This window comes from Maylandia zebra, linkage group LG10, assembly GCF_041146795.1.
Source record: "Maylandia zebra isolate NMK-2024a linkage group LG10, Mzebra_GT3a, whole genome shotgun sequence".
NCBI lineage: Eukaryota > Metazoa > Chordata > Actinopteri > Cichliformes > Cichlidae > Maylandia > Maylandia zebra.
The window spans coordinates 10412322-10556500 of record NC_135176.1 but is presented as its reverse complement, the minus strand read 5'-3'; the positions used below and the strand labels follow the sequence as shown (position 1 = coordinate 10556500).

The following is a 144179-nucleotide window of genomic DNA, read 5'->3' as shown; positions in this document are numbered from 1 at the left end:
GCACTTTAATTCTTATTGTCTGCACTGAAGCACCGCAGCAATTTCCTAATGTTGTAAACCTCAACATCTGGCAATAAACCCATTCTGATTCTGATTCTGATTCATATCTCATGAACTTTTATTATATCTTTCTGTCATTTGCATCTATAACACCTAATCTATGCTTCAGACCATCAGGCTCCTCAATAATTCCAGCTAGGATCTGATTAGACAGGTCCAATTGTTAATTATGTTTAACATAATTAACAATGTTAACAGTGTTGTTAAATATCACTGTGTTACATAAGACTGTCATAAATTAGATGGTAAGAAAATACATTATGAATCCCATTTCAGTTTAAGAGAGAAAGGGGCGAACAGAAGAGCACCAAATATTAACAACAACTCTAATAACTAAGACTGAACTGACAATCTGTTGGATTTGGGTGCCAAGTGACCTTGGCTATGTCTGGAGTGCTGATACATGAGGGGGGAATTGACGTAAATGTAAATCATGTACCCCTTTAGCTGATTAGAGTGCCAAATGCAGTGTAACGGGACAAAATATGGAGGACCACCCTACTCCTAGGGTGCAAAAAGCACCAGAGATAATGAAACCGCCCACCACGAGCAGGTCTCCAGAGAGAGTGACAGGTTTATGTGCGGATTCTAAATAGCATGTGTCCTCTGTAAAGACAGCGTGCATAAAGTGCACTCTGAATGACTTGCCCTCATAACAGTCCGACGGACTAAGGCGGCGCCTCATAATATCAAATGGTAGAAAGGTCAGGCTTTTATCACACATGTAAGAGAGTAGACACATCTGGATACTTCATGTATGGATATTGCGCCTATCTCTAAAAACGTCCTCATATACTGTAAATAAGGGCCCAAGGGAAATTAGAGTGATGAGAGAAGCTGCGGTGTGGCTTTTTGCAATGTAAGCTGGGAGATATGCATGTGTTGCATGAATAGTCAGGCCCTCGGAGGTGAGGGTGGGCTCTTGTGTATCTGACTAGTGATGGAGTTGTTTGCTCTTGCTCTTAACTATGGAGCGTGTCTGTGTGATTGGTAATGAGGCTGAATTTTTAGTTCTTGTTTTTTTGCAGTCATGATCAATTATGGGGATAAAACGCTAATAAATGTAATGTTGGTGCTGCAAGCTTTTTGTGTTTCTATCTAAAGTGCTGGAGTTGGAATGAGAAAGCAAGTCCATAAATGCCCAGCCACTGTGACTCCCTTTCTGCTACTGCCGATTTCTTTAAAATTCTTTAAAATCATATTTATTTCACTTGAAGCAAAGTGAGCGAAATTGTGGCTCACAACTGATATTAAAATCAGAGGTTTCATTTTCTTCTTTAAATTTCATCAACTCATCGAATAAATTTCTAGTGAAGATTATATAAACCTCCTGCAGAACCAGACTCAGGGAGAGGCAACCATCTGCCAGGACCGGTTGGGGGTGAGGGGAAAATTATTTCTTGTATTCTATTTTTGTGGATTTGTATAAAAGAAATATGTTGTATATAAAATTACATATACACTTTGCTGTAAAACCTCTCTGCATATGCTTTATAGTTTAGCAATGGTTTATATAGTCAGGCAAGGACAAGGACAAAATTCTGGTTTATGTCACCCTCTTTTTAGATTTTGTGAAAATATTTTGGTTTAGCTTACAACGTACCTTTCATGAGGTTAAACAGACAAACTTCTACAACATTTCCATGATCAGCAAAGTTGCATGTGTAGTGATAGCGCTGGTCTCATGGCAGTCTTATCTTGCACAATGAAAATGATGCTAAAAGAATATCCAGTGCATTACAATGTTTCAGAAGGGGATGTATTGTGAATGAAAACAGGTTGACCAGGCTACAGCAAAAGGTACTTAAGCTACTAGTTGACACAATAATGGAGCCTTCCTAAGTCTGTATATAAAAACAAACTAGCAAAAAACAGCAGTCTTTGGTATAAACTCCTATTCAGATCACACATAAACATTCGCCACGTTATAAATTTGCCCCATACTCTTTGATAAATTGTGCAACTGAATACAAATCAATATCTAATTTCAATGAATTGTCTTCTATCTGTCTCTAAAGACAGATAAAATGCCTTTAGCGAGGCCTCTGTTCCCTGAGGATGACATTTTTTCATTTTTATTTTTTCAAACTTTAAGGTCCTTTCTGCCTTGTGTTACCGAGAAATGTCAAGCCAAGCTAATTTTGTCTTGCTGTAAATAAACACAAGTAGGTGTTGCTGAATCCTGTGAGTCTCATATCATGAAGGAATCGGGCAAAAACCATCACACGCTGAGAATCAGAGCATGCATGCTGTGGGTTAATAGGTTACCAAAGTGATACACCTGCCTTTGTGTAATCTAATAATAACCCTGTTGCTGCAACACTTCATTAAGTACACTCTTTAATTGCAGTGACACTGAAAGCCTGCTTCTAACATCACACAAATAATCTTGGAGTGACACCTTCTAAAAATGATTTTTCGTTATTTTTCCTTCAGCAGCCACACATGTCTTTGGATAAAAATAGCTTGGCTTGCCTTAAAATACAAACAGCATACAAATACACATGCAACGAATGTGCTGATAATGAGCCATTCCCTACTGTGTCTGAACACTGCTTTCTCGGGAAGAGCTCTGTGGGCAAACATTAAACTTACACGCTGATCATATCCTTTGGTTTCCACAGGCCTGGGAATACTTGATTTAATTGCAAGCCACTCCACTGAAAAAACCAAATCTTTATGTTTGCATGAAAATATTATGTAGAAAATCACTTCCACAATTCCAGTAGCCAACATCAGAGTTGCTGCTGTCATCACAAGATTATATATATTATATATATATCATATATATTAGGGGTGGTGGTATTCGGATAGGCACGAATATCATGTTTTTTACGAATACTTATTTTGAACAAATACTTTAAAAAATATTTGTATTCGGGAACAAGAAAAAACATTTTATCAAAAAGCTGAGTTTCCTTATTAGACATGCATGCCCAGATGAGTGAGTGACGTGTAAGAGGTGAATGCGATAAAAGTCGGAACTACATCGCTGTTTTTGTTGAATAGATTTTTTTGTACCTTAACTGGGTTCCAGAGGCAGTTTATAACTTTTGCGAAGATCTGGAGATTATTCCATTACGCTGCATTACCGACGTCTACAGTCGGGTGTTCTCATGTTCGCTCTGTTTACGTAGCTCTGTTAGCTCGGTCATTTAGACCAGCGGTCCCCAACCCCCGGGCCATGCACCGGTACCGGGCCGTGCATGTTGAGGTTCGGGTGTGAAATTTATGGTTTCCAGGGTTTTTATTCGTTTTTATCGTTAATATTTATTGTTTTTGTCGTTACCTCAGTTTCCCCGTGTCTTTTCCCGTGTGTTATGAATACATTTTATTTATTTATTTTTGGTACCGGTACTCGTTTTATTTGGTTGTATTTATGCGCGACACCTTAAAGGCCGTCCCGTAAAAATATTGTCGGACACAAACCGGTCCGTGACGCAAAGGTTGGGGACCGGATTTAGACAATAGGCTGTTGACAGAGTAACGTTAAAGTCCGGTTTGAAAGGATAAAACAATGCTTGTGTAGTTGTGTCGAACTGTATGCACTTGTGGGAATTATATGTTACATACAAGTTACTCTGTCTTGTGCAGACAGCAAGATATAGGCTATCCGGTTGTTCAGTCTGACGTCACTAGCCGTTTCTGGGTCTAAACTCCGCTGCAGGTCCATATATCAAACGATCACTGTGGCATTACTGAGAGTTGAAAAACTGTCTAAAGTCTTTCATCTTTAATAAAATGATCAGCGTTCTGCTCTACCAGGTGTAACAATTGAGTTTAACATCCAGGCATCCATGAAAACGGACATTTATGACATTTAACGGAGTTAGAAGTTAGCAGGAAGTTAGCTTGCTAGCTTCTATCTAAATACAATATAGCATGTCCTGACTGCGGGGTTTTGGAAACAAATTAAAACGTACAGCTCTGTTTTCACTTCCAACATATATGAAGACAGAAAACGAAACAGCAGTGACGTTTGTAGGGTCACTGAAGTTTGGCTAGCTGGTATATAATGATGTGCTACGTGACCGCTAGCGACACAGCTATGTTAACATAATATAAACAAGCTAACTTTTTTTCCACTCGATAAAAGTTAACGTGAGTGTTCTCGGTGGTCAGGAACAAATGTAATCGCATGGCAGGATGCTGTAAAAGGACCAAACTTCAGCCAGGAGAACAACTGAGATAATGCAGCCACAATACGAGGTTAGTCATTCATATACTGCTGCATGGGCTGGGCTGTAGTTACATCCTAAGGTTTTAAAAACTGAGCTTAAATAAATGATTAGCGGTAATAAAAGCCGAGGGAGGTCAACAGGGATCACTGACTGTTTTAGGAGCTTTTTGAGATCAAATAGAAGAAAATACAAAACATTAAACATGTTAACAACACAAAAGCCATATTAAACGCAGACTACTTTAGACCCGGAAGTAGGATTCGTCGCGTCATCACTGAACAACCGGATAGGCTAGTTAACCTTAGCATAGCGTTCCGTCGCTCATTAACTTAGCTGAAACTCCCCACATGGATTTGGTCAACCAAATGGAAAAGAGTGTTGCTGCTGCTGAGCCACCTCTTGGTCCTCCACCAGCCAAAACAACTTGATCAAGTTCTGTGTGGAAGCATTTGACAGTCAGTGCTGTACCAAACTGATATGTAATGTGTGCAAAAGTCAGATCAGCAGAGGTAGTTATATCAAACATCTGTCAACATCTGTTATGCATAATCACATGCACTTAAAGCATCTTATTACTGTCTGCCAACCCCCACCAGAAGCACCAATCCCCCACCAGCACCAATTCATCATCACAGCCATGTTCTGCCCCTCCAAGTCAGTTTCACTGTTTGTTCAGTGTCCTTGGGGGGGGGGGGGTTCATAATGTTCACAATGGTATTTTATTAGTTGTTGGTTTTAACCATGGATGAGGCGATGGCTGTTGTTATTTTCTTTTCAATGATGTTCCTTGTTACATGTTCATTGCTGGATTTATGCAAAAACATCAACTAATATCCTGACATATCCATAATTATTATAATGGATATAATGAAAGAATACTTACACTATAACGTTAATTAGAAGTGTAATGCAAGAAAAAATAGATTTTTATGCCTATTTTGAATTTTACTCGAATACAAATACAAATACCGGCTGCTTTGCACTTCTCTAATATATATATATATATATATATATATATATATATATATATATATATATATATATAAATTTTATATATATATATATAAATTTTATATATATATATATATATATATATATATATATATATATATATATACATACACACACACACACACACACACACATATATATATATATATGTATATATATATATATATATATATATATATATATATATATATATGTGTGTGTGTGTGTGTGTATATATATATATATATATATATATATATATATATATATATATATATTAGGGGTGCAACGATATTCGTATCGATATTGAACCGTTCGATACAGTGCTTTCGGTTCGGTACGCATATGTATCGAACAATACAACATTTGTAATTTATTTTATCAATTTTCCTTCTGACGATGCTGTCTGTGTGGAGCGCTCAGTGAATCTGTGTTCGACTCCTCCGCCTAGGCTGCACTGTCCAGCGCAGATCCACTGAGCGCTCAACACAGACAGCATAGTCAGAAGGAAGAGCACAGGGCAAGCTAGCGAGACAGAAGTTAAGCTCTCCTTGCAACAGGCAAATTGACCCTCATTCAGATCTGGCGTTTGGAATTATTTTGGTTTTCATGTGACGTATGACCCTGAAGGTAAGCGAGTCATGGACTAAAGTAAAACAGTATGTTGGATGTGCCATGCAATGCTCAATTACATTGGTGTGAACTAGTGTGTTAGCGCAGTTAGCTCGTTAACGTGTTGGCCGTCTAGCCCCATGCACGGAGCGATCTGCGGTAGCTCGTTAACGGAGATTTGCCGTGTTGTGGCGTTAAGGTCATTTCAACGAGATTAACCTGAAAGCACTAGTGGGAACACAACGAATATGACTGCACATTTACGCCGACATCATCCTAGTGCAAAGACAAGTGGAAGCAGAAAAAAAAAAGCAAGCATGCTACTAACTTTAGCCGAGTCATTTAGACAGCTGTTAGCACATGATTCTCCTTATGCTGCTGAGAATATAGCCCAGAAGAAGCGGATAGTATAGCTTTTATTTTGGAAAGAGCCATTTCTCTGTAATAAACTCTCTTTTCCAAAGATGAGTGATTCCTCAATCAGATACATGGCTTGCAATATCGCTAGCCCGACGTCCCGGAGCTAGCGATTTTTTCAGTCGGGCTACCAAAATCTATCTCTTCCCTGCCCGTCGGGCTATTGTAGGAAGGAAAAATATATGTCAATGCTTTTGCATTCTTTCAGAAATGTAGCTGGGTAATTATGTCATTGGCATCGGTGAGCCACTGTCAATATGTGACATATTGAAGTCGCGTTTGAATTTGCGCTTGTTTTTTTGCTTTCACTTTGCAATCGTGCGAACTGTGTATAGAGAGCGACAGCACTGATCTGTGAGTGATGATAATTTGTGCACCAATTCCTCTGACATCGTCTTATTAATCGTTAGCTTACTATGCAAACATGACAAGTGAAATCTCCCGCAGCAAGCTTAAACATGTGAGAGGTTGATCGCGCAGAGAATCGCTGAGCTTATGTGAGTGAGCGTGTAAAAGCATTTCAGTTCTGCTGAGCCAAATAAGACAGGTCAGGGTGAAGAAGTGACAGCCAAATAAAAGCTTACCACAAAACGGAGAAGTTATGACAAATCAGACTATAAGGCAAAAAGAAAGTGCAGCTTTATGGTTTCATGGACAAAATAATTTCTGTGGCTGCAATATGACGAGCTATATAACCAGGGCTGCACATAAGTGGTCCGCAGGTGCGTATTCGCTGTCAAAATAAAAAACACGCACAAGGGTTAGGGTTAAATTTAAAAACTGTACTTTTGAGTTAAAATATATATTTATAATTTTAATAAATGACAAATTAAAAATGCATGAACATTTTTTTTGTATCGAAAAAATATCGAACCGTGACACCAAAGTATCGAACCGAACCGAACCGTGAATTTTGTGTATCGTTGCACCCCTAATATATATATATATATATATAGATATATACTATTTACTCTATTTAATTTGTAAAATATGTGTACACACACACACACACACACACACACACACACACACACACACACGTAGAAAAATATTTAGTATACACATCCAGAAATGCATATACTATTATATATTGTACATATATTTATTAGTTTCAGATGTAGCCATTCTTGTATTTTGCTTGTTTACATTATTGTATTTTGCACAACTCTGTTGCTTGTGAAGCTCGCACACAAGAATTTCACTCACATGTGCTGTACCAATGTACCTGCACATGTGATGTGACAATAAAAGTGATTTGATTTGATATCTATATATATATATATATATATATATATATATATATATATATATATATATATATATATATATATATGTATATATGTGTGTGTGTGTGTGTGTGTGTGTGTGTGTGTGTGTGTGTGTGTGAAATCATAGATTTCATAAATAAACTAAAGTAAAAAGTCAGTTAACATTACCAGAAGGGGGGAAAAAATCAGGATCATTATCTTTAAATATAACGAAGTCCACATTTATCTCTTTAGCACTCCCTGCAGAGTTAACAGCTGGGGGAGCAGATGAGTTCATTTGTGTGTAGCAAACAGCGAGAGCTTTAAAAATAATGCACCAATATGAATTCTTATGCTGGTTGTCTGTATGCATGTCATGAAATCCCTGAACTCTTACAGGGGGAAAGAAAGCATACAGGTTACAGACACCATCCAGAGGATCAGAGTGGTATTACAGGAAGTGAGCACAAAATGAGTTGCAGTTGAATTTCTGTCTTTGCTCCCCCCCCCTCCTCTCTCTCATTCATATGTGAGAAGTTTCCCTGAATCTCTGCAGTCGTCACCAGATGGTGCTGCAAAGGCAGGTTTGATCCATGTGTTGCTCACCCAGGCAGGAGCGTGAAGGAATGAGGAAGTGCAGGGGCGCTCGCATCAACGTAATCATCATAACTCTGGCGTCTGGCATGCAGACAACTGACTGGTGGCGGCTATAAATCCAGACCAGGAGAAAAGAGGCTATTATATATGCTGTGGAGGAGAGTGATGCGTTGCACTTTGGAAATTAGAGAGGTCCAAGGGGGGCATGACGCTCCTTACTTCCTAATGGAATACCCATGTCATCACCACAGACGCTTCATAATGTACTTGTCGGCTTGAGCAGCTTGAGCATCAAATGAATGGGGTGTTGTTGTGCAGCACACCACATCTAAGATGGAAAATGTGCCTGTGCTTTATAGGATCTGCTTTTATTTACAAATGTGGTGAAAAGTGAATTAATCCTAGGCATCTCCATAGTTTTTTTTTTGAACGAGCCATAGGAAGCAGAAAACAAACTTACAGGACAAAGAGGCTTTTTTGTGCTAAAGGTAAACATGAAAGCACCGCCTGAATGTTGCTGGTGCCATAATGTGGTTCAAGGGTAGCATTACATATTGAATGTAGTTATATGAAATGTACTCCCTTTGCATATTTGAGTAAGATGTCAGCCATCCGGTATATAACACAATACACAGTGGATTGCTGGTTTCATCAAATCTGATCATTTGCTCTTTGCTTTCATCCACCACAAAAGTTGGAGTGTCACTGTGCATGATAAATACTGTCATGATATGATGAGATGCCATTTAGCAGCGGAGCTCAGGACATTTTCTAGAAGCCCAGAGGTTGGAACAAGGATGGGTGGCAGGCAGGAAAACAGGAGCAGCAGATGGAGTGTCCCATTAGCAGTTGTCCTGTTAGCCACGGCCAGCTGCCACTCTCTGGGTCTCTCTCTGGGCCTGTCCTCTCCCCTGAGTCAACAAAGTAAAACCTACTTTCATTTCAGGTTTGTTGCTTTTCATGGGTTACTAGTTACACAACATCTGCACGTACAAAACTGCAATGCACGGAGAATTATGATGTCAATTTTACAGTCGTGTACCTCGCTTTCACGTCCTGGAAAAGAGTAGTTTAAGAAAAAACGAATGCATGACACGAAGATTACACAGAGCGAGAAAAAGGCAAAGTCCAAGAATAAAATAAAGCAAACATGTGGAAAAATTCACATTAAATGTGGCAAATGCCTTTTTTACTTGAACCCACAGATTAGTAGGAACCAATTTATCATCACTCACTTGTTCTTTTTAACTTGCTTGTTTTTTTTTCTTTGCGCGTTGCATTATGGGAGCATAGAGTCAAAAGTGCAGTCAGAAATCAGCCATATTGAATATGCACGGGGTCTTTAATGTAACACATTTCTACTCAGAAGCTGTCAGGTTTGTGGTATGAAATCACATGCCACGAACACAAAGCATGCCACATCTAATACAGACACACAAATGCAAACATACTGTACAGAATGAGAATACGAGCAAATTGTTGCTTTCTTGATGTCATTTGGGAATGATGGGAATTTCTTGCTCAGACAAGCTGGCTGTATCTTTCACTAACTCCACTCCAGTGTTTAAAGCATGGTCGTGTTGTGGCTTCACACCTTTTTCATTCACCAGTCAAAGATGTACACAGATAACGGAAACACTCATGCCCTTTGATACACACACGTCACACTTTTTTCCCCTCACAACCTTTCTTCTTCACTACTCTTGTCTTCTTTTTCTTCTTTTTTTTAATAGCTCTTTGTTCTCTGCCCATGTCTATTTTTATCTCAGCGTTCACGGGAGGAGTCAGAGAAATGACGAGGCTTGGGAGACTTGCTCATCTCCATGGCAACTATATTGCAAGCCTTTATTGTCTAATATAGTCCCCCCCCCCACCCCCACATTGTATACATTTGCAGCACTTATCTTATTATCAGATTTGTTCAAGTCTCTATTTCGGCGCGCTCCCTCACCGGAAGATCTGTGGAGGTCCTTTTTCTTAATTATTATTTTTTTCTATGCATGCTTCCTCGCTTGGATCCTCCACGCTGTCCACCTCTCACCAGCCCCTTCCCCCCAGGAGCGGATTGAGCTGTCTTTTCCTCTCTGAACCAATGGGCGTGCTGTTGTGGAGTAATTCTGCACTAACCCATGCCTCACTCATGAGACACACTTTGGATGCCATTTGTCTTGCTACCACTGTGAGGCCTGCTTTCATGAGACTGAAAATCTCTGTGGGTTTTGTTCAGTTCATGGGGGTTTTCCCATACCTCCCTGCCCCACCTCTCCAAACTCCAGCCCCCCACCCCTTTACTGGATCCTGCTGAGACAGCAGATTCACTGACACATTCCCCAGCCAATAAGTGTGGTCTGACACCGTCTTTTGAAACACTCGCCATTCCACGGACCTAGTTTATGATTCGACCAATTGCAAACATCTATCACTGTGAAGTCCACAATGCTTTTTAACATTGTAAATCTACCTGGGGGTATGATGATGGACCTTCTAGTAATTTAAGCAGTACAAAAATATATCTACATTTTTTTCACTATGGATTTTCCCCTTATTAGTCACCTCTTCAAAAAATATTTTCAGCTGTTGTAACATCCTGTCTCTTTAAAAAAAACAGGACATGCATTCAGTTCCACATGTGGGATTCCTTCTTGTCACGTGGCTAGGCAGTGCAAACATATGCTATCAGCAGAAGCTTGTGTGTTCATGGCATTAGGTGCACAAACACACATAAGGGAGAGAAGTGGAGACAGTCTTATGAGCTATAATGGTACAAACATGAATGGGGTGGGAGCTTCTGAAGGAGGCGCTCAAACATGAGAAGGAGACAGAAATATACCTTGGAGGCGAAGAGAGGACTGATGCAACCCCCTCACATTTAACACAACCTGCGCCACCATTAAAGCATTAAGAATATGCTAGCAGCACCCAGACTAACAATGCCAGGTGAGATAATGAAGTTAATTATGTGTTTTCTTTCGTGCCAGTCCACAAGTGCCAGCAGATGCCAGCCCTGAGGATCTAAGTGCTCACCCATGGTCCTCCAGATTGCCCTCTGAAAGAAACCCTTTCACCGGTCCGCCTGTTCCCTATAGCAACAGTCATCCCCCTCTGCGTCACCTGCCAGCCAGGGAGCAGGTGGGCCCAGCGGGGCCAGGTTGAGACTTCACCTGTCACACTTCCAGAGCTGTCCCACGCATGCCAACACAAACATGAACGGAGGCACAAATAGTCCCAACCTGCAATATTTCAAGCAGATTTTATTATGCAAAACACATGGAAACAGCTGAGCACACACCAACACATGTAAACACACACAGGCATATATAAATAGACGTATCTACATGTGTTTAGAGCACATATAGTTGTCTTTAAAGGTGTTTTTTCCCCAGAGGCTGTGTCTGAATGAATCTGTGACAGTGCATCTTAAGGCCGGCCAAGCTGAGTCTATTTGGATTTCACAGCTAATTTAATTTGTGAGAATACTTTTGTTTTATTGCAGCAACATATGTTCTTCTGCTCCATTTTTCACCCAAACAAGGGCTGTTTATTTGTCCTGTTTCTTCTGCTTTAAAAAAATGTGGTGGAAAGAAACTACTGTAAGTACAAGTTTATTATGCAAGCATCATTAGATGTGCCTGCTTTAGTATAGTAAGGCAACAGTTCCCCCTGCCTTTAGGACCATATATGTTTTAAATGCAAATTTTGTCCAAACAACTTCATGACATGCAGCTGCAAGGACTTGTGTTCATTTAGCATGTGACATGGATTCCAGTTTTTGTGCTGCCTAGAACAGTTTTAAAGTTTAGCTAGCAATGAGCCACCAAGACTCTTGTAGCCATTAATCACATCCAGCTAATATTCCCCTTTAGTCTGGTGGCTAAATATTTAGTACAGGTGTATTCCCATTACGCTGCTGTACAAACACAAGTGGAATTCTGGGAATTCTGGCATTAATTTAATAGCTTTTACTTAGACCAAGCATTTCCACCACTGCAATGTAGAAGATAGCTTTGCACATGCACAGCACACTTAAGGTAGTAATCAGTCAGAGTGCTCTTCATGAACAATAGAAGGCGTGAGCTTATAGGGGTATGGCAGGGTTGGGCGAAGGCTGTGTGTGACCCTTGATGTGAAGGAAGTGACAGTCAGGCAATCCACAACAGTGTCTGAGGTCAGAGCCCCCCACCCTCAAATACAGCACGATCAATACCAGTGATGAGATATGGTGTGACGAGTGGTCTATCGATACTGCAAGGCAGAAGGAGGTACATTCATCAATCAATCTTGTCTTTCAAGTTCTGATTGCACAAGAGCACATTTAGCAGCAGAACAGAAAAGGGATGTCAGCAGTTTACTTGTTTTTTTGTTTTTTTTGGTCAAACAGAAACAGTCCTTCCAAGCAGAAAAAATGATAAAATAACATAATTTATTACCTTCTATATTGTACATCTCAGGTATCTTTTGTTCTTAGTAATATACTATATAATTTTTCATCTGCTTATATAGTATTCTAGGAATGAAAGAAGAATTGCTGAATGGAGAAAATGAAAACATTACATTGTTAGATTTTAATACATCTTGACAAAAAGTGATGGAAAACTCCAGGTCCAGAGAACAGCACTTGATATTTTAATATGGACAATGTAAGTTAAATCCAAGTGCCATTAAAATTACATGGTTTTTTTTCTTCCTTCTTTTTCAGTCCCTGGCTGGCCTTTCTTGTCCTTCACTGCTAATGGCATGATAAATATGCAGGGAGACAGTTGCACGCCACTTCTGGGTTGATAGTGTGGGACGAATGATGCAGTGGCTTCCAAAAGAAACCTATAGCTTGTCCTGGATCAACCACAGGATGAAGTAGGCCACATCTGATGCAAGTCTTTTACAAGTTTTTTCTATTTCTTTTCCATATGGGATGAGAGCTGACACTGTGGACAATCTGATATTAAACTCGGTTGCCTACTAACTGGGTACATCTTATCCTCCTAAGAGGGGGAATATCTTTGCAAGGGCATTAGGGTCTGACCTCTGCTTCCGCAGTTACCATCAGTTGGGAAATCAATGAAGCGCGTGTGCAAAAGGGCTCCCATAGGACTGTTCGCATCTGCACGAATCAGCACTGTTTTGTCGCCACCATTTTTTCTCAACTCTGTCAGATGAGATCAGAAGGCACAAATGTGGCACATTTCACACACCTACACTGGATCTTCACACATAAATAGGCATGGGATACTCAGGGGACAGGTGATGCTGGTCATATGTCACGCATTGAAACAGTGAGAGACATAAGCCACAAATTTTAAGTTGCTGTGTTTATTTGAATATTTTGATGCACGACTGCAGCATCGACAAGCACTGATGTGCAACCTGCGCTTTAGAACTTCAAGTCTCTTTTCTCCCTTGCAAAAACTTGTATTTACTTTCCAGGCCCTGTAGTTGGCTCTGGTTTTGTCTTTGCTTGATACTGTACAGTATATGAGTTTCTTCCCTCGGGTATCTTAGACATGCAGAATACTGAGCCGTGCACATTTAGGTTGACAGATTAGTTTGCATTTGGTTTGACACCACAAGAGAAGGCCTCGGCTTGCCTGCAGTAATGGCTGATACTTTTCTGGATTGGTTTAGTGTGAAAGCATGGCCTGCCAGGGGAAATATGTAGGTTCAAACCCTGACCCAGTAGGACCTGCCCATGGCTTCACAGTTCCCTGTGCTTTGGGAATAAGAGGTGAATCATCTATATGTGAATCCCTATATACCAAGCAAAGCAGACAGAAGCCCTGGGGAAGATTCTGTTTCTAAATTAGTGGCCACTGAAGGCTGCGTTACGGAAGAATGCATAATCAGGCTTCAAGTGCGCTTAATTCAGCACTGACCATCTCAGACAGAGAGAGGGAGAGAAAACAAGTCAGTCAGTCATGTGCTTATTTGTAATACTGACTGTGATTGTAGCATAGGCCTGTGCAACGTGTCCTTAATGACGGCATAAATCATTTCATAACCAACTGAGTCTGATGCTTGCTTTATGAATATTTACACAGTTTTAATCAATTTATGCATTTAGAATCAGATTCGACGTGATGACAAGTTTGTCTCCCTTTAAAAAAAAAAAAAATTGGCCCATGATGAACTGCCATATCACACTAATATGTGCTACTTATACCTGATTAATTTGTTCCCATCTATGTGAGGCCACCTCTCTGAAAGAGTAGCACAGCTGCTTTGAGATAGCTCAAGTCCCTTAGGTGAAACTACACCACACAAACACACAAATGCGCATGGACAGAGACACACACATGCAAACACATATGCACACACCTTCTTTCCCCTAGTGTGGGCTCTGCAGCTGTTCCTGTTATGGTTTGGAACACCAGGGCCATGCTAAAGTCTACAGGAATCTAGAAAAGTAGGAGCCAGAAGGAAACCTGATACAAATGAAAAGTAATGTTGGATATTAAGTAAAACATACTCCAGAAAAAGCCTCACGTTCCTGTGCACTTATACGCCCTAACCGATGCTTTTGAGAATGTCTCATGAGCCACCAAGTAAAGTGTACTCAAAGAAGGCATTTAACCTCAAGATGCCCCAGCAGAGATGCCTTGTGGACAATACATTTGTTTCTGGCTGTATTTGTACACTCTTGCTCTATGGTAGCTGGGCTAGACTCCAGCGACCCTATTGGATGGATGGATAAATGGATAGAAAAGTGTGTATATAAATACAAGACTGCACAGAGTCCTGTTTATGAAAACTTTGTTTTTCACATGATGTTATTAGACCTAGGACTTCATGACCCTGTAACGTTAGCTCTAATGCTAAGCTTGACAAGTTTGAAACTTGAAGATTCAATAAAGAAAGAAGAAACAATAAAAATGGTGTTATAGGATGAGCGTGAGGGTATTGACTTAAACTTATGGTTAAACTAAGACCTGCTTAACAAAACAATAAAGAAATAATGATATTAATTATTTTAATCAATATAATTACTAACAGATACATTGTTATGTCTCTATGTATTGATGTAATTACAATCAGCATGAGTAATGAGGCATAAACAGCTTAGTGGCTGATAATTACTTTTGACTTTCATCCTTTTTTTAAAAAATTACCAGAGCTTATAGATATTAACAATATACTATAGCTTACTCTGAGCCACCCACAGTGTCTCTAAGCTAATACCTAATTCTATTACAGCAGCAAAGCAATAGCAACAGTGACAGTATCCAATTCAGTATCTATGCAGATGAAGAGAAAGAGAAGAAATCTATGAGAAAGTGTCAACAGCAGAATTGAAAGTGGCAATATGCCACTGCAGCTATGTGTGTGTTGGTGTCACATGAAGGCTCTATGCATAGTTAGCACATTGTCAAATGGGCAGACAATGGTGGCCTTAGTTGTTTTACTACAATTTCTATCATCCAATTATGCCAGGGTAGATTTAGCAGTGGATCTGGATAGTTGAGTGCAAATTGATGATCCAGATGATGTCCTTTAGTGGTTTGGCTTGCACACTGATCTGAATCTTATGGGTGCCAACCGGTCACACTTTGTGTAGTACTTGCTTGAGCAATGTTAGACTGCTGACAAGAAGAAGGTCAGGGGATAGTAAAAGGATTTCTAATCATGCTTGTTGTTCTTAACTGCTGATTTACAAATAAAGTTTGAAAAAGTTGTCATAATGAAGGGTTTAAATGATTTCTAAATCATTGCATTCTTTTTTTATTTACATTTTGTACAAAATGCAGGTCTTTTGGGATTGCAATGGCCGGATATGTTACAGATGTGCATGAAAGGCATACACAGCTAGACCTGGACAGTGGATGGTGGTGTAGTAGGCTTCAATGGAAACCACAGAGTAACCTATGTGAAAACAAAAGTGACACTGTTTTTTTTTCATGGAGACAGATGTCCTATTTTGGAATCCTAGTAAGCAGCATCTAGTTGTAAATGATTTATTTAAGAAATATAATTAGCCATTACACCTGGAGTCAAATATTTTATATTTTTTTTATTTTTTTTTTAATTGGAATTTGATCTTTCAGAGATCCACACAGAAAAGTTTTTGAAAAGATTTGATGGAAGACTAGCACAGAATGTATCTGACCCCCTGTTTGTCCAGCATTGGAGCCCTTCCTTCCTGATGATTAAATCACATACTTTCAACCACGCACGAAATTCAGCCTATTGTGAAATATGGTAACAAAAGCCTTCTAACCTGCTGAAGATAATATCATCCCAGATGGAGCATTTTATATCCATAGGAAGTTGCAGATCCTGGCACAGATGCCTGTTTTGTGCTTTTAAGCATGAAGAAGTTCTTTATTTTCAGAAAAAGAAATGGTTAAATATTTTGGTCAAACATTCAGACCTGTGCAGGTTAGGATAGTTTGCAAATACATTTTACAATGTATTGACGCATTCACAACAGATGAATAACAATTTGGCAGCCAGTCTTCTTGTAATGTTGCAGGTTTATGTGCTAAGTTCCAGTTACAAGTTAGTAAGAGCAGTCAGTTTTGTTGGTATAAAGTGATATACCACCATATCTTGAAATTTTCGGCTGGTTATTAGCTTGGTTGGCAGACACAGATAGCTAGGAAAGTCCTGCAGGCTTGTCCGTTTAGGGACACATGCAGAGGCTATCATTGTTCAGACTGTAACTGCAGAGAACAGGCAGCTATGTTTTTGATAGTGGTTCATTTAACAGCCAACCTGGACATGGCGGCCCTGGGCTGTCATATTTGTTTTGGACTTTGTCCATGGTTTGGCTGAGTAGTTCTCTCGAATATAGTGCACTCTACAAGACATGATGATAGCGGTTATCGTGGGTCATTATGCATACGCCATCTGTCACAATGGCCCACTGTTGATCTCTAATACTCTCTAACCCATTAACTATGATTGCATTAAACAGGTTCCAGACTGCGGTGACCACCCAGAGCTTGCTTTTCTTCTCCTGTGGCCAACTTTTGGTACGGGTCATATTGTAACATAATGTGAAGCTTACACTCAGTATTGGGAAGGTTACTTTTAAAATGTATTCCACTACAGATTACAGAATACGTTACTCAATGAGAGTAACGTATTCGGAATACTTTGGATTACCTATTATATTATCATGCTTTTTACAACTACATGAATGTACTATTATCGTGTGATTTATTACTTTTACTGAAGGTTACTTGCCATACCAATATCGACTAGATTTTTAAATCTTAATATAAAATGAGTAGGGTAGGGTGGACATTAGGTAAAGCTGCACTTTTTGCAGAGATCTCGTATAGAAAACAGTTTCACGCATATATAAAACAGGTCCGCGGCTCCAAACCATAGTAAAGGGACCTCTGGCTAATACGTCGGGTTCCGTGTCGGGTTCCATGTCGGGTTCGTAGACGAAAACTAGCTTTACTTTGTTGTCTGGGTCAACTTTGCTAGCGAGAAACAGAGAGAGCGTTGAAAGGCTGCTTCAACAGAACTTATTGTTTTGGAGAAAAACATGAACACAGTGTACAGTCAAGTCTTAATAGCTTACTTACAACTGGGCTCGTCAGTCACTCTTTTTGGCTGCAGTGGTCATTATTATATTTGCATGCTTCCATCTCCCGCTTCTGGTCGTACTTTTCCACTCTCCTTTTTCTCCCTCCCTCGCGCTCACAAACATAACGGGTATGGCAGTCCATTCTCCCTGCAGCACTACACTGCCCATGAGGCCACATTCTTTAGGGCGATGCCTGTAACACTCTGCCTATTGCCTTCGTATTAAATCATTTTTGTGAATAATTTTTTAAAATATTTCTTCAAGTCATTATGCGGGCCACGAGTAGAGGTGACATGGGCCGCGAGATTGAGACACAGGCATCAGAGCCTATTAATGCGTGTTTTGTTTGGGGCGTGGAAACCAAAAGTAGAGAGGGCATAGCCGAACATATGAAACAGGAAAATACCGCCGTTTAATCCCTTTATTTATAGAGTGCTTTGAGTACTCCATATGCTGCCTTTATAAGTTCAGTACTGGCCCTGTACTTACTTGATATCAAATCAATACTGAAATTTGCAGTATTGCACAGCACTACTGCACAGAACAGCATTTCAGTATAACTCAATCCAATCCAAACCAAGATCACATAACTATGGTCAAGCTATTATTTCCAGTCGACCAGTGTCCGTGTGGGTAACCAGTGAAAAATGTAGGTCCATCCTCGTAAGAAGCAAGTGACTTTCTGTTGAGTGTGAGAAGTAATGTTTCTATCACATGGGATCTTAACAGGCTCCAGTTTTAGTATAATATCAATCAATTTCACAAAATGAGAGAAAGGCCATGGTCCATGCAGTGCTAACTACAGCGTCTCACGTGGTCTACACTCTCTCACTGGTATACAGAGTGTAGAACTTCAGGCCCACAGAAAGGTTTCCAAAGTGGAAGACAAAATAAAAGGCAGAACAATTGTTTTCCCTTCAAAATGCCTTTCCAGGAGACAGAGCTTCAGGAGAAAACCACAGTTTCTATCATTTCAACATGATTCATTCTAATATACTGAATATCCTTAAAGAATATGTAAAAAGTACAAGACTAAATGATGTTTAGATGAGCAATATAAAATATTCATGTAGTATATACTGTATGTTTTAGTGTGGTGTCAACATTTCTGAGGAGTTACAAAGGACTTTACAGATTCATGGCTTTTTTGTGCAACCAAATGGTTGGCTTTGGATTGCCTTCCATGATTTCTGTGAGAAAAACCCAGTCTCAAGATTTTAGCCAAGGATAGCTTAACTGCATTCTTGGGAGTACCCAAGAATGGGTTTAGCTTGCTGGCGAAGGCAGGGCAATGGGAATAATTGTAACTGAGAAGGGAAATGTGCACCAATGATGCAACCAGCCTTGCCAAAGAAGCATGAGAGGACAGAGGTTGTTCTTTAGGCTGACATGCGGCCAATAGCTTTGGCTATGATCACCCTGGCAAGGATGAAGCCTTTTAAAAGAGCTGAAGTAATAGAATAAAAATTACATTTTTAAGTGGCCAGTGATGTTTTAGGTTCTGGCAGTGTTAGTGAAAAGGGGACTGAAAATATATGGTGTACCTTTGTTTTAAATACAGATTCCTTTCTTTGGAAAGGAACCTCAGAGCCAGGGCTGGACCGATAATCTGGCATACCGAGCATTTTCACGGTGGGCCAATGTACTTTTGGGCCGATGGGCCGGTTAGAATGACTCATTTTGACTCATTTTCATTACTGATACAGGGTTTCCCAATCAAATCTCTGAATGCGACCGGCCCTCCCCTACCTTCAATGTGAGCTCACGCAGCTTATAGAAAAAGTTTCGTGGGCCAGAAGTGGCGAAAAGGTGGAGCTGAAAAAACAAAGACAAAACATTACAAGAAACTAAAAATAGATGCAGCAAAATGTGTCAAATCAACAAGTACCAGCAACAACTAGTACCCAGCCCTCACAGTCACAGGAGGCTACTGCTGTTGCTAGCACCAGCTGTGGAGAAGTGAGGAAGAAACAGAGGAAGATGAAGTTAATGTAAGAAAATAGATGGAGGGACATAATTAGGAAGGGAGAGATTCAAAGATTTAGGTCAAATGAATGGCTACTTTGACCATGAACCACTATTAATAGTTAAAGTGTAGCTTTTAATTATTGTCACATACTGCAGTGCAAATAAGAAATAGCACAACAACAACTCTATCAACTTGATTAAATCCTGTTTCACTATCTATAATCAAACAAAATGAAATGTGTATGCATGTTAGGGGCAATTTTTCTGTCCCAGTCCAGCCCTGCTCAGAGCGGTGTTTATCCGTGTTTCCTTCAGTGGATAGTAACAGCTTTGTGAAGCTCTGAAATGTGGAGATTCTGACAGAAACTGGTAGGTGTGTCAACAGAAGTGGACATGTTGACAGAAATGCGCATGTTGACAGATTAGCTGTGAATAGCTGTTTGGGTTTAGGCAAGAGTTTGAAGGTCAGCAAGCAGCTGTGTCTGAAGACGTGCCCCGAACCATGGCATGTGCTTTGGATTATACAGCATAAAATAACACAACCATCTCACTTTTCATTAAATAATGTGATGCCACTAAAGGCGCAATGGAAAAAGAGTTACCAGGGTGCAATAGTTTAATGATTCCAAAACTTTCTGGCTTTTGACCCCTAATAGAACTTCACCATACGTTATGATAAACTGGTTAATTTTATTGTTTTTATAGTCATTCATTAATATTCCGGGAATAAGTCAGTGACAACAAATGCAAAACGAAGTCAGATAGCACATGAAAGGGTAGAGGTGGGTTGCAAAATGGCTTGTAATGTACAACAAGAGTGGAATTAGTCAGATTACACGGTGAGCCTGATATAACATTTCCACAGGCTGGCACTGACTGACTGATGCGAGGTAATTAGATTGTCAGTAAAGATTTAAGACAATGTTTCATCCATGTAAGCTGCCCTGTTTTTTTCTTTCTTTCTGGTTTTAAATGAAAATATTAAATAATTAAAATATGAAGTTGACACGCATGGATTTTTGTACTTGTCCTTTATAGCAGCGGTCCCCAACCTTTTTTGTGCCACGGACCGGTTTAATGTCAGACAATATTTTCACGGACCGGCCTTTAAGGTGTCGCGGATAAATACAACAAAATAAAATGATACGACCAAGACAAAAACTATGGTATTCTGTAAATGTAATAATAAACACAAATTCACTCTTGCAGCTCGGTACCAAATGGCTCACGGACCTGTACCCAGCGGTCCTCAACCTGGACACAGCTATTTTATTTAGCATTTTTTTTCTTCTTTTTAAATTTTGGAACACATTTTATTTGAAAAGTACCCTGAATAATAATTGTGTGCCCAATGGACAGGTATGTATTGTGAAAGGATTGTGGTTGAAATGCAGGTTAAAGTTCGGCATATACAACAGGAAGTGATTCAAAAGTGAAGCAGACTAAATAATGCATGCAATAAATAACGGCTGCACATTACTGTAACGGGGTAATAAGTGAGATTTTACTGCCCCGGCATACAAAATGACAACAATATATCTGGGGTGGGTTGATCAATCAATTCCAATGAATCAACGCAGCTTAACAGATACAGATTTCCTCTCTGTTCAGTGGAACCTCAAGACATTCCCTCGCTTCTCCTTACCTCCAGCTTCACCTGCTACAAGCTGGAGGACAGAGCCATAAGACCTACTCCCATCACAAGACATTTTGTTCTCATACCAAAAAATGCTCCTTGTGATTTACCTTTGAGTTTATGTTACTTATCATTACCCTATACTTTTCTTTAACAACCCCACTCCCAGTTGACAAAAGTGTCTTGGAAATAATTAGGAATTCTTGAAATATCACTTTATGTCAGTTACAACTGGTCTTAGTCATGATTCTGGAGGTGTGGATGGATGATGGAGACTTGTGACTTGACAGCATTTGTGAGAACCACCTGCCAGCTGAAAAGTGCTGAGATACATCACAACAAGTTGCAAAAAACTATGATTTTTATTTTTTCATTCTTTGTAGTTTGAGGCTACAGTTAAAGGCTCTAAATTCTTAATAATAGCAACTGTTTCAAGGGTGAATATTAAGTGAAGATTTTATCTATATCTTTAGGATCACTAAATTTATCATTGTAACTCTGATGAACGATGACTTGGGAAACACATTGACTCACTGATAGATTATTTATATTAAAATAAAACTATACAAAGTACTACAATATTTCCAAAGCTATTAGGATGATTCAATAAGGATAATCTTTACTTGCTGTACCTCTAATGGTGAAATGCCATAAAACTATAACAATGGAACAAGTTTAGTACATCACCATGGCATAGCCCTCACTTCATTTTTTATTTTCATCTTTTTAAACTTTGTCTAAAATCTACAGCTTAGAAACTGATTCAACTGTGCATTACTTTAGAAAATTGTTGTATAGCTCAAATTGTAAAGGAAGGGTGTTTTCTTTGACTATGCACCACCTCTCCAATAAACTCCATGAAAATCTGTCAAGTTCTTTTCTACAAAGTTCTGCAAACAAGCTTCAAATAACTAATGTGCACTCTAAGAACCTTCGCTTTCTCTTAAAGAATTGTTTGACGTCTTGGGCCTCCATCACACAGGCCTAGACTGATTGGCAACCAACTCGCAACCAACTTTGCTTGATTTCCAAGAAAATCATTCACAAAGGAGGTGCTGTGCCAAAAACCTCCTTGTCATTGCTTTGGCCGAAAGCAGATTTCCTCAGTCACTCATAGTTTTTATTGAAGATGGTGACCTTTTGCCAAAAATTCACTAACTTGCCAGTTAGCACTGAAACTTCAAACTGAACTATTCATCTTCAGATTAAAAATGGGAACAATAAACTTTTCACACTTTCACTATGAGTCAGCTAGTAGCTGGTAAGCTGTTCCTAACAAGTCAGCATTTTCCATGCTAGGAATCGACGAGCGCTGCAATCTGCTGGTTACCAACGCAATTACAAGGAGATTTTTGGTGTGACACACGCTTTGTGAATGATTTCACCAAGGGACAACCAGCAGTCACTCACCAATTGGTCTGGGAATGCAGTTTTTGTTTCCTTGTGACTGATCTCTGGCCCTGTGTGACTAAGGCTCTACGTTTTACGTGTTGTATGTGTCAGACTATGTCTTTGTCCGAGGCAGTGACATCCCATAGTAGCCTTTGTGTATGATGTCATGTAAAAGCAGTTCATTTTAATGTTTTCTTTTTTTGTTTGGGATAAGAAATGCCTACATGTTAGCTAATTAGCGCTGCAGACGCTGCCGGCAAATTTGTTACCTACACACAAATCCAACTGACTGCTTTCTTATCTCCAGTGGAGATCCTAAGATCAGCTAATCAGCGTCTCACTGTATCTTAATATCTGCTGTACAGACTTGACTCTTGCATCAGTCTTCTTACTGAACTCACTAAGCAAGAAAATAAATAAGTCTATTTCTTTAAAAAAACAAACATCTGGGAAACAGTTATTTCCTTTTGTACTGCCTAAACCCCTTTGTGTTTATATCCTCATTACTCTTCCTGTGCTACAGATCCTTTTTTTTTTTTTTTTTTACTAATTTCTCTTTCTTATGAAAAGAAAAGATTAAATAAGATTATATTTGATTTATTGACTGAAAAGACCTAAAAATGTACTTTAAATGTCTTTATGTAGGGCTGCCATGCCATGTCAAGCTATAAAAAAATGATAACGTCCATTCACAGCTCATTTAGCAAAAAAGACAATATCTCTTCACATACCTGCCCGACAAAGTCACCGAGCCTCTGACTAATTTGCTTTATGACTTAGCCTGCTTCTCCGTGTCTGTGTGATAAGCTATGATAGTCACCTAATCTTGTAACTTCTGGCAGCTGTGAGCTATCTCATCAATTAAAAATTCCCATGGGAGGATCAGATCCCAAAAGGAATTACTAAAAAATATTATCCAATTATGATCTCCTTACAGCTGTGTAATTATGCTTGACCACAGTTCATGCTGCTGTGTGACGAGATGGAGAGGTAGCTGAAGTCCATCACTTTTTAATTAACCTGGATGAATGTGGTTTTAAAAAAAGCAAAAAACTTGCACTGGTCTGGTCCCGTGTGATCCCCAACCTGTGACATTTACTGAATAACTACAGCTGAGGTTGTGTTGACTTCTGCAAATGACTCATTTTTGGTTAAATGAACATAAAGGTGTGATGTAAGCTGTGGCTGACTGAATTCATTTTAACACAAGTGGTTTCTACTCTAATTGTCTTTAGAGGTGGGCAGATCAATCCAAATATTAATAGTTGGTAACAGATCGACAGTAGCGTGTTAGCATCGATACTTTGTTTCTATTCTCTATGTTCAGTATGTATTCCTCTGACTTTTTTTCCTTGGAAATAAAAAATATATATACCTCACACATGTACTATGAAAAACGTCTGAACCTTTTTGTGTTGACTTTAAACAACAGAGGTTTAGGAACAGGCGCATTTACGCTTCAGTTCGTCAAAAAAACCCAGTTTCAAAATATGTAAAAAGCTGAGAGGTGTGTTTTGTTGTATGAACTAATTACTGTGGAAAGTAAAAATAACGGGCATTTAGTGCTCATGAAAATGTGTTTAGAATTTGCAAATTAATGATGATTCATCTCAATAAATCATGACACACCACTTTCCACTACAAAAGCTGCTTTATAGGTTAGTATAAGTATCGGTATCAATATTGGTATCGGCAGTACTGGCCCTGGGATCGATACCAAAATTCGCAGTATCGAACAGCACGACTTTTCTTATAGCCCTGGTGAGTTATGTGGTTGCAAAGCATGAAGAAAGTTGAGTGTGTTTCTAAAAAAAAGCACATAAATAAATGGAGCATGCTACACACGTCCCGTGTAATGGGACCCGTGAGACGCATGCTGATGGAATGTCCTTTGGTTCCAGGGAGACTCCAAAGTGCACAAGGACCGGGTCCAAAACGGACAAGAAGCAGCAAGTTGCAAAGCAGGCTTATCCTCCTTTAGTGTCACTACTTGTCCCTGTTTATATTTTCTATCTCTTTGTTTGCTTGTGTACCGACACACCGCTCTGTGCTGCCTGCACCTACAGCACCTCACATCACTATGCTAACTCCTCTCTATGGACTTAAAAGCTTTTTCAATGCGTCTGAAAATATTTATGAATCTAAACACAGTTATTTTGCTCTGGCAACTGAGTGCCAGTGGTGAATGCCTGCAGAAGCCGACCTATAGAGTCATATTTGCAGACTCAAGCATAAAAGTCCATTTGGACGGAGACTATTGACTCAGTATTGGGAGGATGGCTAATGGCACTAAAAGAGCATGTTTTTGTGCCGAGATGGATTAGGTTTTCCCACCAGCACACGACGTGCCGTGCTGCCCATTTTCAAAAACATGAGCAGGACTGTATAATCTTAAGGGACAAATAATTATTGCGTGTACAAATGCAGTGTGTGTGCGTGCGTCTGTGTGTGCGCGCAGGTGGCTTTGATTGATTTTCAATCCATTCCTTCTTTTTCAGCTCAGCTGCGAGGCACATTGTTTAAGGTCTATTTCATATTGTAAATTAATTATTTTCTGCTGGAATTGTATTAGTGTGTGTGTGCATATGTGTGTGTTTGAGTGTCTGCTCTGCATGCATTTACTTTGTTATTGCAAGCAAAATGACATGGCACAGTATTATTTCCCATCTACAATATCCAGACCTCACGCGTGTGTTTTTTGTTGTCGTTGTTGAATGCATCAGCTCCGCGGCCGCTGCAAATGCATCTCCAGTGTCAATCACATTTCTTTGAATTTGGAAGACGGAGAGCAGGAGATGGAGGGAGGAAGCAGGGGTGGAGGTTACAAGGTGGCTACTCCTCACTCACAGTTGCTTGTTAAAAAAAAAAAAAAAAAATCAAAATTCAAAAATCTTAAAATGCAGTTGTGTGCACTGGAAAGCCTCTGCTCGCTGAATTTCAAAATACCTTTGGCACCATTGTTTTTTTCCCCTCCTGTGTGTATACAAGCTGCAAGCAGTCACGCAGCTGTTTCCATGGCAATATCTATCTGTGTGAGGAATTCATTAACCCTTTCTCGCAGGAGTTCCATGTAGAAATCCCACGTAGAATGCAGATGGGGGGTGTGGGGGGGGGGGGGGGGGGGGGGGGGGATGCTACAGTGCTATTTTTGACAAAACCTACTATTTATGAAGTGCAACGCATTTTTTTTTAGTATATAGTGGAGAATCCATGTCTGCTTTAGTATTGACATCCATTGTTTCCGTGTTATCCAGACACCAAAGGCTGTATTGCAACAGGCTCTGACATTTGGACGTAAGGAAAACTGAAGTGATGACACTTTGAATGCAAATAAGGGCATCACATGAGCTACCCTTTGCCAGATGGATAGCAGAATAACCCTTTGCGGCTTGAAGCCAATCCTCAGAGAAACATAGTAAGGCTGCGTTTGATAAAAGATAAATCAGTGGCATGCTGAAGTCTGGAAGGAGAAATATATATATGGCACGTGCATGCCAACAGCATGTCCTTAGAAACTGTTACATCCGCTTACTCTAACGCTAAGACAAAGACTGAGCCTGCTAAAGACCTCCCTGGGTGTTGTTGGCATTACAGACATGCTACTTTGATATTGATAAACCATTGAAGAAGACTAACCTGATGCCAGACCTTTACAAACACTTAATTATTCATTGTGATTGTATCAATAAAAGGCCACAAAGGTCTGCTTAAATATGCCCCCCCCCCCCCCCCCCCCCCCCAAAAAAAAGTGCTATAAAGTGAAATAGTGCACTGAGGGCTGCAGAGGGACACGGGTGAGGTAAGGGACAGAATTACAGATTCCTATTAGTGCTTCTCCTCCATCAATAGCTATTTAGCATCAAGTGTTGCACCTCGCCCATGCTAATTTTGGAGTTGGCGTGCCATGTGACTGCTTGAGATGTGCACTCATCTGGTGTGTGGAGGACAAATGAGCGTTTCAGGTCAGTTAGTTGTGTGCCGCATGCAGGGGTTGCGAGCCTTTAGTTTTGTCACTTCAAAGAATGAACAGGTAAGAGTGTGTTAAAGCTGCCGGCCTCCTGCGGACTGTGCCACACGAAGCTGCACAGAAACACACGGGGTGGGTGGGTGAGGGGGATTATTTTACAATTATGATGATACATGTAACCTTTGCTTAATCTCATTAATTATTCAACTCCCCCACCCCCTCCCCGAGGACAAGCGCCACATGTCATCATTTTTTATCTTAAAAAAAAGAAGAAGAAGATAGATACTACATTTTAGCTCATTTCCTTCAGGCTCTCTTGTTTTTATGGCCAATCAGAACATATCTGTTAATTTCCAGTTATGTTGGAATATGCTGCTGTGAGCTCACCAAACATCAGAAATAAACAAATCGAGCCGTGTGTGGAACACCCAGTGTGTTCGGTTTTGATGAGCGTGTTTAATAATCACCAACAGATGTCATTCACGCCAGTCTGAGGTCACGAATCATGAGCAGGATTTCCACTTAGCATCCTGCAGTTCATACTTTATCTGAGCAGAGGTGGATTATTCATGTGATGCATCTGTCTGACTTGTTTACATGTATTTTTTTTCCTTTCTCCCCTGCAGTAACCCAAGGCGGACAGAACGGAAGCATTAACGCGCATTTCTTTCTTTCTTGTGTGCAATCCACGGTTTGAGTGTAAACAGCGCTCCTCACAAGTATTTGGAACACTGCGGTGCAGTTCAGCCTCAATGAGCAACACACTGCACTTTGATTGGGCTTTCTGTGGTAGCATAGCAACAATTGCCTGGTAGCCTGCTTCAAGGTAGTGCTTCAGAGTCGTGTGCCGTGTGCTTTCAAAGCCTCCGATCTCATCGCTGCGGTCAATGAGCGGCGTGATGCACACTGATGTTAAACCTTGGTTCTCTCAGAGGTTTGCAGCGAGCGCGAGGTGGTGAGCTCCCGCAGTGCCGCTTTGACCTATGAGTGTAATCATAGTTTATTATGGCGAACAGAGGAAAAATCATAGAAAAGTCATGCAGTGCATACATCCAGTGCCAAAACAAAATGCTCTGCTGCACCTGGCGCTGTGCTTTTGCATGGGCTAAATGCTTCAGCTCTGCTCTGACTCTAGGGGCCTTTTGGAGGGTTGTCCAAGTCATTCTTAATTAGGTCATGAGTCAGGAGGGCAGCAAAGCTCAGTTTGGCTTGTGTGTATCTGCTTGTGTTTGAAGACCTGAAATCACCTGTGGATCTTTGAATGCTGCTGTCAGACTTGTGTGTCTATTTGCACTCATCTTGATCCCATCACTCATATATATAAATGCACTATATTGGCAAAATTATTCAAAAGTATTCAGGTGTTCCAATCACTTCCATGGCCCCAAGTGTATAAAATCAAGAACGTAGCCATGCAGACTGCTTCTAAAAACATTTGTGAAAGAATGGATCCCTCTCAGGAGCTCAGTGAATTCCACAGTGGTACCATGATCAGAATCAGAATCAGAATCAGAAAGGGTTTTATTGCCAAATGGTGCTTCAGTGCAAACATACTGTTATAAATACTGTTATAAATTAAGCTTAAATAGACATGAAAATAAAAATGAGAATAAGAATTAAAAGTGCTAAGTAGATAGATAGATATATACATGAGTGCAGGTGGTGATCGGTGCCAAACATGAAATGATGCAGTGAACACAGCGTAGGGTCATGTGTTAGTGGTGGGAACAGTCATACGGTTATTGTTCATGTGTCCAACAGCAGAGGGGAAGAAACTGTTCTTATGGCGAGAGGTTCTGGTGCGAATGGACCGGAGCCTCCTGCCTGAGGGGAGCAGGTCAAACAGACTGTGTCCAGGGTGAGAAGGGTCAGCTGAGATCCGAGCTGCACGCCCCAGTGTCCTGGAGGTGTACAGGTCCTGCAGAGATGGGAGTCTGCAGCCAATCACCTTCTCAGCAGAGCGCACAACACGCTGCAGTCTCTGTTTGTCCCTGATAGTGGCTCCAGCGTACCACACGGTGATGGAGGAGGTGAGGATGGACTCGATGATTGCAGTGTAGAATTGCATCATCGTCCGTGTTGGCAGGTTGAATTTCTTCAGCTGCCTCAGGAAGTACATCCTCTGCTGGGCTTTCTTAATGACGGAGGTGATGGTGGGCTCCTACTTCAGGTCCTGGGTGATGGTGGTACCCAGGAAGCGGAATGAGTCCACAGAGGTGATGGGGGTGTCAGTCAGGATGATGGGGGGGAGTGGAGCTGTGTGCTTCCTGAAGTCCACAATAATCTCCACTGTCTTCTGGGCATTCAGCACCAGGTTGTTGTGGCTGCACCAGGACACCAAACGTTCTACCTCCCTCCTGTAGGCAGACTCATCCCCGTCCGAGATGAGTCCAATAACGGTGGTGTCATCTGCAAACTTGATTAGCTTGACAGACTGGTGGGTGGAGGTGCAGCAGTTAGTATACAGGGAGAAGAGCAGGGGAGAAAGAACACAGCCCTGAGGGGAGCCGGTGCTGATGGTCCAGGAGTCCGAGACATTCTTTCCCAGCCTCACATGCTGCTTCCTGTCCGACAGGAAGTCAGTGATCCACCGGCAGATGGGATCAGGCACATTCATCTGGGAAAGCTTGCCTCGGAGATGGTCTGGAAGGATGGTATTGAAGGCAGAGCTGAAGTCCACAAACAGGATCCTGGCGTAGGTTCCTGGGGAGTCCAGATGCTGCAGGATGAAGTGTAGGGCCATGTTGATGGCGTCATCTACAGACCTGTTGGCTCTGTATGCAAACTGCAGGGGGTCCAGTAGGGGGGCCGTGAGGGTCTTGAGATAGGAGAGAACCAGGCGCTCAAAAGACTTCATGACCACAGATGTCAGAGCCACGGGTCTGTAGTCATTTAGTCCAGTGATCCTAGGTTTCTTGGGGACAGGGATTATGGTAGAGGACTTGAAGCAGGCAGGCACATGACATGCCTGCAGTGAGGAGTTGAAAATGCCAGAAAACACTGGGGCCAGCTCGTTTGCACAGTGTCTGAGGGTGGCAGGAGACACACCGTCTGGGCCGGGAGCTTTTCGAGCATTCAGACTCTTAAACTGCTTCCTCACACCTGCTTCACGAATATGAAGAGTTGTGGTGGGAGGAGGTGGTGTGAAATCCTCTTTTGTGTGGGGTGAGGAGGGGGTGTTGTAGGTGAAGTGTTTGAAGGTGGTGATGGCTCTATGGAGGGGGGAGAGGTGGGGGAATGAGTGTCCAAAGTGCCTCTATTGTTGGGGCCGTTGGAGGTGTGAAGGCTGCCTGATGACTCGTCAAAACGGCAGTAAAAGTTGAGTCATTCTCTGAGATCTGCTGCTGCATCTTCTCAGAGTGCTGATGTTTAGCAACATCCACTTCTTTAGTGAACCTGTACTTGGCCTCTCTGTAGCAGTCCCTGTCTCCGCTTCTGAATGCCTTTCTCTTTTCCAGCCACAGCTTTTTGAGTTTAGGAGTAAACCAGGGTTTGTCATTGTTATAACTCACCCTGGTGCGTGATGGCACAATGCTGTCCTCACAGAAGTGGATATAGGAGGTGACAGTGTCCGTAAACTCGTCCAAGCTGTTAGAAGCAGCCTTCATTGTGTCCCAGTCTGTAGACTCCAAACACGTGCGAAGCTCCTCCACAGCCTCGTTGATCCACAGTTTTTTGGTCCTCACGACAGGTTTGGGGAGCTTCAGCCTCTGTCTGTACGCGGGGATTAGGTGGATCATGACGTGGTCAGAAAGTCCGAGTGAAGCGCGGGGCACCGCACGATAGGCCCCGCTGATCGTGCTGTAACAGTGGTCTAATGTCTAGTGGTCTCCTCTCTGGTCGGGCATTTAATATACTGCTTGTATTTGGGAAGCTCATGGCTCAGATTGGCTTTGTTAAAGTCCCCAAGAGCAATGATGAGAGAGTCCGGGAATGTCCGCTCCATGTGCAGTATCTGCTCCGCGAGTGCGCACTGAGCTGCCTGCGCATCCGCATCTGGCGGGATGTAAACAGCGGCCAGGATGAATGAAGCAAACTCCCGCGGAGAATAAAACGGTTTGCAGTGAATAAAAAGGTATTCCAGAGAGGAAGAGCAGTGCTGAGCAATCACTGTTACATCTGTGCACCAGCCACTATTAATGTAGAAGCAGACACCTCCACCTTTGGTCTTACCAGAGAGAGAGGCCTGCCGGTCCGCGCGCAGCAGATGAAAGCCCTCCAGCTTGAGCGCGCTGTCCGGGATGTCCTCACAGAGCCACGACTCCGTAAAACATAAGACACAGGAGGAGGCAAAGTCTCTGTTCATGCTTCTCATCAGGGCCAGCTCATCTATTTTATTCCTGAGTGAGCGAACATTGGAAAGGAAGATCCCAGGAAGAGCAGTTCGCAGTCCACGTCTCCTCAGACGCACGAGTGCGCCGGCTCGCTTACCTCTCTTTCGGCGTCTCACTTTCCTGATCAGAGTCTGCAGTAAATCTGTCGCAGATGCGACAAATATTGGAAGTAAATCCACAGGTGTTGTAGTCCTGTAGTTAAGAAGCTCTTCTCTAGTGTAAGAATATCCAGAGGAGTGCCCAGACACAGAAGTTATGCACAAAAACAAAACAGAAGTAACGCACTGAAGCACCAGGGCATCCATACGCGGCGCCATCTTGGATATCAATCAATAAGTGATAGGATGCCACTTAACAAAGTGGAAGCAACTGGGAACAGCTAAGCCATGAAGAGATTCATCATGTAAACTCACAGAGCAGGGTCAGCGGATGCTGAGGTGCATAGTGTGTAGAGGTTAGCAGCTTTCTGCAAAGTGAATTGGTGCACACCTCCACATTTCATTTGGCCTTCAGATTAGCTCAAAAACAGTGTGTAGAGAGCTTCATTGGAATGGGTTTCAATGACCAAGGAGCTCCATTCAAGCCCAATATCACCAAGCACAATGGTGTTGTAAAGCACTCCGCCACTGGACTCTAGAGCGGTGGAGACGAGTTTTCTGGAGTGACGAATCACGCTTCTCTGTGTGGCAATCCAATGGACAAGTCTAGGTCTGATGGTTGCCAGGGAAATGATACTTGTCTGACTGTGCCAGGAGTAAAGTTTGTGGATGGTGGATTATGGTGTGGTTTGTATTTCAGGGGCTGGGCATGCACAGAGTCCTGACCTCAAACAGATAGAAGACCTTTGGGATGAATTAGAACAGAGACTGCGAGCCTGGCCTTCTCATCCAACATCAATGTATGACCTCACAAATGTGCGTCTAGAAGAATGGTCAAAAATTCCCAGAAACACACTCCCAAACCTTGTAGAAAGCTTTCCCAGGAGAGCTGAAGAGCTGCAAAGGGTGGGTCAACATCATAGTAAATGCTAAGAATTTGAATTTGAAGGCATATGAGCAAATACTTTTGACACGTATTTATGAGAATATTGTAAAGCCTGGTTTCCAGTTTCAGACCAACATTGCTATCTTTCCAAATATTCAGCCTCTTCAGGTCATCAAGCTTCTGTCCTTAAACTAGTCACAGGGATCCCTCTTACAGTGAGAATGAACAAACATGAGCTAAAGCTTTTGTTTCACCTCACAGTTAAGGACTTCATTGCTGTAAATTAAACCCCTTCGCGAGAAGCCTTGATTGTGTTCTTTAATCAGAGGGAGTGTAAAAAATCCCACAACAAATTAATGTTAAATGAACTCTCATTAAGTTCCCTCCCCCCCACCACCATTGAAAACACACCTATCCACTCATGTCCCAGACTGATGGTGAAGTTGTATGAAGAAAGGATAAAGCATGTTGTCTAAACACTTGAGTTAAACATACAGCATCATGTGTTACTAAGAGTCGATTGGGGCGTTTGACTGATGCCTATGAACAGCAAGAGGAAAAGCGAGTGACTGGAAGGCACCAATGCATTAACCATGTGATACTATTTATATCTGAGGAGCAAGGGTGACCCAGTAACTCACACGTGTTATGCAACATATGAATGGCGCAAAAAAAAAAAGTGCATGGAACATGCACATCTCAGGGACTTGGGTCTCCTTGTCATAGATGCCAATGAGAGTTAATCGCATTAATCAGGGAATGCTGTGGATGGGAGAGAAAAACTGTCTATAATGTAGAGCAGACTGTGCATGCCCAGACACAGGAAGTATTCATCTAGCTTGCTGTCAGACAGGTTTCAACTCCATATTACGCTCCATTATATACTGCCACTGCTCCACTGTGGCTCAAAAACGTATCCTATGAGAGCTGAACTGCCTTCAAATGAAACACATGTGGACAAGTAGCACTTATCAAACCTACAATTCCTGTTGCCTTGGCACGTAGACATGAGCAGACCAATTAAAAATGAGAATACATTGAGCTAGTTTGTCTTCAAAGAAAAAACGTGAACATTTTAGCGTTGAACGTCTCGCTTCTTTTGAAACCAGATATCACATGTGAGAGATGGACCCAACTAAAAATGTTCGCTAGTTAATCACAAGTTAGCCTCACTCGAAACCATTCCCTGTTTTGTCATCACTTTGAGTCCAAATAGGACCACATTCAAAATAATGAACTTTATATTCTATTAAATATACTATAAAACGACATACTGAGACAACTAACACATGAGGAGAGTGTTTATTGAGGCACTTCAGTTGCACAAACAGAGGAGTAGCCCCCTGCTGGCCATCGCAAAAATGCACATTACAGGATTCACTTTCCCAATGGAGGATTTGCTTCTTTTATGTACAGTTGAAAATCAACCTTAAGCTATAGCTAGGCATTAATCATTAATTAGAACATCTACAATCATCTTGTACTCGTAAACTAATAATGAGGAAACTAGTGACTCTAATTGTATCACTGTTATACTTTCATTTTTTTTGATAAAGAAAAAAATAACAGACATGATCATTAAATGATCCTGAGAAACAATGTCCAATTATTGTTAATATGAGTTTTTAGGGCCATTCAAAATCACTTCTCAAGTATCCAGGTTTATGACAGGAGAAATATTCTGCAGAAAAACAAAACAAAACTAGTGTTCAGCTGCCAAGTGTTTCCAACATCATGAACAAACTAACACTCAGTTTGCTGAATCAGATGCTTTACACCAGATTTGGAGCAATCACACTTTCAAGCTTGTCTGACTATCAGCTCCTGTGATGCAACAAGTATGAGTGTGTGTGAGAGCCAGTCGTAATTGCCAAGCCCTTGGGTTTCAGGTCACAGTCAGTCATGATCTTACCAAAGTCTTTTTTAGAATATTTATTATATAATTGAATGCATCTGGTGTTACTCAGTATATAAATAGCGATGCAATAGCGATGATGGTTATGATGGTCAGAGACAGGCCGCTCAATGGTCTCTTCCGAAGCTAAAGCCAAAATACAGCAGTGGCATGCTTTATTGTGTACATTTAAGCATCGGTTAAAATAGGAGATTAAACGGGATAACTATTTTCCTTCTCTGCCACTTCCTTACCCTTTTGGCTCAGTGCTGTGACATCACCTGTGGGGGAGGGACAAAGTGAAATTTCCTTAGAATGGAGGACAGCAGAGTTGAGGCAGAAGCAGCAACAAATGCTTTGAGTGTGCTGAAAAAGACATTAAAAGGAGAAAAAAAGCAAGAAAGGAAGAAACTAGAGACTGGTTGCCTGGTTATTCGTGACAGTGCTTGTGGCCATGACAATGACGATGATGAGGCGGTTAAAGTACAGTGCGAAACCCCGAGTCACACCACATTTCGTTCTTGCATGCATTTAATGTAACACAAATGCCTCGGTGGTCAGCTTCATCAGTCGCTGTTTGCTTTTGTCCCACTGACACCACAACGGCGACAGAGCCGGGTCTGCTCCTTTAAACGAGCCTTTGCGCATAGCCTTCGAATCACCACAACTGCATCAGTGCTGGCTGGGTTGCCTAGCAACTGGACAGCACAGAGATCCCTGAAGAATACCTCTTCCTCTGTATAAAACACAAGCTCGTGTGATTCTCCGATTGTGGTGTGCGCGTGTTGCCAATTTCCCAGTGTTTATGTTACTAATACGGGGGGGAAAACATGCTGAAGAGGAATGAAATAAATAAATAAATTCGACGTGCGTGTTTCCATGCCGTGGGTGCGCTCGCGAGTGTGCCCGCATGCATGACTTGTGTGTGGGTGAGCGCCTTCATGCGTAAGTGCGCGTGTTTCAGAAATGTGGCAAAGTGGAAGAAACGCACGGAAACGCACCGGCACACACTTCCAGCATCCTAATGGGCTTCAGAGAGACAATTCAGCGCATGAACAGCCTGTCGCTAAGGAATTCACCTTAGGTGTCCCCCTCCCTCCTCACCCCTTAGTAGGATATTTTATTTTATTTTAAAAGCAGAGATCCAAAAAGAAAAGAAAAGAAAAAACAGAAAGAAAACACAGGAGACGAGATTCCCTCATCATATCTCTTTGGTCATTGGTTCGGTGTTTCCAGGAGAAGACCACCGGACCCTAATAACGTATTCAAGCGCCATTTAACGCCGGGCAGCGGAGGCAAGTGGACTTTTCGAATAGGTTTGCGTCTTTAACATGTAGGCTAATCCGACGTTGTGACACATTGCATTTGGCGTATCGGGGGGGCCATCCATATTTCTCGGCATCTAATTTTTTTCTCCACCAGAGGAGTGATATAGCCTGCTCTGACGTCTGCATCAGATATTACCCAGTGCTTTTTCAATGTGCATTTTCCCCTCAGTGACTTTGCGCTGATCTACATCATCATCATCAGCAGCAGCAACAACAGAGGGGGAAGACAAAAAAAAGAAAAGAAGCGGGGGAATGAAGATTTAATTTTTTTCTTTTCTTTTCTTTCTTTTTTTTGTAATACAAACCCACCGCTCCCCTCCAGACGACGCGCGTTTCCAAGCTCAAACAAATATCTTTTAACAACATCACGTTGTGGAATAGTCTGGCGCCAGAGCATCGCTGGAACCATGCCTCATCTGCAGATTTGGACTGGGAAATTTCATCCACCAATTTGATCGTCAAGAGGCTGCTGCTCAGTCACTCATGCCCGTGTTTGTTTGGTTTGTTTGTTTTTAAGGGGGAAGAACACTTGTCATCACTTTTTAAAAGTATTAGGTATGCCGTTTTTTGAGCAAGATGTCTGATCTTCTGGTGTTGGTCGAGGGGCTCTGTGACCTGCACGGATTTCCATAGCCGGGGAAGAAGCAGCGGGGGCCAATTACCAGATTTTTTCTTTCTTTTCTTTTTCTTTTTACCCCCATCCCTAAAGCATATTTTAATGAAGACATCGCATGCATAGATGTAGGCTAGTTTATTCGGCATTTTTAAAAGGCAATTATTTTTTGATTGCCGATTTTTACTTTGTGCATTTTCGGGAGGACCACTGGACCGGTTGGATTATAGGAACTATATAGAAGGATTTGTGGAGATGTTGGGTCGCCAAGAAGATAAATTATGTGGAATTTTCTCTGCTCTGGCGGCTTTGTCCTTCGTATGCTTTGTTCAAAGGTAAGAAAATGTCGCTTGGAAGAAAAAGAAGAAAAGAAATTACGAACTGTCACACCCGTAGACGTGATTACCGGTCAATAAAAGGCTCAGATGTGGCAAATCGCATTAACGGGGTACCCAGGCCTACTTATTAGGGGCATTGCTGCCGATATATGCCCTATTAGACGGCGCTTTGGCGCGCGCGAGCGTAAAAACATGCGCGTGCACAACCAGAAGCCCATTGTGAAACGTAACCTACTCCCGATATCAAAATGGGGATATACGTGTGTGTGTGTTGTCTGGGGAGACTGTGTAAAATGACAGCCCTGAGTAGGCACTGTAGGCTTGAGCGATGATTAAGCGATACAATCAATCAGCCGATCATCGATTGATTACGCTGTTCTAAGCAGCTGTCCGCAGCTGTGAACTACAGCACTGTATCCAGCAAGCAAAACCCTTTTAATTTTCAACGCCAACTAATGTTCGTATTCATACTGCTGTCGCCCACTTGCTCCTTTTTGTATATTTATATACGTGTTTCAATCTGATTTTGAGAAGGAATCCTGGCGGGTTGTCATCCTCTGCTGCTCTCCACATAGATGACAGGGTAGCCCTTTAACGTTGCAACGTATTTTTTTTTTAATTCATGTGCCATGGCTTTTAAATGTTTACACCATTGCCAAATTACTGCACAAGACTTCATGGATAACGTCTCAGTGTCAGTCTCCTGATCAGTTCCGTAGTTGTTTTGATCTTAGAGGAACTGATGTAGCTTTCATCCCTTGTGGCCTACTCCTTTTTCATGGTCTGCAGCAACCTGCAGCTTCCCTTATGAGAGTGAAATGCTCACTGAGAACACTGGGCTGCACCTTTTGACATCTGATTCCATTACAATAGTCTGACCCAAGCAAATGAAAGGGTTTGATTTTTGCAGATTCCCTCATGATGCTGTCAGGTGTCAAACCCTCCGGCCCTGCAACTGCCCAGCTTGATGAACAGCTGCACTGCCTATGAGCTAATTGAACAGTGATTCCCTGACTGAGCCGTGGGCAGTAGTGCTCCTGCCATACCAAGGGAGCAATTTACCCCCCTCACACACGCATGCATGCACACCCTCCCTCTACACTCATTCAGCCCCTTCCTTGTAATAGGGAACCTCAGCTGGAGAGCTGCTCTCTGCTAGGTGATGCAGGTCATGGCACCAATGTTATAGATGCCACTCAGACTAGAGTGGACTATGCAGTTCCTCCTGGGAGAGGTGGTCTGTCTCCGGGCTCAGACTGATGAGGCCCGTGCTTCTGACGGCACGATGGGAGGCTTTTTGCTATAACCTCGTGCTTATTAAAACACACGCCACTGAATCACGCTGGGCTTTTAGCTGATGGCGAGTCAAATAAACTGTGACGTTGTTACACTTAACACCATTGTTTCTGAAGGACTGGCATCAATATAAAACGTTTGACAGGTGCACCATCATTGCACCCCCTCAACCGATTTGATGAATATGCTGTAGGTGGGGCAGAGGGGGATAATGCACAATGCAAAGCACGTTTTTCAAGCATTTCCAGTTATGATACAAACATGGGATTGTTTTAACATTTTATCAGGTGCACCTCAGAGTAACACAGAAAATAAAAAAGCATCTGCATGGATTTAATTCTTTGCAGTGCTATTTTCTTTGCGTTTTGATTAAATCTGGAGTCTGGTAGTGAAATAATGTTTACTTTGAAGGACGTGGGATGCACGCGTGGATGGGATTATTTGTAAGCGAGGTGTTGTTTAACATCCAAAGTCCCCTTCTGCCCTTTTGCTAACACCTTATCAGGGCTTCCTTTTCAAATGTGACATTTGAAAAGGAATATAGAGTATGTGCAGCACAGTTTTCAGGCTACTATCACTCAGTAGGTGTGCTGCAGAGATGCGTAATGTTTGTGATAAAAGTATTGGACACTTCTGCTTTTGCTGCTTAAAAATGCCTCTTGGATTTTCACCTCCCCTCCAGCTCCTCCATTGGAAGCGCCGGCATGTCTGTGGCCAAGACCACCGTGGACAAGTTGCTGAAGGGATATGACATCCGTTTAAGGCCTGATTTTGGAGGTACGTGTCATGATTACATCTGTTTATGGGTCGAGGGTCTTAACAATTCAAGGTTTGGTCATGATGATATCTACGAGTCATCCCTAAGCCGAGAGCTGCCGAAGAGTTGGCCTGTGGCAAAAAAAAAAAGAAATGGGGATGAGCTTTGAAGTGACTGCTACCATGTCATTACTATGCATCTATCCACATAATCGAAGATGGCTGCTCCTCTAGAAGTAGGGCATACATGGAGACGAGCCGTCAAACGCTATGTCTTTTAAAATCTGGCAGACTGAATGCACTGATTTTCAATACTTTTCTGAATGCACTTCTGATTAGAGATGTTTTATGGCCTCTGCGTTGCACATTACGCCATACATTTGGCCCATTAACTTTTACTGGAAATTATGCATTTGCTCATTACAATAATGTTTGCTTTTATGATTCTTTAAAGTATACAACACGGAGGACAACTCGTTCTTGTTTGCTACGTAGAGTGATTGTTTTACTGAAGCTATTTAACTAAAGCGGAAGTATGAAAATAGCTGGACAATCTATATTAATTTGTTGGTACTTTAATAGGTAATTCGTTGGGTCTCTTTTGTGTAAAATGAAGGTTTGGGGAAAAAAAATCAATAAGAATTAAAGCTTTTCTTTTGCAAATTAAGTAGATCATGTGTACTTACAATGTACAGGATGAAAAGCCAGTGGTTGGTTTCCTTTTGACATTTAAGTTATTGAGATAACATAAAGTTAACATTTCCAGCTGTGGCAGCGTTGCTTTTGTTTTGCTGTAAAAAATGTTCAGGGTTGTAGATTTGATTGAATTTCATTTCAAATGTAAACAGACATACATTTGCATACATTTAGGAGGCTTATTTGGCTGATAGTGGTTTTCTTTAACATACATGATCTAAATTACGCTTATTAAATAGATGCACACTGTTCACCAGTACCTTTTTTAAAATATGCTGCAGGCTGCAGCTTGTCAGCCCTGTGACTACACTACACTTGATGAGAATGAGAGCAAGCAGTGAAAAACATATAGCAGGTGTGCCTCCTCATATAACCTTCGTCTGGTTGGCTGCTCTGATGAAGGCTTATGTGCCAAGATGCGTTAGGCTGATGTTAGCTATTGTAACAAAACAAAAAAAACCAACCAAACAAACAAACAAACAAACAAACAAACAAACAAACAAAAAAAGAAAAGAAAAGAAAAGAAATTTTTATTTTTTTTTAAATATGCTATGTTATAGTTGAGGTTAGGTCTTTGTTCTGTGTTTTGGAGTGCTGCCATTCCAGAGTTGTTTCAAAGACTCAGTGAAAGGAAATAAGACAAAGCAGCAACGAAATGCCATTTTCACTTTGCTTCCGACTGTTGAAACAAGCTCGTTATGCCTAGCAGTAGTTTTGGACATTGCACATTTCATTTTAGTTTTGCAGCCAATTTCAGTTGGGATATTATCACCCAGCAAGACCCAGCCCCGTTTGACAATATTAAATATCACTCAAATACAAACAAATGTTTCAAAGTCAATGTTTCTGCAACAGATTCACACATTCCTCGGTCCCATTTATGTAGCGCCATAGCTGTGTAGCTGGTGCTTGCAAATGCCAAGTCTATTGTGTTTTCTCTCTGGCGTTTTAATTTGTGCTTTCATGACAGTTGGCAGCAATTTGAAGAGTGTTTCGGGTCTGAACTCATCCTTATTGTCCCGCTCACCAGCAACAGTTTTGTAGCTCACCAGTTCCGCCATTCAAAGCAGACAAAAGAATTAAATGTGACCAAGAACTGTTGAATCTGTGTAGCGTTTTTGCTGTTGTTAAAGGTCAGAAAAGACAAAAAAAGCTGGATTCGGCATGTCGAATTGGCAAGCAAGCAACAATCACTTTACTTCGCCATAATGACTTACATAATATATAAAAACACAATGCCATAATTCCCATCGCATATCTCTTGTGGGTGAATTACCAAAGTATGTATTAAATATCAGAATATAATCAGGAATTTTGTGCATAGATTTTGAATAAAAATAAAGGTTTCTGTTCCGAAATGTTCAATGTTAAGAAGATATAGGCAGCGTTTTGTGTTACGTGAATGATTTCATTTTTGTGCAGCTGAGAAATCAGCAATGTTTTAAATTAATAAACAAATGGATTAACACTGCAGCATCCTCTTTTATCTCTATATTACCATCAATTCAAGTAATTGCCTTGATTTCTGGTTCGACATTGAATGATATTAAATATCTATATTGATATTGATTGCCTAAAGATTTGTTAGTCACAGGCTGCTATTCTGTAGCAAGCTGCGAATGTGTTGGAGTAAGTAGAGCAAGTTTTAAGGAGTGAGCATCCCAGGCAGGGAGTAGCTGTGCTTTACCCTCGGGCCAGAGAGCTGTAGTCCATCATGTCTTGATATTTCCAACATCACTCAGCTGCTTCTGCTGTGCTACTGCTGCTGATGACCTTCAGCACTGGAGATTCAAGAAGGAGGATTTTAATTTGGCACAATGCAGGACAGTGAGTGTGATTGCTATCGGCCTGGCCAACACCCATATTAGAAGTAAAGATCAGCCCAGAGGTGTATGTTGGTGGAAAAAGCTTGTGCACTGAGTGGTCAGAAATAGGACGATGATGCGTGATATTATTCAGATCGTTTATTTAAATGGAAAGTCCACTCTGCAGTCATTCTATTTGAACAGTGCTCTCCTCTTCCCATTGATCTGTGAACCGACTGGAATTAAAGATAATAGCTCAACAGTCCCAAATTACTTCTATACTATCATGATATTGGTTGAATTACTATTACTGTTTTTCAATTTTGCAGAAAAAACAGTTTGATTAGTGATCTCTTGCAAAAAGGGTGTGCGTGTCTTCTCTTTGGATTGTAGTCCTCGGTTGTAACCGCCTAACAAACCGCCCATGGTAACAGTGCTGATTTTTCGATCGCAATTCTGAATGATGCATTACATTGATTTAAATTCAGCCAGCGCATTGCAGACCTGGTAAAGAAAGAATCATTTTTTAAGCACAGCAATATTTTTTTAAACACATTTGCTCTTTTTGAATCAGTTGTGTTTTCATACCAATGCAATTGCTGCTACTCAATCCAGGACCTGATTGTACGGAAATCTGTGTCTTGTATTAAAAAAACAAAACACTCACAAGTTACCAAAAAATGGACGGTTGGTTGATCGTGTCGCTGCTCAGCTGCATTTCACTGCGTCTGCCACCAGTACTTGCTTGTTTGCTGCATTGATACTGATGAGGTCTATCTTTTCCCACTTAATGTTGAATTATAACGAAATAAGGATGAAACATAGTTTTAATGACATTAAATGATTCTAACTAGCTTGAACTAAGCAGCAAATGGTGCATTCAAATGCTTTTCTTAAAATGTGCTCATTCCATGAGAACTTTCCAGCATACTGAAAAGTGTTGTGTGGACTTGTTTAGGTGTGTTGTTCATGTAAGGCAGATGACTCACAGTGATGTATGACAGTGTCTTACAATTAATCGGAAAATAGTGGATTTTGGGAATATGCCCAATTTGGGGATACTAGTAAATCTGCAAAGAGAATCAAAGCTTGAACACATACTAAATGGAAAATAGGACACACTAATGAGACTATACATTTTAAAAGTTCACAGACATTGTAGGGAGTAAGAGCAACCACTGAAGCAGTAAAGCTTTATTAGTTATTGGAGCACAGTGGTGTTGGTCATGTGTTTAATGATATCTTCTAAAACTGGTTGGTCTTTATCATGATTCAGTGATGATGATGCACCTTCTGTTGGGGTAGTCCCTGTCTTTGATTTCATAGAAATATTTGTTGGGAAATTCAAGGTAAGTGCAAAAATACTAGAAATAGTCATGGAGGGCTTTGGTTGACTAAATATGTTTTGGGTTATTACATTTGAAAGAGATGTATGTTATCATAAGAATGAGGGGGTTTAAAAGAAATATTTTCTTCTATTCATAATGAAATAAAGAAATATTGGAAATTGAATATTTTTTCCACTTTCATATTTAACCACAGGTACAAGAATCAGATCCAGAACATGTAACATTTACACTCGTCTACTGTTCCACAACCATCCCATTTGACAAATCTGATAAATGATTTAGTACTCTGTCGAGAGGAGCAGGGGCTGTGGATGCACATGCATTTATTTTTCAAATCCATAAGCCGGTTAAGCTTGTTGAAGACTTGCAATTGTTACAATTACCTAAAATGATTTGCATTTTTTTTTAACTGCAGCACCAGACTTCATCTTAATATACAGATACTAATTTCTTTGTCTAGTACATGTAATTATGAGTGATCAGTTGATCTTTGAGAGTCTTAAGTCTTTCTCAGGTAACAGTGCATCTAGCGTCTATGTTTTCACTCTTTCAGAGTAGCTTGTAACATCAAAATCTACACAAGAAGGAGAACCAAAATGGCTCCAAAGCAGCCTCACTGGCAAAGCATTCTGTAGACAGATATGCTTCCTTAAGCTAGCAATATTTTATCATTGCAGGTTTTGTTCGGGTGCAACCACTCAACACATGCCAATCGTATGCTACAGAATGCCAACACTCTTGAAATTGGCCGCATGTTATCAAGCGAATCAAAGAGTAATCTCGCAGACTGGAACTCTGAGCCAGTGGAGTGAAGTAACTCATCAGTAAGATCACCTGCTGGGGAAAACAGACAGTTGACTCTCCATGGCACATGGTCGGCTGCTCTTGACCAAGTGTTTTTGACAGTAAGCCCCATTTTTCAGTGAACACGGGAAGCTCTGCTGCAAGGTATTCCTCATGCGCCTCTGCACCTTGACAGCATTTTGATTATATAGGTTACAATGGCAAAGCCCCTTGGAAACCTGGGGCAGGTGCTGAAGAGCCAAAGAGTCTGTGTCATGCCTGAAAAAAGGCAATAGATCAGGTACCTAGTAAATAATCACAGTGGACTTGTAACTGGTAAAGGTTCATTGTAGAAAATTGCAGCTATCAAGAAGACCACTGGTCTCAAGATACTTGTTGGGCGCAAGGTATTTTTGCACATGGTAAAGTACTCTGGCGAGTTTTGAGATTGTTTTTTCCTGCAGTTGACCCCACAATACTACCAGGTTCACAAAGAAATGAAGTATAAATAGGGCCCAGAGAACTTACAGAACTCATTGCTTTACATTCAGTATACCTGCTAGATTATTATCATAAGCTGTAGACATCATTTTAAAAACAAAGGTCAGCATGTCTAAGAACAGACATTCATGCTATGGTGTGTAAAATATCTGAGTATGAGAACATTCAATTTATACTGTGCATAATGTACTATGCAAAAATCTTGTGGGTGCAATATGGATGCAAATATGGTCCAGAATGGTTACACCTCTCTTGCATCTAATGACAAGTGTCAAATTTCTATCTGAAAGAGCCCGGGAGGTGCCAGACTCTCTCTGCACTCTCTGCTCGACATCTCTCACATTTTGCCAGCGGTGGCAGCACCAGTCCGACAACAATGTATCTGGTACCATGACTGTTGTCAGACATTAGACTTAAAAGGTCACAGTGATGAAGATTAATTTTGGTTATCATCATCTATACTGAGACCTGTGCTGGTTACCATTTTGAATGTATTGAATATATCACCCAGTTGACTGAATTAGCAAACTAGGTAGCGAGTTAGCGAGCAGAGCTACCTGTCAAGCAGAAGACCATTGAATCCTCCAATCACTTTCTGCTGGCTGCAACAATGTTAAGACAGCAATAGACCACTTCCTTATTGCAGCCTTTTCATGTACACATTTTGATCTCCAGAACTTCTTCTCTTTAGTTGTCCTTTTAGACAACATGATTTTATTGTGAAGAATTGCTCTAATGTGTATGCCGATTGCTATGAAATCCTGATGGTTTGGTCTGTTTTGGATGGAAGTCTTATCAATGACATGTTCAAGGTCCAGTCAAAAAGACCTAGAGAATGGTTGATGACTTTCTGGCAACCACCAGTCACAAGGGTTCCACATCAAAAATGTCTCTGTAATTGCTTTGGTCCCTACTAGACTTGTGTGATATGTCTGCCTTACTATTGCAGACAAAACATTTCTCTGTTTCCGGTTTTCACATTTCACAGTTAGTTTCACTACTGCCTTGAGAGTTTGCAGACAAGTGAGGACTTCCTTACAAACTGCAGGCAACCGTGGCAATCTGCTAGTGACCAAAGCAATTAGATCTCTGTTTTCTGTGATGCACTATATACCACTTTGTGACTGATATCACTTCACTACTACTGGTAACCTCTACCAAGCACTCAGCAGTCAACATTTTTTTCCTAATGACCCATGATTGACAGGGGGCCACCAACCAATTTCTAGGTATTCATGATGGGAGCTTTAGAAATCAATTTTACAGCAATTGCCATCAGCCACTTGCCAACCAACTTGGGAACACACCTTCTTCCCTACCCACCAGTGGTTGCCAGATTATCACAGACTGGTCTTTAGGCCCATGTGACTGAAGCCCTAGTTTTTTCTCTGCATCTAAGATTTTCTTTTAGAAAACAACTCAACAGCTTTCTTTGTAAGCTAAGACTCAAATTTTAAAAGACAAGTTTGACCAAAGCAAATGAATGCCAAGTAATGTAACTAACTTTAGCTAGGTAGAGAATTAGCAAACAGCTAGTGCAGGGGCTGTAAAGCTTTCTGTCAAGCCGAAACTGAGAAACGTCTGCATCCATCTTCAGGGCTTTGAACTCTCTGAGGTTTCTTTACAGCAAAATGAATGCAGCTCTTCATTACTGCCTGATTTTAGCTCATCTTGTAGAAATTTTATTCTCACAAACATTATCTTTCCTTCTGTGATTTCATTGCGATGCTCAGCATGTTAATACATTCCAGTTTTTTGCCCCTCGCACTCACAATGATTCCTTGCCCCCACAACGCCTTTCCGCTATTCAGTGCATGAGCTAGATCGCCCCCTGTTGCTGACAGGCAGGCGCTATATAGATCAGTCTGGCATATTACTTTCATTAAAGATCCAGTATACACCTTTTTCCTGTTTGTGATTTCATTTCTTTGTCTAATTTGTCGCTGTTACAAATTCTGCAAAATTGCACATCTTCCTTGTTGATTTTATATGTAAATGATTAATTAAGGGAGTGTCTGCATCCCCTTATGGCTAAATCAATCAGGCTTCTGCTTGTGCGTACAATTACTCAACAGCTGAGATTTATAAAAGAGGGTCATGTGTATGCATGGCTTTATAAAACTGACGAAAAGAATGCGCATTCCTGCCTTTACGCATACACAATTTTAGCCATTCGAATGGTTGCTTTTTAAAAAAAGATACCAATGCCTCACAGAATGGATAGGAGACCATGAGGAGATATTCAAGAAGCCAGATTTAAAAAGTGTTCCAGATAGTGTACCCACTCCACCTTTATGAAAGAAAGAAGACTGTTTACAGCTGCTACAATTTATTATACAGTTTATCCCAACATTAGCCTGACCCTTCGCCAGTATAGCCTGTTGTATGTTGCAACATTGTATGCCGATAAACAGGTGATAAATCAAAGAAGTTACAGAAATTCAGTTTATCTGCAGTTTGAAAACCATGGTTTGTTCATCTCTTCTGCCTTTCTTCTTCCGGCTCACCCTTTTATCTCACCCTTCTCTCATTTACGTAGCCTTGCATGCATGCACACAAAGACACTCAAGTGTGCTCGAGAAATTGCATGTCTCCGCATTAAATCATTTTTTTCTCAGTCAAGTTGTCCGACACTTCAATAAAACTTGACTACAAATGCTGCTTATCTTGGATAACACAGCCAACCTTGGTAGTCATGCACCACAGGCCACACTTTGAATCACGGCTTCTCTGACACATGGCTTTAACGTGTTACACAATGACTTCATCATTTATTATGTAGGTTTTCATAAAAGTGATAGTCCCTAAAAAAAAAAAGTAGTATGTGAATTACCCAAACTGTTTCTTAACAGACCTCATAATCAGTCACATAATAAGTTTATAATACTGTTTGGTGGTACCTTGTAGTGACTGTATTTTCTAGCAACAGCAAGAAAACATTTTTTAAGCAAGTCATGATACCGTGCTATCATGTTGGTGACAATATTGTGATACAAGGAAAGTGTGTCTGTCTGTGTATATGCTTATCATGCAGTTTAAAAATGTGACAGTATTATTACCTGCCCGATTTTCCTGCCACCATTTTATATACTGTGATTTTTTTTCTTTCTTTATTGCAAGTTATTTAACATCATTTACTTTGCCCTGATTTATCTAAAAAATAAAAACAAAACAAAGGACTCAACAAGGAGTACATTTCAATTCAGTTTGATTCAGTGTATATAGTGGCCAGCACGATCTGATATCGTCGTGTTGGTGTTAGAGCAGGGCGATATGACCAAAAATATTTATCACGATATACATTTGAAAATTTGCGATAACGATATAACTGACGATATAATTGACACTAGACAAAATACTTTACAACTCCACAATTTTATTAGTGGAAAAAAAAACATCAATGTATTTTCACTTTTCACAAGCAGTTGTTTTTTTTATGTGCATTAAAGTTATATAATATAAAAAATTAACAGTGCAAATGGAAATTCCTTGCTGACAGTTTAACCAAAAGGCATTTCCAGTGGAAATTAGAGCTGGGCGATATGAGATTTTTTCATATCACGATATGTTTTTTTCATTTCAGGCGATAACGATATCTATCACGATATAAGCCAAATAACTATATTTGTAAGATTTAAATGTGCCGTTGCTCACAAGTAAAATGTGAAATAATCAGCAGCATGTTTTGATTTAAATATTTATTTCCCATAATAAGTTCAACAGGGTAGATGTACTTAAGGAACATGAGACTTTTTCAGATAAATAAAGGCAAATATTGCAAACTACACAAAAGGCAGCCACTAAAGCGTTTAAGTTTCAAAATAGAAAAAACGAAACAGACTAAATTGTCAATTCCACTTAGAAACAAAATATTAATTCTAAAAATAAATCTTAGTTTGTTTTACAGAAGAACAGACAAAACTGACTAACTTTTGTCAATATCAAATAAACTGAGAACTAAAAGGAAATTCTCAATCTCTCCTTGTTGTATAGCTTAGCTTTTCAAACAGTTTTAACAGTTACTTTAGTCTGACAAAAGCCGAATGACGAATTAGCGCTTCCAGTCAGAGACTGAGGCTACGTCCACACGTACACGGGTACTTTTGAAAACGGAGATTTTCCGTTTTCGTTTTAAAAAATAATCCCGTCCACACATAAAGGGAGAAATGAAGGAAAACGCTGCTATAAACATGCCAAAGCAGCAGGTGGGGCTAGATTCCTAACCGTGCAGAAATGTTGGCCAATCAGAAGTCTAGAAGCCTCGGTGGGAAAAAGTAAACAAAGCTGGGGCATAGAAGCAGAACCGAGTCGTATGTGTGGACGGACAGTAACTGTGTGTATATGTAAGCATTTAAACACTGCAGAGAGTAGAATTAACAGTAACAGTATTGTAGAAATTCATTTCACCGAAACAATAACGTGGCGCACAGTGTGACGCATGCACCAGTTTATTGTATTTCCAGACTTGCTTTCGGCACAATTTACAGTGCACGCTACTCTGTTTTTTGTCAGACTTGAAATAGCCGAAATACCTTCACACTACGGAACTTCTATGGCTCTTCCGTTCGACAATCTCTCCGGCATTGGAACCATCATCTGTTTTCTCTTCGGTCACGCTCGGTTGATTTTTCTAGTCGGCACACTCATTTCCTCCATTACGCGCTGGCTCCATTACCCGCTGGCTGCTTCCCAAACAAACACACGTGCGGCTTGGCACTTGTGCTGTACGTAACAAGTCACGCGACGTGACGCTGCGGCTGTGATTGGTTCGGCTCTGCGCTACTTAATTTGGATTGGCTGACCTTTTTTTTTTTATTTATTTATTTATTTTTTTAAGAGGACAAGAGCGGCGAGGTCTATCGCGATAGCTTAATTTCTCTATCGAGTAAAAGTTATATCGCGATACATATCGTTATCGTTCTATCGCCCAGCTCTAGTTGGTGTTGTTCCCACATCATCATGAAAATGTTGTTCCAGGTTCAACATTGCAAGTGACCAATCAGAATGTTGTGACGTCATACTTTTGCGACTTCGGGAAAAACCGCCGCAAAACAAAAAACTGTACTTAAGCTGCGAGAAACCGCCTCTGTCCGCCGATCAACGGACCCTGACCCTAACCATAAACCTTTAATAAACGGTAAGTCGATTTGATATTTTCTTTGCAACATTGGAATTTCATAAATGCACGAATGGCTTGGTGCGCAAAAGAATAACGCCACAAGAATGTGAGTGGTCACTTGCAATGTTGAACCTGGAACAACATTTTCATGATGATGTGGGAACAACACCAACACGGCGATATCAGATTATCCATAGTGGCCAAGTCACAACAACAGTCGCCTCAATGTGCTTTATATTTTACGACCCCACAATAATACTGAAGGCTCTACAATAGTCATGAATAGAGACTCTGGTTAGGCTAACTTGGGGGAGTCTGTCCTGATATTTGGTTCCTGGGTATTAATTATTGTATCACAAGACAATGTACTGCAATGTTGATTTTTTTGTCCCATGGTATGGGGATGTAGCTGTACCAGAAACTTAGTAGTTCATACCAATACCAGTCGAAAAGTGTGTATTTCAGAATAACATAAGGATATTTCGTAGTTTGGATGATGTGGCTGAATTGAAATTCATTTACTTTGAATTACTTTAACAGGTCTGGATTTCATCTCTTAGATGTTTTTCTAAATTCAAAGATGTGAAAAGCATGATGGCATCATTTGCATATAGCCTTTTGCATATCAGTTATAACCCCTTTTGGCCTTTTTTTAAAAGTCTAGATCGAAGTACGCTAGTCGCTATTTTCCATGTGTAATATGTGCTGTGCAGTGCATAGTGTTTTTGCTCATGTGCATTCTTTTTCTTACATGTCTGGATTGCCTACAGTACTAAAAAAACATGTACATTTTCAGAGTATTGTAGTGAGCATTGGTTTTGGTACTTCCCCTGCACAGAAGCTTTACCCTTTTTTATAAGTCGTATAAGCAAAAAATGTAAAAACAAACTAGAACACTTAAAATAGCAACAATCTTTGATGGATGGATGCATTTTGGGCCACATTACCCCACCATAATCTCAACATAGTTTGAGCCCAGACAGCAAAGGCAGCATGGTTTGAGACTGTCCACCAAAGCTCTTCATCCACTGTAATTTTTAAGTGATGCATTTAAAGATAGTTTGAAATTTGCAATTTTGTTTTTTCATTGCAGTATGCAACCACAGTGTGACTCTAAAAAAAACATGAAATTTACAATTTTGACCACTGTGACTCAAATACTGTATTCCAGCTCTCAGGAGAAGCTTATCCTCCTCGTTTAATCAGAATTCAAACAATGGAAATAATATAGAGAGATACATTTTGGTAATGATACCGCCACCTATAGGTGTTACGGCATTTTTACAGTTGTAACAAAGTTGCTGTTTCTGCAGACGGATCCTTCATTTATCCCCCTCCTACTTACACAGCCATTTTGTCTCTTTGTTCATTAACCTTTTGTGAAAAGAATACTTATCAATAATACTCGACAGATCACCATATGTTCCAGTAAGAGACCTAGCAGAGGTCATGCACTGTGCTAAGAATGGTTTGTACTTTCAGTCAGGAAAAAGGGCATGGTGATCTGACAGTTTCATTCTGGCGAAAACAATTCCCTGTCTTGCTATCAGTGTGAACAAGCTAACAAATGGAAAAACAAACAAACGTCCAGTCAGTTGGAGACGATAAGAGGGCCAAGCTCAGCTCATTCACACATTCGTCCTTCTGGAGGACACATTTCAAATCAAGCTGTCATCATCACAGGAATGGGTTTTATGATCTCAGCTTCCACCATTAACACACCATGACAGGTGACATATCACAAATGCTGTAAAGATGTCATTCTTCCCGCAGAGCCATGACCAAGTGTGGGACATCTCTAGATGACAAAAAAGTGCATTTACTCAATCCAGCACTTCAGATTTTATGGATATACATGGTTAAATATGGTCTGGTGGGCAAATGTTTTTTTAAGGGTTGGCAAAAAGGGTGTTCAAGTTCAAGTGTTGATCACGAAGAGCACTGAGTGAAGTTGAAAGCCCGGCCACTAAATATAGTCAGTAGATGTCCAGGGGGTGTTCTGAGGCAAGCAATTTTCAAATAGTGACTTTGAGATGAGCTTGTAATCATGGAGCGAATGTATTTTTAGATGACCAACCAATGTAGACAATACTTCATCATATTAGAGTAGACTAAAGAAACAAAGAACCAATCCTCTACCTACCTAAACGTTCTTTTAATTAATAGGTTCAAATGGTTACAAATAGAAATCTTTATAAACATCATTAAATGGGGGAAGCTATCAGTGAAAGTGCTTTCCACAGTGTTTAATGTGGTTGCATAAAACGGTAAGTTATGCTACATGGGAATTTAATGGGAAACCACTCAGCAAAGACTTTAAACGTCTTTATTTGATTAAAATGCACATTTCATCTTCCTGCCTTCATCATGCAACAAACACAGAAATAAGGAGCATTTGAATAGTTAGGAAGGTTTGAAAAAAACAAAACAGGTGTAACTGTCCATCTACCCATTAGGGTTGTTGGGAGACACTGAAGCCTGTTGCAGCAGTCACAGGCTAAGAAGTCAGGTGCACTCTGAACTTGTCACCAGTCCAAGGCTAGTGCAGAGACAGGCTACTATTCTTGCACTGACATTTAAACCTATGGCAAGTTTAACCAATTAACCTAATGTATTTGGACAGTGGGAAGACAGAGACAGAGTATCGGGAGAGAACCTACATGTGCACAGGGAAGATGTGCCAATTCCACACTGGACCCAGTTTTCAAAAATATTTCAGTCAATAATTCGTTATTTTTATTATTATTAGTAGTAGTAGTAGTAGTAGTATTAGCAATCATTATTATTTGACCAAATTGTTTTGGCAGCATGATTTTAGCACAGCACTGGTATAGAGTAGCAAAAAACAAAAGCAAAATAGACAATTAAGTGCCTTGAAGCAACCCATATGGAAAAGAAATAGGAAAAACTTATAAAAGACTTGCATAAGATGTGGTCTACTTCATATAGTGAATCATATAAGGCAGTGGTCCCCAACCTTTTTTGCGCCACGTACCGGTTTATGCCTGACAATATTTTCACGGACCGGCTTTTTAGGTGTCGTGGATAAATCCAACAAAATAAAACTAGTACCGGTACAGAAGAAAAATAAGATTTATTCATAACACACGTGAAAAGACCAAGGAAAACTGAGTTAATGATAAAAACGATAACAAAATAACGCTAAAAACCCTGAAAACCATACATTTCACACCCGAGCCTCAACTCTCGCGGCCCGGTACCAAACTACTCCAGTCCGTGGCCCGGGGGTTGGAGACCGCTGATATAAGGCTTATATGATTTACTCAAGAAAGTGGCCACTTTCTCATTACTTTCATATATAGTTTTAGTAAGTATCCAAAACATACAAGTTTCATTTATATAATTTTTCAAGGGATCTTATCTCTGTTTTCACTCTTGTATGCTTTTCATACAAGTTTCACACAAGACAGATACAAACTTTATAAGATTTATATATATCTTTTCATATGGGAAGTGTTGTTGTGATTTGGCGCCATACAAATATAAAATTGAGGTAGGCTGTGATTCAAAGCCAGTCATTGTTCTTAGAAATGTAGAGTGTTCAGTTTCCCATGAAGGCTATATATATATATATATATATATATATATATATATATATATATATATATATATATATATATATATATATATATATATACTCTTAAGCACTCTTAAGCATATTTTATATACTCTTGAAGCGGTATTTTGCATATGCCATAGTTTATAAGGCTGTTTCACAATATTCAGCTTTTTTCAGTGGATCTTGATTAGGTCAGCGTTTACATTGTCTTTCTGTCGTTCCTATACTGAACATGGGAAATAATTTAGATTATCAGCACAAAAACAGTTCAGTGATGCTTTACTAAGCTACTCTCCTACCTTACTTTGTCCTTGTCTGGTGTAATAAACAGTGATAGTGGCTTAGTGTGTCTTAAATGGTATTTTGTTGGTAGTGCAGCAGGGAGAAAATGAATTTCAGTGAGCATACTGTAGATGTGCATAAGCAGGATGACAAAGAAATGAGCCTGCAAAGAGAGCCTGTAAATGTCTAACAGAAGGTGCTGTGCAGGGGTAATTTATGAAGTGTTGTCTCGGTGTAGACAGCCCTGCAGATTTTAGAAATACATGTGACTAGTGGAAATTGCAAGTGGTGATCTCTTCTGTTATTTTTTTTCTCTCCACGACTTTAAAGGTTCACATGGTTCACGGGATGGAGAATTTTTCTGTAACAGATGGATTAATTAAAGTTCAACCGTGTACCTTTTAGGGAGAAAGGACAATAAAGGACACCCTGTCCGGGGACTGGAATGTCACAGCAGCTCCACTGGGAATAAATCTGAAACCATTACAGAGGTGACTAAATCTCTGGGGAATTCTCTGCGGTCGTGGGGCATTTTATGTTTTATGGTGGGCATTAAAAAAACAAAAATGAAGTAAAACAAAACCAAATAAAAGTAGCACAAAAAGAATTTGGTGTTGAAAACCAATATGTGATTTTTAGTTTAAAATACAGTATTGTGTTACAGACACAAACATCAAATGACATCAATGCAATTTTTTTATTTAATACATTTAATTGATATTATTAGTTTAAGGCTTTTAACCTTGGTCCCTATGACAGTGTCAGAATGCACCATCTGTGAGCAGCTGTTTTAAAGGTGTGTCAAAGTCGGGCTGCTAACAGTGAAAAAAATAGTCTAACACTGCTGTGCGTTCGATTATTTACTGTGTCACAATAAAGGGAAAATTGTTCCAGTCTGTAAATAGAGCAGCATTTCTCACATTTATACTATAATTATATGCAGAACAGAATGTGCTAGTTGGATGATAATAATAATTTAAATATTTTTCATGTGCTCCTACTGTACATTGGAATTGTCTTGGAGCAAGAACATCAGTCAGCTATAGAGCTGCTGCTGCTGCTGCTTGATGCTACCATTAACAGTTCTGAGGTGGTACGTATTATTTATCATTACACATGAAACGACATGAAGACATATTTTTAACAACAATAAAAAGGATCCGCAATTTGACTAAGAAATGAAATACATCACATTCAGATTACATGATACAATGTTTCTTTGTCGATTTGTTATTAAGTTACCAAAAGTTTAAACAGCTAAAATTATAAGAAATAAAGGCTAATTTTTTTGAGTGTTCAAATTTCCAACAAGTGTTGCTTCTGTGAATGAAAAGAAAACCCCAAATCGATTCTATTTCGTATTTAAAGTGTCAATGGTGTTCCATAGACATGTACCAAAACACTGTAAGAGGATAAAACTTTCTATATTTATTGGAGACTTCCGACTGCAGGAAGTCATATTGCTTCCACAGTCGATAACAATGCTGCGTTCTTGTTTTCTCCACAACATGTATTTTGTCTTGCATCCTACCATAAAGTCATTTTGACACAAGACTTTAATGGTTTCAAATAAAAGAGGATCACGGTAGAATTTTGCAGTTTAATGATCTCAACCATTAAAAAACATCAATGGCTTTCAGGACCACTCGTCAAAGCGAATCAGACTCTCTACCTGTGCGGCAGTTTGTGACAGCAACTGTAATTGCCGGATCCCGAGCTATAGGCGGTCCAGCCTGTGGACATGTCATCAAAGAACGGTCACCTGCCATATCTCTCTGCCATATGCAGCTCGGGTTTTGCTGATCTCATTTCCCATTGACCTCAAATGAGTCCCAGTTGCAGCTTGATCTTGTGTGTAATGGATAAGTGGTAAATGTAGCCATGAAACAGCACATCGGTTTCAGCGAGAGTGGTGAGTAGAATGGACACCTAATTGACTGCATATAAAAGGCGGGACATGTAAGTAAGAGCAGCAGCTGCAGCGCTTTATATTCAGCTTGTAAGATGCTGTAGCGTAATGTAAGTGTAATTGATATGAGGCTATCCCGTGTGTCCTTTGAGATGATAGACTAAATGCTGCTCACATACGTGTGTGGCTCTTTACAGAAAGTACTCCCAACACTATTACTTTACCTTCTGAGAACACGACCACTGATTGATGCCCGCAGGACGTCGGATGCAACCTGCAGTTTGGCGGACGCAGATATTAAATAATATGTGGTAGCAGGTAGATCTATCAAGGTTAGCAGGCAACACTTGGGACAATCTCTTAGTCTGTGTGCTGCGACATGTCAAATGTTGGGGTGTTTTGCATATGGGCTGATGGCAGAGGCCATTGTAATTCAGTCTCAAAGTAATGCCTATTCAGCGCAAAACATAAGTGTGTTGTCAGAATCCCAGGATGGATGTTGGGGCATGTGCAAGTGAAATCTATCCTGATGAAGAGAGAATGCCCAGTGATTTATTACAGAGGGAACGTAGGAAAAAATGCTCAAGCTGGGCACTTTTTCCTTTTCCCTTCACTTAGATTTTCTATTTGAATTAAATGAGGTGTGTATGTAGGCAGGCAGAGGGGGGGCAGGGGTGGTGAGAGATAGCATGCAGGAGAAAGGACATACTTCATCTTCCCATTCAAAGTGTTGTTTTCAGCAACTTTGAAATGAAGGAGAAAAATGCTGATAGAATTGCACCAGAATGTATCGCAGTGGACTGCAAAGTACAAAAACCCTAGGTCAGGCGTTGGTGAGGCATCCTGCATGCAGGGCATTTTTCCTCTTTTTTTTTAAATTCCTCTTAAGGTCCCCAGTGACTCACTTCTTGAACCTGCAGTGATTGATGGGAGGTGTGTCCTTGACAAGGCCATGATAGGGTGGCCAAGGGCAAGATACAGCTATCAAATTGTTTCATATACATAAACAAGGATTAAAAAAGCCATTTACGGCATCTGGAGAGAGATGCTTTCACCCTTACTACTAGGAAACATGCTTAAAAGCCCATCTCATTTCTGAACTCAAACAGCTGGCCACAAAAAAAAAAGGTTTCCACATAAAAATATTTTGTGCATAGTGTAGGGCTAAAGGAAAACGCAAGATGGAAGCGTGGCTCAACTTCTGTGAAACAGTGTTTACACCTCTTAAAGCATCAATAAGAACAATGCAATAAAATGCAAATTATTTATATTGAATTCAGTGACCATTTGAGAGTAGACCAGTGTTGTAGCTCTGAAAGGGAAATTTTTTCGTGTTATAATTATTATCAGTTCTGCACTGAAGCGTCGCAATTCAGTACCTGGAGGTTTTTACTGCTGTTATAACAGGTGCAGAACATAGCTTGGCATTGTCTTCCTGAAACAAGCAAAGTCTCCCCTGAAGGAAATCTACTTCAGCACTTATGAGACCTTTACAGATAGCTATGCACGTTACACATGCCATGCACAGTAATGAACATCATGCCATTACCGATGCTGGCTTTTGACCGTGTGCTAATAACAACCTAGACAGAGAATTTCACTGTTAGCCTGACAAGTGTGGCTTCCAGAAATATTTTACTTTTTATTTAGTCAGAGTACCCAACATGGTGGCACAGCTAGCATCACTGTAAATATGCTAGCGACTGACAGCGATAACAGAAAAAGATGATTCTCTAATTTTGTTTCATGTTGCATACACCATAATTGTGATCAGTGCTGGGATCGTTACTTTAGTTTCTTAAAAGTATTGTATTATGTTACTTAATCTGTTATACTACTCATTACATTACATTACATTACTTACCAAAGAAGACCTGCTGAAGATCAGTGTGTGTTCTTTGCTAACATTGCGTTAGCATGCTATATGTGCAGATGCTTCCAAATACAGAGCAAAAGTAGTGCTGGCAGCACGATGCAGTTGTTTATGTCGTGGATGCAATTTGTAGTTTAGCGGACTACCTCACGTTTGTCCTTTTGTTCAATAAATATAAAAGCAATGTCCATACCGCTCCACCATTTTCCTCCTCCCGGCACATGACCTGAAATCAGCTGACTGCAGCACAAGTGAGCAGGAATAAGAAAAGTTTTGTTGGATGTTTTTTTTCTTTCTATCCACCCAGCATTAAGATAACTGAAGAATTAATGCAAGTGATGAGATAATTGTAGCTGTAATGTAATCACTGAATTTATTATATTACTGCGTTCCTGAAAAATATGATGTCATTACAGTAACGTGTTACTTTGCAACACTGATCGTAATAATACGTTCTCAGGGTGTCCGATACAGATAATTACCTTAATGCTGTTTCATATGAACTGTTCTGGCATCTGTATGCATAATGGTGATGTCAGTGGTGATGCTTTCATTTTCATATTACAATTCAGGGCTCTCTTGTTAATTGTAAATAGAAACAGGAACTGACACTGTAGGTATACTTTACCAGGTCTTGTTAAGTCTACAATTTAGAAATAACTTGAATAGGTTTTCTTATGTCAAACTCCATTCTCCTGTTTTGTGAAGCTATAGGTATGTCAAAAGATATGCATGTATAAACTGAAAGATCTGAACTGTAGTTGTGTTTTTAGTTTTTGATTTTCTGTGTGATCACAAATAAATGGAAGACATTTGGACAGATGTATCCATCCTCCTGCACGGTCACATGTCTCTGCAGTTCAAGTGTACAGTAGATGTATGTGTCAACTGGCTGATGAGTTAAACTTACTGAAGTTTTCCTCTAGTGGCACAACACAACTTCTCTATTTCTCTTCCTGCCCTTCTTTCTTCCTCGGAGTCTTTGAACACACAGCAGCACTCGCTGTTACTCTTCCTTTTGATTCCACTTTTTTCATCTGATCTAACACGACTTTAGTTTGTTTTCCTTCTTTACATTTATGCAGCTTGTTTTTGTTTTTCACATACTATTTTTTCTCCCCCTTGTTTTTGAGTTTGTCATTTAGAGTCTGTTATCCAGCTCTGTTGACTTTTGTTTGTCGTGTTGCAGGACCTTTTTTTATCCCTCGCTTTTGTTCGAGGTGAGATGTTTCTTTTTTTTATCTCACCTGCGCAATGTGACTTTCTCTGTTCCTGTGGTCTAGCAGCATTTCATGTGAAAATAAATGAACTGTAAACTCTAGATGGCAATTCAGCTAAAATGAAGAAGTAGTGAGATTCCTGCACACATGCCTCACACACATCTCGCTAATGTCTTGTACTGTTCACCCTTTGATGACCTTGGTTGTATTCACTCCTGATGGGTTTTTCTTGTTTGTTTTTTTGGTAAATTGTAATTTAGTGGCTTGGACAGAACAGCAGAAAGAACACGAGGAACACTAAGAGTTTCTTTACTAATAAAGAACTAATTCATGTATCGTACTCTCTTGAGACATATTAGTCTTGATTGGTGAGGAGGATCTACACATAATTACCACAGGTTAATGTAATTACACAGACATTTAAAGCGGGACTTACCAATGCGTGCACGATGATGCTGATGCCATTGGATATCGTGGCATCAATTAAAAGAGACAAAAACAGATGCCCTTTTGTAAAGAAAACATCCTGTATTTAGCAGCACACATATCTTATGACTTTGCTTAAGCCAATTTTTCAAAATGTTCAGTTCACGATCAGAAGGGAACATGAAAATAATGGCATTGATTAAAACTGTCAATGTGCGACTGAATAAATTAGGCCTACGAGTAAATAAATAATAAGCTGGACCACAGAGAACTGATGAATGAATTATACCCTTTTTTAGCCAATAGTTTGCTAACAGCTTCAGGGGGAAATCCTGCAATGGACACACTTTGTCCTCAAGTACCCATACATTGGCATATTTCCTTTGTATCACAGAAAACAAACCTTTCACAGTCTGCAAGTTGTTCCTTTTTTAAATTTCTTCAAAACAGATTGGTGACTTACCCTTTTTCTGTGCGTACAACAATCTCAGATCTAGCTCTGTTCATCTTTGGAGAGCACAAAGCGTCATATTTGAAATTTCATCTCGAATAAATACGCTTTATTTTCATTTGGCTGTGTTCAGTGATTGAGTTACCCTCGTGATTAACTGTCTGCTATTTTAGTGTCTCTCAACAACTGCACTTGCTTCTAAAAAAAAGAAGTCAAACCTTTCAATTCACTCTTACTCCCCTCAGACTACTTTAATAATGTTCCTTGTGGGATTATAATGTAGGAGTTGGAAATTTCATTTGTAATATGTGCAGTGTTTCGTAAGTAGGAAGCGTCTTCTGTTTCCAGCTTTTTAGTGCAGTATCTAAGTAGGTTTCATACATCAGGCCTGAGGTTTGTGACAGGATAGGACGATAAGATGAGGCCACCTTTACTTATCCTCTGTCTCTCTGACTTCCTGTGATGTACTGCCTCTGCTCTCCTGTTTCACCTCATCATTTTCTTTTGTCTACTCTTCTGTCCTTTTTCAGGCCCCTTTGGTTTAATGATTTCGCCTTATTTACTGGCTCAGGGTCTTCGGTTTTGGCGGCGCTTGCAGTTTTGCACTTGGTTGCTTTCCTTGGACAGTGCAGAATGCAACATTGGTATCAAATAACTTATTTTGTCTGTGTTTTAATGAGAACTAAATGTTACAAACAAGTGTGAAGAATGAATGATTAAGACGGGACAGAAGAACGGGTTGCAATCATGGGATACGCACAGGACGCAAATATTAAACAAACTTGACATTACATTAATTTCAATTATTTTGAAATTCTAAAAATTAAAAATAGGAAAACAACCTGATTAAATGCTCAGTACTTGACATATTTGACCCTATCGATGAGACCTCAGGGAAAACATTAACCTGCGCTGGGTTCTGAAAGAGTGATCCAGTTTCCTTCCACAGACCTGATATATGCACAGCAACTGGAAACTCTAAATTGTCCGTAGGTGTGACTGTGTTCATCCGTCTATGTGTGTTAGCCCTGCAAGAGACTTGTGTCCTGCCCACTGCATGCTGGGGTACAGACTCCGGGTCTTTGCTACCCTGAAGCTTGTAGAAAGCAGAAGAAAAATACTAATAATTAAAAGTAATAAAAACCTAGCGTTCTGCACAGACCTAAACTGGCTGCACACGTTACGACTGAAACTGCAGTTTATCATGTTTTTTTGGGGTTTTTTTTAGACGTGTGTCTAAAAATGTCAAAAGATGACTTCTTCACTTATATAGCTTTGTGAGGATATTTAAGTTCTTGAGGGTTTAGGGTGAATACGTTCAGTCAGCAGTTACATTAGCTCCCTGTGGTGACCTAAATAACTTCATTCATAAAGACACTGATACATGCGGGGAAACGTGAACGTACAGAACTGCCTCCCTCTCAATGTATGCGTTTCCTAAAGCAAACATCACCGCCTCGTTTCAGTTTTAGCCGTATATTGTTCACATGTGCTCGTGATGATTACTTGATCTGATGCATTTGTTTCTTTCCAAGCTGATCCTACTTTTAGCAGCCACAAAATTACAGTAAATCTAATGTATATGATGTGTTCATTTGGAGTTCATAAGGGTCTTAGATTATAATTTTTAAAAAAAGACACGTTGTTCCTTCCTCAGTGTTCGGGATGAATGTAACATGAAAGCCGGTGCACTAGCGGAATAGACCTGCTGTATAATTAGGCTGCTGAAATATTGGATTTTAAGATGTCATGTTGTTTTGTAATCTTTTGCTGATGCATATCAGAGACACCCTTTGGCTTCTTGAGCAAAGGTAGCGTTTCTATTATTTATTGCACTTTCCGCTGTTGTTTTCGGTTGATCTCTATCATGAAGCAGCTAACTGAGGCCGCTGTAGTGAAAGCATTTTGTAGGACACATTGTTGTGTTGTCTTGAAAAAAAAGGTTTCCATTGAATAAAACCAAAACATAAAGAGAAAAAAACAAATGAAAAAACAAAAACAAATACAGATTCAGCTGGATAAATCATCACGCTTCTCTTGCAACACTGAAGGGAAAATGCTGCACAGTTGCTATGGAACCCTCTGTTGCTAGGCAATAGGTTTATTATCAGAGTTTTATTTTTTTATATAAGAGGCGGTGTTTTCTTTGGCATCTCGCAAATTTGTTTTCAGAAGGCTTTTTTTCGACTGACAGGTTATGAGGAATAATGCTTTCTTTAATTAAGATCCAAGTTATTCTCTTTTGTTTATTTTCTGTGTAGATGATCAAATGCAAATGTCCAAACACAATATAACTTATGAAGTATTTCATCAGAAACCATTGCTGCAAGAGAATGTCACACATTTATGCAATATTAAACCACATATTTAGCGGTTAGCTTTCTTAAGGAGGATTCTATATCGAGTTCACCTTATGCTGGTCCTGTGTTGAATGTGCTATTGATCCTCTCTTTCTTTCTTTCTTTGTAATTTATCTGGCTTAATTTATGAAAACATCCAAATTATAAGCGCAAATATGGAGGGAATATTATCATGATGCCCTCTTGTGGCTGCACCCAGACATCAGACTGATTAAGGTTTACATTATTAGACATGTTTTTAATATATAAGAAAATACAATCGTAGTAAAGACCCAATTTAGGGAAGCCTGACTCTCTTTTTCTTTCCTCCCTGACCTGTCACGCTCTTACATGTACTATGCATAGAAACTGACATGAATCAAAGAAGCACTATTTTGACTTCTGATTATGATAAACATCTGTAATAGCAACTCCAACTGTACTTTGTAGCTGATTATGTTACATTATGCTAACACATTAAAGGAAATGCACATATTGCACATATATGTGTTAAACACATAATAAAAGTAGTAATTCTGTGTTTGAAGCATAGCATAGAAGCAGAGCTTTGGATGTTATTAACACTTCATAATGGAAGCAGTTCGTGATTTTTGCTAGTCATCAAATAGCCAGCCTAATAACATTTGAGGGACCATATATAGTCTAGAGTGTCCAAAAAAAAACAAAAAACAAAAAAAACCCAAACAAAGGCATTTTTTTAACCTGCTCTATTTTCTTTATAATAAATAACGACTTTTCAGATATTAGTCAGGTTAGGATTATCAGCTAAGATTAGAAAAAAAAAAACATGATTAGCAGTCAAAAGATTAGTTACAAAGACATGTGTGCCCTGCCCTCAGTTGAAATCAGGATATGCCACTCCCCAGCAATGAACGTACTTTGTTTTGATTTGAACTGCCATTGCCATGGAAAACATTAAGTGGGGCAGCTCCACTGCCCCCTACATCGGTTGCCCTGAGGCAAAATAAGGCTGTTAGACTGCAAGCTAAATGTGGCAACACATTGTTGGACTTCAGAGGACAGCATACATAATAGATGAAAAGCAAAGGAGGGGACGCAAGGGCTCAAAAAGAAAAACAATTGTCATCAAGGAATGAAATCAGATTGGCTTATTTTCTGTTTATGAACCATTTAGGAAATCTACTGGACACCACTCCATGCTAATGAGCCATGACAATAATGACTTCAGCTACTGGCAAGAAAAGAAACACATTTATATCTTATTCGTTTAAAGCAGTAGTTCTCAAAATGTGGGATGGGACCCACTGTTGGGGTCCCATCACAGTCACTGCAGGAGCAAGGGGGAAAATATGGAGTGAATGAGATCACTGACTGATTTGTATTTTAAAAAACAAAGATGAGTTTATTGATCCTTTGCCTTTTATTGACCTTTATTTTAATAAAATTCAACCTGATGAAAATTGTGCAAGTTTCTCTTTGGTGCCTGCCTTTCAGTAAATGTGACCAGCATAAGCTTCTCCATCCTTTAAGATAGCGCTACTGGTCTTTTCATCCATTATTTTAACTAAATAGTCAGCGTCCTTCTGGGGAAAAAAAGACAACAACATACGGAGGTCAGCCTTGAGAGTTTGAGAGTTCCTTTCAAACCCGATGTCATGACTGATGAGTCTGACTGAATTCCAGGACAGGACGCTACTTGACCAAACAATAATGATTTGTCATCATTGCCACCATCTATAGTATATTTATGGTCTGTTTCAATCTAAAAGGCAGCATCATTTGCAAAATTACCATTCGAGTACATTAACTACAACTTAAAACTAGCAAACGAGATTAGAAATCCTTCAGGTTTCCTGGGGGTCACACATGAAGGTGGAATTAGGATTCTTTCTCATAGACTGCCCCCTGCTGGCCGCTAGAAAAAATGTAGGTTTAAAGCACATTTGTATCATATTCACTTTTCAGACCCAGAGGCAGTTGCCATCTTTTATTTACATGCTATGGGCATTAAGAAGACTTCAGTCTAGTCACCTCTGCTGATACTGTGAAAGCTTGGGAAAATATTATACATTACATCTTAATGTCCACCTAAAAAAAAACACACTAAATTGTGTTGTGATGTTAGAGTACAAATTCACCCAAATCAAATGAAGAGCAAATAAAATAAGAAAAACATAGTATTATGTTTATAATCATGATGCCCTGCTACAGAGAACCCATTTTAAACACTTACATTTAAAATGATTAATGTGATTAATTGATTCTTTACCACCAACAATGCTCGCCTTTACAGTCAACCCATGTAGCACACACGCACAGGAAAATCTTCATGCTGTTAGAGCATGTGGTCATTACACTGCCATGCGAGTGGACATCAAAAAACCCCACAGGGTGACTTTAATTTAGTAAAATTTCAGTAAATCTGTTCTGTTCCCTGAGTGATGTCCCTGTGCCCAGTTTCACGAGGAACCACATGAGGAGAAACCAGTAGGCGACTAAAGATCAACTCATATTGTTTTTGCCTCTTTTCCATTTTAATGCACCACATCTATGCCCAGACCATCATCAGACATGTGCTACAAGCTGTTCCTACTGCGATGCTGGCCAGCAACCCGTCAGCGAGCCAGAGCAGGCTGACACATTCAGAGGCTTCTTGAAAAACTTAGTGTTACACGCTAGTTCGCTAATTGTTCGCACACAATATGGCTTGCCTTGGGACATTATGATCTCTTCCTCTTATTCGCACCCTTCTTTTTCCACAGATCCCAACCTTTGATAAATTATTAAAAAGACAGACTAAGAAATGGTTGGAAACATTTGCAGCGGAGAACAAGAAAGTATGTGGTGGCTACTGTTGGGGGGTTTTTTTTGTTTTTTTTTATGAAAATCAACGTCTAATGGTGTTTGTTTTCGTTCCAACTTGTGAAGTGCAAGTGCAGGCAACAGTTTTATTTCAAGAAAGCTGTGGTAGTGAAGTGAGTGACTCTGCTCCTCTAAAGCAGGGTCAACATATGCAGAGGGAGACAGGGAGGGAGGGTGGGAGAGAGAGAGGTGAGATTTGGTGCTTTCTGTTTTCATCTAGCGAACGAATGTACTTTGGCATCTCTGGGGAAAACAGTTGCTGGTTGCTTTCACAAAGTGTGATGGAAAATGGCCCTAAACCCCCTTCCATCATCCATTTTTTAAGGAAAAGATGGGTCAGGAAAGATGACAGAGCTTTAGGGTATTTAGAGTAGTGGGACGAGTCAAAGAAGAAGAATTTGCAGAGTATAGGAGAGAACGTGTGCGGGTCTTTCAGTCAGATCCCCAGAATAGTAGCAGATTCATTCATGTTATCACATTTTATCATAAAATATCATAGAATGTTTGTATTGTTGCTGTTTTTTGATCGTCTGATTCTGTTGTGTTTTACAGCGGACATCTGATATGCCTTTTAATTCTCTAAAGCCATAGATTGTTGCAGTGAGGCTTCGGGGGTTATTTCATGACCCTCAAGATTGCACCGATCAGGCATAGTATTATGAGCACTGACAGGTGAAGTGAATAACACTGATTATCTCTTCATCGTGACACCTGTTAGTGGGTGGGATATATTAGGGAGCAAGTGAACATTTTGTCCTCAAAGTTCATGTGTTAGAAGCAGGAAAAATAGGCTAGAGTAAGGTTTTGATAGGTAGACGACTGGGTCAGAGCTTCTCCAAAACGGCAACTCTTGTGGGATGTTTCTGGTCTGTAGTGGTCAGTATCTATCAAAAGTGATAATACTCTCCTGGGAAACCTTGCTGTCCTGCCATCTATGTGGATGTTACTTTGACACGTACCACTTACCTAAGCATTGCTGCAGACCATGTGCACCCTTTGATGGAAATGGTACTCCCTGATGGCCATGGTCACTGTCAGCAGGATAATGCGCCCTGCCACGAAGCAAAAAGTGTTCAGGAATGGTTTGAGAAGCAAAACAATGAGTCTAAGGTGTTGACTTCACCTCCAAATTCCCCAGATCTCAATCCAATTGAGTATCTTTAGGATGTATTGTACACCCAGGTCCGAAGGCTCCACCTCTCAACTTACAGGACTTGAAGGGTCTGTTGCTAACATCTTGGTATCAGAAACTACTTTACACCTACAGGGGTCCAGTACAGGGTCCATGGGTCTGGGCTGTTTTAGCAGCAAAAGAGAGACCAACACAATATGAGGCAGGTGGTCATAATGTTATGCCTGATGTGTAGTACGCAAATGGTAACACAGTTCTAATCCCATTAACTAATTTGCCAATCCAACTATTGTGACCACTTAACATATGTGCTAATATTTCATACATGACAAAGCTGCCACAGGTTTTGTTTTTAAATTTAACAATGTTTTACCCACACATGTGTGTCAGTACAGTTACACCTATAGGTTGCAGATGATAGTTTAAGCAGAATGATGCACTGAAATGTGTAACATAAGTGTCGTTAAGGAGGAATGAGGTGCAAAATGATTTATTGGGTATGATCTTGATATAAATCATTTGTTTTAGCCACATTCAACAACCGTCTTGGCTTCCTGGTCACGTCAGTGAGCACTCTGTTCTGAATTGCTTGGAGATCTCGGACCCCGCTGTATTTTTTTTTAAAAAGTTGTTCCAGAGTGCTGGAGTACAATTAAATGTTCTAATGCGGTACACAATTAAATATTTAATAAAGGAAGTGGATGTTGCACCAGTATGAAAAGAGAAACACAGACAATCTGTCAGTGCCAATTGCAGTGTTATTTAGTATAATTGATGAAGTTTGTCAAAACACAAACAGTTTAAATAAGTCGATTAGTCATCAAAGCTAATTCTAGCAGAAATGTTTATTTCATTCACCTTTCTGCTGAAACAAAATGTTCCTAGTCATTATGTTGGTCAGAGTTGGTCATGAATTAGACTGCACAGTTTGTTCCATGCTCTAAGCTACAGAGGCAAGACATAAAGTTTATGGATCGATGTTTGTATCACAGAAACACACACTATAGTTATTGAGAGCAGACTGACAGGCTAGATTGAACTCTATTTTTAGCCATAATCAGAAGCATAGTCATGGGGACTCTTTATGCATCTAGACTCTGTATGGTGAGATTATTTGGGCAGATCTGGGTTATGTTAGTGATTTTTATACACTTAAAATCCTTATGGCCTCTGAACTGTGCAAGTTTCCAACCTTTAACATCACCACAGCTCTCGTCATCTAAAGCAGCTGTCAACTTTTTTTTTCTTATTAATATATATTTTTTTTATTTCAGAGTGTTATATTTTTAGAGGATCCAGAGGTGAAGTCTTAGATCTGTTTTGGGCAAAGAATCTGTCTATGTGAACTTGTGCAATATAACCATCAGCTGTATGTCACTCTCTGACTCTGTGACTCACAATAGGCTATAACAATATACATATTCATAAAATGTGTTAATTATATTGTGTTATTACAAAAAAGTAATTATTGGTGGTGCTTTCTACTTGATACTTCTGTCCCAATGAAACTCCAAAAATTTTTTTTTCGCTTTCAGTACCTATTACCAGCAGCTAATGCTGAGGAATCTCACTGTGCAGTTAAAACTGTGCAGGAAATGATGGCCTAGTAAACTTTTATTTAAAAAAGAGAAAATTCGAAGAAACAATCAGCATAACAAACCAGTCATTGCTTGTGATAAAAAAAAGTTATCATGCCGTCCTTATTCCTTTCTATTTTCTAATTAATGTGTGCCACCAGTCCCTGAAAAATGATATACTGTAGATGCAGTATATCCATGCATATGATATACAGTAGTATATCACATGCAGTTCACACAGCAGCAGTGCACTAATAACGTAGCTATCGCATTGATTCATTTTAGTAAAAAGCTATAAGTCTGATGTCTTTCGGGTATGTATGATGATATATTAGATTGTACACACTGCAGCAGAGTTGCTTTTTTTCTTCTCGTAGTTATGATTCCTATGCAAATGCCACTTCCACTATAAAACTGTGGCACATCATCTGAATTCCCTGATTCAGCTTTGCCACATGAACCAATCACTGATCTGCTATTGCTGTTTCTGTTTTCCGTGTCAGCAAATTATATTTTGTGGCTCCATCAACCAAAATAAAGGTGACTTAGTTTGAAGAACAGGGAATGGGAAGGCTGTATTTTGCACCAATAAAACACTGAGAACTAATGGTAACAGATCTGTTCCCCCAGTTAAGGCCAATGCAAGGCATTAAGAAAAGAACAAGCAAGCTTATTGCAGTTATGTATCTACGTTTTTTAGTGTTACAGTGTGCCTTCCTGTATTTGAGGCAATGTCTCATGCGTATTCATGACTGTATACAGCACAGTCACATGGTGTCACTGGCTGTTGGTTGCAGCGACTGTGGTTTTATGTGCACTGTGAATGCATACACCTCGTAAACCTAAAGTTGTGTGACGACTGAAATGGGTATGTGGTTATTGCATCTGTAAGAGAGTCAGCATGCATATCTGTCACATGCACTATAATCATGTAAATGAGGCGTGGTTCACTCTTTTCGTTCTTTTACATAAACTGCTAGTATAGAAACGTGTATGTACGAGAGCATTTTCTCCGTGTGGTTTCAGAGGCTTCTGAAAGGGGCTCATCTTTACGCTGGGCTTTGCATCCACCCACTGGCAACTGCATATATTAAGCACTAACCTTTATATTTGTGCTCAGTGTGATTTTTTTTGTCTTTTTGGGGATGGGGGTATTTGAGCTGTTGAACAAGGGTACAGTGCATTTTCGGTAAAAAAAAAAAAAAATGGCTGTTTTCATATGCAAAAACATAACACAGTGTCGATTTTTGCATCAGTCAGTACACAAAATCTGATGTGGCTGGGTGGATGCTGCTGAATTTATCAAGCAGTTTAATGTTAGAGCATCGCTTCAAAATATGTGTGTTTAAGAAGAAAAGAAAAAATAAAAGCGCTTTGGTGACGCCAAGTTTTCCTTTCTCCTCAGGTCCTCCAGTCGTCGTAGGAATGAGCATCAACATAGCAAGTATAGACTCCATCTCAGAAGTAAACATGGTAAGTTCAGATCTCATTGTTTTAAGGAGGGCTTCACACTAGGAACTCCCAACCTTGCAAGAAGAGACTAGATTCATGCTAAACCATGCAAATATTAAATATCAGATACCAAAATGCCCCAAAAATATATCTCAAACACTCGCTATGAAAAATATCTGAATATTTCTGTGTTGACTGTCACATCTATTTTTATTTATAGCCTGCAGCACATTTAAATAATAAAAGATGATCCAAAGTGCTTTAGAGACAAGCACATTTAAATTCCAGGTCTTCAAAATTAGTGTTTTTTGAAGACATGAAAATACATGAAAAGCTTAAAGGTGTGTTTTGGTGTGCTCACTAATTACTGTGGTATCCGATCACAGTGATTTAGTGGTCAAATTGCAAATTAATGATCATTCTAATCAGTATTGGCAATATTATCCCTGCATTTACTTTGCATGGGATCACTACCAAGTAAATAACTATCACACAGCACTTGCAAATACCAAGGCAAATACTTGCTTACAGAATCAGCAAAGGCAGGATTGCTCAAAGGCTTTCCAGCTACAAACACTACTAACTGTGTTTTGTACAGTTCAGTTGGACTGAACGGCCACACAGACTGTGGATACGTGTGATGGTGGACAACCGCTTCTGCTTGTTACTGAATGAGACACTGAGATTTGACTGCAGGTTCTTTTTTCTTTCCTTTTTTTCATCATTACTCCTCACACTAGTTTGCAGGTAATATACAACGTGTTCGTTTGCTCTGACAAAGACTGTCAGAGAGGCAGGCTGGAGTACTGGATAAGGCAATATGGCTGATGTCTGAAAAATGACATCATCCTGTCTCTTAGCGTTCTTTTTCTTTCACTCAGCATGATATAGCCGCCCACATAGTGTGGCAGCTTTTTAAAAATTATGATTATTGTTATTATTTTCTGCTGTATGGCTTTTTTTTGCTTCTGGAGTGATGGAATAATTTTCCAAAAATTCAAAGTTTATTTGTGATTTGACATACATCTAACAATCCCCTAAAGTTGATTCTGTTCATCTGGGCGTAGCGTTTTGTAGGAGAAATATTTCATCACTCATCCAAGTGACTTCTTCAGACTCAGCTGACTGCAGGTTTCCCCAATCTTATAAACAGTACATTTGCATAATGACTGAAACCAGCCCACTGAAGGAACAACGGGCTGGGAGGTCAGATGTCAGGTTAATTACGCAAATTCTCATGACCATTGATCAACAACCACTAACCAAAACCCACTGATCAATGGCCATGAGTACCATTCACAGAGAGTTGGGGAATGGCTGCAATCACAGCATCAACTTTTGGAGATTTACTTTCCTGGATGATTGAGAATGCATCAAGACATCTAACAATCAGTCACTCAGACTGATTATTAAAAATTCACGGTCTTAATGAAACAAAAACATAAAATGTCAGTGTTTTCCGCCCGTCGATGCATTTGCAGGTTTTTGAGTAGCAGAAAATTTCATTGGGTTGTGTTTTTTAAAATGACGTTAGAGTGCCTTTCCTCAAATTTGCATCTAAAATTGCTGATTATTAATGAGAAATGTCACTGAAAGGGGTGATTGAGTTGTTTATCAGTAGTTTGGTTTAGTTCTCATTACGAGCCCCGTGGCCATTCATTTGTACACGGGTGAGGCGTTTTCTGAAAAAATATTATGTCATTAATAATAAATCAGAAAGGAAGGATACCAGATCTCTTAATAGGCATCATGCTCAAATGCAGAGTGTGGGTAAACTTGTTATTTAACTCTAATAATCTGAGATGCATCGAAAGCTGCCGTTTTTTTTTTTTTTTGCACTTTGTAGGTTTTACATTAAGCGCCTGTACTCGTGTTTTTCTCAGCACTATTAACAGCACAGCCCTTTGGCTACAGGGGATACATTAGCTGCAAGACGATATTTCTCCACTTCACAGCATTTCTCCTCCTAATCCTTCTCTCTCACGCTTTTCCTTAACACAATCAGAAACATTAGATGTTTTTTCCTGATCTGAGATTCACTTAAGCATCTTCTAGTTTCTTCTGCACTTAACTTTTGAGCAGCAGTTAATCTAAAACAACTGTCTACTTTTCCCCTTGAGTACAGTTGAGTACTTTTTTGTTTCTTTGTTTGTTTTTTGCCTGTGGTTTATGTTGGTTTTTCCTTTACTTCTTCCCAGGACTATACCATCACAATGTATTTCCAGCAGAGCTGGCGAGATAAACGGTTGGCCTATGGTGAGCTGAACCTAAACCTAACTCTGGACAACCGTGTAGCAGACCAGCTTTGGCTCCCTGACACCTACTTCCTTAATGACAAGAAGTCCTTTCTTCATGGTGTGACAGTAAAAAACCGTATGATCCGACTGCACCCTGATGGCACCGTCTTATATGGATTAAGGTAAGAGCAGTAAAAACGCTACGCACTACGTGGGTTGCTGGTTAATTTTAATGTGGCTTATCAGGCAAGCATCGGTGCTGTGGATACATTGTGCCACACTCTTCTGTCTTTCTTTTTCTCTGTTTACCGTCCAACTGTTGTTTTATTTGCTTTCACATCATAATAGCAATGCTGTGACACTAAGAGTGCAGTTAATTTTTAGGTTGATGACTATTGGTTGCTGCGACCGTGTGAAATGAACTTTTAAGTAGACCAGGTCTACAACAACCCGCAAACAGTCTCTGTCTGCAGAGCAACTTTGGTATGTCAGGCTGGGAAAACATGGCAATAGGACAGAGTCAGTGTACTATCAGTTTGCTATCATGTCCTATTGAATGGGGTCAAGATGGCAATTACATGTAATCTGTTTGTGATAATATCCAGTTAATAAAGTAATCCAGCCCAAACCAATTCCTCCAAAAACAGTGACATAGGTGTTCCAGGACTTCAACTTAACTACAAAATGACACAGGTACTCACCAGCCTTGCTGTTGAACAGCAATATAACCAAACTACAACCAGTTGAGTTGATCCCCCTGTTGGAAAGTGGCCTGTCACAGGCGTGCCCTTATCAGTGAATACTGACTCAAATAGATAGCAATGTGTTTGGAAGTTAGTTAGTTATTTTGTCTGCAATCTGTCTGAGACTGACTGTTTAAGTCAGAATTGCTTGCCTTCCACCAGGCAACCTGTGCAGTCACCTTGCTGTTGCCACAGCTATTCACAGTTGGGCACCAAATCAGAAAAAAAAAAAATCAATCCAATCAACTTGCAACCACCAATCTTTTACAAGGAGGTTGCTTTCCTGTCTTTGCTGTAGCATGACTGAGCCATTTAATGTTAATACAGATGAGACTGCGTAATTATTATTTATCATTTTTATCATTACCAAAGTTTGTTACACAGCTGAACTTAGAGGCAGATTGGCTCTTGCAGTCTCAACAGGTCAAGTGAGAAGGAACTGGACACCATGAAATGTCCCAGTGTGAGTGTGGCTATGTGCAGCTCCATTTTCCTCAGCAACTGATTAGAAATCTTTCCAGGATGTTTCTCTGCCCACAGCCTGGAAGGAAACTGGACAGAGTTCTTGTTGCCTTTTACATTTTACTTTTATACTAGAAGAAGTCTAAGCCCCAGAAAATATAATGTGAGCACAGAAAAACATTCCACGTGTGCCAGTAAAGGACCCGTCTCACTGTGACCATAAACAGCATTAGCCGTAAAATAAATAGTACAGCAGAATCATAAGTATTTCGATATTGCTAAAACTTTTGCAAACCGCTGAACATCCATACATACAGCTCTTACGATCACCTGAACAACTGTTGCTGTGCTGCCGGCCATTTCCTTCATCAAGTGGTATATTTTACTAACCTTAAACCACATTTAAGCTGGAAAAACAAGATCACCTCTGCTAGCCCATATCATCTGGTCCTTTGGCAGGATGAAATATGACAGATTTATTTTTGGTAACAACAAACAGACTTTCAAGTTTTATTTTTAAAGTTAATGGTCTGCAAAGTTATAAGCTTGACCTGAAACAATCACAATGTTTTGGAAGCAGCGACGAATACATTAAAGCAAAGGTTCATTGACCCAGAAAGGCTAAAAAAAAAAAGGTTTAAAATGCTCACCACCTCAATGTCCCAGATCACTGTGACGAACCAGACAATTCAGTCAACAGCAAATGCGCACAGAGGGACCCATCTAAAAATCCCCTGGGCACTGCTTAAAGTAAGGTTTATGGAACTCACAATGGATTGCTGCTTTTCTTAACACAAGTTATTAAAATAAAGTAGTGCGACAGAGGCAAAGAAGCTGGGAAGGCGTTTTGTTCGCCGAATAAAGGAAAATGTCAGCGACAGGGTTTACATCATATGAAGTAATGAATTATTAATGCGATAATCAGCATTCAGAAATGCCAAATTACCAAATTGGTGCTGACACAAAAGGAGATGTGACTGCAAAAGTATTTCTTTTTCTTCTTATGACTCGTCACAGGGCTATTATCACTTCAACAGAAATGCATCCTCACTGATGCAGAGGTGGCAAACAAATATCTGTGAGACGGTTTCATCTGGATCTACTGTGACAATTCCACACAGGCATGCCAAGCTAATTTTAGCTTCTGACCAGACAAGTACAATCTGTACTTGTGTTTCTGTTCTCCAAGTCAGGAATAGGATGAATATATTATTTTAACAAAACAAAAAAAAAGAGTTGCTGTTTGATGGGGAACGTTATATATCCAACATTGTTTACATACATCCAGCTGATGATCACATTGGGAACGACTAGAGGGGGACTTGGAGAGTACATCCTTTATGAAGGCGAGTACACTATTTTGGTATTTTAAGGAAGGGAACTTGAAAAAAAGTATTTAAAATTGTTCCATGCAGGTACTAATTAAGCAAACAGAAAAATAGCACGGACAAAATAGCATATACCAAGTGAAATCTCTGACTTTACCCCATTAAATATTTAGCTTTGTTAGTTTTTGAATGTGTGTGGAATAAAATAACAACTTTGTGCAGCGGCCAATTTAAGCAGGTGGAGACTTGTGCCAAAATGGTACCAAATGACACTGCGCCACCTGATCTGAATAAACATTCCCAGCTGCTCCACTCAGCGCAGCTCAACACATGCAGGTTCCTCTGCGCCCGCAGAAAGAGGCACAAGGGTAGCAAAAATGGACCAGAGCCAGAAGAAAATTGCATTACACCTGCATTTGCACTTCGGCTGGCTTTTTATTCCGCATGCACGAAATGGAAAGCGAAGTCCGTTCCAGGGGATTTTAACGTCAGCTAATTCTTCAACAGCTCGTCCTGAGACGTACTACAGTTTGGTGTTGTCTGCTGTAAGCTGTATAGTAGATGGTCTCAGATTTGATTTTTGTCAGCAGTGTGTAATTAGAAAAAAGTGCATAATCGTACATGCAGTGGTGATTCCAGGGCCTTTATAAGCTTCCCATGAGCGTGTAATGAAATTGCTTTCTTGATTTGTTCGTCTTTTGCCCAGAGGTTGTGAGGACAACCAGAACAGACAATGCACAATAAATGTTTGTAGTCTGAGTTCAAGCCAATTGATTGTTGTGACTCTCAAATCAGAGTGCCTGAGGTTTTCGGTGTCTTTAAATGGATTTTATTGCAGCCCCTCCCCGTTTGAGTCTATCCCCCACGTCCTGCTACTGAGCACGACGTGGGGGATAGACACAAACTGTGGACAATCACATTAAACACGCTACTGCACCTTGTCCTGTTCTCTACCCACTCACTGTGAAATGTGCTAGCACTGGTGTTTTTTTTGTGTTTGTTTTTTTTTTTAAATGTGCTTTGTTTCGTACAACTTACTGTGATTCTAATCTAACTTGCGTTCTTCGACTACTTCTATTTTTATAATCATTTTGGGTAAAAGCTTAAAAGTGTCTCTGCTTCACAAAGGCACCGTCATTTTTTACCCACTGATGTGGTTTTGAGTGTTGAATGGTGAATGATTCTTTGTACCAGCAGCCTTTGTTCTTCCAGATTACCAGTCAGATTGCACCAACTTTTTTTTTAAATCAATTTTTCTCATGATCAAACATACACGAAAAAGATATTTTAAAAGATGCTATATTCAGACCTATAACTCGAAGACTACTCTGTTCTGCGCTACAACTTAATTTACTTTAATAAAGTAAACGGTAATAATTATCCTTAGTTCTAAATTTTCCGTATTGTAATACAAAGATTGCAATGGAGAGTTGTGGATGCAGCAATGATCAATGCTCCAAGAATGGTTCGGATCACAAACCAGTTCTTCTGATGTGACAGTCTAACTAGGCTTGTGCATAATTTCAAAGTACTTGTGTCTCTTTTTTCTCGTACAGCAATAAATTTCAGTGGGATAAAAGGCATTACTTTTATTCATAGATTTAATTAACATTTTTTTAGGGTAATACTTTAACAGGATTATGCACTGTTCAAGTAATAGTCCATACAGTTTAGCTTTGAACCCTTTAAAGCAGTTTTAACACTTCAGTTTCTAGTATATATTTTTTTAATTTCAGCTATTGCTTGAGGATCAAGTTAGGTACCCATACATGCACACAGAACAGTTTTGAACTTAATATTTTGAGTTCAACACTTACTTGAAATGCTTGTGACACATGAATTATTAGTGCTGTGCTTGCCCACAAGAATCCAGAGATGAAGGAATTGTATGAATGCAAATACAAAAAAAAAAAAAAGCAAACAATGAAATTCCATCATTGCAACATTTTGGTTCTTTAAGCTCTTTGTTTTCGGTTGTACCAGGTAATTCTACAGATAGATTTGAACCTTGTGCTTTATTACGTATAACAAACCGCAAAAGATGCATGGGAACATCAGGGTGTTGCACGCAAAGTCACTTCCAACATCACTAAAAGAAGATGTATTCAGTAAAAAACTGTTGAGCAGGTTTTTCTAACTTGCCAATGGGTTCAGAGGCTGAATCATCACCAGCAAACCAACGAGCCAATATGAGCATTGAGGGCTTTGTTGAGCTAAGCTCTCGCCAGATTGTGTTCTCTCTCTTCCCGTTTCTGTAAATCTGCTCTCTCATGTTGCTCTGTTTATTAAGCCAAGCATTGTGATACTACAGTGATCTTCTTTGGTAAGCAAACTATCACACAGAGATGGATACAGGAGTAGACTGCGTAGGCGTCACAACTTTTGCTCAGATATCTGAAAGCCTACCAGTCTGTAGTGCCGAGCCTCTGGGATCCACCTCCAGATTGCTTTTAGTAGTGGTGTTATGTTGGCATAATTCTTTGAAATGAGTGGAATGAACCTTTTATTTATTTATTTTTTATATTACTGGCTGCATACTAGTCAGCCCTTTTGTTCATGAATCATTTTTGCAATGCAGTGACTTAAAAGAAGCTGCAAAGTTCCATCAAAACAGAATTTTGACCACAAAGGTTTCTTTAGGCGTTAGATGCCAATTCCAAAGGCCGGCCCATTGAGATGGCTCCCTTCCCCATACCTCACTTTCGTCTTTTACCTCCAAAGACAACTAAATTGCATTGCATATAAACTTAAAATCCAGAGCGTAGAGAGTGCTGAGTGTCAGACTGCAGTGCATGCACAGGTCTGAGGCTGCTGACCATCTCTTGTGGGACTGGAAGTTGCTGACCTACATCTGCTGACATTTCCAAATCCCAGCCCCTCGCTGTGAGCCATCCAAGCTCGTGCCTACTCAATGATGATTCTCTCCTGACTTGTTAACTGTCACATATAAAGTCAATTTCATTTCTTGTGGGCTTCTCTTCTTTTTTTTGCCGAGGGGTAAAGAATTCATTTCTGTCCATTACTCTGAGCTGCTGTTTCTGCAGCTGCCTGGATTCCACTGCTCCGCTGTGCTGCTGTATCAGGGGTATTGTCTTTTAAGAATAGTAACAGTGTCTTGACAGGATTTGTCTTCCTGTTTATGATCAAAAAGGACCCATCGTATTCGTTTTCTCTGGAGGGGGGGGGGGGGGGGGGGGGGTGGCTCTCTTTTTTGGATGTTTTGTTAATGTTTGCTGTGCAATCATGAAAAAAAAGAGAGAGTTATGATTTTAACCTTATTTATTTTAATTAATAATTTTAACTGCAGTAAAGGAAAATGTTAAATTGATCATTTAATCAATGTAAAAAAACAACACAGTGTTTGATGGGATTGCATAAAACTGCAGATATCTGCACTTCATGATGAATAATCTATAGGCAAGAGACAAGATTATTGATAATGGAAACTGGCTGCTTTCTGTTTGCATGAGGCTATTAGCTCAAATTCTGTTGACTCCTTGAGTTTTCAGTGCAATTTCAGCACCAAGACCAAACCTGGCTAGTATGTAGACTATCTATAACAGAAGCCCCAAATGATTTGAAATGATCTCTGATAATTTATCTTTCTTTTTTGTCTCCGTGTTCTTTCTGCGGTCTGAACTGCAAAGGACTCAACTTTTAATATGATGATGCCTTTTTAAAAAAAAACATCTCATAGGCAAGTAGTAGTAGTAGACTGTAGTGATCACAGGTAAAGGTATGTAGGGAGGTGGTCTGGGTGGATGGACAGGTTTGCTAAACACAAGAGGAAACATTCAAATGTAACCCAGGAGACCTCTGTTTGTTTCCAACTGGTAGCCAATGTTTCTTTTAACTGTGAATGTTCTACTTTTTCCTTGTCTTTATTATTGTAATCATGATATCGAAGGACTGCTGCACTATCCACTTTCAGCTGTTTATTTTATCTATGAACTTCAATCCCAATTGTATGTTTGCATAAATCTAGTTTACTCCAAACCCTGGTCTTTCTCTAACATGGTGTTCATGGTGCTCATATTACAAGTGCAGGGAGAAACCGACTAAATGGACTCATATAGCAATTCTAAACTGTAATTATTGTTAACTTTGACTTTTTTCAACTTTTGGTCTCAAATCACGATTGCCAAGGGACCTTTTCTGTTAATGTAATTAGGCATGATGTTATCTTGTCACAGTGTGTAACAATAGTGGCCCTACTATACCCTCTCAGCAGAAGATCGCTGTGAGACAACAGGGAGGTGCGGTACAGTAGAGCAGAACAGCATGCAGATTGAACAGCTTACTGCTTGTGCAGCAGAATGCAGCACAGTGTTATTGTGAATAATAAACACATACGTGTCGCACACTTTGTTTATGTACATGTATAATTTTCTTTACCCTTCATGGTGCCTTTTGCCATCATGGCTTTAGTAGCCACACATGCTGGGGTGTAAATATAGCCAAATCAGCTTCAGCAGAACATATTTTGTTTTCCAATTACCTGCCAGCAGAACTGTGTTCACGCCACCATGACCAATTTACAGACTCTGTGTTCAAGCAATATATTTCCAGCACAAAGAGCTTATTATCTAATGTATTTCTAATTCTAGTTATGGTAGATGGTTGTGTATATTTTCTTGCTATATTAGTATAAAACCATGGACTCTGGCAGCATCTGTGGCTTATATGATTCAGTGTATCCCGAAAGTATTGCATCCTCTAAAAGCTGAAACTTTGTGAGGTGCTATCATGCTCTCACATGAATGTGCTGCTTGCTTCTGTCACAAGGCGATGACCTGAAAGTTAATTTACTGTAAATATATTTTACTTGCACAGGGCAGCAGTAAGCAAATGAGAACTGGTGTGATGAACACATACCAGCTGGTATAAACCGCAGAAATGTAATAACTAAAATCTGCTGCACCGGTGAATATCTCAAAGACCCCCACATGTGTAATTTGTAGCCAAAGCTGCTTTCCCGTGCGCCTTGATTTATTGGCATTAAGCTACTATGCATACATTTTTCTAAAGCTACCTGGCAGAAATGCATATCTCAGAGCAAGCAATAAATAACATAAATCGACAAAATCCTATGCAGGCTCTGAGCAGTTAGTGATCCACATAAAACGAAATAACGTCACCAGACCTCAAAAATCACAAATGTATAAATCACACTGAAGTCTCACATTTTCCCCTTTATAGAAAAGAACCTACAAAGCTATGTATGTTCAGACCCATAGGGACAGATAGAGTATTGACAAACTGTCATCAAATCAATGACCTGCAGAATAATTACTCTTAAAGGGAATTTTGATTATGGAATCGTCATACTAATGGTTCATTATTATGTACAACATGACAAATGATGACCTCTATATTAAAGGAGAAATATAAAAATGTCAAGAAAAGGAAGAATTTGAAAAAAGAAAATCTACTTCCTGCAGATCTCCTGACCATGAGCTTCACATGTGCCGTAAAAAGGTTAATGCAAGTTTTGGATTCATGCAGGATTAGAACTTGAAACTTCCAGGTAAAGGACCACTCCTTGCCCCACTGCACTATGTCTTCCTTGTTGTTGGACTTTTTACTACTCCCCTCATCTGGTCTTTTCTGTACCAGGTCTTCATGTCTCTATTCTGTCTTTGTCTCACAGGATAACCACTACTGCTGCTTGCATGATGGACTTAAGGAGGTACCCTCTTGATGAACAGAACTGCACCCTGGAAATTGAAAGCTGTGAGTAATGCAAAAGACCCTTCAAAAAAAAAAAAAACATACCTACAGCCATAAGTATAAATTTTTGTTCTCAGTCAAACTGTGCAATGCTCAGAGAAATAGCAAAAAACCCAAGAGCTACTTCTCAGACCCTACAGGCCTTAGTTAGCATGTTAAATGTTAAAGTTCATGACACTACAATTAGAAAAAGTATGCAAGAATGCACTGCATTTGGAAAAATCCAAAAAACCATATCAGCACAAACATGTAGGCACGGTGGTGGAAGGGTGATGATTTGGTCTTGTTTTGGAGCCATGACCAGGACCTTTTCTGTATATCAAATGATTGTACAATCAAATGTGAGGCCCTCTGTCTAACAGCGAAACCTTGTCCGGAACTGGACCATGTAGCAGGACAATGATCTCAAGCAGGATGGATGAAAAAGAATCAGTGTTGCAGCCTCAATTAACTAAAGCAACTTTTAAGGAGAGTGGCCCAAACTGTGAGGGGGAAGAAAAGCTGAGAATAATTATTTAAAAGCAGTATGGTTTGTCTGGGAGCTTAACTCTATTTTATATCAGAATTTTTGTCATATTTTTACTCCCCAGGCCTGATAATAATTTTCCTTCATAAACTGATGCATAAAAGGTTCAAGAGTTTCGCATAATGCAGACGGCCCCCAGTATGCTCCACCCTAATGTTCAACCATGACTTTTTTGCTAGCTAATCACTACAATACAGGTAATCTATATTGAATTAGGTGCAAATACATAAAGTTTTATTTTGGTTTATTTTGTAGCATGAGGAATTAGAAAGATATTTGTCATCCTTGCACATGTATGGCAATTGTCTGATGTTTAACCCTCGGCGTATATGACTTCATGACTGCCTTCAGAAAAAGAAAAAGTTGCAGTGCTTGATGATGTGCATTGATTACTCACCTCCAAAAGAGACAGTAATCAATCTAAAAGGGTTTTTAGGATGCATAGATCAGCAAAGAACGCAGAGGAGAGAAACTAATATGACCGTAAATGACTGCAAAACTGAGCTGAAATGAAATACACGCACAAAAATTAGATAACTTCTTTGGTTCCTTTCAGTAGTCTGGGAAAACACCAATACACTCGAACTGTCTGCGTTCTTTACAGGAAAAGGGAGGAAAATTGAATCTATTTGGATGACGACATCACTTAAGTTGATGAAATAGGAAGTGAGGTTGAGATATAGTCCCTATTACTGGCAAAATCTTTTTCCCGGTTGCTGCCTTTTTAATGTTGCGGCTAAGTTTTGGCTGAGCTGAAGTCCCAGTTTTAATAGTCACAGTCCGCCATCAGTGTGACAGATGGACCAAGCCAGCCGTGGATTATTCAGTGGCAAAGGCCAGTAATTAATACTGCAAACCGTAGTGAACTTTCAATGTGTAACATAGTGTCCACATTAATAAATAATATACTAACTCTACCCATCACATCCACATCATACATTTCAATGAATAATTTGTACATAAGACATGTAACCAATATATCGGTAGCAAGAAGGTAGTAATTAGTTATTGGTTAGGTTCCATTTAGCACCAGATTCAGGGCTTATCAGCAATGATTCATTTAGAAGGTAGTCTGGACCCAGATACTTTGAATAAGGTAGTATGTTTCTTTCAAAAATCGGAACTTTTTCAGTATGTCCTAAAGGGGCAGTTTGATATTTTGGGAAAGACTAATAAGTTAGCCATGCTCACCGATTAATAGACAGTCTTACCACTACCACAACACAAAGCCATCAAACAATACTTGTGTTAACAAAGAAAACAAAGTAAAAAACAATCATAAACTCAAAGTAGCGTATCCTCTACCCATAATTTGCCAAAAGATGCACAATGCAAAACTACAAACATCAACAAAGTATCAAAAAAGACCAGGAAGGGTTTGGGATATTTATCAATTTCCTGGTCTCAACCCAACAGTGCATGCTTTTCAGTTACTAAGTACAAACCTGAAGGCAGAGAGAACCACAAACAAGATTTCAGCCAGTCAAAGAATTTTCATCCAAGTATAAAAAACAATCCTTATATTTAAAATTGTGTCAATTCATAATTTTGATCCTCTGAAAACGAGTGGGCTGTGTTTAAAAGTGTCTGTAATTCCCAAATAGTTATTGAAAAAAAAAAAGCCCTTGAAATAAAAACTAAAAGTCTGCACTTCACTTTAAACTTTCCTATAAAATACAACTCCTAACATTAGCTGGCAGCTGTTTCACATATTATTTTCCCCCAAATGCTTTAATTTCAATAAATCATTATCCGAGAGAAAAATATGCTTGTGGTGTAATTAAAAATTGTATTTGCTTGATCATTTTCATTGACCGTTCCATCAATCAAATCCACTTGCTCAATACACCAGATATTTTGTGGTTCATGTTGTTCAAGATAAAACTGCCTAGCATTTACCCTCGGGGATTTCAATAAGCAATCAAATATGGACAGGCTGTGAATTAAAGACTTGCATGCATTTCTGCTATTTACAGTCATGGAAGCTATGCACTAGTGAATGGTGCACATTAAACATCAGTTTGATTTATAAGTCAGCCACTTGTTTCAATTTCATGGACAATGTCGCATTTCCTATAACCTAAAAGAGAGATTTAATAGTAATGAATCCTGGTCCCTTACTGAATGCAGTCCAGGTCTGAGCACAGAGTAGTAGAATGTGAAATGGAGTAATACTTCTCAGACTGAGAAACGGCTCTGCAGTGAATGCATGCTGGCCTACTGACATAAATCTAACTGTGGTCACTTTCAATTGCACTGCCAGTTGAGAATATGTGGGCGCGTCATACCTATGATACAGTATATGTTAATTTATGTAGATATTAATGCAAACGGGGCTATATCTTCACAGGAGATGGGATAGTGAAGCATGTGATTATGGATTGGTAGATTTAAGTCTTAAGCAAAAATGTGTTCTTCCTGCTCCCACTGCTTGACTACACTTGATCTTTTACTTAACAAATACACCAAATGAAAAACTACAACAAAAACATGAACGTTTGTTACACGTAAATGTTCTAGATCGTGAAACAAATTTTAATATTAGACAAACATAACCCAAAATAGTTTTTAAATGATGATAGCTTTTATTAAGGAGAAAAAGCTATCCGAATCTACCCGTCCCTATGTGAAAAACAAATGCCACATGCACTTTTTTGAGCCACCCTTGGCAGCAAGAACTGCAGTCAAGCATTTGCAAATACTGGCAATGAGTCTTTCAAACCACTGTGGAGGAGCTTTGGTTCACTCTTCTTTGAAGAATTGTTCTAATTCAGCCACATTGGAGGGTTTTTTGTTTAGTTTTTTAGCAGGAACGGTCCGGTCCTTTTAAGGTCTTGCCAAAGCAATTCGATTTAAGTCTGGACTTTGACTGCTACATAACTCCAGTATGCATGAGCTTCAGGATACAAACTGATGGCAGGGAATTCTACTTCAGGACATTCTAGTAACGAGCAGAAATCCTGGTTGATGCTCCCGAAGTAGCAAAGCAACCCCAGATCATCACACTACCACTACCATGCTTTTCTGTTTATATGATGTTGTTAGATAGATCGATAGATAGATAGATAGATCGATAGATAGATAGATAGATAGATAGATAGATAGATAGATAGATAGATAGATAGATAGATAGATAGATAGATAGATAGATAGATAGATAGATAGATAGATAGATAGATAGATAGATAGATAGATAGATAGATAACTATTATCTAGGAAGGCAGTCAACAGACATATAAAGACACCATGTTCCTGAACTCTCAGTGACTTCAAAGCAGTGCAGGCCCTGACTTATTATCCATACTCATGTATCAGACTTCATACAGAAATGTGGTTGACTTTAACGAGGGTTTCTTTATCACATTTACACCTCCCTCCCCTGACTTCTCATTTTCCCCGACCTTGGCACAGATGGATATACCACAGATGACATTGTATTCTTCTGGGAAGGAGGAGACAATGCTGTTACAGGCGTTGACAAGTTAGAGTTACCTCAGTTCTCCATCGTGGCCACCCAATTGGTGTCCAAGGAGGTCATCTTTACTACAGGTAAGAATGCTTCACATCTATTTAGACAGAGGCTGCATACAAGCACAATAAATCACAATAAAAATGCAGAAATTTAGAAACTGAGCTGCTGGTTATGAAAGCCTGAAATGGTCCAGCAAACATCTTTTTGTTTCTCACAAATTAGAGATTATAGAGAACTGTCTCATCAGGATTACTCATGCAACACTTCTAAAACTCTTGATTTAGCTTTTATTTATCATTATTGCTATTAAAAGAATCATAACTACAAGAAAACTACTGCTGTGCACAGTGAGCTATGAAGATGGAGAGCAATGATGAGAGGGAGGCTGTTTTTTCCAGGAATTAAACTACCAATTAACAAAACATATCTTGTTTACTTTAAACAAAAAGTGCAAAAGCAGCAGCTTTTATATTGCCTTATACTGTATACTTCTTGGCCCGTGGCAGTGCCTCCTTGCAATCTTGTCAGTTTGCTCGGCAAACGTCAGTGACTCCGGGGATGAGATGTGTTAATTAGAGCGCTTGAGAGAGATAAATAGCTTTATTAGTAGGTGAGCTTTTTCCCCTCTGAATACAGGCATGCTAGCTCATTATCCTTATTTGCAGTATTTATGTTAACCTAACACTTCACTCTCTCTGTGCTTCGTATTCAGCGTACGGATTATTAATCTTCTCATCGGACTTTCAACAAGCAAAGATGTAGATAAATGTCCTTTTAGTTATGTTTCAACTGATTCCAACTTCCCTTAAGCAACCAGACAAGGGTAAACAGAGGAAAAAGTCGAATGTATGATTAATAATTCATTGAGTTTGACGACTTCCAATAATATTTGTTGCTGCTCTTTATCTGGCATGTATTTATCACATTTGATAAGGCATTTATGCGAATGTCCATTAAAAGATTTACAGGTAATTCGAGGTTGCTACATCGACAATACAATACAAGTGAAAATCATGCAAAGAAAAAAAAAGTGGAAAATTGTCCTTTGGTGAGATGACAAGATGACAGATCAGTGACTTAAAGGTGGTAAGTCAGGTAACACATTGGTCCAAAGCCAACAACTATAGTTTCTATTGTGTGGTGGTGCATTAGTGCAATGGCACAGAAGCTCCCATTAATACTCAATAAAATTCATGAAGATTTTAGAGCAGCACTTTTTGCCGAAAGTTCTTTCAGCAACATAATGTCCAACCAAATCCTCTTGGAGTTATAGCATCCAGAGTAAAAAAGTAAAAACCAACACTGGATAACACATTCACCTGTTCAGTTCCCAAATGCTCATCTTTTTGTGTAAAAAAATGACAAGATGTAACACGGTGCCCCTGTCGCAACTTTTGCTGACAGTTTCACACTCAAAATGAAATTCTGTTAGACATAAACATGCCCTTGCACGATTTCCAATTAAATATTGTGCTCAAAATCTTTTGTACATCATTGTATTCTAGTTTTATTTACATTTTTTTTTTAAAAATATCTTGTCTAGACAGCAGAGAAACCACCCATCAGTGTTTACATTGGCTGATAGTTTTCCTAGAAAACATTTTCTGGTAAGATTCTGCAATAAATGACTTACGGCACACATTTTTCTTCCTCTCAGCATATAGGCATGCACTGCAATTATCCACCTTTAAAAATGGCCGTTTGTTAATGTTTAGAGGACAGAGAAAGTGCAAAAGAAAAGCAGAGCAGCTCACTGTGACAATTCTCAGAGGGATGCTGGAGCTGCCTGCTGAGATAGGGGTTGCAGAAAAATCTGCCTCGTTTGCGACTTTCTGCCATGTTTAATTGGAATCGAACTTGTCCCTGGAAAGGAATCCATCGCTTTGGGGAAATTAAGTGCTCCATCTGAACAAATGGAGAAATGACTACCCTGCGTGTTGTCAAAGTGCAGAGTTTGGAACACTTAAATTGTGCCATGGTTTCTCCCTTCTTTTTTCCTTTTCTTTTTTTTTTACTAATGTGTTTTCACTCTTCTCCTGCTCCAAAATCACCCATCCTCCATCCTCTCTCCTTACAGGTGCATATCCAAGGCTTTCACTGAGTTTTAGGATTAAGAGGAACATTGGATATTTCATCTTGCAGACATATATGCCCTCTATCTTGATCACCATCCTCTCCTGGGTCTCCTTCTGGATCAATTACGATGCCTCTGCAGCTCGGGTGGCCCTGGGTAAGCCGCAGCCACTGCTGCATTATTAAACTCATAACTATCTCTGCTAGAATATATTTATTATCACAGGAAGGAACAACATGTGGCTGTCGTGCAGTGTTACTTGTTCCTGTGTAACTCTGAAGCATATACAGGCAAATGACTGATAGATAATTACAACAAACGCACACCTAAAGGTCACAGCATCAGCTATTTTCAATAGGACATTGCGGTCATGTGGAATTTCTTTTGTTCCCAGAAATTAGTCCAAAAACAGAATAACACAACTATTTCAGTGAGACAGTATTAAAAAAATCTTTATTTTAAATATAATATTTTTATTGCAAATAATTAGTAATGACACAAGGCCCAGCTACACTACCAAAATTGGTAACTTTCATGACACTTATCCAATTTCTCAAGTATTCTCAGAGCATTGTCTGCCATGATAATTGAATAAACCGCATCAAAGTGACTAACGCTATGATAGTTAGACTAAGATGTGATCAGGGTGGCACGGTGGCATAGTGATGGTGCAGCGTCCTCCACCCCCCAGCTGGGCCCTTCTGCGTGGGGATGTTTTCATGGTCTTTCTCTGGCAGTCCAAAGACAGGCTTATGTTAGGTTCACTGGTGATTGTAAATTGGAGGTAGATGTGAATGGTTGGCTGTCTCTCTGTGTTAGTGACAGAGGCCCTGTGAAAGCGGCGAACTGTAACTCCTACTTTGGAGCCAATCAATGAACTCTAGTAAAAATATGTATCCGATTACATTTACTTAACAATCCCACTTTTCTCCTTATCTCCTCTAACACGCATTAAAGGCAAATATTACTTAGTTACCACTATATTAGCAAAGCAATGCAAGATTAAAAGGGAGAAAAGAACACTGGAATGACATTTTTGTCTAAATAAAAGTAAATTGTGCACTCCTTTCACCACTTCTATCACCACGCAGTAAGTAACGATACACAAGTACAGTTTGGAGTAAAAGTGTGTACATGTGCAGTATCTGACGGTCTCTGTGTTTCTTTTCTGTGTGTGTGTGTGTGTGCTGCTGTACTCAGGTGTGACAACGGTGCTTACCATGACCACTATTAACACCCACCTTAGGGAGACTCTCCCAAAGATTCCATACGTGAAAGCCATCGACGTCTACCTCATGGGCTGTTTTGTGTTTGTGTTCCTGGCCCTGCTTGAATATGCCTTTGTAAATTACGTGTTCTTTGGTCGGGGCCCCGCGCAACAGAAGAAACTCAGCGAGAGGCTGAACAAAGCCAACAATGAGCGCACAAGATACGAAGAGAAGCGCCTGAGGGAACAGGTTTGCATCTTCATCTGCCGCCTCTTTCTCTCTCTCTCTTTCCCCCCCTTTTTTTGTACTCCACCTCTCTGTGTCAGTCAGAGTTCAAGTACAAAACAACGATGTTCTGCACATAAGATTTCGAGCCACAGCCATTTTATCCAAAGACACATATGCATACACTAGTCCCTGAAGTAATCTTCCACAAGCATACTGATGCCACCACAGCCTAATATGCATTCACCGACCATCATCCATTGCTTCTCCCTCAAGCACTGACTGCTTTTTATCGAACATAGCCTTTTTCATTGAGATACCTATTCATCTAACTCAACAGTGGTGTAAACATTCCCATTTCTTATTTAGGTTGTTGTCTATGTTTATGCTGTAGGCTTTATTCACTCTCACTCGGCCGGCCTTATATTTCAGCGCCTGTTTTCCTGCAAAATGAAAAAAAGAAAAATTGGATAAACATCAAAACGTAAGATAAGGAAGCATCAGCACTTATGCAATTTGCCAATGACAGATGCTAAAATGGAGTGAAAAAAGCCCCCCCCCCCCTTTCCTGTTTTCCTGTGTGTGAGGTACTAAAAATGCTATGTTTATTCAAAAGTTGTTCCTGTTAACTCTATGTCTTATGCCTTGTGTAATTTCTGAGAAAATGTGCTTATTTGCCAGTATTTTTATAGCCGTTTAATGTTCTCTTCATTTTTCTTTCACATTGCAAGGACTCCATTTCCGTGCCGTTTCAAACCAACACCTTCAGGTCATTTACACAGCGAAGAAATCTGTATCTCGAGGAACAAAGAAAAGTTGGGGTACATTTATTTAGCAATCATATCAGCTGTAGGCCAGACCTCACGATAAAGTAACTTGTGTTAAAAAAAAAAAGAAAGAAAATAATAATAGTAGTAATATATAAAGAAAGTCTTGTTAACTATTTCTGTTGCATGCGAGAAATGACATTCCATATCATCCCTGCATTTTGCTTAAGCTTGACAGCTTGTGGGATGGGAGGGGGGGTTTAACATAAGTATCAGTTTTAATGGGATTAATGGGGCTGCTCCTTGGCATTTCAGACCTCGCTGAATCTTTGTGTCTTTCGCCGCTTTGCACAGGTGGATGCTTATGGAAACATCCTCCTCACCACGCTGGAGATGAATAACGAAGTGATGCCTTCTGACGTGGGGAGCAGCGTCAGTGACTCTCGGAATTCGGTCATGTCCTTTGACAGCTCCGGGGTCCAATTCAGGAAGCCCATGGCCCCCCGAGATGGCTTCAGCCACCATTCGCTGGATCGGAGTGCCATGCGGAGCCGGGCCAACTGTCGGCTAAGACGACGCTCCTCAAAGCTCAAGTTGAAAATCCCCAACCTGTCAGATGTTAGCACCATTGACAAGTGGTCCCGGGTCATTTTCCCTATCACCTTTGGATTTTTCAACCTTATCTACTGGTTGTACTATGTGAAATGATGTGCATCCCACAAGGAATCATGGGCCATATTTTGAGAGCACATTAAATTGGCTTTGATACAGTTCCAAAATATGTATACACATATACGAGTTGAACATATGTATATGCATATTTCTATATATTATATTTATATATACACATGTGAAATCCGAAAGACCTTTCTGCTGTACAAAGTATTAATAGGATGACTTGAATGTTTAAGAATAATTGTGAAAGAAGAATTTGGAGACTTTGAGTTTCTTTTTCCTGCTGAAACGAACAAAACAAACACGAGATCCCACCAAGGGGGGTTTTGGAACTAAAGACTGCATGATATTTTTGCTAAAAAAAAAAAAGAAAAAAAAGAAAAGGGGGAAAAAAAGAGAAGAAAAAAAAGAGAAAGCGAAAGCTCTCGAGAGAGAAACGATGTCTCAGAGTCCCATTGACTTTTTATTGATACTTACTGTAATCAAAAATCCTCTTCTGCAGCTCATGAAATCAGTGGTGGCTTGTCTGTTCAGGCATCAGCTGAGTGAGATCCTTGGCACCCCCCCACCCCCCCACACGCACCCCTACAGCCGAATCCCCCACCTCCCCCACCCCTGCCATCACCCATGGATAACATGCACGGAAATCTCCGGTTCTACTATGTACAGCAACCTTGTTTGGATTATGTGTTGTTCCTTGGGTTTTTTGAAGTGATATCGTTCTCTTTATCAGACATCAACTCTGGCCTAATGGTCTCCATTAGAGGGCCGCTCGGATGGGGGACGACCGCCGCATTCTCGACGAGAGTCAACACAACCCTTGTATTCCTTTCTCTTCTCATGTTGTTTTTAGAAACGCGTCCTCGTGGGAGGGTGGGGATTGGGTGGGGGGTTGGAGGTTGAGGGAGAGGGCTCCTTTTTTTCATTACGGTTAAAAACAAAATACTGATTATTGTAGATATGGCTTTGACTTGAAAAATACTGTGATTTCAGAGAGTGTCAGAACATGTTCTAGAGCTAGGGCATTACAAGATAAAAGAGTCAAAGGTATGCATTACTCATTTTGATTGTTTGGAGATAAAAAAAAAAAGCATATTCTGTACATTTTATCATTCAGTATTCTCATGAAAGTATATTTGTGCTGTTTCTTTCCTCCTAACAACGCTCTTTAGATGCAGCGTTCATTGACGTCATATCCTGCTTTGTGTTTGCTAAGAGGAAACGGAGGATTGCTTTTGTGATTCGTTTGAAATTATTCTGCAGTGAAGATGTGCGAACATGTATATTCAAAAGAGTCAACATATCCGCCTACAGTTTGACCAGTTGTCATTGAGTATATAGTATTCTTTTTTTGTTTTGTTTTGTTCGTTGAGCATTCTTCTCAGTGTCGGAGGCTCTGAGGTCGAGATTATTTGATCGGGACAGTATCGGGCAGCACGTTCAGAAGGTGTTGGGGAAAAAAGTATTCAACGTTTCAATCTTAAACTCAGTCAGTGCCATCCCACACATACGCCAAACCCCGAGGATCAGAAACGACAGCCTATAAGAAGGAAGGATTCTTGGGGGGGAAAGTGTCCCAGAAATAGCCATAAATTGAATGATGTAACAACCAAAAGGCCTACAATCCATATGGATTATTGCTGTTTTGCTCAAACACAAACACACACCTACACACACATGCAGACACACACACATTGCATTTTCAGTGCTCAGGTTCATTTGCAAAGAAAAAAAAAACCTCTAAGATTTTGTATTTCATTAATTAATTCATTGTATTTTTAGTTTTTTTAATAGGCCTGGTTAATAGTGTATATAGGTTGAAAAATTGTAGCCACTAAAAAGCGTTTTATGATATTAAAGCAGATGGACAGCTGACACTCTGTAAAAGTTTTGAAAGACAGAAAAGAGAGCAAAAAGCAGCAACATACACAACCAAACCTAGTTAGGGGCATTGGCCCCGGAGAAAAAAAAATAAAAGTTACAAAGAGAGCAACTACACACAAACATATTAATGAAGTTAAGGTGTCTAAGGTGTGTTAAAATAAAAGGAGTGCTAATCAGAAACCAATTTGTCTCCTTACATCTTAGTGAAGTTTGTATTGTGATGTGGCCCAAGTCTTGAGCTGAGTTTAGTATTCCTTATTGTGTACATTTTATGCATTGTTGTCTTATTCTCTAGAAGCAAAAAAGAAGAACACTCACTGTTGAATATAAAGCAACCCATGAAATCTTACAGAAAGACAACAAGAGTAACACAAATACATAGTGTAGTGTGTTTATATCGGATATCTTGTCTTTGTTCCAGCAGCCAAGTAGTCTGCTGTCTCGGTGATCCTAAAGTCTAATCATGCGGCTAGAACACAGCGATTACTGAAGAAAAGGAAATAGTTATTTATGAGAAAATTTGACCAAGCCCGGGAGCAGGTTCTCTTGTTAAGTGAAGATTACATATTCAGTGGCGTACTGTAGCAAGGGTAAAGGATAGAAAGGGGGTGGGGTCTTTTAAAGTTGCCAAATGAAAGTGAGTTAAGGCTGTCAACAAAAAACACAGGCAGTGGTTACGACACGCCTAAAAAAGCCCAGTACCAGTTTTAAAATAGCATTTCACTGATTTAGCATCACACTCCTATCAGACTGATGGACAGTTTAGAGCAAAAAGAAGGAGAAATGTCTGTTTTTAAAGAAAATTATTATTCTCATAAATCTTTTCATGTTAGAGTCTTGCATCTACGGAAGAAACTCCACCAAAATGGCATCACTTGGAGCACAAAAGCTTTATGCAGCTTCGTTCACATATGCAGTAGTAGCGCCAAACACCCGCCCAACTAATGCTAAAGTGGAGTGCCCCTTTGACATAATTATACGCATCCCTGTTACACATATGCTGCAATTTTAACATATGAGGATGTTCTGATGTAAAACATTCAGTTGACATCATTACTGTACACAGTCCTCAGTTTTCCAGTCGTTTTTTTGCAGTCAGATTTTGATTGCACTCCCACAGTGTGGACAGTCGACATTAGGGGTGTCACGATAACCGTTTATTAGCATTAACTGTGATATTTAGGAATGCAATATGGATCTTGTGCTAAATATGCACATGTAATAAATGTTTTGCTTTTGTTTTTTTGTATGCCTCTGTAGAGTTACAGTCACAGTCCCTCATAACTTCCATGCAGTTGTATTATGAGTTTAATTAATTTGCCAAAAAAAGAACCCAAAATAAACAAAGTTATATTAGAATTTGACCAACAGCATTAGTGCCTTTTTTTTAATTTTGATAATGTTGTTGATTTTTTTTTTTTTTTTATTGTGACAGCCCTAATTGGTAAGTGATACACAGAGTTCTCTGAGTCGGGGAGAGAGATATACATATTCCAATTTATGTTGCAGGTTACAATGAAACAAGAGTAATGATAAATGGAAGTTCATACCAGTAACACACAATTTACTTCTTTTTTCTTTTTTTTTTTAATGAATTTTTGTCATTTCATCCTGCGCTGCACACTAACAGCTTGTCAAACTGTTTGAATGGAATTTGGTGGATCTTCGCTAAGAGTTTGGTCAACCTATGAGGCCAGATTATACCGTTTGTTCTAGTATAAACAAGCACTTTTTGTTTGTTAAAGTATCACAACCACAAGTGTTTTTAAGTAAATTGGTGGAACGCGTTTGACTAGGGTTCAATGATTTGCACTTACACTACATTTTGTGATGTAAACTGACACAAGTATCACATTCTTGTTCAGGTTGGTTTATTGACAGAAATCAATTCAAGCATCCATTTTCATATATATATCTATATATATCTATATATATCTATATATATATATATATATTTATTTATTTATTTATTTATTTTGTCAATAGTAAATGCATATCTTTAATAAACACCAAGCAAATACGGAGGGAAAACATTAGCGGCCCTTGCATGCTCGCAGAAGAAGAAGAAAAAATACAACAACAAAATTCCACCACTCGTTTCAGGGAGAACATGTATTACCTGCTTTCTGAACACGAAATCAGCACATTGTTCCCCAAAAAGCTGTGAGGATCTTCTGTTCTATGCTTTCACTTTAAATTTTTTGCTTATATGAGAGAGAAAATAAATTTCTTTTGACACATGTTCATGGAGTGGAGCAGGAGGAGGAGGAGAAAAAATGTGTTGAACTGATTTCAATGTGAATTTTCTTGCCTCTAGTGTATATGTGTAATTACATGTGAATTGTACTGTAAATATGATATCTTTCACTTAATAGTTCTTAATGCATGAACAAAAACATGGCAGTTCGTAATACCAGCTAGCCTCACTGCTAATGGCATGGACAGCTTCTCTAGCATTGGCATACTTCTGCAAACGAAACCTAAAAAATGAAACAGAAGAAATACACGGTGTGCACAAAATAATGGAGAAATCAATGCAAAGTCCTCTGACAGTGAAGGAGTTTCTGGTGGTCCCGAGCTTGTATCGGTTCACCCATTCCCTCCAGAACAAGGCTAATGCTAATGCTGTTGAAGATGCCTGGAAATTACAGTATGCGGCCTTGGTGCACTCTCAGCGAATGGGAATTTCCTAATAACTTTAGGATTTGCAGAAGATTTCAGTACAGGACACCTGCTGCATTTACCTCAGCCATGGATAAACCACTCAGTCATCCGCGAATCCTCTCAGAAAATTAAGGGCATGATTGGCTTGCTGGCTCGTAGAGGCTAGAGGAGCAGGTTTGCCTTAAGAAGGCGAGTGGGATGTTCTTACCTGTTCCTCAACAAGACAGTCGCATGTGCCCTTGAGCAAGGCACTCAGCCAGTTGCCTAAATGCAACTGCTCAGTTGCACAAATCTGTGTAGGATGGTAGTGAAGTATTTTTTAGCGGGGGTGAGGGTATTAATACAAAATTATTCCCTGGGTGCATGTAAAGATCCACGAATCTCATAGTATTATTAAACAGTTTAGTTAATGTGGGCTTGTGCTCTTTTCGATGTTCTATAAAGTGCCACGTTAAATGCCATTACACATCTTACCAAAGTTTCATCTCCAGTCTCCACATTAGCTCGCTTCATGTGGCACTGAAAGAGTGAACCACAACCACGCGAGCATGTTGAACCAACCAAAACACCAGAACAAGGCTGACTGGCTCCTCACTGTTGGAAGAACTTTTGTTGGTGCATTCATTATTTTGTATGTACCTTGTAACTGGTTTTGTTTTGCATGACCTGAGTTTTAAAAGGTTAATTTTCCTACATTTTTACTCCGCACCATCTGATTCATCTCCACAGCCAGGAAGAGAAAGATCCAGTGTTTACATGCTCAAAATTGCACTTGTTTTACAGCCAGTTCTGCAAATCTTGTGAAAAAAACTGTTCATAAAACTGGAGGACGTATCGCGCGATTGTGGCAAAACGCGAATATGTACCTCTGCAAAAGTAACTGTAAATCACACAATTTGGAACAGATGCACCAAGCGGATGCTGTAGTTTTATCAGGTTCAGCATAAGCATTAACATCAAACGCCCTTCAGCAACAAAGGATGTAAAGGATGCTTGCTATTAGCATCTGAACGTAAGCCATGTGATTGCACAGTGAGTTGGTGTTCCCTGTATTTTCCTCTCTAAAAAGTTGCCTCTGGTTAAGGTCTGTTGTCGGTTACTGTACGAGGATTCCCGCAAAGAAGCTGTGCTGATTCCCACTTACGCATCAGTTTACTGTACCTCCTTCTTTAAAGGAGGAAGACTAGATCATGTTTAACCAGTAGGTAAGAAAATTATCCAACACTTTTTAAATTTTGGCAATGGAAGAAAACAAAAAGAAGAACCCCACAAGATAAACAGCCCATTATTTTGCTTTTTCCTTTTGTTTCGGTATAAATTAGTAAATGATTTTTCTTCATTTCTGTGTTCATTTCAAATTTATTGTATTCGTTACATTTGTTATGGATTGTTATTCTTACTGTTGTTGTTGTTTTATCATAAGAAGGAAATGTAATTCATCTGATATACTGGCACTGGAAGAAAAATGCATTTGTTTTTTTGTACTGTAATTGTTTTGTTCACATTGGGCGCTTATTTGATTCAGTTGTTTAATAAGGTGTTTGATTTCATTTGGAGTACCAGTACTCATGAAATCAACATTTGTGTAGTATGAAGTTGTATTTTTTTTGTCAGTGCAAAATTAATGTTATAGTGTCGATCAGCTTTTTTAGGTGTTTGAACAAAATGTGTTTTTTACAAATACAAGGTGTTCAAGTATGTGGTATAAAAAGGGTTATCATTCAAACAACCAACTTTTTACAAATAAAGGCTTATACAGTAAAGAAAGCTAATGTCTTTTCATTTGCCCTTTGTGGACTAATATATGACACCGTTTCGTTTGACTTTTGATTAATTTCTTTTTCAGATATTAGTCCCCAAAAGGTAAATAGCATAAATACAATGTTGCAAACCAAGAGGACAAAATCAGGTATTTGCCATTGCTACTCCAGGTTGTTGTCAGAGCTCTCACCGCTTAGCTGGTGTCTTGCTTTTGATAAGGACTGCTGGATATGAAGACAGTCTGAAAACAAAAAAATTAAGAAAAATCAAGAGTGTCTTCTTTTAATTTGATTACAAAACATTGCGCGTTTATGAGAATATACCTCCTTTCATACCCTATTTCCTGAATAAAGACGCAAAGTGACTCCTGCTGACAAGTGTAATATTTGCCCCTTTTTCAATTCAGGAACTATTAAGATTCATTTTTCTTTACATTCTTTACAGATGTATGATAATAAATCAGAGAGCAGGAATGCCTTTGTGGGGCAGTTTGCATTCTACAAAACACATGATGATTAATTTGTTCTTTGCTAAGACTCTTTGTCCTCTGGCTGAGGGCATGGTGCTATATATGGTTGCACATTAGGGTTGTTTTTTTCCTGGATGCAGTCTGGGCTTGAACTTTTAGGTGGTGAAAGTGAATAGAATGGGCTCTCAATGTAATTGCACCTTGAGCAAAGACAGCAGTAATGATCCAGAGAGAGAGATTTAAAATATGTTGCACAAAGGAATCTAAACTTTAAGAAACATTCATTACTGTCCAAATCAGCTTATTGATTATGCAGATCAAGTAGCACGGTGGGTTTGGAGGGGCTTTGGGATGCAACCTGTGTCCCAGTCGTCAGTCTCATTTGAAGCAACAACCTGAATAAAAGCACATCAGTGTTTTAAATGTAAAGCATGTACTTTTACCACACTACTAACATTCTGTGACCTCCAAATGATCTAACATGCATAGACAAAATGTATTAACTCGTTTCGATGTTGTTTAAGGTCTGTTCATCAGCTGCGCTTGCAGTCATACTCAGAAAGCACAATATTTTCCACTGTGTGAAAGCCATGTTCCTCCCAAAGTGCAAAGACATTCAGTTCAGGTCCACCAGTGGCTTTAAATAGCCTTGTAGGTGTGAATGTGTTTGTCTACATCCATGTTAGCTATGTGATAGACTGGAAACATGTCAAGGTGAGCCCTTGTCAGATCCCTAGTGCTTGCTGAAATGGATTCCAGCCCACTCCTGTGACCATGGAGAACATAAGGTTTAAGAAGCGGATGGATACTTGCACTTTATATGTCTTTAAATACATGTAGCTATCTGTGTAGTTGCAATTACATAATGGAAAAAATCTTTCTTTAAAATAAGTAACCAAATCAGCACATACCAGAATGTGCTGTTATTTGTGTATCCGTAGATTTAAAGAGTCATCAGTTCCATGCCTCTTAATGATTTTTAAACACAGATATCCTGAGATTCTAACATTTCAGTGTTGTGCACTATTACAAACTAGACTAGGTAAAGTTTTAAGTGCTTATTAGCTTCAAAGTTCAGCTCATTAGTCAAGTTCATAACAGAAACATCGATGCTGCATTTACTATCCTCACTGGTGGCTTTGGCTGGGGACACGACAGAATAGATGGATTTTTCATAATTTCCAGATGGGTTGCATCACCCGTCAATAAAATATTCAAGCAAAAACTTCTATATCTTATTACCTCAGTTAACCCTCTCAGGCTCAAATTAAACTTTTTTTTGCTAATGCACAACCAAGTCCTGCAGTGGTAAAAAAAAACCCCATAAAATATGTATGTGGGGTAATCAGGTTGTTAGTTTTTAACTGTTGCAAATCGGCAACGCCTGCCTCGAGAGGGTTAAGAAGCTTAATAGAGTTGTTGATCTTTTACCTGTTTAGATATATTGCCTGCCTACAATAACCTAGCTGCTTAAGCTAACATGTCTACTTGGATTGAATCATGTTTCTGAGAAAAGGTTTTTCTCCCAAGGCCTAAATACAAATGCAAACTTAGGTCATCCAATTCAAGGAATTCAGATACACACTATTAACGTGAATCTATTTTGCCTTTCATGCCTGGTGCCCGCTAAGCACTTGCATGCTACTGGGGATTTATCGAATTTCAAATAAGATGAACTTCAATCACAATGCGTGCACACAGCGGTGGTAGCATCGTTGCCGTTGACACATCCTGTTTGGAGCCCCAGTAAGACTCTATACCCATGCTAACTGCAGTGTCATGTGGCTAGATTTATAAATAGCAAGGCTTGGGCTAAAAGCTAATATCAACTCTTTTTTTTTTTTACAGTTTCTATAACCAGCTAATTAGGATTAAACAAAAGGTAGAAATTAGACTGGAAACATATAAATATTGGGACTAACTAAGTTCTGAACCATCCAAAGAACAGCCAACAGTTCAAAGACCCCCTCTAATGAATATGACACTTTTAAGCCATTTTTACCATGTTAGCCTCATTGCCTTGGAACATCATGAAGAAAAAGAAGAAAAAATATGATTTTGACATTTTAGACATTCAGCTTAATTAACAGCAGCCAGTTTAGTGTGATTGGCAAACAAGGTTTTATCTAACATTAGTAATATATCAAAAGCTGTTTCCCTAACTAACTAATCAGTAGAGTTAACAGAACTTATGTTAGTGCAACGGAGGCTTAACTGCCTGTGTTAATCTAGATAGCTACCATGTTTTCAATGAAACATTCTTTCAATTTATTTATTTATTTATTTTTTGCCCGTCCCGTTTGGCTCTTTTGCCATCAGAATTATTGTCTAAAGGCAAAGAAAGATGCCCAACAGATTTACTTTACCAAATTGACCATCCCAGCCTTGCCGTAATGGTCCATTTGATTCACCTTTTATTGTTTATTTTATTTTCACTTGCTGAATACGGGACAGACTTGACTGGGGGAAAGAAGGGGAGAAAGAAAGAGGGAAAGAGAAACAGCTGAGAAGAGGGACGGGGGAGAAGGGCAAAAAACAAAAACCAACAGAACGGGCAGAGAAAAAAAAAAGAAAAAAGAAAAAAAAGAAAACCATATATCGATCACCTGGATCACCTGTTGAGAAAGAAAAAAGAAAACAAGCAGAAGAGAACAAGAGTAATAGAATAAACAACATCACAATGATATATGGCAGGGCTCTAGACTAACTTTTTGACATGGGCGCACCGGTACGCCTAACTTTAAAAATTTAGGCGTACCGGCACAAAAGTTAGGCGCACTCAAATTTTTCAACCGCATCGCTTAACACCGCAGTTTTACATGTGCACTTTCTTTGGGGGGGGAAGTCCATACAGACAATATTAATTTCTAAATTATTAACTAACAAACTTGTGCTTAAAGTGCTTTGTCAATATTGTAGAAAATGTTAAAAACTTAATCATCATCTTGGCCTCCTCTGACGACCTGTTTGCTGCTGTCTGCTGCTGAAAGGCCGTGGGGAGAGGGGACACTTGGGCAGTGCATTTACTGCAGCATATAATGTGTTTTCTGGATACACTGTGCTTTTTCAGCATTCAAATATTGATGGCACCGTGTCAGAGCACTGGCTATGAATTTCAGACAGATCAGGCCTTAACTTAACAAAAAAGTTATCAATAGTTCTTTTCATCTTTTCTTATTACCCACAGTACATCCACTTCTCTCAGGCCTAGGCTGCTCACTAGGGCTGAGTATCATCACTGATTTCTATAATCCATTCAATTCCGGTTCTCAAAGTCCTGATTTGATTCAATTTAGCCTCAGACAGTCAGAAATATTATAATTCTGATCATTTATCAGTACTGATACACATGAGACTTCATCAGAATTGTGAAAATCACAGCAGATGCCTTTGTGTGAAAGTAACTGAGAATAAAACACAGGAAAACATGAAGGAGATTTTCCTGGTCTGGCTTTTTATAGCAGATAACCTTAAAAATATTCTGCAATTTTGCATAATTTTAAGAAATTTAAATTTCTTCAGTATTGAACAGCAGAAATTAGGCTTTCTTGTCCGAGGTCATTTAAGTGAAAAAAAGAAAAAGCGCTGTAAACAACGCTAGACTGGTGGGTAATAAGCGAATGAATAATGCAGAAAACAGATTTGAGACGGGAAACTGTTCCTGAAGTACAGAGAGAGAGAGAGCTGTGCAGGAAGTGTGATTTTTATCGTGGTGGAAGCAAAACAGCAAAAGTCAGAGGGAATTCATGACGACATTGATCAAATGTGAAGCGCAGTTTGCTGCTTCTTTTGCTGCAGGCTCGGTGAATTTTGGTTGGAGAGAGGCAAAACCTGCAGCTCAGAATCAGCGCAAAAAGACGTAAACACAGCGCGGACCCGAAGAATCGCTAAGCTCCGACAGCGTGTCCGTGTTCAGGCCGTCGGGTGAGAAAGCCGAGAAAGACGAAGCTGATTCTGATGTGTTGGGTCCGCTCCGTGTTTAGGTCTTTGTGTGGAATCCGTTAATGAATTGATATCGCTTTATTCAAGCTACTCACCTCTCTCTTCCACCTGCACTTTCAACTGGACCACGGCCAATCAGAGAGGTCCCGCCCCTGACTATCTCTGATTGGTTTAGTCCACGATAGGGGCATAATGTGTGTCTGTTGTTGACCACACGGAGAGTTACAGAGATTTTTTTTTTGTTACCGGAACAGTTGGTCACACCTGTGCGACCAAATATTTATTTTTAGTCGCACCACTGAAAAATTTGGTCGCATTTGCGACCAAATTGGTCGCACTCTAGAGCCCTGTATGGGAATATGACAGTAAATACTAAATATTAAACATTATTGTGCAGCACATAAGATCAACAGAACACAGTGTGCTTTGAGGTAGGAGCCAAAAAGGGTGAGGCAGAAGCCAGGGGGAGTTGCAGTGACGCGCCCGTGAGCTCCGCCGGCAGCCAGCTGTGCCTGAGTGACCGAGCCCCAGGCCGAGAGGCCGAGGCGCACCCCACCTCCGAAGTGGCCCGAGCGAGCCCCAGGCTCCAGGCCCCGATAAGCGGCCGCCAAGGAGTGAGCCGGTGTGTACCTGGACGCCCATCCCCAGACACAAAGAACCACCAACGCACCGATGTCTGAGGGAGTCCGCCACTGGCAGGGGAAGTGGTGGTGGGGGGAGATAGACCTCCAAACCTTGGAGGGCCTGAGATGTCCCCAGAGAGGTGGCGCCTGACACCCAACCTGACATATAGACACAGACATACAGGCACACACAGATACAAACATCCATTCCCACCCTCATGCTCTCATATGCACTTACTCCACACTCAACCAACGTGGAGACAAACATAAAGAGACGCTGTACACACGATCACACTCCCCAAGCGTACTCTACGAACCGGGTCTAGGTACCCTTGCCCCTGGAGGGGGGAACTGCACCCAGACCCAGGTGGTGTTACCCTTTTCCCTGCGGTGGGGAGAGGCAGACTGCCCCGACTCCGCAGCAGCAGGGAGGCCCCACACCCCAGACCGCAGTCGGACGGCCAACTCCTCCTCCTAGCCCCCCCGCTCCAGCAGGTCGCAGAGAATGGGGGTGAGAGAAGACTCCAAACCTCCCTCCACCCGCTCATTGTAGTGTTGATGCATGTGTGTTCTAAGGTGCATTTAAAACCCAGGAGGGCATGGAGCTACCTGCCAGAGAGCAGCAGGTAAGCGCATGGTCCCTCCTGCTAGCCCTCAATGTCTACGTGTATTTAACATTGAGGGGTGGGCAACGACGCCAGGGGTGAGGTGTACACCCTGATGGTCTTTTGGAGTCCGTGTAGCGTGCCCACCCCCAAGATCCTATATGTATGTGTAATGAGAGTGTGAGTAATGTGAATGTCTAAGTTGTGGGATAAAATTGAGGCAGAGGCAGCCAGAAGGGGACAGGGGGGGGGGGGGGGGGGGTAGCCTCCTCTGCACCCTGGTGACATACCCCTACTCCAAGGCCCTGCATGTGTGGGTGGTTGTGGTGGAGCGGGAAGAGGGAGGCAGCTGGAGATGGGGAGGGAAGGAAGGGAGGGGCAAGTGACCCCTCCCTGGGGCCAGCTCCCCCGCTGACCCCAGTAGGCACCCCCATACTCCGCGAGGGAAAGGGGGCCCAGGCCCATCCAGACCGGGGCCCAGTGCAGCAGCGCCTCACGGCCCCACAGAGCCCAAGACAGTCCACCCAACCCCACCACAGAGAAAACTGCACCCACCCCACCATCCACTCATCTTCCAGACTACATGAGACAATAGACACCCAGGCTGAGATCTTCCTCCACCTCTCCTGTATCTCCCCCTCCTGCAGAGAGAGTTCCTGAAGAGAGGAAAGCTCCTGCAAGATGTGACAATCTCCCCCACCAGTTGAAGAGCCCCCCAGGTGGCTCGACGCACCTGCGGCACCCTGCGCCAGGGATGGGCCCCCATGCACCCACCCGCCCACAACCCCAGCAACACACCAACCAGGACCCAAGCCCCCAAGGCCCGGCCAGGGCCCCAGCCCAGAGACGGAGCGCCCCCAGAACCTAATGCCCATCCCGGACCCACCCAGGGGCAGACAGGCTACCAGGTCAGTAACCCACGTCCGTCAGCACAGACCCTCCCCTAGCCCCGCTGCACGCAGCCACGAGGAAACAGTCACCTGAGAGCCAACAGAGCCCCTAACCGGACATGACCGCTACCCCGGGTTGAGCCCCCCAAGGAAGATGCCTCCGGGGAACCCCCCGACGCCCTAAGCCTGTCCCTACCCCCACACCAATCACAACAGTGAAGGCGGGACCAAACTAAGACCAAACTAAGACCCCCCACTAGGTGATGGAGCTGATCAAAGGAGCCCAGAGCAATTGATCTGATGTGGTGGCAGAGGCTGTATCAAGACTAATGTAATCTAATAGATAATTTCTATATTGGTTAGAATTAAGATTATTTTTATTTTTCCAGTTCATGAGGACTGTTTTCTTGGCTATGCATAGGGCAGTGAAAACCATATGAGCTATATTCTTTTCTGAAGTGACATTATCTAAGCTGCCCAACAAACACACTAAGGGGGAAGTTGGAATGTTACATTTCAGACACTTTGATAAGTCTTCACATATCTCGCGCCAAAACTTCTGAACTGGTGGACAGAACCAAAGAGCGTGGATATAATTGTCCGGTGAATTGGTTTGGCAGTGTGAGCAGTTGTTGGTAGACGTAAAGCCCATCTTGAACTGCGGCACCCACGGTGTGGGACGGAGAGATTTCGCAGGTCTTTCCTCCCCACTGCTGTCAGACTCCACAACAAAGACTTTAACTGAACAAACACACACATCCACACATGTGCAATAACACTAAGTGCAATAATCTTTTCTGGCATCGTTGTATTTTTACTCAGTTGTATATAGCATTCGTATTCTATTTTTATCTTATTGTATATTTTTATTCTATTTTATTCTACTGTATATAGTATATTATTTTATTCTATTCTGTACAGCTGTGTACTGTATTTATTCTTATTGTATTCTAATTTTTGCGTCATAACTTTTGCACTGTCCACTTCCTGCTGTGACAAAACAAATTTCCCACGTGTGGGACTAATAAAGGTTATCTTATCTTATCTTATGAACATCCGATGACCTGTATAGTGCACTCTATGTAATATTTTGTATTGAATTAATTGAAGACTGGGATTTCTAATTAGATGAAAGGTTTTTAAGCAAATCTGAGACCAGAAGTTTAGGTCTAAGTTAACTGATAAATCCGCTTCCCATTTTGCAATAGGAAGTGATATTGATTCATCTATTTTAGAAAGCATTCTGTATATTTTGGATAGTAATTTGGGGGTTTTAAGAGTAAGAAATTGAACCACACTTGGTGGTGTTTGCAGTTCAACTTGACCCGGTTTAAATTTCTTTTTTACTATGGATTTAATTTGTTGATATCTATGGATTTAATTTGTTGATATAGGATTAAACAAAAGGTAGAAATTAGACTGGAAACATATAAATATTGGGACTAACTAAGTTCTGAACCATCCAAAGAACAGCCAACAGTTCAAAGACCCCCTCTAATGAATATGACACTTTTAAGCCATTTTTACCATGTTAGCCTCATTGCCTTGGAACATCATGAAGAAAAAGAAGAAAAAATATGATTTTGACATTTTAGACATTCAGCTTAATTAATAGCAGCCAGTTTAGTGTGATTGGCAAACAAGGTTTTATCTAACATTAGTAATATATCAAAAGCTGTTTCTCTAACTAACTAATCAGTAGAGTTAACAGAACTTATGTTAGTGCAACGGAGGCTTAACTGCCTGTGTTAATCTAGATAGCTACCATGTTTTCAATGAAACATTCTTTCGATTTATTTTTAACATCTAGCAAGTTTTTTGTTCTTCCTCTGCTACTTCTTTTTCTAACAGACATGACTTAACTGTGCTCACCAGTAGGCCTGAAGACATTTTGACCTTTTGTACTAGAATAAAGCGCAAACGTAACTAATAACTACAGCCTTGGCAAGTGTACCAGCAGGTCATGCTAGAGTAAATACCAGTAACCTGAAACTGAAATCGTGAAATGTATATTGACAATATTTGTTTCTCTGTTTCTTCATTTGTTTGCATACTTATTTTTTTCAGTGTAATGTAATTTAAAAATTGGGACGCACGCAGACCTCTGCATGGAGCCTCAGGCTCACCATCCGATGATGAAACTTACCCAAGCAGACACTAGCATACTCGCTGATGCGGAAAAGCATAACATGCCTTTAAGTCTTTATATTTAAGACTTTATTGTTTAATATATGCCAATGTATATATTTGAGATTATTCATAGTGTTCAAAAAGCATTTTTAATAAGCCACTGATGCACAGTGATCCACTTATTTTTAACAAAAGCAAAAGAAAAGAAATGCTTTACTTACACTGTAGCAGTTTGAATAGCAGTTGTAAGCCTCGGACATGCAAAGCAGGCTTCTACTAGCCACAAATAGTATCAACAGCCCACCTCTTTCTTCTTTTTCCCATGTTCCCTATTTTTCTGCTCCATATCAGTTCTTTTTTGAGGCATAGCTTTTTTTACTATGAATAATTCACAGGACCAAGAAAAGGCATGCAGTAACACGGTTAAAATGGAAGAGAATCGGTCTCAAAATTTCCAGCGTATACTGTAAATATTACACACATGTATATAAATGATATAGTAAGTAAGAAAATGTAGCCTGAGATTTTAGTTTTTTTTAGTTTTTTTAAAACACCATTAAGGCTAATGTACCGTTTAGCTAGGATTTACTTGTTACAATATTGTTTCTTGTTGGAAAGGGTTAAATAAAAAGAAAATAACTGGATAGTTTGAAACACGATACTACAATATTAAGTTGCAAATGAAAGAAGAGCACATTTAGCAATGTAAAACATATTTATGGGCAATACTGAAGCAAGTGTGGTTAGATTAAACAAAGATACTCTTATTCCAAATCACCTAACATCATGTATTTAAAATGGTTTATTTTGTCTGTTTCATTTCTTTTACGTTAGTTTCTTCATTTCTGATTATAATGTGAGATTTGGGTAAATCTACTTATTGTTTACTTCAAGTGATACTGATCTTCATCCTTTCAGGCTGATTTGATATGTAGTCGTGACAGACTTGGTGTGTTTTCGTCGTTGCTGCTTAGCCTTCTCTGGTCGCTCTGGCCTGTGTAATGATGCACTGCTGACGCGTCCTCCTTCAGATACGATGGAGATTTAATGCACAGGTTTGTCTCTTCCTAATTGATTTCTTTTAATTTACTCTTGCTAGACTCCCCCAGACACTTCAACGGCTGATTACGCTGCCAAGTGAGTTCACCTTGAGAAGAGCTAAGGTTCACATACAGTATAAATAATATGTCTAACACGCAGTTAACTCATGATTAACCCATGGCCTGTTACAGCTTATTAAATATGCTGGAGAAAAAAAAATCATGTCATTTGATCTGTTTTTTTTTAGTGTACATAGACATTTTTGCATCCTATATTTTCATCTTACTTTCAGTGCACGGGCTCTGTCTGCATTGAAGTGCACAGCTTTTCTGAGGAGATGGATACTGGGCTGGTGAAGTAGCTCAGCGAAATGTGCCTTCCATTTCCGTGTTCTATTGTCAGCTCTCCATATAAAAACATAAAATATTGAAAGGGTGCATTAACATGGATCAGAAATTGATGGCTGTTTCTCTCAGAGGGGAAAAAACAGCAGTTAAAAAAGCACTGGATTCTTTGGTTTGTGGTTCAAACCACCAAGTTTGTTTCAAATGTTTTTAATAAATCATCTTTACTAGTTGTAATTATTGCATTTATGCTTGACCTAGTCAGCCTCACCAGATCAGTCCACTATTCCAAGAAAAGGTCATGTGACCGAGCATCAGCTTGGATTGGTTGAATGGATAATGATCAACTATTCAGCCAATAAACACTTACATCTGTTACTTTACGCATCATGTTCATTCTTTAAGCATCTAGTCTGACACGATCGCTGCTATAATACTTGGTGAGCAGGTGTTTTAATTTTACAGCATGTTCATCGGTGTTACCATGGAGTTTTTGTTTGTGACGTGAAAAGAGAGTGAGGAGCTGAGAAGGAGTGGAAACATAATGCGTGTAATATTAAAATATTAATATTAATATTACTGTGACCATGACTGAACTACTAAGACCACTATGTAGAAAACCCTATGTCTAGGAAAACACACAAAAGGGTTAGGTCAAGACTACATATCCCAGCACTGCATATTTTTGTGTTTAATATACCCAAGGAAGAATATGCCAAAGTCATTTTTAAAAACTAACCTATAAAGTGTGGTTAACAACAGCTGATTTTTATCTCTAAAATTTGCTTCATCCCCTCAATAACGACCACTCCAACCACTCCAAGGTCTCAGTATTCTAAGCTGGACATAAAAAACTGTGAATATCTCTTTAAAACATTAGTGTACTTTGTGGAAAACACACATTTCCACTTGGCAAGAACCATCTTTCAGTTAAGTGTTGAGAAGATCACGGCTCTAACGCATAAAATTATACTTTTGCTGGCAAATCTAACAGCTTGCCTCTCAATTTATTTTGGCATTTCCCTTGTTGCTAAAGGACAGATTTTAGACGATCAAAAATATCATTAGACAAAATGGATGTGGGGACGTTATGCATCTTCTGAAAGCGTAACGTTTCTCTGTGCCAGAAAGGGTCATCTGTGCGATTGCTCCTTTTCTTTTTCTTTTTTTACTTCTGGCATTTTACAAAAGTTATAGTCCAAATGCAGCACTGACAGCTTGTCGATTAGACTGTTTGCTGATGTAAATGTACTCCCCTTCTGCGCCCCTTGTTTCTCTTCCTGAGACAATTCGTCACAGGTCGCCCTCTTCAGTGACAGACTCTGAATTTCAGAGATGACAAAAGTATCAGGAGATGTTGCGTCTGACTGACTGTATCCCACTTCTTTTAGGTTTGTTTGCACAATTGTGTCAATCTCTGTGAAAGCGGCGTCTCATGCTAGCATTTGATGGCAATGTGAGATGATAGTTCAGTGTCACTGCGTGTGGTTTTTAGAGGCAAGGGGAAAATAAAAAAGCAATGCAAAGGAGACTTTTTCATCTGTGTTAGTCAGATGATGTTTCACACTACACTGTTGTTTTTTTTGTTGTTTTTTTAAAGTTCTTACTCTCGCATATGATTTGGTTTTGTACCATCACTGTTTTTAGAAGTGGTAAGGTTGCTTGGTAGCTGTGGGGACATTAAGCGAAGCCACGCTAAATGCCTGGCCTATATATTTTTGTTATCCAAGTGGGAGAGGAGGGTGAAGAAGAGCCAGGCCTGCTGAGGTTGAGGAGTGTGGCATTCTTGGCTTCGTTGCATCAAGCTTCCCCCACCCAACATGTACATGTACATCCACATGCACATACTTAGAGAAATGCTCATCACAACACATCTAACAGGCTGGCCTGCCATCTATTGTCCAATGACTGAATTGCACCCCTGTTCTCCTCAATAGCAGCAGTGTTAATGCGAGTACCTTTTACATGACATCATTTATCTGACCGCTTCATCTGCAAGACAAAGCAAGAGCGCAGGAGGAAAACACATTAAAGAATAGATGATATTTGTTTATAAATGGCTTTGAGCTCTTTAAATTGGGGGACTTGGGGGCATACAGTGCATTTTGACCTTAAGTGGGCCATACCAATAAACATTTCTGTCAGTGTAAATTAGTTTAGCTGCACATTTAATCACTGAAATATCTCAAAATAAGAAAAAGAAGTGCAGTTTCAACAGCACGTCTCAGATTTACATCATAAAGAAATGATGCTTTATTTAATGAAAGAAACCTGTCAGCATGACTCACTGGGCTTTAAGGATAGGAAATAAATGTGTAAAATGACAGAAAAAGTTCTGGTAGCTCATTGCCCAGTAATTATTAAGCAGAAGGTTTTTTGTTAACTCACAAAAAATGTTGATAGTGAAAAAACAGGAACTTTCATCTAATTGTTTATCCATTACTTTGGAGCAGAATGAAACACTGTGGGGGAAAAGTTGTAAATCTTCATGAAAGATTGAGAGACATTTAAGTGCAGAACATTCACAGATGTCTTCTTCTGCACTGGGTACACTTTTATTTTCAGAGGTGCACCTTTACAATTACACTCATATACTTTTAATTGATTTGTGTTCTAAGCAGCACTTGTCATAACTTACTACAATGGTTTGAAAGTGCTGTGGTACTTTTCCACCATGAGGGGTTCAAATACTTCCCCCAGCACTGTGCATTACTACAACAACCAGTCGGATTGTTCAGATAGGTCCGTCAAAAAAAAGCAGAAGAAAATACCACTCAATGTGTACTCACTCTTTCTGAGCTCGGAGTTTTACGCCCCCTCGCAGTCTGCCGACAGGGAAGCACTGTTTGCAGTGGGTGGATGAGTAAGTCTGTGTGGAGGTATTACACAGAAACCTGCCGGAGGTTTGAGGAGGACACAGCTACAGGTCCAAGCAGCCTCATGAGATGACGCTCGCGGCTTGGTGGATGCTACAGGGTGCATGCATCATCAGCTCTCCCCTCGGATTCAAACTAACTGCAGAGCCATTAATGTGACTGGAATAGAAAGAAGAGTCAGTATAGTGTGGCTGAAGGGTGAAACAGTCAGAAAATGGCAACAATCTAATCTTCCCATTTTATTATCCATGATGGCTAAGTTGCGGTCTTGCTTGCTCGGTACAGGTGCAAGCATTTATGTTCCCCAGAGCATTTATGACAATGACTCTGATGATCCCTTTCTCCTCTAAGGCTACCACTAAAACAACTGGTCAGGATTTTGTGAAGCATTCTTTAACAGGTTCCCAACATATTTTAACAGTAGATTTTTTTGGATTTCTTCTGAAGTGCTTCAATAGCTAATGGGTAATTTTAGTTTTTTTGTTTTTAGTACAAGTATTCAAGCGTCAAGTGGATGAATCAGGTGATGAATCAAATCTTTATGCTAAAATATTAGTGCTAAGCATTCAGTTGAAAGCAGCAGCGTGATCATTTATAGCATCATGGGGTAAACTCTTAGACTTACTCTAACAAAGAGGCTGTAACTGGCCCCTAATGGCTGTGCATGTGAATGTAGTATTATTTTTATTTTATTTTATTTTAATATATTATTTTCCCCATGACCCTGTAAAACTGTATAATTTTTTGCAGTAATAGTGTAAAAAAATGACTTCTTTGAATCAAAATAAACATAGCCAGCCATAAATGAAACAGGCCATTGTTTTGCTGAACGTGGACGATCCGTCACCTTCGATAAAATTTAGCTAAAACAGGAAGCACAAATTTGAATGTTTTATCAAGTTCTGCCAGATGTCCTATTACAATGTCAGCTTCTGTCACTCTAATCTCTAAAAACAGATCTCTGCGCATGAATATGTAACACCTGTGGATTTTCTAGTACACAAAGTGTTCTCATTTACATCTGTAATTCAAGTGCTATTGTTAAATCAAGCCTGAGTGGGCTTTGGTTGCACGGAGGTCAAAGAGTCTGCGTGGAGAGCTGGAGAAGGACCGAATTTGCCAGAAATGTGATCTAAAATCTGCCCTCAAATAACAAGGGATCTGCTTATTGTGTTTCTATAATCCTGATCTCAACTTATGTGGGAATAAGCATTTCCCAAATGTAACTAACTGAATACATTATTAATGGTTCTACTCATTCATTAGTGGTTTTCCCACTTGACTTGTCATGGAATCAGAACGCTCTCAGACTCTGATTAGCTGGTCGTGAGTCATGCTGATGCATTTATTTAAAGACTGGCCCCTTGTTGTTTCACTCTGCAGTTCTGCCCAAACACACAGCTGCCAACACTTTCTTTTTCTTTTTTAAAATTTTCAGACAAAGCCTACAGACAGTGATATTGTGTCATTTGCCAGCCTATCACATAAACGTCTTCTGGATAATGAGCTCTACACGCCTTCCTCCGCTTCCCACATCATGCCGCTGCCTCCCTCCCTCACCCCTCCAGTCACCCCTAATCAACATTTTTCACATTGTTAATCACTTATGTCAGCTTCTGGTAATTATAGACAATTAATCATGTATGATTCACTGTCTCTCCCTGTCAGCATTGTGCTGCACGCTGTGTGAGCGAAAACGACAAAGGTGAAACTGCCTTTATTAAGTAGGCAGCAGCACCGGGGAGTGGACTCCCCAGTGATAAGCGGCATGTTGCAGCGCTTTGGCTTACACTTCCTCGAGGCAAGCGATAAAGGCCAGGTGGAGATTAAATTACATTAATTCCTTTGCCAGAAGCCCTGACCCAGAATGACTTACAAGACAAGGAGGATGAGCTGTGGTGAAACTACTGCCAAAGTACTGAAAAATGAATTAACCATCATTGTCAAAACACCTGCCATGTACAGTCAACATTTCAAAACACACACACACACAGAGCAGACTGCACTCAGTCCATTTGTTTCCTTTAAGGTCACGTTGTATCTGCCCAAAGCATGACCAGATTAGGGGTTTTCTTTGCCATCATTTCTCATTTTAATCCACCCTGATTTAAACTTTTTGAGCCCGAATGCCCAAATCTATAATTTATGAAAAACAGTTCTCTACACACCCAGTGTACACACCTTGTCTGGCAAACATGGAAATGCAAACATGCGCATTATCAGCAGTTCTGTTACCATGAATTCCCCGACCTTGCCTGTGATACTGTAATGCATTTACCCCTTCCTCTTCTAGACCTGCTTGCACGGCGAGTATAAAGTTCAGTTCTTAGGACATTCTGTGAGAATCCCCACAGCTTTTGTAAAGATGTGCTCTGTGCAGCTCTTGTTGGTGCTTTTAAGCATTACAGGTAAGCACATTTCTGTCTTACATTATCATTTGTTTTTTTGTAGCAAGTTTACATTTTATTGGAAACCTACTTGAGCTCTGATATTGTTTTACAGGATGTGTCGAACTCATCACAGTGACGACCACGCAGAAATACGTCAATGTGACAATTGGTGGTAGTGTCCTGCTCGACTGTACGTTTGCCACTACAGTGGCGACAACTGCCGACCTAACAATCCAGTGGGAGTTTCTCTCAAAATCCGCCATGACTGCACAGCAGGTAGATGGAGTCTATTGTTCGGATTACAGCCATGTGCCAACTAATTTGTAGTTTTATGGACCAGGATGATGAAATGTCTTTCAATTTAGTAGCTAAAAATAGGGTGTGCAAGTTGAAGTTCAGGCCAATAAACTCATGCGACTACACACGGTGATCACTTCTGAAAGACATGAGTAATTTTGTGTTTCTTCCAAGTTCTCCAGAGCAGATAAGAATCGCTTTCTCAGAACATAGCATCATCTTCGAGATGCTTCAAAATGCTTCGAAGGAATTGATTCTCATCAGAGCAGCAAACATTTAGTTTTTTCCTGTATTTTAAATATTTTAAAAACATATGTCTACGCACAGCTACACATACAGGTTTGCGCCTTTTCCTGCTGTGCCACGTTTTCTTACCAGCTAGCAGACACACCCAGTCTGGATCGCGAAGCCTGTGACTGAGATCGACAAATATCTTTCAGGCAGTGCTCATTTAACCTACAGCCACAGACTCACAAATGTGCTGCTTCATGCAATGTCAAAAAGTGCTTTTAAAGACATCTACTACATGCTGATGTGAAAAAAAAAAAAAAAACGTCGGTCCTGTAAATATCATATTAACTGGAGAACTAAAGGTTTCATCTCTCCAATTATTTGGATCACTCATGCAAACTAGCTCGAGGACAGTGAGTTTGTGCAGCGATAGCCAACAGATGATCGGATCTGACTTCTTGCCATTTGCTTTCAGATCTTTTACTATCAATCAGGAAAGGTTGTTATTCCCAAGTCTTACGAAGGCAGGATTCAAACTCCAGCTGCTCCAGGGGCCACCATGAATGCCTCCATAACTATAAGAAACATGCAACCATCGGACTCTGGGCTCTACACGTGTGAAGTTCACAATTTGCCCGACGTTGATGGACAGTCTCAAGCAAATATCATCGTGAATGTCCTCGGTGAGTTTTGCCCACTTTTGAAATAGATTTTTGGTGTTTGGTATATTATTGTGTTTTTATGTTATTACATTTTCAAACCCTGTTTGATCCTATTTGATCATTTTTTAAAGACAAAACATGAACCCTAACACACTTAGGCCACACAAAAGCACGGGTAAAAGTGAACAAAAGGAATGAGTCATGGAAAGGAACCTACACACATTCTCACAGTCCAGGAATCAGAAAGGTTGCGAGGGTAAACAGTGGGTGTGTAGGAGATTTCATGCTACCTGATTACACCCATTAGAATGCTGCTGCTTCAGCCATTATTCTCCTCCTCTAAGTAAGCGTGTGTGACTCCCTGAAAAGGGAGTGCCAGTGTTTTTATCGAAACTGTGATTTCAGTAAGAATGTTTCAGCTATCTTTCCTCACCTGAGATTTCTGTATCAATTATCAATGTTGTAACATTAACAAACCTATTAAAGTAGTGGCCCTGAACAGTGTAAATAGGGAATTACATTCATCTCAAATCCCCTCATTCACCGAGTTACCAGGACAACCTTGCAGGCCTCAGTAGTTTCCATGGTTACTTCAGCAGTCTCCTCATTGTCAGTGTTGGAAATTAGAAAAAGGACTGTGACTGCATCCTCGTACTGCATACAGAATATATATGAGTGTCTGCTGCATGCATGTGCTACCTAAATACTGTACAGCCTTTATGGAAAAAAATGACTGGGGAGTGGGGCACTTTCTTTATACTGACTGTGAGGCACAATATGAATATGTATGAACACACTCATGCTGATTAACATGGGCTCAAGGCTGATTTGCATCACTTATTTTCACATAGAACGACTAACACTGGACAGCTTTGCCATAAATTACAAATACATATGTATAGAAACTTTGTTTGTTTTCCTGATGTCTTTTTTGTGAAAGTTAAAACGCATGTGGTATCAAACATGATTTTGGCGTACAGTTTGTTTCCAACTGTCTTACTGAACGATCTAATAATCAGCGGGCAGCAATGAAACACAGATTGCCTCTTCAGTAGCTGCTGAGCTCACGATGAGGCCACTCCTAACGTATCCTGAATCACGATGACTAATGGCTAGCCACGTGACGTTTTGTTTGATTAAAAGGATTTGCTATTTTAACGAACAAATCTGTTAACCATCTTTGATAAACAATCTACAATACACAATGAATTGTTTCACCTGAAAACTCCAAGGAAAGACTAAAAAACACGCTGGTGTATGAATGAAAATAAAAAGGGCACCAGAATTTGCCTTCATCCCTTCATTTTCCATTATCTACTTCCTATGGTCTACAAAATGCATCTAAATTGCCAGTGCAGTGTCAACAGTTCACACAGATAGGGCAGAGAGGAGAGAGGACCCTCATACTTGCGATCTGCTCTGGCTGGTGATTTATTCCCTCAAGATTAAAATCTGCCAATCAGGTGTTGGAGAGACACTCAGCAGTGGAAGCCAATAATTGATGGCACCTACAGGGAGAAACCAGCATAAACAGGAAAGAAGAAAATACACACTGATAAACACACACAGAGCTGCGGACTGGAATATAGCGGTAATCAATACGGTGTAGACCATCTGTTCTAAAGCAGCGACTGAAAGAGCATCTAGAGGCACTTGACCATTGCTGCTTTATCCCACTTCATACTGCAACAAATTTCAGAAAAGAAAGTACTTTTTTTTTTATCTGACATATCTACTAGTTGTTTCCAGTCCTCAGTATCTAACTCAGTCTAAGAGGATTATAAAACAATGTGGTGTTAAAGAATAAAATCAGCACTTTCAATGTGTTTTGCTTGCAGTCCCATCAGATGCTCATAAGCTGTCACAAGTGTGATTTCCCCTCTAAAGTTACCCTGTGGTTTCACTGAAATAACATCAAAGCTTGCGGTGGTAAAACTATACAAAAGTAATAAAAAGAGAAGAGAAAGAAAAAGAAAAAAATAGTAAATTATTCATATTTCATCAAATAATAACAACAGTCGCCTCAAGGTGTCATATATTATAAGGTAAAATCCTACAGTAATACAGAAAAAACCCCAACAATCAGATGACCCCTATAAGCAAACACTTGGCAAAAGCTGTTTTGACCAGTTTGTGGGTGGGGGTGAGGGGAAGGAGACAGGACAAAAGACAAGCTGTAGAGGAGAGTCAGAGGTTAATACTAACTAATTATTAAATGCAGAGTGGTCTATAAACACATAGAGAGGGAAAACGAGGAGTGAAGAAGCATCATGGGAAGCCCCCAGTAGCAGTGTTGCAACTAAAGGAAGGTTTGGGGTCACCTGATCAAGACCTAACTATAAGCTTTATCAAAAAGGAAGGTTTCAAGGCTATGATGATGACTGGATTTCCTTGCCAAGCCTCAAAGGGAAGCTGATCTCTTTATTCAGGAGCTGCTGTTTAAATGGCTTGAAAAATGTCAGTGTTTTCTCCAGGCTGAATGTGTGCTTTGTAATAATGTCAAGTAGCCAATAAAGCCTTAACTTCCCTGTGGTCCGCCAGAGAAACCATCTGCTCCTTACTGCGCCGTCCATGGCAATGTTGAATCGGGTCACCTGGTCACTCTGACCTGCCACAGTGAGCAGGGAAACCCAACACCGACCTACAACTGGGCCAAACTGGATCAGACCAAGACAAGGAGGCCTGTGCTGGGAAGAAGTGAGTCCAGCATCTATATACACACACGTGTATGTGTATATATATATATATATATATACACACACACACGTGTGTGTGTATATATATATATATATATATATACACACACACACGTGTATGTGTGTATATATATATATATATATATATATATATATATATATATATATATATATATATATACACACACACGTGTATATGTGTATTTAAATATATATATATATATACACATATATATATATATATATATATATATATATATATATATATATATATATATATACACATATATATATATATACACATATATATATATATATATATATATATATATATATATACACATATATATATATATACACATATATATATATATATATATATATATATATATATATATATATATATATATATATATATATATATATATATGCGCGCATTAGCACATTTACCATCTCATGAATCTGAGTGAACTTTGTTTTTTCTCAGCAACCACAACTGGAATACTGGAAATCAAAAACATCTCCCAGTTTGAGTTTGGGGAGTACCAGTGCATTGCTACAAATGTTGTGGGCTTTGCAACATGCACCATTGAGCTGAGTCCTGGTTTGTCCTCACATTTATTTTTTGGGGAGCTTTAATATGTGTGTTTGTGTGTGTTTGTGTGTGTAATAATCCCCCCTCACAGGTATAAAATGTTTGTGTTTGTATAGAAGTGGCAGATGGGGTTATCGCAGGCGCGGTTATCGGAGCGCTGCTCGGGTGCGTGCTGATCGGCCTGGTTGCGTGGTTCATCGCTCACACAGTCAAGAAACACAAATACAACGCTGTTAAAATGGCAGAGGCCAACGAGATGAAGTGAGATTACAGATTTTTGATACACTTCTTCCATCGATTTGGTCATTTAGAGTTCAAGGGTGTAACGGCTACTGTTTGTTTGTCCACTAGGGGGAGCTCTCCTCCAGCCCAGGAGGCCTATGAGAGCATTCCCAATGCAAACACGGCTGACAACGTTCAGGATGAGGAAGAAGGCCCTCAAGCCTAAATGCCACTTTAAACAGCTACAGCATTGCATTAGCATCACTATTATGTATACCAGTCTTTGATATGGAGAGAATTCAGATGTAATGAGAACAATGGAGCTAATCTTCATGTTTGAATTTGCTTTTTCTGTGCTTACTCAAATTCTGTCAGTTTTACAGCTTTTTTTTTTCCAATTTCAGTTAAGTAATGAATGTTTTAAATTTCAATCTTTTTTCTTACATTGTGTGAAAAAAAACTGTATGAACATGATTCTAAAAGATTTTTTACATAAAAGAAAATCAAATAAATCACATTGATGATGTCATGCCTATACCAAGGGACATTAAATCAGAGCCCAGTTTTGAATGTACTGTATTCCATAGGCTTTGTGAATAATTCAGTATTGTTTGATTGCACTCGAATCCTATTGTGGAGATCAGGGAAATATTTTACTGCTACTATTCATAAGCATCATCATTACCATTACATTAATTATCATTTCATCAAAGCATTTATTCAATAGATTACACATGTTCTTAGTTAAGGTTATTACACCTACCACAGAGAGCTTCTGTCTGGTAAAAGGTTAGAAGCGCCAACGGGCGGGGTGAGGCTGAGTGCGTTGGAGGTCGAGACATACACACACACACAAACAGTAGTTAGACTCGTGTTTAGGTAAGAGTTCAAATAATAGTTTGCAAAAGCTTGTGACTGCAAAATTGTGTTTGCCTACGGGACAGTTTGTTCCAGGAGATAAGCGAGAGCTAGAAGATTAATAGGAAGCACCTGGCCTCGAGACGGAGAAGATGTCCTTTTAAATGTGTCAAAAGTCGTCCACAGAACATTTGTGGTTTTGAAACTTATGCATGTATTGTATCTGCTTTGACGCATGAGGGGGCGTCATAAATAATACCCTGATGTTATAAAACAACTGCTTGTGTATTATTGGGCGGAGATCGATGCTGTCTGCGTGCAGTGTTCATCTCCCCACGCGTGTGTTCATTAAAATCATTGTTTGACCGACTCTCCTGGACCAATTGTTGTTTTTGTGCTCACCCTCAATATTTGAACTCGTAACACTATGAATGATCAATATGCTAAGTTCCTAACACTGAGGTCGCACCACTTTAATGTGCACAACCAGCTCAGTCTGTGATTTTGTTTTGTCTTTTTTTCTGATTTTTATCATAACCTGTGTTTTAAATGTTTTTTAAATAACCTTTTTTTTCAGTAGTAACAGAAGTAATAAATGTAAAAAAGTTACACCATCAATTTGTTTTGTATCACATGCAAACTTCACAGATCATGATTAAATAAAACATTTCTGAATCACCAGAGTGCCTCAAGATTTGTCACATGAGTGTCAGAGGCTGTGTTTACTGAGTATTGTGAGAGTGTCGAGGATATGCTGTGTGATAAAAACAGGATCAGCACATGGAAGTAGAAGTAACACTGAACGCACAACACATCACGACACAGTTTAATAACTGGAAGCCATTTGAGGATTAAGACATTTCATTGTTTCAAGTCAAATTCGGGACACATTCACACTCTAACTTCACATAAACTGCTTAAAAAAAATCTAATGTTAATTAAAAAATACAGAAGAGCAAAATAAAACATGCTCCAGCAGTATCGGTGCAGTGTTAATTAAACCTGTATTGTGGGCAGAGTGATAAGGCAGTCAAGTGAAGAAAACTTCACGTTCAGGCCTGGAGCCCGAAGCAGCGGGCAGCACTGAGGACGTCATCTCTGGTCAGATAGCATCCACAGAGTTGCCTCGAGCCAGTGAAAGACTCCCTCCCGTGTAAGACTCGCCAGTTGTCTATGAAAACAACCTTACGGGGAAAAGACAGGGCAAAACACTCAGATTATAAAGCAACACTGACATTTAAGTTGTCCTGTGACTTGACTACGAATTCATTTTAGTTGGAACTCGGAGAAGCATTTATGTTTTGACTTTGTGGCCTGCACATATCTTACTTTTCCCGGAGTTAGCTTCACCCATAGCTCGTTCTCTGGCCTCCTCAGCTCTGTGGTCAGCTCTCGATGCGCTGCGTACCAGCGCTGAACCACATCATGGGGGATTGTGTTTAGCACAGATCGATCGTAGTTGTTGTATCTGTCAATACGTAAATACATCAGTTGCGCTAATTAAATAGACAACCACTAAACAAGTGAACACAACATCAGAAAAATAAAAACTACACTAAATTTCAGCATCAACATACCGTATAAGATACATTTCATTGTTCCAAGGATACACGTTGAGCAGGGGGCCGATGCCTGTGATGTGGTTTTGGTGCCTGTCGGTATTTTCGATGTAATCGTGCTTGACGGGCACCTGAGCAAGCAGCTCAAAGCTTTCAGGTGAGCTCTGACGTAATTTTTCTGCAGCGTAGAACCCATCAACAAGCAGCGTCCTTCCCCCGGTTCCCTCATGCTTGAGACAGTGGAAAACCTGGATTCTGCCATAACGAACAGAAGCATCAAATATCCAAACATAATCATGAGAAGTCAACGTTACACCAACAACCCCATCTCTGCTGCACCTACCCACACGGTTCCTGAAAGTAGGAGGTGTCAGTGTGACGGTCCAGGGCCAACTGGCTGTAGGCAGTATCTCCCCTGGAAAAATCTGAAGTGAAGCACCACATTCTGCCATAGGTAGTCTCCCTTTGTGAGAAACAGATGAAATTGAGGATAATCAACAGACAGCTGGTTGAACGACGCCACTGGATACGAAGTGTTAACGTAAAGATGAGAATGTGATCTGTAGGCCAACAGAAGCATACCTGATTAGACTGACCCTCTGGGTTACTGCCTCTGTGGCTTCCACTGTGGTTGGGACATCGTCTATAAACGCGATCCCGTACAGAAGATAATTTTGAAGAAATTTCTTTAGCTCGTCATCACAGCTCATGAACGTGTCCCATTTGGATGAGGTTATGTTTGCATTTTTATAGATGTCTGAATTCCAAAGGATGCGCGGTTGTTCTGTACTCTGGTACTTTCTCTCAAAGCTGTTCTCAGCAAGCCAACTGAGACTGTACCTGGACATGTGACCACCAGGCCCTGGAACATAGACATGCAAAATAAGGTTAAGCTGACTTTGACAGATTTCTACTTTAAGGTTATATTGGATGATTCTACTTCCTGTAATAAACATTTCAGATAATGATGTAATCCTATGTGCAAGTACAGTATCCCCTATGAGCAGTGTTGGGTGTAACGCGTTACTGTAATTAAATTACTTTTCCACTGAAAAAGTAGAGTAACTGATTACTGTTCATTTTTAGGTATTTTAATTACAGTTACTTACAATGTACTTGCGATACATTGTAAAATAATTAAACTCGCTGAATATCATTATTTAATTTCAATAATTTATCTTCTAAAGGTAAAAGTAAATTCTGCCGCTTTAACATCGCTGTAGTGCAGCTGCGCGTCATCTTGCGCCAGTTTGCTGCGTAGTCGTATTCTAAAGCGGAAGATGTCGGACTCGGCTGAAGCGAGTGGCTGTTTTATGAAATGGACATATTCCCGTCTCTTCACTTTTCTGAAACAAGCAGACAAGAACATTACAGTAATATGTAAAAACTATCGGCCGCTGTTAATAGCATGAGTAGCCTACTGAAGCACCTGACACGAGAGCATAGACGAACCTTTTAAGATATTTTCAGCCGAGAATGTAGCTGTGTAATGCTCAAATATCTACTTAATTTATCAAAATATCACATATTTGCAAAAGTGCTTCCACGTTTTCGGAGAGCTCTGTTATCCACCAGCGGAATAGCTGACCGGGAGGCCAAGGCTTGATAAGAGTCCGCGAGCACAGCTAACTCCTGGCGTATTGTTTTTTTTGAAAGACTACACTGAAGAGTGTCAAGAAAGGAGATTACATGCAAGCAGGGAAGATGTGCAGCATCTGTCACATGTAGTACTCGAACCCTTGCCACCAGAACTCACGGCAGCTGTGCTGCCCACTGCGCCTAACCAGTTCTGGCCTCAAAACAAAGATATGATGAAAAAAAGCTTAAGAAGCTGGAATTTGTGCTGAAAAGTAGTGAAAAACTGAAAATTTTGCTAAAAAGAGGTGAAAAAGCTGAAATTTGTGTGGAAAGGAGTTTAAACAGTTGAAGTGTTAACTTTCTGTAGTATTCATTCCACCTCATTTCATTTCTGTATTTTATGTATATAAGTTTAGATTAGTTATTTATAGTTGGTTTACACAGCTTTGTGTATGTATGTGTATGCATGTGTAATGTATATATAGACACGCGTGTGTGTGTGTGTGTGTGTGTGTGTGTGTGATTTACATTGCTGTGCTTGAGAGCCACCATCTACCGGAACCAAATTCCTTGTATGTGTCTGCACATATACTTGGTCAATACACACGATTCTGATTCTGAAGAAAATGTTGCCATAAGCGGGATTCGAACCCTGCCCTCCTGGTCTGAGAACGGCTGCTCATCTCACTGAGCTAAAACATGGCTCAGCCCAGCAAGCAAAACTGGTGATCACACTGATAATGTGGTCTCTGACAGTAAAATGGGCCAAAAAAATGGCATAAAAAGCTGAATATCTCAAAAAGTATAAAAGTTATTATCACCAAAAGATATAGCAGTCGAAAGCAGAAATAGCAGAACAGTTTAAAGTTCGAACGGTGAAAACCGAGGGAGTAGTTAAGCGGCAAAGAAACGGAGCAACTAGAATAATAAAGGATAAAGAATAAAGAGAAACAGGATCTCAATAGTGTGAATGCCTGTGAGGCAAACATTTACTCAACCAAGTCAGTGAATCAGGTAAAGATTCACAGCAATGACAACAATAATATCTTGAGCTGACGCTTTTCCAGGTTTGCTCAACAAATGCTGGCACCATGAACATGCGGACTGATCCGAGAGGGAGGAGGACGGTAGTGACGGGGCATTTTCAAAACACATCTTTCATCCTTCCGCACTGAGAAGCAAAACTTCCATCTTACTTAGTTAAGACAACTCAAATAAATTGAGTTTATCAGAGTTTTTTGCATAAAAAGTATTTAAATCGAGCTCTAATAACAAATTGATAAAAACTGAGTTCAGCCTATTTAATATTTTTAATTAAACACAATATTACATTTTACAGTGCAGTTGGAATGTTGGTGGTTCAATCCTTGGCTCCTCCAGTCAAATGCTGCTAGCCAAGATAGTGAATCCCGAGTTGCTCCCAATGCATTAATCAGAGTGTAAGTGTTAGATAGAACGCATTATTAAATAAATTATCGGCTGAATTAGACATTTTTAAAACAGTTTGAGTGAATGGTTGTCTGTCTCCATGACTGTATCCAAGGTGTACCCTGCCTCTTGTGCCCTGTGACAGCTAGGCAGTATACATACAGGATTGCAGGACATTAAGAGGCCTGTAAAATCCTCCGTCTGTACGTACATATGTAGCAAATGAGTTGCAGGGACTCTTATTACATACAATTTTCTCTATAAAGACTCTACATGAGAATGTGTGTAGTCATAGAAGAAGTTTTCTGGATTCTGTTTGTAGTCCTTGCTCGCTAGGCTAATTAAGCTTGTGTGGACTTTGGCAGAATACAGGAAAACAGCCCATGTACGGTGCAAAACAGGAAGCCATTGAGCCAAACAGCCATTTAAGCACCAATTTCTATTGTCCGTCCATGATTTTGCTTTGTATTTTCTTTTTCATTTTATCTTAAATGGATCTGTATTCTAGCTGTACTGTGAACAATAACAACAAACAGGAAGTCTTGGCGAGTAACTGCTGGAAGCCTCAAAATATTGACTGTTGCCACCAGAGTGCAAGCAAGCGTACAATAGCAGAGGGGTTCTCAAGATTACCTGACTCGGATCTGAACGCAAAATTTATAGCAGGCGGTCCATGTGCTGCTGTGATTTAGCATTTGCTAACCTAACTCTGAAAGCCCCCCTGTTCACAAACAGAATACATGCTCAGAAACTGAGCTGACCTTGAATATGTTCCACTAACAGGGAGAGGCATGCATGCAAGAATGCCTGCATCAGCAGCTGTCATGGGGTTGCCACACCCACATATGTCACTGTATGTAAGACACCGTGTCACTCTTGTGCCTGCATAAAACCATAGTGAGAGTATTTTTCAGCAGCTGCACAGTCTGTTTTTTTTTTTTTTTTAAATGAATGGTAGAGTATAATCCAGAGAGATTCCCACAGAGAAAAGGGATCTCGGCTCTACAACACTCTGACGGGACTGCTATGTTCTTAAAAGGTTAAAGGAAGATGGAGTTTCCCGGTCTGTACACTGACTCCTGTACTAAAGAGTGAATAATTCCAGCTTGTGTCTGAGTCCCATGGGTCAGAGATTAACATTTTTTCAAACTAGAGCAGAGGGAGTGAATAGTTTCCACTGGTCCACACCTGGCATCTGCAGGACCATTTAATCTTCGGATTTCCCAAAGCAAGGGCAACTAAATCCCACCTGACTTTTTCCACTTAGCAGACAGAATAAGTAATGACTCCAGCTAGCCAGTGCTTTGTGCTAGTTAAGCTAGCTCGCCCTGCTGGGGCTCTCTCTGGGGAACAGCACTGTGAGCTGAGCAATGGCTTGTGTCTACAGTAGCTGGGCGATTATGTGGAAGATGAGGTGTTAGAGAGCATGGAAAGGGTTTCTTCAGTGGTGGGCAGGAAGAGAAACCCACGATCCTCCCCCTGAGTTCTGGGCAGGAGATCACAGAAAAATATAAACCTGCTCTTTTTCTCAGTTGTGTTCCAGAGCAGACTGGAATGCAGGCAGAAATGACAAATTTAGGGTTTTTTTCCTTGTGTCAAACTTCAACTAGCTTTTAGGGGTCAGCAGAAAACACTAAAGGAGGAGCACAGGTATGTCTTGGTCTCATCTTTTTATTTGACAGTTGTTGTATTGCTGATAATGTTTGCACTCCGTGCTTACTGTCCCTTGTGGTCCACCGTAGTGGCAACGGGGAGTGGTTGTTTTCACCAAAGTGGGTGTGTTTTATGTTGAAATGGACGAGCGGCAATAAAGATAATGGTGGCTCACGAAGCAGATTATGAACACGTTATTGAGAAAAAATTACCAATAATCATCCCACAGATGTAATATTATCTACAGCTACTCTTAGTACCATTGATATTAAGTTAGACTCTTTTTCTCCAATTGATCTTTCTGAGTTAACTTCAATAATTACTTCCTCCAAACCATCAACGTGTCTTTTAGACCCCATTCCTACAAAACTGCTCAAAGAAGTCCTGCCATTAATTAATTCTTCGATCTTAAATATGATCAACCTATCTCTAATAATCGGCTATGTACCACAGGCCTTCAAGCTGGCTGTAGTTAAACCTTTACTCAAAAAGCCATCTCTAGACCCAGCAGTCTTAGCTAATTATAGGCCAATCTCCAACCTTCCTTTCATATCAAAAATCCTTGAAAGAGTAGTTGTCAAACAGCTAACAGATCATCTGCAGAGGAATGGTTTATTTGAAGAGTTTCAGTCAGGTTTCAGAGCTCAGCACAGCACAGAAACAGCTTTAGTGAAGGTTACAAATGATCTTCTTATGGCCTCTGACAGTGGACTCATCTCTGTGCTTGTCCTGCTAGACCTCAGTGCAGCGTTCGATACTGTTGATCATAATATCCTATTAGAGCGATTAGAACATGCTGTAGGTATTACAGGTACTGCACTGCAGTGGTTTGTATCATATCTATCTAATAGACTCCAATTCGTGCATGTAAATGGAGAGTCCTCTTCACACACTGAGGTTAATTATGGAGTTCCACAGGGTTCAGTGCTAGGACCAATTCTGTTTACATTATACATGCTTCCCTTAGGCAGCATCATTAGAAGACATAGCATACATTTTCACTGCTATGCAGATGACACCCAGCTCTATCTGTCCATGAAGCCAGATAACACACACCAATTAGTTAAACTGCAGGAATGTCTTAAAGACATAAAGACCTGGATGGCCGCTAACTTTCTGCTTCTTAATTCAGATAAAACTGAGGTTATTGTACTCGGCCCTGAAAATCTTAGAAATATGGTATCTAATCAGATTCTTACTCTGGATGGCATTACCTTGGCCTCCAGTAACGCTGTGAGGAACCTTGGAGTCATTTTTGACCAGGACATGTCCTTCAACGCACATATTAAACAAATATGTAAGACTGCTTTCTTCCATTTGCGCAACATCTCTAAAATTAGAAATATCCTGTCTCAGAGTGACGCTGAAAAACTAGTTCATGCATTTATTACTTCCAGGCTGGACTACTGTAATTCATTATTATCAGGATGTCCAAAAAACTCACTGAAAAGCCTTCAGCTAATCCAAAATGCTGCAGCAAGAGTCCTGACAGGGACTAGAAAGAGAGAGCATATTTCTCCTGTTTTGGCTTCCCTTCATTGGCTTCCTGTTAAATCCAGAATTGAATTCAAAATCCTGCTCCTCACATACAAGGTCTTAAATAATCAGGCCCCATCTTATCTTAATGACCTTGTAGTACCATATCACCCTATTAGAGCGCTCCGCTCTCGCTCTGCAGGCCTACTTGTTGTTCCTAGAGTATTTAAAAGTAGAATGGGAGGGAGAGCCTTCAGTTTTCAGGCCCCTCTTCTGTGGAACCAGCTTCCAGTTTGGATTCGGGAGACAGACACTATCTCTACTTTTAAGATTAGGCTTAAAACTTTCCTTTTTTCTAAAGCATATAGTTAGGGCTGGACCAGGTGACCCTGAATCCTCCCTTTGTTATGCTGCAATAGATGTAGGCTGCCGGGGGATTCCCATGATGCATTGAGTTTTTCCTTTCCAGTCACCTTTCTCACTCACTATGTATTAATAGACCTCTCTGCATTGAATCATATCTGTTATTAACCTCTGTCTCTCTTCCACAGCATGTCTTTATCCTGTCTTCCTTCTCTCACCCCAACCGGTCGCAGCAGATGGCCGCCCCTCCCTGAGCCTGGTTCTGCCGGAGGTTTCTTCCTGTTAAAAGGGAGTTTTTCCTTCCCACTGTCGCCAAAGTGCTTGCTCATAGGGGGTCATATGATTGTTGGGTTTTTCTCTGTATCTATGAAGCGCCTTGAGGCGACTTTTGTTGTGATTTGGCGCTATATAAATAAAATTGAATTGAATTGAATTGAATATTCATAAGTTTGAGACAGAATATTACATGGTGTCAGAGTAAATCGAACTAAACGCCCACTGACAGAGCGAAATGGATTCGTCGGGAGTTCCTGCACCACGGATGGACTGGGATTCAGCCAATCTTCCCGATGCCTGGCGGAGGTTCGTACAACATGTGAAGCTAATGTTTAGCGGCCCGCTAAGCGGCAAGCCCGAGGAGACCCAGTGCAGCTATCTTCTTCTGTGGGTCGGAGAAAGAGGCAGGGACATTTATAACACATGGCAGCTGTCTGATGAAGAAGCTAAAAAGCTGACCACATATCTCGACAGGTTTGAACAGTACCTCATGCCGAAAACGAACACCATTTTCGCCAGATACAAGTTTAATGAAAGACTCCAAGGTGAAGGGGAGTCATTTGAACACTTTGTGACCGAGTTAAAGTTACTCGTCAAGCAGTGTGGCTACGTTAACAGTGATGAAATGGTCCGAGACAGGATTGTCTTTGCAACCAGTTTACCACAAGTCAGAGAAAAGCTGCTGAGCCAAGGGTCAGATTTGACTCTAGAAAAAGCCATAGACATTGCACGCTCCTATGAGATCGCACGAGGGCAATTGAAAGCCATGGTTGACCCACACACGAGCCTGCAGGGAGCAGCGCCCGCGCATGCAGTATCCGCTAAGCGCCAGAGTACGCAGCAAAAAGATAGGAGGGCACCTCATTATAATAAGATGGGAAAAGTGTGTGGAAGATGTGCACGAGCACACAGCCAGAAGGAGGAGTGTCCTGCAAAAGGGAAGAGGTGCAAAAAGTGCAATAAAATGAACCACTTTGCCAAAGCATGCCGTTCACAAGCACCACACCAACCCAACCCAGTGTACTCTATTAACCCTGACACTCCAAGCGATGAAGCGGAGCTATTCATAGATTCCATAACAAAGTGCAACGAAGGGGAGGCCGATGAACAGGCTTACGCCGACGTAGAAGTAGGCTCACTGCATCACACCGTGAGTTTTAAGCTTGACACAGGAGCCACTGCTAACGTCATCCCTGCCCGATTGTTTAAGAAGTGTTTTAAGCAGGTTAGCTTGGCACCGCCCACACGCACACTATCTGGCTATGGAGGAGAAAAACTCAACATCAAGGGCACATGCCAGTTGAAGTGCAGGTGGAAAGGCATTCACAAGATGCTGACATTTGACATAGTAGACACTGCAGCACCCCCCATCCTAGGGTTGAGAGCATGCCTGGATCTAAACCTAGTCAAGCTGGTCATGTCAGTACAGATCACAAATGTCATGGAGGAGTTTGCCGATGTGTTCGAGGGCATAGGGAAATTCCCAGGAGAATGCGACTTACACATTGACCCAGACGCCATGCCCGTTGTGTGCCCCCCCCCCCCCCGGAGGATCCCTTTCACACTGCGGGAACGACTGAAACGGGAGTTGGATGACATGGAGAAAAACGGCATAATCATCAAAGTAAAAGAACCCACAGAATGGGTAAACGGACTGGTGGTCGCAGAGAAGCGTACTGGGAAGCTCAGAGTATGCCTCGATCCTCGCGAATTAAACAAAGCCATCAAAAGACCTCATTACCCGCTTCCAACATTGGATGACATCACACCAAAGCTGGCAGGAGCACAGTACTTCAGTGTCATGGATGCTCGCTCAGGCTATTGGGCCATCCAACTAACCACCAAGTCATCGCTCCTCACCACCTTCAACACGACCTTTGGCAGGTACCGTTTTCTGCGCCTTCCTTTTGGGATAATATCAGCACAGGACATTTTCCAAAGGAAAATCGATGAGACGTATGAAGGGCTCAATGGAGTGGCAGCCATCGTGGATGACATCCTCGTGTTTGGCAGGACAAAGGAGGAACACGACGAGAACCTCCGTGCCATGCTTGAGCGCACACGGGAGCGAGGAGTACGTCTCAATCCAGAGAAATGTGTCATAGGCGCCACAGAAGTGAGCTACTTTGGACACAAACTCACCCGGGAGGGCATCCAGCCAGACCCAAAGAAACTGCAGGCCATAAAGGACATGCCACCTCCTGAGAATAAGAATGAGCTTGAGACAATCCTTGGAATGGCGAACTACCTGTCCAGATTCGCACCACGACTATCAGAGGTGAACGCACCGCTGCGTCAGCTGCTCAAACAAGACTCAGAGTTCATCTGGGATCAGACCCACGACAGAGTCTTCCAGCAAATGAAAGATCTCATAACCAGAGAACCAGGCCCCATACTGGCATACTACGACACGACCAAGGAGCTACGGCTACAGGTAGATGCATCAAAGTATGGTTTGGGAGCTGTGTTAATGCAGGACGGACATCCAATAGCATATGCTTCAAAGACACTGACCCTAACAGAAGTCAACTATGCACAGATCGAAAAAGAGCTCTTTGCAGTGCTGTTTGGATGCAAGCGTTTCCACACGTACATATACGGCAGGAGAGTCATCGTAGAGTCGGACCACAAGCCGTTGGAGCACATACTGAAGAAACCAATCTCTGTAGCCCCTGCTCGTCTGCAGCGCATGCTGTTACAGCTGCAGAGATACGACATAGAGATCGTGCACCGGCCCGGAAAAGACATACCTGTGGCCGACACACTGTCCAGGAAACCATTGCCCGACCAAGACAGCACGCTGAGTGAAGGCATGGAGGACCAGATCCACTCGGTGATAAACAGCCTCCCAGTAAGTGACAAAAAACTCTCAGAGATACAGGCTGCAACAGGATGCGACCCGCAGCTCACCCTGCTGAAGCAAACTGTGCAGGATGGCTGGCCTGAGGACAGAAAAAAATGCCCCAAAACCCTTTTGGACTTCTGGACTTTCAGAGATGAAATTTCACACTCCCATGGCATCATCTTCAAAGGTGACAAAATTATAGTGCCAACAGCCCTAAGAAACAACATGCTGGAGAGAATCCACACTGGGCACATGGGGATTGAGAGGAGTAAGCAGAGAGCAAGGGACGCCCTCTTCTGGCCAGGCATGGGCAAGGACATAGCTGCCACGGTGGAAAACTGTTCCATATGTCAGGAGAGGCGCGCGGCGAATCCCAAAGAAACTCTCATCCCACACCAGATCCCTGAGAGGCCATGGCAGGCAGTGGCCTCAGATCTCTTCACATGGCGTGGACGGGACTACTTGGTAGTTGTGGACTACTACAGCCGCTACTTTGAGGTCGAAAGGCTATTCTCTACCACTGCAGGGTCCGTCATCAAAAAGCTCAAGGCCATATTCGCCAGACATGGTATACCAGAGACGCTTATCTCAGATAACGGCCCACAATACAGCTCTCGAGAGTTCAAGGATTTTGCAGTCACATGGGACTTTGTCCACACGACCTCAAGTCCTTTGTACCCGCAAAGCAACGGCCTTGCCGAAAGAACAGTCAAGACGGCCAAATCAGTTCTGGATAAAGCTCATGCTCAGGGAGTAGATCCCTACCTGTCCCTATTGGAGCAAAGGAACACGCCAGTCGACAGCTTCAGGTCACCCGCGCAGCTCCTCATGAGTCGACGTCTACGCTCAGTGCTTCCTGTTACCGGATGCCACCTGGTACCTCGCATCATAAGCCCGACGGTTGTGCAAAAAACACGGATGGAAAGACAAGAGCATCAGAGGCGTTACTACAATCGCAGCGCCACACCACTACCGAGGCTGCAGCAGGGGGACCACATTCGCTTTCAGCACGAGTCCGGAGCCTGGAAACCGGCTGTCATCATCCGACCTGCAGAGACTGCCCGCTCTTTCGTGATCCGCACTGGCGAGGGACAGACTATACGGCGTAACCGACGGCACCTGAGAGGCGCCAAGGCGTCACCGGCACCTTCAGCACCAGCATCCGATCTGGTCACCCAGCCAGATAGTGCAGCTCAGCAACAAGCAGAGCCCCTGTCGCCATCTAGAGACACTAAAACACCAACCATGGACACTAGCCCTGCACTGACCACCAGATCAGGACGAGTGGTCAAACCGAGGGTTATTCTTGACCTGTGATTGTAAAGGGTGTAGGCGGATCGCTGCCCTAAAAAAAAAAAAAAAAAAAAAAAAAAAAAAAAAAAAATGGAAACATGTCAAATGTCCATGTACTAATGAGTGCATATCCCGCATTGCATTGTTGGTGTTAGTTTTATGCCCCAGTAATTTTACACATGGCAGTGTTGAAAAACTGTTCCTTATCCTCAGGTTCGGGATGTTCTATTTTGAAATGTATACCAGCTGTGTCACTGGTGGGCATCTAAAAAAAAAAAGGGAGATGTTGTATTGCTGATAATGTTTGCACTCCGTGCTTACTGTCCCTTGTGGTCCACCGTAGTGGCAACGGGGAGTGGTTGTTTTCACCAAAGTGGGTGTGTTTTATGTTGAAATGGACGAGCGGCAATAAAGATAATGGTGGCTCACGAAGCAGATTATGAACACGTTATTCATAAGTTTGAGACAGAATATTACAACAGTGACTGCTGATAAAGGCTGCTATCTAAAGCCAGCTTAGGCAACATTCCCTGTACGTGTAAATCAATTTTATGGTATATAACTAAAACTGTCTATGTTTTTCTCCTTTGGATAATTACACCCTAAGCCTTACTGTACCTGCACATGAAGTAAATCTTTACACAAATACAATGTGCCAGGGGGCAAAGACCACTACAGTATATTTGGCTGTGCAGAGAACTTCAGACGAGCCGGTCCTGGGCAGTTGTTATAGCTTTGCTTTTTCTAATTAGATTTTTTTTTTTTATTTCAATTTGAATTTTTGTTTTAAATTCAGTTTAGTTTCAATAAGTTTCCAGAGATGGATTCTCTTGTTTTAGTTTAGTGTTTACTGCATGGAAAGTTTTGCCAGCCTTGTACACATCTAGTCTCAATAAACATGTCTATCAGCTCCCCCATCAGACAAGCTGTAATACAATTTTTACCAAACTAACACTAAAACGAAGAACGATTCTTCTATATTTTTATTGTAGTTTACTTAATTGTTTCATTTAATTTTTGATTTTTCAATATTTTTTTATGTTTTAGTTAACTAAAATGTTTTTTTTGTATGTCGAATTGAGGGAAGGTTGAAGCTAACATCTATGTTTACTCCTATTGTGAATAATCTTGACTTTCAACCGGGGATGTTTGATATAGGATTTAAGGAATGGAAGAACAAAGGAATTCAGAGACTGAGGGACTTATTCTCCGATAATGTAGTTATGCCATTTGACCAAATGGTTGAGAAATATTCTCTCCCCAAGCATGACTTTTTCCGTTACTTACAGATAAGGCATTATATTTTGCATAGTACTAACTTTAGTGAGAGTCATGAAGTCTCTCCTGTTGAAAAATTATTATTTTTAACAGACAAAGAGGTACCTGTGAAGATATTTTATAAGGCTTTATATTCTGTACTCTCAGGGACGTCACAGAGGCTTAAAGGCAAATGGGAAAAGGAATTAGGTATAGTAATTGATGATGAGGAGTGGGAAGATGTCTGGAGTTACGCCAAATCAATATCAGTTTGTAATCGTACCAAAGCAATACAGTTAAAAATTATACATAGAATGCACATATCTATGTTTCGCAGACATCAATATAATCCTACCCTTTCACCCATGTGCCTTAAATGTAAGACAGTAATTGGTACCCTAACTCACAGCTTCTGGTCATGTTTGAAATTGCAAGAATATTGGTCTAATGTGCTATTTGAAATGGAGAAGATTTTCGGTTGTGAATTGGAGATGGACCCTCTGTCTCTCATACTGGGCCTCCCCAGCCGGCGATTAATATCCAAGAATAATAGGAGATTGTACTGTGTTCTCACCTATGCGGCAAGGAAGAATATACTACTCCAATGGATTTATGAAAAAGTACCAACTATTAAAGGTTGGAAAAGAGTAGTGTTGGATTTAGTGCCACTGGAATATCTTACATGTATATTGCATTCAAAAACAGATCAATTCTTTAAGGTGTGGGAACCATACTTGAACTATGTGGAACCTGATGTTTCTAATATTATGTTACAAGGATTCTCTTGAGTGTTTAAACTGTAATGGAACTGAGCTGGGTTTTTTTTGTTTTTTTTGTTTTTGTTTTTTTGTGTGTTTAGTTATCAGTTTGTTTGTTATATGTTTGTTTGTCTGTTTGTTTATTTTTTGGTTTTGAATTGTACACTGTATTATGTTATGTAATTATGTACTATTTGTGAAAATAAATAAATAAATAAATAAAAACTAAAAAAACTAAAATGTTTTTACACGTTTAGCTTCAGTTTTAGTTGAGTTTCAATAACCTTGCTCCTGCGTTTAGCATGTGCCATTTTAATGCAATTTAACTAAAGAAAATGTGTTATTTCCAAACTATTTTGTTTTACAGAAATGGCCACATTGAATGAAGATTCCATTTAGAAAACAGATGATGGCCATCCTTCAAAAAATAATACTAAGTTGCACTTCAACAATGTGTCTTAGTTCTTCACACAATTTAAAGTCAATTTTCATCATGTTCTCTCCCACCCGCCTGTGCAACCCACTGTTGCACTTATAGTGCCCCACTTACAGGTGATAACAAGGTGGTCTTCTTCCACTCGTGTCCTTTCGGGACGTATAGTCAGATCTATGCTCCCAGTGTCCAGGTTCCTCTGGTTAGTTTTGGAGTTGTACGAAGCAGCAGAGAGGCAGTGATCTCGCAGCCACACATAGTTAAAATGCATCTGCGTCCCTCCATAGTGCAGTTCTGGTGATTTCAGAAATATGTGTTCAGGGGGTTAACAGCGAAATTTGTGATAACATAAAAACAAACAAACAAAACCAGGCATGCGCAAACCGGGTTAAAAGGTTACAGCTAAACCCACCAAGACACTGCTCGTGTGTGCGGAAAGTAGCACAAGCCCTCCGTGGCAAAGCCGTGCTCCTGCTGACACCACGCAGAAGCTGAGCCTGTCTCAGCACACTCCTGTGCAATCTGCAAAACATTTCAGGTGCAAACACACACAGAGATGCACTAAAAAACTGAACCCCAAAATTTAAAATGGTTTTCCGTTAAGCCTCCCAGCAGTAATCCGACCAACTAAAACCACAGCGGCGTGCTTTGTGCATGCTGGTGTGTGTTTCTCCCGTCAGCCCTTCACTTGCACACAAGAGAGTCTTAAAACTTGTAAAAATTTCTTGGCATGGCGTAAAAGTCCAAATTAATTATTAAGCGACTCCTCCTGCAGAGTTGCTGCACTCCTCCATCAGTTGGCTCTTCTTCTTCTTTGAGCTTTTCTCTTTTGTAACCATCAGTGAAGTTGCATTACTGCCATCTTCTGGATTTCAACCACATCAGAGAACCCGGATCTGCTTCCCCGCCGTCTTTACACACTTTAATTTGAATTAAACACACGAAGTTCTTTTTACTTATCATAACCCACAGTCCCCTGGCGGCTGGGATAGGATTCAGGACCCCGGTGGCCCTGAACTGAATAAGCGGAAAAGATTGGATGGATGGGTATCTGTGTTAAATGGCAGAGCTTTTGATGGCACAGTTTACCACCTTTAATAAATGTGGCGTTTAAAGATTACTTTCTAGCTCGGCGATAGGAAGCCTTTTTATGAACCTGATGGATATCTGCAGGAGAAACAGAAATGAAGCCCAAATGTAGCTTGCCGACCTGTAAGAGTCCGGGTCATGTTAGTGAGTGGACAGCTGATAGAAACATGCTTGCTGGCTCCCTCTGGAGTTGAAACTGGCACTCCATCGGGGAGCTTAAACTCATTAGCTGGCTTAATACCTATTTCCTTGCCTCCTGTTTACTACACGTTTTTTTTTGTGCCACGCAATAAAGAGTTGGCAGCTCGTGGTTTGTTTATACTTTGCATATACAAGAGGGTTTTGGCAGGTGGGGAACTTTAAGTTCCAAAAAGTGATTTCCGGTATTTGCCAAATAACTTTTGTCCGTATTTAAACTGTTGTAAATAACTTGTTGGCCTATAATCTGTGAAACATATGTCAAATATATCTTTCATGAATGATATCAAGTCACTTTGAGCCAGAAACAATATCCCTGCCACAATGTAGAAGCCGCAATCTGTTTTGTTGTTGTTTTATTTTTTGTTTTTTTTTGTTGTTAAAAATACTTTTATAACTCTTTTATTTATTCCAGTAAAAATCACTGACATTAAAAATGGCTTTTTAAGAGAGATCAGCCCAAGAGGGCAGGAATTGCAAAAAAATAAATAAAAATAAATGTAAAAAAAAAAAAGAAGAAAAAAAAAGAATCGTTTTATAAAGATATTTTGAGTGGTCAAAAAGGACTGGGTTGATTATAATGGGGTACAACACTGCAGAGACATAAAAAAAAAAACCTTAAAAACAGGTCCTTTTTAAAAATATAATAACCCTTCATAAATCCTGTTGATTACAGTTTATTTAATAATATAAGATGTCACACATAAAAAAACACACAGAAACACCAGAAATCACTATTTAGCCCAACACAGAAACAACAGATGGGACACGACTCTAAACAGCTGGGATGAAGGTCAAACTTGGAATTCTTATATTCGGATTGCTGACTCCTTCTGGAAGCAAGTTCCGTTAGTCAGCAGACATGCCGAAACATCTGGGCACTTTCATTTAACTTTTATTTTAATGAAATAAAAACTGCATATAATGTCAAGTCAAATTTGATCAAATTAAATGTTTTCTGATGTTGTCCTCAAATAAACTTTTAAAACTTTTATCACCATCTTTGCTGTCACAAAACTCTCCAATACAATTCACAGTTCTTTCACTGCTCTCTATTTTATAATATCTCTGTAGTTACCCACGACCTAACTTACCACAATCCACCACAACACTGCAAACCCATCAGTCTTCACTATCCATCTAAACTTTTGAATAACATGAAATTATTATCGTGATATTCCACATTATGAAATAGCCTGGTAACTTCTATATGGTTCAAATGATTGGAAAGTCTAATATGGTTTAATTTAATCTTTTAATTTCCAGTCTTGGTAGTCAGTGATCGGTCCGCCAGGACCTCTGTTCCTGGCCGCCGCCCGGCTCACATTGCACCCGACCCCTACATGCCTCCTACGGGTGGTGGGCCTGCAGGAAGATGGGCCCATGTCCCTTTTTCGGACTGTGCCCGGCCACCAGACGCTCGCCCTCGGGCACCCTCCCCGGGCGTGGCTCCAGGGCGGGGCCCCGCTAACCCTATCCCGGGCAGGGTGAACTGTTCCCTCGATGGTCTTTTCATAGGGGTCCTCTGAATCACTCTTTGTCTGGTCCCGGGAGGAGGCCCTGGGGCAGACCCAGGACACGCTGGAGATATTATATCTCTCAGCTGGCCTGGGAACGCCTTGGTGTTTCCCTGGACAAGCTGGAGGAGGTGGCTGGGGAGAGGGAGGTCTGGGCTTCTCTGCTGCCCCCGCGACCTGGCCCCGGATAAGCGGAAGAAAATGGATGGATGGATTTCCAGTTTGTAAGATTTCCATTGTGGAGAAGTACACACCTTTTAAGGACAATTTCCCATCTTCTTTGCCAGGAAGCATCTGAAATATATATTTTTGAAAAATAAATGAATAAAAAAAAATTATGGATAAAACCAGGATTAATTTGTATCAGAATGATCAGAAGAGAAAAGTATGAAGAAGGAACGTAGATGTCATCCAGACCTTTATATCTTTAAGAGATGTCTATAGTTTAGCTAGTTGATTTGTATCTTCTGGCTTCACAAATGAATAAAGCTGGGTATCATGATGTGACAGCTGATAGAAGCAGTAGGATGAATTCTGAGTGTACAGGGCTATTCTCTCTGTTCAATTCAATTCAATTCAATTCAATTCAATTCAATTCAATTCAATTCAATTCAATTCAATTGTGCTTTATTGATATAGCACCATTATGTACCAATATTGTAAGGTAAGACCCCATATAATAGAGAGAAAACCCCGACAATTAGATGACCCCCTGTGAGCAAGCACTTGGTGATAGTGGGAAGGAAAAACTCCCTTTAAATGGAGTAGAACTGGGCTCAGAGATGGACAGCCATCTGCCATGACTGGTTGGCGGTAAGGGGAAGAAGATTCAGCCAACTTTCAGGCTCCTCTTCTGTGGAATCAGTTCCCAGTTTGCATTTGGGAGACAGACACATTCTCTTTTTCTGAGATTAGGCTTAAAATGTTCCTATTTCAACAAATTGGGGCTGGTTTGGGTGAACCTGAACCCTCTCTTAGTTAATCTGCAATAGCTCCGGACTGCTGGGGGCTTCTCATGATCCACTGATTGTTCCTTCTTCACTCACTTCTGTTTCACTCTCCATGTTGTATTTCATCGTTAATTTTAAACTCTGGCTGTCTCCCATGTGTGTCTTTTGTGCTATCCTCTCTCTGCTCTCTTCACGGCAGATGGCTACCCCTCCCTGGTTTTGCTGGAGGTTTCTTTTTGCAAGGGAGTTTTTCCTTCCCACTGTCACCCAAGACTTGCTGCTAGGGGGTTTTCTGATTATTCGAGTTTTCTATTTATTATTGTAGTCTACTTGCAATATAAAGCTCCTTGAGATATAGTGATTTGTTTTCTATATAAATGAGACTGAATTGAATTGAAAGCGGTGTAATATAAATCTATTTAAAGTTCATTAAAACAGTAAAGGAGATGAAATCCATGTGTTTTTGTGAACCAGCCCTCAGTTCACCTGTCAAAAAGACTGCATACATGCTTGTATATGTTGTATGAGTACACAGTGGAAATAGACAGGCCATTTAAGGACGGGGCTTCCTGCTCACAGTCTCCCACAGCTGCACTGTATTAAACCTAATCACATGCAGTGTGCATGTTGCAACACTGATGTCATCTGTAATCACTCAGTAATGTATCAGTAATAGGATCACTCGACTTTCCCACTGATTATTTTTTGTTTGTTTGTTAAATTAGCACAGAGAGACTATCACACTGCAGCTGGGTACACTATGTTCCAAACTGAAGTTCTTGCAAGCTAGCTGCTGGAATCACCGGGACTACGTTATTTTTCGCTTCTCTGTAGCTTGAGAGGGTAGCCCTGCTGAAAATGCTGCGGTAATGTTGCATTCTCCGCCTGTGGGACATTTAGCATTTTGTGGGGCTCAAAATGGAAATTGATTTCCGTGTTGGCCCATCAGATTCCAAAGGCTTATTTAGCACCGGTTTTGAATTATTTTTGTACTCTTTTTAAAAAAATAAAACGAAAAATAAACAAAGAATCTTTAAAAGGGTTTTTGTGACACATAGGTAGATGATGTTTGAATAAACATCGCAGTTTAGAGAAAGCCTATAGATCAATAGGGATATACGATGCCAACGTAGAAATATCCAAAGAAAATAACAATAAGAAGCGCTACATTATCGTTTGTAATTCTCTGATTTCCGCTCATTTTGTGATAATAACTTTAATAATGAGATTCCTGAGCTCGCACGGGGAACTTGAACGCATCAGCAGCCAGCCCCTCAGAGCACAGCAGCAGTCAGTCAGATGCATGTTTACTTGCTTTGTCAGCGGTGTCCCTGCAGTAGTTATCGCATGAACCTCACCTACTGCTGATCACATCTTTGGACTTTTATCTCCGACAGTGACTTATCTCATAGTCACTCCTTATCAGCAGTTTGTGGCCAGTGTCTTGAGGACTTTGATCGAGGGGGCAAATCGAGTTCACTGTGTATGTTTTTTTTTTATCTAACGGGAAAGATGACGTTAAAATCCAATAAAAACGATCCCACTGTCACACTGGAGTCCGTGAACAGCGTCCGGACAGCCCTTTCCGATCTCTACCTGGAGCAGCTCCTTCAAAACAAACCAAAGTCTGACAAGGTAAGATGATCTTTTTTGTATATATATACCTTATTAATTTATTTAGACCCCTCTGATTTCGCTGTTCTTATTTGCTTCCGGGAAGCAGATACGGGGACATGTGATCGTTGTTTATTTCCGAACAAGATCTCTAAGAATAGACCCGTTTATGTTTTCATACTGCAGCAGCTGAATGTGTTGATCTCTTAAACAAAGAACATTTAGATCTTTACTGTGTTAGCAGCTTCTTCATTGCTCAGCACTATCGGTCAGCCTCAGCTTGAAATCAGCAGACATTGCTGTGGCAGTTTCAGTTCTCCATTTCTCACAAATTCACGCAAGTATTTTGACAACTCGGGGAAAACATTAGGGAAGGGTTTTTTTTTTTTGTTGGTTTTCTTTTAGCCATCATAAGACTATGTTCCTGTATTTCACAGAGTAGTATGAACTGTCTCACTAACCAGCTGGGCTATAGTGATATGAACGCATTTAAGAGCGGCAATAAGATCATAAAGAAGTAACATGTCAGCTGTGAAGTCGTTTCTGGGACTGTGCCTTCGTACAGTTTTGAATCAGTCAAGTAAAAGTTGTTTACACCACACTGCCAAGCACACTGTTAAACTTGTTTGCATTTTCCTCCCCTTAAAGATCCTGGAGTATGTCATGAAAATACTGTCTTTGCCTCTAACAAAGACTAAGCTAACAAGTATGACTGAAAAGATGTCCCAGAAAACATTTAGAATATGTCGGAAGGGAGAAAGCCAGAGTTAAATCTCTGGCACACTTTAGACCTGGATTTGATTTCCAGCAGGAGACCGGTGCCTTCTCAGAATTTGAAAAGTCAGCACTGAGCCACTGAGGGAAATGTGAAAGAGAGGAAACTTTATTCCTGACATCAGCAGTTTGCAGTTCAATAGCCTTGAGTTGCAATCTTGCCTACATATCTTTCTGATCTGTGTTAATCAGCATGTCTCTAACTGAGGTCACAAGGGCATTATCTTAAATGGTGTGTTTAAGGCTGATTAATCATATTTTGTGTCTTTCTTTCTTACTTTTTTTTCCTTTTTTTTGCTCCTTTGCACTGAGTTATGCTTCTAATATCTCATGCTTAATAACTGTGTACTGCCCTACTTAGATAGACAATAAGGCATTTAAGGTCTTAAGGCAAGTTGAGGCAAGTTGATAAGTGGGACACGCAGAACTTTTGGCAGTTCTTTCCTCCTTTTTTTTCTCCTTTTTTGTGGAAAGCTCATTAACCACACAGTGTTCAAATGTCAACTATTAATCTCCCACTGTGTTTCTCCAAGAGATCAATAGAAGGAAAACAAAAACCTGTAAACCCTTCATTGGGGAGGGCTGATGATTTATATTCCTTTAGTTAAAAACAGCAGATCATGTAAGAAAGATAAAGTATAATCAACTATTCTGTGTTATATTAGTAACCCAACTGTGTGCAGAAAAGCAAATGGAACTACTGCTATAGATTTTTATGGTGAATTAATTTATCTCGGCACGGATGGTCTTCCTCTACATGCCTGTCACCTTCTGTTTTTCACCCTGAAGAGACAAGCCGCCGCTTTGAACACTCTTTCTTTACCATGATGCTCCTCCAAACTTGAAACCAGCATTAAAACTGTGGCCATGACCTGACCATACTTGTTGAAGGATAGCTTGTTTCCAGTTACTGAAGCATTTCTCAAACCTTTAATTAAATCTTGATCTTGTTACACTCCAAGTGGTGGAGCTGACAGAGCTCACTGTCAACATCTTGATGAGGTGGGTTTTATTAAAATGACCCTTTAGTGCTAGTCTAAATCTAATTCCTCAAGAGATCAGAGACATTTCTGCTCCTTTCTTCAGACACGTTCAGCTGATTTGTGAGTAAGCGGACATTATTGCAGATTCTTTTTTGTGTGTGAAAAGAAATGAGAGGGAAGATACATATCGTGTATCGGAATATCAAGATTTTTATTTATTTCTTATACAGCTTTTCACTCTTTCCTGGTGCTCAACACTCCCGATGGCTAACAGCACACACAGCTGATGAATTACTATCACACCTCACAGAGAAGTGACCTGACTGGATGCTCATCAGTGCAGGAGTAGTTTCTAAACCCAGAGTTGGCTTTAGAGCAGCTAAAGCTATTGGTGAGGTGGACAGTGATAACGATTGGATTATTGTAATGCTGATGATGGAAGGTAGATAATTTTTTTTTTTTTGCTGAAGCAGTGCTGATGTGTCATATTCACGCAAGAAAGTTTGCTGATGCAGGCAATCATCTCTCTGATGTCAGTTAAGTGAACAAATTATAAAAGCTTTGATATGGTGCACTCATTGCCCGATCCTGGAGGGCACTTTACTCTCACAGAGTCATTACGTGGTATCTTATCTTGTACTCAGTAGATTTAATGTAATTCCGTAGTGTCTTGATTTGTCAGGGGAGCTACGTGGATTTCTTCTTTTACGGCGATGCTTACACTCGGGAAATAACTCAGACGAGGTTGTCCTGCTACGCTTTTGGTGTAAAAGAATAGCACAAATCTACACATTTGATTTCTGTAGCAAACATTCAAGCAGCATGCTTCGTAGTGTATTTGTTTTGCTACATCAGTGCTTTGTTCATCACACTGCTGGTATCCATGACCACACGAACCTGGTGGACCAGATGAGTGGACGTGGTTAATGAAGTGTGTTTTAATGTCTGGTTAATTTTCAACTTTGAACATATGTTGAAAGTGCAAAGGAAACGTAGCTGTTGTGCTCACGAGGGCAGAAAGTGTCCGCCGCCGTTATTAGAAAGAGCAGTAAGCTAATGATCTGATCTGACAGAATAGTGAATTCGGTTCCCTGTATAATGGGAGGCTTCTTGTTCTTTAGTTAATTTCATTTCCTGTGATGTCATGTGATTCATTTGTTTTCTTTCTTCATTTTAACAGGCAGCTATGCAAAACTATGAGAATCAGGGGGCTGACTTTTATACCAACGGCAGTGCTGGACACAGAAATTGCACAGAGGTTCCCAGGATGAAAGAAGTGGCGTTTGAAAAGAGTGCTTCAGAGCCAATGGTATGTAATCAGCCTCGACTGTTCACTCAGTACTCCTGCTTTAAATTTGAAAGAAATGATTCCTCCTCATTGACTGTGGCCTGTGTCTGTAGGGGGTCACTCTGAAACTGAACGAGAAACAGCGATGCACGGTGGCCAGGATATTGCATGGAGGGATGATTCACAGACAAGGTGATTCAGCACATTTTGTTTTTTTGTTTTGTTTTTTTACAGTTTGCAGGAATTGTGCAAGAAAAGATATTAATATAGTGTGTCACGAGGGAGTTTTATCTGATGTCCTGATTAGTTGTTATAGTACTGGAGGATCAGTAAGACATCTAGTTTGCATTCTTTGTCTTTCCAGGGTCTATACACGAAGGAGATGAAATAGCAGAAATCAATGGAAAAACTGTGACAAACCAAACTGTAGATCAGCTACAAAAGATCCTGGTAAGCCACCAGCTCTTAAGTCCTTCCATTTATGTTTGGAGCTATACTGAATCACAGTTTTTGCACTTCATTTTAACTCGGCAGTGCTATAAAAACATAAATCCATTTCTATTTTACATACAGAGAGAAACCAATGGAGTCGTCACGATGAAAATCATACCCAACATGAAGAGTCGATCCCGAATCTGCGAGGTAACGATACGACCGACAGACTATGCACAGCTTTAGTGTTGTGATGCTTATGTTGAATAATTTGATTCATATTTATTCTCTCCAAGAGACTTTTGAGATTTGCATGAGTGAATCCAGGAAAGCAGGCTTTTCTGGTCATATTAGAGCACAGTCAAGTATTAGTTTGGTCACTTTTCTCGCAGTCTTTTTCTTCTGCATCTTACTTGCTTACAATGATTTTGTTTAGGTGAATCTGCTGTTAGTCAGTGAACAAACCAGGTGACTATAAACCTAGCTTTAATGTTAAGAACATCACTCATTGTTGCTTTTTGACATGAAACACATTGGTAGTGTGTTTCATTCTGCCATCTAGTGACCACAGCATGTCTCTCCATTTACATCTTTCTTGTGGCATAAAAATGGCTGCCCTGTAACATACTTTTAAGTACAGACGACATCAACTTAAAATAGCTTTAAAAGAATTGACATATATTTCTTTTTTCAGCATCAAAGTTCGTCCCTGTTGTGGTCAGTGATGGCAGTTTACTTTAAAGATTGCACTGCATTAATATGTAGGCATTGTTAATATGCTTTCCATACAGAGAACAGCATTTTTGGTGACCCAGATCACTCCAGTGCATCAATGTTTGTGCACATTTTGGGGTGTAAGCTTGTGTAAACTTCTACTGGAGTCTCTTGGGGAAACCACAAATACATGTTCATGGACTCTACTAACATTAGTAATCATTTACGCTGAGGGGACCCTACATGTGTTCCTGCTATGATCTTTGACAGTTTCCTCATAGTTTGCACCCTTTGGATTTTAACCTGAGATATAAAAAGTAACAAACAGTTACTTAGTTACAGTTATTTATTCGCACAAGTAGACCTTGTCCCTTGGTTAGAAATGTAGCCATGTCCACAGTTTGAAAGGAGCTGTCCAAGATCATATCATGAAATAGTTTACTAGTATTCTACTTCAGGGTGAATTCACAGTTATCAGTAGAATCACAGAATCGTAGACTTCAGATAAACTATTAAGTTCTACAGATTAGAACTTTACTCCCGGCTGACCTTAAATAAGTGTTGGGTGATAACTGAACACTCTGGTAAGGTCAGCAGGTTATCAGTAGTACCTTACATAATGCCAACTGTAAATCTTTAGTCCTTTTACTGCCAGGGGAACTAATAAGATTTGTTCACAATCTCCAGATGTACATGAGGGCTCAGTTCAATTATGACCCTGCCACAGATGACCTCATCCCATGCAAAGAGGCAGGTCTGAAGTTTCAGACTGGGGACATCATTCAGATCATCAACAAGCAGGATCCAAACTGGTGGCAGGGCAGAGTGGAGAGCAGTGCTACTGACTTTGCTGGACTCATACCTTCTCCAGAGCTCCAAGAATGGTAAACTCTTTAATATACCAATCACATCACAAATCAATCCAATTGTATTTTATTTATATAGCGCCAAAATCACAACAATAGTTGCTTTAAATAACTTTATATTTTAACGTAACTGTAAGGTAAGGTACAATAATAGAGAGAAATCGCCAGCATTTAGATGACATCCTATGGGCAAGCACTTGGCAACAGTGGGAAGGGAAAACTCCCTTTTAACAGGAAGAAACCTCCAGCCTCAGGGAGGGGCATACCTGCCATTACTGCAATGTTCTGTTTGGAAAGTGTCCTGCCTGGCATCTCCATTCTCCAAACAGTACAGTGCACCCCACCACCAGAATAAAACTGGTCCAGATTGACTGGGTTTCAAACTGCCCAAAGCTCAACCAAAACAATTATTCACGGGTTCTGCCAGGCTAAGCTCAGTCCATCAAAACCCAAACTCTCAAGTCATTGGACCCCAAGGATCTATTGATAGAAAACCACAAGATCCTCTTAAGAATGGCAGTTTCCATGCCCCATGTGGTCAGAGCGCTTTTGACATCATGTTAGGGATGTACACGATCTAGGTTTGCTGGTTTAATGTCGTGGCTGATTTATAATACAGAGTGAACTGTACCAGATATTCTCAGGCTAACTTAAATACCTGTTTTCCCTGCAGGAGGGTGGCCAGTAAAAGCAAGGCCAAAGAGGGCACTCAGTCCTGCAGTCCATTTGGAAAGAAAAAGAAGTGCAAGGACAAGTACCTAGCTAAACACAGCTCTAGTAAGTAGAACACTGCAACTCTCAGTCCCACAGTTTCATTCATTTCTTCTCTAGTGCGACCTAAAATAATCTTCTTCTGCAGTTTTTGACCAGCTGGATGTGATTTCTTATGAGGAGGTTGTTCGGCTCCCAGCTTTTCAAAGGAAAACACTGGTCCTTATTGGTAAGCTTCCTAGCTCAGTTATATTATAAGTTTGTAACCTTTGCCTTTTGCTTTCCACATCACCGCAATAGGAAATAAAACAAGCAAGATGCAGAAAATGTGCACAGTCCTCAGATCAGTCACTTTTTTCCTGGGTTTCAGAAATAATAAGATGTTCATTGTTAAAACATTGTCCAGAATCCTCTGTGGGCAATGAAGGCCTGAAGTCTGGAACCCATGATCATAACTAAAGAATAAATTTTCTTTGTTTGCGATTCTTTGTCAGACTTTTACTGCAGCTGTGCGCAGCTGTGCAGCTTTTTTGTCTTTAGCATCAAAAGAATCCTGGGATTATTCACCACTGTTTTCTTTAATGGGTTGCCAGGTCTGTTAATGATGCATTTTGCCAGCATGGTCTGGGTTTTTTGTTGTTGTTGTTGTTGTTGTGAGAGCTGTTAGGCCACGCTTAATGCTACTGCTATTGATGTGTAAGGATGTCTTGCTTTACTTGCATCGAGAGCCCTTTTGAATATATGCTGTGGATTCACAACAGTAAATTCCAAAAACAGATGCCATACTTGCAATCGGCTGTAGACTATTTGCCTGCTTAAATTAATGAGATATAACACAGGAATAGCTCAGATGTGTCTATCAAACCGTTTTGAGTCACTTGAGTCCAGTTAGCTCTGATTCCCTGTAAAATAGTGGACTACAATAGCTGAGAGCCTACACTTTTAGCCCACATGTGTTAAGTAACAGTAACTTTAATATGCTTTAGCAAGAAGTTAAAATAACATAGATTGTGTCTTCATTGAAATTGCATATAAGTATATCTTTAATCAACGGTAATGAAAGCATAGTTAGCACAGTTTGGGTCTGATTAAAATTTCCTTAAAAAATTAGCACTGTTTTGTTAATTCTGCCTTTTTTTCTCAGGGGCACCTGGTGTTGGAAGGAGTCATATTAAGAATGCACTGTTGACACGATACCCCGAGAAGTTTTCATACCCTTCACCACGTAAGGCCTTTTTATTCCTCTAACGTGGTGCAGGTTGTTACCATCCGTGGGCTAATTCTCACTAATTCTTAACTCTCATGCTTGCGCAGACACCACCAGACCCCAACGTAAGGATGAAGAGAATGGAAAGGAATATTACTTCATCTCCCATGAAGCCATGACCAAGAGCATCTCTGGAAATGAGCTGCTGGAGTATGGCAGCTTCCAGGGTTTCATGTTTGGCACCAAAATTGAGACCATTCAGAAGATCCACACGCAGGGCAAAATCGCTCTGCTGGATATAGAACCACAGGTTAGCGCCAAACTTCTTTTCATGTAGCATCAACGCAGTTGATCTAAATAAAGAATACTGTGTCTGCCCTGGAGTGCTATTTTACCATTTCTCAGAGTTGCATAAACTCACTAAATGTTTTTATGCTTAATTTGAGAGCTTTTTTGTTTTCTTAAAGTTCTTTAGAATTGAGATATTCACCTACATGAATTAGCTTCACTCAAATGGAAAGAAAATGCATATCCAATCTAACTTTTTGCCCTTTAACCTAACCACATTGTTAAAGTAATATGGTGCAGATTCAGCAGTCATATTATTAGCTATTGTTTCAGTAGCTATAGCTGTGTTTGCTAAACCTACTATCCACCTTTGACAAACCAAAGATGATAATTTTATATTCTCCTGCAGTGAGTTGCTTTTGTACTCATATTCATGCAGCACAGTGTATAGAAGTGATAATGTGGTATATTTTAGGATAGTCTAGACTGAAGTAGTTATTAAAAATCCCCTAAAATCCCCTTTTGTTAAATAATGACTCAAAAGGCATCTTTTTGAATGAAATTCACACTCCTTACAGGTAAACGTATGATTTTTATAACAATTTCATTTTTCAAATTATTTTTCAAATAAAACTGGGCTAACAAGTGAAGGAAAAGCTGCTCCTTCTGTGCTTTGAGTCAGTCTCTTGCACTGCAAAAACAATTCATATTTGCCTTTATCTTGTCTTGTTTAGAGGATGTTTAAAGTATCAAATGTGTGAAATGCGCTGTACTTCATCAGTTCTTCTTCTTCCGGCTGCTCCCTTTAGCGGTCAGCCGATCATCAGATCATCTGAATCCATTTCACCCCATCCCAAGCATCCTCCACTGTCACACCAACCCTCTGCATGTCCTCCTGCAATGCATCCACAAATCTCCTCTATAGTTTTCCTCTTTTCCTTCTGCCTGGCAGCTTCATATTACATGATCTGATATCCCATCTTGGACGAAGCTGTCATTGTTCCTACATCATCAAAACATTAGTTCAGGATCAACATCGCAACTGACAAATGACGTTGTCTGAGCATTCAGTTAGCATTAGACAAGAAGCTAGCTTATGCTTTTAAAAACTATCACTGGTGAAGCAACGTGAGTAACCTAAATTTGTCTAACAGCAAACCAAACTTGAAAGTCCACCTTGCAGTGTAATGACATCACAACAATGTAACTGCTCAGTTGCGACGCTGATTCAAAACTAACGTTGTTGTGATGATACAGGAACAACACCAACACATAGATAGTAGACACACTGCTCCATATTCAACATTTCTTGTACAGAATATCCATATTCCCTCATCTGCACATGTCTAAACCATCTCCGCCTTGCCTCTCCAAATTCTTCTTCAAACTGCTCAACGTAAGCTGTCCCACTGATGTACGTGCTTCTAAACTACCACTAAATCCTTCTTGCAGACCTTGAAACTCTTGCGGACAGCTGATTTTGCACCTCTGGTAGTTTTCATTGCACCGACCAACACCGCTCCCCAGGTACTACATCTTATCCAAGTGTTTTAAAATCCCCAAATTTCCCAACCACAAACTGCTAATCATCTACATCTCCTCTCCTAGACGGAAAATCTGCAGATGATCCAGAAAGAGTCAGACGCCATCCTGAGCACATATGGACACTTCTTTGATGTGGTTCTCATCAACAACGACGTGGATGAAAGTGTTAAGGGTGTGGAGGAGGCCATGGAGCGGGCCACGTCCACCCCTCAGTGGGTGCCTGTGTCATGGGTGTACTGAAAGATGTTTGGCACCACTATGATACCTTCTTTTTGTCGAATAGCAGTGCAATATCACTCCTTTACGCAATGCCCCACATGTCTGTGGGCTTACTTTTAGGTAAATGTTAATTGTCACAGAGATTTTTTTGCACTATTGCGTTTTTAAAAAGAAGCAATATGTAGACAGGGTTATCTCAGAGAGTCGAGAGCCTCACCAGGGATGGTTTTTTTGGCTGTTTAGACACTTTGTGCTTCAGGGACTAACTGGTGAAGTTTTGGTGCCGCACATCTTTGGGATTATTTGGAAAGTAAAAAAAAGCAAAACGGGGCGATAACTGTGAATGAAATGCTCACTCTGACGTAACTGAGTTTTAACAGGCACATCCTGAAATTGTTCATGCTGTGAGTGTAGTGCCATATATCATTGTTTGTCACAGAAAACCCTTCGCTGAATCATTAGAGCCTCGCAAAAATGTATACCTCATATGTTACTAGAAAAGGCACTTTGAAACAAAAGAATAAATCTCCCATCTCTGTTGCAATTGAGTCTTTGAATGTGTTTTACGTTAAAAGCTGTTTCTCAGACCTTTCGTGGAATTATTTTGACAGTTTGCTTGTCGTTAGGTCATCTCCCTTCATTGGATCACAAACATGAAAGGGTGTCTTTGAACCGAAATATAAAAGTCGAGGTTTAGTCTTTATTGTTTCGGTGTCATCTAGACTTTTTCTGCCTAAATTGGTTCAGCATAACAGGGCAGA

The 144179-nt window shown here is 40.2% G+C and overlaps 4 protein-coding genes across 4 annotated transcripts; 3 read left to right on the top strand and 1 right to left on the bottom strand.

Moving 5' to 3' along the window:
• Positions 1-34784: 34784 nt before the first annotated feature.
• Positions 34785-87339, top strand: gabrb4 (gamma-aminobutyric acid type A receptor subunit beta4). Its single transcript, XM_004557323.3, has 10 exons — positions 34785-36084; positions 38066-38160; positions 67431-67498; positions 69676-69896; positions 77898-77980; positions 81915-82052; positions 84053-84205; positions 85250-85506; positions 86214-86303; positions 86604-87339. The coding sequence occupies exons 1-10, from the start codon at positions 36005-36007 to the stop codon at positions 86955-86957; spliced, it is 1539 nt and encodes a 512-aa protein (XP_004557380.1). The 5' UTR covers positions 34785-36004; the 3' UTR covers positions 86958-87339.
• A 21064-nt stretch (positions 87340-108403) lies between these two features.
• On the top strand, positions 108404-114474 carry LOC101473139 (V-set and immunoglobulin domain-containing protein 1). The gene is made up of 7 exons (XM_004557325.5): positions 108404-108561; positions 108656-108819; positions 109547-109754; positions 112275-112430; positions 112917-113033; positions 113141-113285; positions 113376-114474. Exons 1-7 carry the CDS (start codon positions 108519-108521, stop codon positions 113470-113472), a joined length of 930 nt encoding a protein of 309 aa, XP_004557382.3. The 5' UTR covers positions 108404-108518; the 3' UTR covers positions 113473-114474.
• Positions 114475-114891: 417 nt separating this feature from the next.
• On the bottom strand, positions 114892-129855 carry tmlhe (trimethyllysine hydroxylase, epsilon). Its single transcript, XM_004557326.6, has 7 exons — positions 129436-129855; positions 129141-129317; positions 116246-116525; positions 116007-116126; positions 115682-115918; positions 115434-115572; positions 114892-115288 (listed from the first exon to the last, which is right to left on the bottom strand). The coding sequence occupies exons 1-7, from the start codon at positions 129554-129556 to the stop codon at positions 115157-115159; spliced, it is 1206 nt and encodes a 401-aa protein (XP_004557383.1). The 5' UTR covers positions 129557-129855; the 3' UTR covers positions 114892-115156.
• Positions 129856-134075: 4220 nt separating this feature from the next.
• mpp1 (MAGUK p55 scaffold protein 1) lies at positions 134076-143962 on the top strand. Its single transcript, XM_004557327.5, has 12 exons — positions 134076-134412; positions 137329-137457; positions 137550-137628; positions 137801-137886; positions 138010-138078; positions 139270-139466; positions 140122-140225; positions 140308-140388; positions 141304-141384; positions 141474-141676; positions 143107-143181; positions 143263-143962. Exons 1-12 carry the CDS (start codon positions 134263-134265, stop codon positions 143437-143439), a joined length of 1431 nt encoding a protein of 476 aa, XP_004557384.3. The 5' UTR covers positions 134076-134262; the 3' UTR covers positions 143440-143962.
• The last annotated feature ends 217 nt before the right edge of the window (positions 143963-144179 follow it).

Bases quoted from the DNA above. Each gene is read 5' to 3' on its own strand.
- gabrb4 (XM_004557323.3), top strand. From the start codon at position 36,005: ATGTTGGGTCGCCAAGAAGATAAATTATGTGGAATTTTCTCTGCTCTG. The intron at 82,053-84,052 runs GTAAGAATGCTT...CTCTCCTTACAG, and splicing joins GGAGGTCATCTTTACTACAG to GTGCATATCCAAGGCTTTCA. The intron at 84,206-85,249 runs GTAAGCCGCAGC...TGCTGTACTCAG, and splicing joins TGCAGCTCGGGTGGCCCTGG to GTGTGACAACGGTGCTTACC.
- LOC101473139 (XM_004557325.5), top strand. From the start codon at position 108,519: ATGTGCTCTGTGCAGCTCTTGTTGGTGCTTTTAAGCATTACAG. The intron at 108,562-108,655 runs GTAAGCACATTT...ATTGTTTTACAG, and splicing joins GGTGCTTTTAAGCATTACAG to GATGTGTCGAACTCATCACA. The intron at 112,431-112,916 runs GTGAGTCCAGCA...GTTTTTTCTCAG, and splicing joins GAGGCCTGTGCTGGGAAGAA to CAACCACAACTGGAATACTG.
- tmlhe (XM_004557326.6), bottom strand. From the start codon at position 129,556: ATGTTTTGCAGATTGCACAGGAGTGTGCTGAGACAGGCTCAGCTTCTG. The intron at 129,318-129,435 runs GTGGGTTTAGCT...TGAAATCACCAG, and splicing joins CACACACGAGCAGTGTCTTG to AACTGCACTATGGAGGGACG. The intron at 115,573-115,681 runs GTATGTTGATGC...ACGTATTGACAG, and splicing joins AATGAAATGTATCTTATACG to ATACAACAACTACGATCGAT.
- mpp1 (XM_004557327.5), top strand. From the start codon at position 134,263: ATGTTTTTTTTTTATCTAACGGGAAAGATGACGTTAAAATCCAATAAA. The intron at 138,079-139,269 runs GTAACGATACGA...CACAATCTCCAG, and splicing joins GTCGATCCCGAATCTGCGAG to ATGTACATGAGGGCTCAGTT. The intron at 143,182-143,262 runs GTACTACATCTT...CTCCTCTCCTAG, and splicing joins CGACCAACACCGCTCCCCAG to ACGGAAAATCTGCAGATGAT.